This window comes from Pelodiscus sinensis, chromosome 2 (assembly GCF_049634645.1).
Source record: "Pelodiscus sinensis isolate JC-2024 chromosome 2, ASM4963464v1, whole genome shotgun sequence".
Taxonomy (NCBI): domain Eukaryota; kingdom Metazoa; phylum Chordata; order Testudines; family Trionychidae; genus Pelodiscus; species Pelodiscus sinensis.
In genome coordinates this window covers 114950759-115078811 of record NC_134712.1, presented here as the reverse complement: position 1 = coordinate 115078811, position 128053 = coordinate 114950759, and the positions used below count along the sequence as shown (strand labels likewise).

Genomic DNA, 128053 nt, shown 5'->3' with positions numbered 1-128053 from the left:
CCACTCAAATACCGGACTGTCCGGTACAAAACCGGACACCTGGCAACTCTACCCCTCCTTGCACCCTCCCTCGTAGACAAATACCCTACCCCCAATCTGCTCCCGCTCCCGCCTCCTGGAGTGCCCATGCAGTGCCGGGTCCACCAAGCCCTGGCCCAGCCTGGGAAGAGGATGCAGCTGGGTGAAACACTGAAAATTTATTCATTTTTAATTATTTTTTATATGCGTTCATATTTTCAGGCTGCAAAAGACAGTACTGAAAATAAACAGGTTCCAACTAAAGTAAAAAGTTTGGGAATCCTTATCTAGGCAGCTTTCTATCCATCTTACAGTCCATTCATCCAATCCATATTCCCTTAACTTGCTGGCAAGAATATTGTGGGTCACTGTATCAAAAGCTTTGCTAACGCTGGCACTCGGGGGCTCTGGGAGGACCAGAAACAACTTATTTGAATATTCATCATTTGCTTAATAAATACGCAAATGAATGTTACCCGTCCTCCAAAAGCTCATGAATGGATTTACTGGTCCCCGTGTCAAAAAGTTAGGGAACCCCTGGAATAAGCCAAGCCACAGGAATCGAGTCTCCAGGGAAACATCCCTGCGTGTGTGGCCCTAGAGCTAGGACAAGTTACAGACAGTTAATAAGTTAAAAACCTGGAAGGGTTTTGGTCTGTTTCATGTACAGATAGTGTGCGAGACTCAGCTGGAGAACTGAGCCACTGAAAACCCACCTGAGGAACCCCAACTGGGGTCGCCATACATTAGCAGTACAGGCACATTCACCTGGCTGGGGATGCTCATGAGAAGTGAGTGCCACCCTGTGACAGTCCTCATGACTAATTTCATGACCAACTTTATTTCTTGCCCTACTGCTCCTCTCCTGTGATTCCTAGCACGGGGGCCTGGCACGTGCTTTTCCCAGGGGGAGCGACCATGCAGCCCAGAGATCTGTGTAGCCGTTGTCCTCTCATCCTCAGCTGCTCCAAGAGGTGAAGCCGGTAATCAGGCAAGAGTCACTAGGTATAGTGATGAAGCAGAAGTGTTATTGTGGGCCAAGAAAGGCAAATAGCAAGTTACCTAATACCTCATGTATGCAGCCATTACTGGAATTAGTGGGCACTGATTGTCATGTGACCGAGTATAGGCTTTTGCCAATTTAGCCAGATCAAATGATGGCAGCTTGGAACTAAAGTGGTTGTCTCTTACCAGCATTGCTGGAAGTCACATTTGGTACTTCAGGATTCTGATTCAACCGGAGCCTTGTCCCAGTTTCACGAGAACAAGCCAAGATATTACGGAAGTCCTCTTTAAACCAGGGCAATGCTGGTAAATCAGGGCATCCTGTTTGAGTTATGAAACGAGACACAAAGACTTTCCCCATTTCTACTGCTTTTGGCTATGGTATTATCTACACAAAGCTATATAGAGGGCAGAAAAAGCAGTCTGTTCATCTTCCTTTGGGAGCAAAAGATAGAAAGACCAACACTGTTACAAACAGGAGCCCTTGTGTGCTAAAGAGAGCTGGCAGAGACATCTCCAGCAGTGTACAGTGGTAGGGCAAGCTAGGATGGGATTAGTATCACTAACTCACTGGGAGGGAGTCAATCACACCATCCAAAGACAGGCCTACTAAATAATCTCTCTGATGTACATTCAATCACACACCACGTTTGGATGTTATTCAATCACTACGGCTAAAGCACAGTGACTGTCTTTGTTCAGAGAGAGAGCTGACAAGACATTCATTCCCTCGGAGGATATGCTATATAGTTTTAAATTAAAAAAAAAACGAACAACAAGCAGAATGACTTTTCCCAAAACCTGTGCCAGTTACTTTTTTTGAGAGCAGGCGGGTGGACTGCTGCACTGAAATGGCTACTTTTTAGTATAAAGTGATCATTTTACAATTACCTATTCCTTCCACTCTGCACACACCCCCTTTGATTTGTTGTATCTGCCTATTATCTGTGATCATAGACTAAGATTGTGAGTACATAGGACCAAGGATTACCTTTATTATTGTGTGTGTCACGCATAATGCAATGGGGGTTTTGGTCTCAAACTGAGGCTTGTAGGTGCCACTGAAATACTAATAAATCATCTTTAAAGATGAGGTACTAAATTCCTTCCCAAAAATGCATCACAATGCCACAGCCCAAAATCACAATATTTATTTTTTCATGTCACAATATTGCTTCAGTGTGCAAGAACACATTATGATGCAATCACATCACATTCCAATAACACAATGCTAGAAAGCCTAAAATGAAGTTCTGAAATGGGTTAAGCCTTATCTTTGTGACCAGACCAAACTAATGCTCTTGGAGAAGGTCCCTCCAGGTCAGTTGAAGCTTAATAGCAAAATACAGTATTGAGAAATTTTTGCTTCAGTGGGACACACTGTATTTATCTATTTTATGGATAGATTTTTAGATCTCTGACGTGTCAAATAGTCTAGTACCTTGCATGAACACAGAAGTTCCTATGAAAAATTAAGAGATGTGAACTCCAGCTGCCTGCAGTAGCAAATGCCATTCTGGATAAAGGATTTCCTTGTGCTAGTTCAATATTTACCAGAGAATTATTGCATGGGATGAGCCCGTTCTCACATTATGCAACAGTAATTTGAGTCACAAAAGAGTCTCCATGTATCCAGAGAATCAGACTACATGAACTAGGCTAGAAAGAAAGGGGAAAGACTTCTGCCAGTCTCTTCAGTTCTGAAGATGATAGACCTATTAGGTTACTGCATAGACTGAGGTTTGTTTGTTTTTTAAAATAATGTATATATTTAAAGAATACAAGTTCTGTTTAAAGACATTGGAAAGGACAGTTGTGGAGAAGTATTCTCATTCCATTAGGCTATACCTTTCCTCACAAGTAAGCAGTGGTAAGGAATAAACAGTAGAAGACATTTGACTTTTGACTTAAAAGAGAAGTCAAAGAGAAGATGTTTTTCAGTTTGCACCTCAGGATTTTGACAATGACATTTCAGGCTATTTCTAAGGTAGACAGCAGAGCAACAGTTCAGAAGAAAAACAGTGAGTACTCTTTCTGCACACAAGAGATCTTTCATTTTATCTATTATCGCTACTTGCTACAGATATTCATGTGACAAGTTGGAGATTAAGGTAATATGTGTTTATTGTATCATGTTGAGTATTTCATCTGATTAGGCCTCAATTGAAGTATTGTGTCCAGTTCTGGGCACCGCATTTCAAGAAAGATGTAGAGAAATTGGAGAAGGTCCAGAGAAGAGCTACAAGAATGATTAAGGAAAACATGAGTTATGAAGCAAGGCTGAAGGAATTGGGCTTGTTTAGTTTGGAAAAGAGAAGACTGAGAGGGGATATGATAACGGTTTTCAAGTATCTAAAAAGGTGTCACAAGAAGAAGGGAGAAAAAATGTCCTCCTTGGCCTCTGAGGATACGACAAGAAGCAATGGACTTAAGCTACAGCAAGAGAGGTTTAGGTTGGACATTAGGAAAAACTTGGTTAAACACTGGAATAAGTTGCCTAGGGATGTTATAGAATCTTCATCTCTGGAGATATTTAAGAGCAGGTTAGACAAACATGAATTCGACGGTACTGGGTCCTGCCGTGAGGGCAAGGGACTGGATTCGATGACCTCTCAAGGTCCCTTAGAGATCTAGTATTCTGTGATTCTACGATTCACCTACCACCTGCCCATTCAAATCCAAATTTTGAGCAGCTCCTGTCACTTGCCAGAGACATATTTCCACCTTCCCTATCTAGTTGTTTTGGGGGAGGCACCCTATATTTCACTTGTTCATTGCCCACAACAAGCTAGTCTCTAATGGTATGGCACCTCCTTGCAGTTGGGCACTTCTCTCAGTTTATGGTGATCCCTTCTGGCAGTTTCTAGTGACTAACGTTATTCCAAAATAACAATGCGAGCGTCTACACCATATAATATTGAAATAACAGGTGGCTTATTCCAACTTCTGTAAACCTCATTTCATGAGGAATAACGCCTCTTCCAGAATAGCTATTTTGAAATAGCTGCAGTGTGGATGCTCCACTGGTGCTATTTCGAAATAGCTCCTCATGAGGGCCATTCTAAGTAATTTCTCCTCAATGCTTCCTGGGGCTCTAAATTGAGATAGCATGTCCACATTAGGGGAGCCTGCCTCCTACTAATTTTGAGGATTCCTTGTAGTGTGGATATGCTGTTTCGAAATAAGCTATTTCAGAATAACTATTCCGGAATAGCTTATTTTCAAATAACTGTGCAGTGTAGACATACCCCAATATCTTGGGGGAAGGAGGAATCCAGACCGTCCACTACTCAGGGCCCTAGCCCAATGATCATAGGAGTAGCAGCCATGTGACACTGTGTCCCTTTAACTAAACCACTTCTAGTTCTCTGGGTCAGCTCCCTGTAGCCCCACCCTTCACCAGTATTTCATCCTTACCTCGGGGCTCTTTTATGCTCAGATACAGCAGCAGCCAGCCAGAAGCATGCTCTCTCACTTCCCTGCCCCTGCCCGCACTGAACAGTCCATGGCGATGCAGTTCCCTTTGCTCCACCAAGATCTCAGTCTGAACTCATCTGGCTTCAGCAAGCAACTGACTCTGGGCTGCACTGTAGTGCCTTTTATATTAGTTGGCAACCCTCTGAGCGGCTAGCCCTTATATCCTCCCTCCTGATTAACTGCTTCCTGTGCAGTTTCTCTAGGACTGCTTGGAGGTCTTAGCTCCGCTAATCTTTTCCTGGGACAGGTGTGGCAGGCTCCTGGGGCCTCTATCAGGGGGCCTCCGGACCTAGTACATGCTGGCACCCAGTTCCAAAAATTGTTTTTAGAATTCTAGAGCATTTCTTAAATATAACAAATGCTTGCACAGAATGCAGGATAATAGAGGGTGCATAGTAGGATTTTTATTGAAACCTGTTTAAGACAACCTGCACAACTCATTTGTGACTTTGCCATGCTTCAGTATTATGACCATCCCAGATGCACATAGATAAACCCTATGCACCAGGTCATGATGTATGACATAAATACATGCGATCCTAGACCCTTTGGTGGGCTGCTTCTCTGACTGCACTATATTTGGAGGCATCCAAGTATAGATCAAAATATATCCCTACTACTATAACAATTTTTTCCCATTTTTTTCTCATTTCCCCTGGCAGCTGATCACATTTACCTAGAATCCTTCAAGCCCAGCAGCTGAATTATTTTTAATACACCTGTTGAATTTTAAAAATCCTTGAGCATGTTTCGCTGAATGTGTATGCATTTGGTTGCAAATACAGCAAGGATGAGGGGGAAATAATTTCCCAAGGGGTTTGCTAATAGGTCACCTACTAATAGTCTAGAGCAGTGGTCCCAAACCTTTGGGGCTGCCGGGCACCCAGGGGCGGGGCCACGCACATGCCGCGTGCCCAGGGGTGGGGCTGCTCATGTGTTGTGCACACGGGGTCGGGGCTGCCCATGTACCACGTGCCCGGGAGCGGGGCTGCCCATGCTCTACATGCCTGGGGGCGGGGCCGCCCATGCACCTCACACCTGGGGCTGGTACTGTGCATGCGTTGTGTGCCCAGCGAGGGGCCGCCCATGCGCCGCACACCTGGGGGTGGGGCCGCCCATGCTCCACGTGCCCGGGGACAGCACCGCACATGAGCCATGCACCCGGGACAGGGCCGGTACTGATCACTCAGCCGGCGCACATAAATGTCCCGGCGGGTGACATGGCACCTGCAGGCACTGCGTTGGGGACCACTGGTCTAGAGCACTCCGCCTCAGTTCTTAGGTATGCCTATAAGCATTACTATACAGGGGTATGTCTACACTACCCCGCTAGTTCGAACTAGCGGGGTAGTGTAGGCATACCGCACTTGCAAATGAAGCCCGGGATTTGAATTTCCCGGGCTTCATTTGCATAAGCGGGGAGCCGCCATTTTTAAAACCCCGCTGGTTCGAACCCCGTGCAGCGCGGCTACACGGGGCTTGAACTAGGTAGTTCGGACTAGGCTTCCTATTCCGAACTACCGGTACACCTCGTGGAACTCCTGAACGTGGAACGTGGAACTCGTGGAACGAGGTGTACCGGTAGTTCGGAATAGGAAGCCTAGTCCGAACTACCTAGTTCGAGCCCCGTGTAGCCGTGTTGCACGGGGTTCAAACCAGCGGGGTTTTAAAAATGGCGGCTCCCCGCTTATGCAAATGAAGCCCGGGAAATTCAAATCCCGGGCTTCATTTGCAAGTGCGGTATGCCTACACTACCCCGCTAGTTCGAACTAGCGGGGTAGTGTAGACATACCCCAGGAGTCAGAGGCTGGGCCCACAAAGCAAACCAATTGAGAAGGTGAAGTCAGATCTTCTCCCGTTAGTGCCAAGATCCACAGGCGATTCTTTCCCTAATGGTTACAATATTTTGCTAGTGACAAGTAGCAAACCCCTGCAGGTGCTGTTATCACTCAGCACAACAGCATGTGAAACTCCACACTCAGCTAGATTGCATCAACATTCCAAGAACCACAAGGAGAAAGGTACCAGTCAAATCCCTCCAGATCAGCCTTGTACCTCAGGTATATGCCATCTTGTACTGCTCAAGAGCCTCTCTCAAGTAATGCAAGTTTAATAATTGGTTCTCCACTTCATCAATGGAAAATGGGTGTATAGTAGCCTATGTAAAACTGGGTAGATTTACCAAGCACTTTATCTTTACTGTTGAATTTGCCTAAATAGTAAAACAAGTTTTATTAACTATAAAAGATAGAATCTAAGTAATTATTAGTGATGGGAAAAGAGTCAGAGCTGTTGTCTGAAAAAGGAAGAAAATATAGGAACGCACTCTAAACTCTCATCCCTATTAGACTGGACAATAACAAGATTAAGCAGTTTTTTACTCCACTGGATATTGCAGTTCATTTTATCCTTGAAATCTGGGCCAGCCTCCTCTATTGGTGTCTTAAGTCATCTGAGTGTCCTTGTTGCTTGAAGCATAGGGAGGAGAGATAGGCAATCATGGTGTGTTCTGTTTTATACCCCTAGTACATGAGCTTGGAGAACAGGAGTCCAGGCTTGTCTGGTGGGCATTGCTGAGTCACAAGGTGAAGCAATATTCCTGGTGTGTCTCCTGTGAATGAGTCACTCCTCTGCTGGACAATTGCTGGTAATATCAGTTCTGCACCCACCCCAAAATTGGTTACCTCCCTTGTCGTTGTCCTTCCCAAACCCACAGCATATTTTAGTGAAAACCTTACACTACAGTTCTAACTATGTACATCATTAATGCATATAAAATTGTAAGATGGACCAATGGGTTTCAACAGATCATAACCTTTCCCCTGATTCCGCACATGGCATTCTTTATATGCAGTTCCATGATTATATATAGATGAGGAATATGGGGGTTACAGTGCACTCTCCTCATGTATAAAGTATCACGCTCCTGATCTGGGAGGAACACCCAATGCAGCTGGAATGTGAGACCTGAGCCCCTTTTAAAGACTCAATTCACACATGGGACAGGCCCTTACTTGGCTATGCCCTTAAACAAGTGCTTCTGTCTCATTCAGATAAATTGGCTTTAAGCGTATGCATCAATATTTTGCTGAAGCAGGGTACCTGAATGAAAGAACTTCTATTAGCCTGTGTAATCTACAGAGCAAAAGGCAGAGAAGGGATGAAATTCCAGCACTGTAAGCAGAGGTGAATCATCTGGAAAGATAAACTACTTAGTGCTTACTAGAGTATGACTTTGCAACAGCCCTATGAGGTAGGAAAGCATTTTCCCTACTTCATATATAGAGGAATTGAAGCATACAGAGTTTAATGATGGGCCCTGATGGTAGTTAGCCATCTAAACCCCAGATTTAAGTATGCAAACGTTGGGCTAAGTGCCTAAATCCACTGTGATCCTCAAGCTTCCACTGAACCTTGTAGGTACCTAAACTTACTCATCACCTTCAGGGTAAAAAATCAGTGCCCATGCTCCTGTCTCTGGGCACATGCCTAGACACTTTTCCAACACAGACCAAGAGCAACACAAGAAGCAGAAAACAACAGGCGTTTGGCCATCTAAGTCACGTGCAGGGCCCAGTGTGGTGGGCATGCTCAGAAGCCACCTACAAAATCGGCCCAATTCAAAATCCAGCCTCAGAGGGAAGTAGTGGTGTTCACCCGATAATTTTCAACCTTATAATTAGAGCACCCACCTAGGATGCAGTAGAATCATATTCAATTCCCGCACCCCTGTCAGATGGGGAGAAGGGTTAGCAAGAGGGCCCTTCTATCTCTCAGGAGAGGGCTCTGAACATGGAGCTATCAGCCTGATGTGAGACTCCCTCCGTCTTTCCTGTTCGCCCAGGCTCCTGGGAGGAGATGCCTATCTCAGAGAGGAGAGTCTCTCTGGTTGGCATGTTCCCATTGCTAATTTAGGTGGGTGCTGGCTGGCATATTAGTGGCACCTCTCCCAGCACATGTATGGGGAACAGAGTATCTCCCTTTGCTTTGGGAATCATGGTGCTTTTCCTGTGATTTTCTAGCTGTCTGAAGTTAGGCACTGTGATGCTCAGCCATGCAATGCCCAATGCACTTTCTGGATCCCACGCTAAGAGACCTGGCCAAAGCCACACAGCAAACCAGGGCAAAGCCAGGATCAGGTCACAGACACTCTTCCTTTATTACATTCCTGTACTACACCTAGCATCGTGGGACCCAATCCTTAATTGGGTCTTTTAAATGCTACTATAATAAACAACAACAAAAAGTTAATAGCAATGACACAAAAAAGCAGAGTCAGGTACAAACCAACTGAATTTGGGGAGGAGGGCAAAGTATGATCTGGGACCCTATATTGGAGTTCATCCTTATGGTTTTTGGTTCTGGCTGAGTAAACATTCTAAGCTGGCTGAGGTTTTAGTAGCTTCTGTTTGGCTATGCTGTCCCTGACATTTTTTCTATCTTCTTATGAATCATCACCACCTTCTCCCCTTCTTCTCTCGTGTGGCATTCAATTTTGGTGCGCCTCATTGATCTCTGGCTGCCTGATGGCAAGGCAAGAAACAGCAGAGTATGCAGCGTCATCTACATTGGCAAAGAGTGGTGATGCTAAAAGGACTGGTCACCATCAAACTAAAAAGCATACTGCACTTCAGAGCAAGTTCACACAGAGATTTGTAACAAGTACAACCATTTCCCACAACTAGGTTGCTACTTACACTGCCATAAATAGAAAAATAGCTCTATGAAGAGCTGCTTAGAGCTTGTTGGGATTTGTCAGCTGGTGAGCAATTTGACTCTTTCATGCACAGTTGCAAATATTGCTGCGTCTCAAATAAGCTAGTAGGGCAACCGGATGTAAAGCCCCATCTTCATCGTAACAGTCTCATGAAAATCCCTGACAGAGGTGACAAATTTTAGTCTGTGAGGAAAATGTTACATTTCCTGACTTGACACATCAGTTAGAAAAACCATATTATGAACAACACAATGCAAAATCGACATTGCATACAATGCAAAATGTTTATCAAAGACTGTTCTATCTGGCAAAAGACACAAACTAATAAGCACAAACCTTATGGAGGTTAGGTAATGCAGTGAAATAGTCATTATCATTGGATGGCTGATTAGTCTCCTTTCAGTTCCCACTAGGTAGGTTTCCACATCAGAAAAACCACATTTCACATTGGGACTCTAGCTGGCAATCTCTGCAGAGAGAAAAGCAATTAATAGACTTGGAGGCTGAATCATCTTGTCATAACTTCTAAAAAGCTATGCTGATTTACACCAGCTAAGAATCCCATTCACCGAGTAACACAACTTAAGCACAACTTAAAATAAAAAAGGATGCACACACATTTATTGTGCTAATAATGGTATTATTAGACATGTATTAATCTGTACACACTCCTTGAGAAACATGAGCAATTCTTCCATATCAAACTCTGTTCCTTTAAGGAGTGCAAGGAAAGCAGTTCATTAGTATGCTAAGGAATTAGAACTAATACGGAAATGAGGCCTCTGTGTTCATTAATGAAAACAAACAAATTACGTAACTGGAGAATGACATTTGATTAGAAAAGAGATTTGTGTATCAACTTTCAGAAGAGTTATTAGTATCAAATTAAGGTTTTAAATGATTTAAGAACATGAGCTAAATGACAACAATCTCTCTACTATAACTAGCACCAGCAAGGCACAATAATGTCAGTGAAAGTCTGCAGAAAGGGAGACCTATTTCAGAAGGGTCCTAATTTAGTGTAAAACTTGGAGCTCAGGAGTTGCTGGTGGCTAGGTTGTTACCAAAGAAACACAGACCTCTTAGCATGTTACATTTGCCTCTCTGAATGTTGAGCAAAAACCTTTCCCACATCTCTGCCTGTCTCTCCTACATAAGAGAAAGACAGGGTGGGAGAGGTATACGCTTTATTGCTGGTAAGAGACAAGTTTTTGCACATTGTCACGGGGCAGGACTCACTGCCTTGGCCCTTCCTGCTGGTAGCACTGGGAATTAGCTCATCACCAAGGCTCCTCTGGCTGGCTGGTGTCTCACCCTGTTTTCACTCCATGTTCCTGTTCCAGACCCACGTCACTCCCAGAACACGGCGTCCCTTTCAGGATACCACCCTTCAGCAGTATCCATTACAGCTGTCTCTCAGTCCCCCTTTGAGGGGGGAGGGGGTATCAACAGTCCTATGTCTCTGCACTCTGGGGGTCTTCTCCTCCCAGGGAACCCTCTATCCCCTGGTACCCACCTTGCCTCAGTGACCCACTGCCAGTCATCATCTAGCTCTAGTCCCTCACCTCAGGGGCAAACTGCAGTCTGCAATGGCCACTCTTCATTGGCAAGGGGGTGTGGCCCTGCTGCCTTCTCCTGTCTCTGGCTGTGACACTGCAGCCTTAGTACACTCAGGTCTTGCCTCAGGACTTGCAGCCTGGGAGTGAGAGTCAGGCCAGAGCTCCCCAGCCCTGCCTGCCTTTTCCCAGCACTGCTGTGTCTCAGGAAGCCTCCAGCTTCCCTGGCATCCCAGTCCCGGTCCTGAGCTACAGCAAAAGTGTCCTCCCTCCCTTCTTCCTGGAACCCTTATTTATACAGTCCCCAGCTGGGACCTAATCAGCAATATCAGCCTTAGCTGTGGGCTTTGCTCTCAGCACTTTCCCAGGGCTGGGTTTTAGCCTTAAAGGGCCAGTGCAGGGCAGATGCCCCATCACATGCAAACATAGCTTTTCTTCAGGCCCACTTATTTCTAAGACAACATGTACACCCCTGAGAACTTTAGAACTTGGTTTGCAATACGAGTAGAGTCTTGCATATCTGCAGATATCCACTGCTCATTTTTGGAGATATGGATGTGGATACAAATTTTGTATCCATGTAAGGCTCTAAATATGAGATGATGATTATTAATTGTTTGTATTAACTTAGCACATAGGTACCCCCATCATAGACCAGGACCCATTGTACAAGCCTACTGATCAACTCCTCCCCCTTCTATTCAGTGCCTCCTGCACACCACATAACAGCTCTTCAGCAAAATAGAGACAATGGATTTCAGGAAGGCGGATTTTGATAAGCTCAGAGAGCTGATAGGTAAGGTCCCATGGGAATCAAGACTGAGGGGGAAAAACAATTGAGGAGAGTTGGCAGTTTTTCAAAGGGACATTGTTAAGGGCCCAAAAGCAAGCTATTACGCTGTGTTGGAAAGATAGAAAATATGTCAAAAGACCACCTTGGCTTAACCACGAGATCTTGCATGAACTAAAAATGGAAAAGGAGTCCTATAAAAAATGGAAACTAGGACAAATTACAAAGGATGAATATAGGCAAACAACACAGGAATGCAGGGGCAAGATTAGAAAGGCAAAGGCACAAAATGAGATCAAACTAGCTTCAGGAATAAAGGGAAACAAGAAGACATTTTATAAATACATTAGAAGCAAGAGGAAGTCCAAGGACAGGGTAGGCCCACTGCTCAGTGAGGCGGAAGAAACAGTAACAGGAAACTTGGAAATGGCAGAGATGCATAATGACTTCTTTGTTTCGGTCTTCACCGAGAAGTCTGATGAAGGAATGTATAACATAGTGAATGCTAGTGGGAAGGGAGTAGGTTTAGAAGATAACATTTAAAAAAAGAATAAGTTAAAAATCACTTAGAAAAGTTAGATGCCTGCAAGTCACCAGGGCCTGATGAAATGCAACCTAGAATACTCAAGGAGCTGATAGAGGAGGTATCTGAGCCTCTAGCTATCATCTTTGGAAAATCATGGGAGACAGGAGAGATTTCAGAAGACTGGAAAAGGGCAAATATAGTGCCCATCTATAAAAAGGGAAATAAGAACAACCCAGGAAACTACAGACCAGTTAGTTTAACTTCTGTGCCAGGAAAGATAATGGAGCAAGTAATTAAGGAAATCATCTGCAAACACTTGGAAGGTGGTAAGGTGATAGGGAACAGCCAGCATGGATTTGTAAAGAACAAATCGTGTCACACCAATCTGGTAGCTTTCTTTGATAGGATAACGAGTCTTGTGGATAAGGGAGAAGCTGTGGATGTCATATACCTAGACTTTAGTAAGGCATTTGATACGATCTCGCATGATATTCTTATCAATAAACTAGGCAAATACAACTTAGATGGGGCTACTATAAGGTGGGTACATAACTGGCTGGATAACCGTGCTCAGAGAGTAGTTATTAATGGTTCTTAATCCTACTGGAAAGGTATAACAAGTGGGGTTCTGCAGGTGTCTGTTTTGGGACCAGCTCTGTTCAATATCTTCATCAACAATTTAGATATTGGCATTGAAAGTACGCTTATTAAGTTTGCAGATGGTACCAAGCTGGGAGGGGTAGCAACTGCTTTGGAGACTAGGGTCATAATTCAAAATGATCTGGACAAATTAGAGAAATGGTCTGAGGTAAACAGTATGAAGTTTAATAAAGACAAATGTAAAGTGCTCCACTTAGGAAGGAACAATCAGTTTCACACATTCAGAATGGGAAGTGACTGTCTAGGAAGGAGTACGGCAGAAAGGGACCTAGGGGTTATAGTGAACCACAAGCTGAATATGAGTCAGCAGTGCGATGCTGTTGCAAAAAAAGCAAACATGATTCTGGGATGCATTAACAGGTATGTTGTGAGCAAGACACGAGAAGTCATTCTTCCGCTCTACTCTGTGCTAGTTAGGCCTCAGTTGGAGTATTGTGTCCAGTTCTGGGCACCGCATTTCAAGAAAGATGGGGAGAAACTGGAGAGGGTCCAGAGAAGAGCAACAAGAATAACTGAAGATCTAAAGAACATGACCTGTGAAGGAAGGCTGAAAGAACTGGGTTTGTTTAGTTTGGAAAAGAGAAGATTGAGGGGGGACATGATAGCAGTTTTCAGGTATCTAAAAGGGTGTCATAAGGAGGAGGGAGAAAAATTGTTCATCTTGGCCTCTGAGGACAGAACAAGAAGCAATGGGCTTAAACTGCAGCACGGGAAGTTTAGGTTGGACGTTAGGAAAAAGTTCCTAACTGTCAGGGTGGTTAAAAACTGGAATAAATTGCCCAGGGAGGTTGTGGAATCTCCATCTGTGGAGATATTTAAGAGTAGGTTAGCTAAATGTCTATCAGGGATGGTCTAGACCAGGGGTCTCCAAACTTTTCAGCCCGAGGGCTGCATTAACTATCAAACAGCAGTTCGGGGGCCGACTACACACTTGAGGTCCAAATAAAAAACAATCAAAACATGGATGTTGTTTTTAATTATTTATTTAATATTATTTTATTCAGTTATTATTTAATAACACATTCATACACTACACATGAACACCTGTATTAGTGTGAATGGTGAAATTGTTTCCTGGATGCCAAAATAGCAGACATTTCTGGCTTTAGATTTGTTGTCCCTAACATCAACAGTGACCTGAGATTATCATCGGACAAGTTTGTTCTCAAATTGTTCTTCACGTATTTCATTCTTGAAAATGTTTGTTCACACAGGTATGTTGTTCCAAAGATTGAAAGGTACCTTGATGCAAAAGTTTTGACATTAGGAAAGTCTTCCTTGGGCAAAAACTGGTAAAAACCCACCAGTCCTATTTTGAACTTGTCCCTAAGGAGGTCATTTGCTTGCAACTCAATGACTTCCAGCTGCAGTTCATCTGGGCAACTGGCCACATCTGCTTCAAATGGGTTTTGAAACAATCTCACTTCTTCTGCCTTTGAATCCAAAAAGGTCTCCACGGGCCGGATGAGAGGGCCTCGCGGGCCGCATCCGGCCCCCGGGCCGTAGTTTGGAGACCCCTGGTCTAGACAGTACTGGGTCCTGCCATGAGGGCAGGGGACTGGACTCGATGACCTCTCGAGGTCCCTTCCAGTCCTAGTATTCTATGAGGCTTTGGAATGGAGGCAGAGGAGTGGGGATGGAGTGTGCTCAAGGGATGGAGCAGAGCAGGGGCAGGAAGAGGCAGGTGGGATGAGGGAGAGGGGGTTGAGCACCCTTGGGGAAAATTAGAAGCTGGTGCCTGTGGTACTAAGCACTGTACTGACATGGAACAAAATGAGACCATTCCTTCCCACAACAGCATCCAGTGTCAATGCAATCTGAGACCTTGTCTCCACTTACTGGAGGATCGACACTCCAGCGATCAATCTTCCCAGGTATGATTTAGTGAGTCTAGTAAAGACCCACTAAATCAAATGCTGCGAACACCCCCATCAACTGCAGTACACCTCGCTGTAGTAATGGAAGTTGACAGGAGAGTTTATCCTGTTGACTTCCCATTGCGGGGCCACTCCAGAAAAATCGATGCAAGGTACACTGACTCCAGGTACGCAATTCACATAGCTGGAGTTGTGTATCTTGCACTGCTTTTTCTCCACCAGTTTCCACCTTGGCTTAGAAGAAAAAATTAATCTATTCAATGTGGCAGATATGGGGCTGGAGACTTAGGTCAATACTGGGCCTATGTATCAAGTGAGAGAGTCTGTCAGGCTTAATGCTGGTGAAATGCTGTTATCATTAAGTTGTTAAAATTCCAGTAAAATATGTAGTGTTTGGACTTTCCTAAAAGCAGTTGAATGGAAGACTAATAGTTCTAGGCTAATCTTTGCATCTCTTTACATGTGTATTATAGAACTCTCATATGGATGGGTCAGACCACAAGTGTGATTAATCGTAGCTGAGTTTCACCCATAGCAATAACAGATACACCTCTCTGGGGAGAGAATGGTCAATTGATACCCATTAAAAGCAATGAGTGCAGAAGAAATGCCTGGATTTTCAATAAATTAGGTAAAAACCAGTCTACGTGATAATGCAGAAGGGAAAACTCTCCCCCAGGGATGAGTCACACAGGATAACTTTACTGAAGAATTACCTCATGGACTTCTTCCACTCCATCACCTTTTGCATCTGAGAGCCCTGGGGTCAGAACAGTTGCATAGCAAAGTTTTCAGATAAAAGCTGCCTGTAAAAGGAAACAGGGTTCTTTTTACCATTCTGGATCCTAAGAGGCAAGGACCTTGCCAGGTAAAATACCCCCACCTGCCATAAGCTTCCTACTAAACTTTCCAGCTAGAATCTGGTCCATTTGCACTACCTACGACACAGTTTTGCAGGGACACCAGTATGGCTGAACTGGCAAACCCTCCAATTGATGCACCTCATACTGGCAAGAATGGTTTTCCCAATATAGCTTAGGGCAAACTCAATTCTTAAAATGCTGCGTTGGTGTAGTTGCAGCAGTGCCACAGCTGTGCTTTAATGAAGACATTGGAAGCTGACAGGAGTGGTTTTTTCATATCCCTGAGCACTGTAGTTATACTGATGTAGGTCTGTACTGCAGACCAGCCTTTAGATAGTTCATTGAGTGAAATAAGCTATACTGGCACATCGTTAGGGCTTAAATCTGTATGGAAATGTTATGAAAAATAGTCACTCCCCAACCAATATTATTACACCAGCAAAAGCCCTCACATTGACCTGGCCTAAGTGGCATGAGGGTAGGGATGTAAATGACTAATCGACTCGTCGCTTCTCCCCCTTGCTACCTCCATCACAAAGACGTAGCTGAAGTTGCATAGTTTATTTCAGCTTTAGCCCTGCTGTGTAGATGTGCCCACATAGTGGTTATGCCACTGTAACACCATAGTGCAGACATACACTGCAGAGTCAGAAAGGGCTTTTTCCATCACTCTGGCCACACTATCTCCTGACCAATGGTAGCTTCATCAATGGAAGTGTTTCTCTATTGACCTCGCTACATCTACATTGGGGATTAGGTCAGCAGAGTTATGGATTTTTCACACTCCTGAGCATCACAAGTAAGTCAACCCAAGTTTTAAGGGTAGACTGGGCCTTAGTTAGCTACCAGTACAGAACGTTTTAAGCCAGCTGTCAGTGTGTCTGTCATGCTGCGGTGTTATTTAAAATTGTCATTTTCTCTAAGGCACTTGCCATGTTATCAGCAAAGCAATGCATACTGTGACACTTTACTTAGACTACAGAATGAAATGCCATGCAGGAATGTTGATATGTTAATTTTTAAACAGATACTGCTGAGGGGATGGAATAGTGTATATGGTGTAAGATCATTGTGCATGGCCCTGGCAATGTAAAATGCTCCCTTCAATCCTATCCCTCATTACATAAATTGGAACAGCTTACTATAAATCCCAGAAACACCTCCCCATGTCTCGAGACCCTTAAGAATCCATCATGCTTTCTAGATGTCTGAAGAGATTTGACCAACATTGGAGAACACAAAGAGGCAAGGGGAGACCTTTGATTTCTCTTTAGTCTTTTTTGATAGTGGGTCAGATCCTGATTTATTTTACACCAAATCAATGGGTTTACCCCATTGTAACTGAGATCAAAATCTGACTCATGTAGCTCCAAAACTCTAGCCAATGGCCTCTGAAGCCTAAGAAGGTCAGGAAAACACATTTTCAGATAGAGCACCAAGGAAATAAGTGGAAGTTCCCATTACTATATTAACCCCATTCCACGCAAAATGCTAACAAACAATAGCTACCTTGTTTCACTTAATAACACATACACACCAACAAAGTGATTGGGAATTGCCACAGCTGTCCCACCTATTGGATTAAGTGTACATTTAAAGAAGCCTAACTTTATGTTAAGTATGAACCAGTCAATGAGTCATAACCATGGATATTCTCAAAATAAGCCTGGCTAAAGCTTTTAACACCACTACAGTCCCCACAGCAGGGCCGATTTCTGTTGTAGAAGAAGGACAGATGTAAGGCCACCTGTGGACTGGATTGTTTCCAGTGACTCTCCATTCTCAAAGGCACTTGGAAATTTGTGGCACAATTACAGTAATATGAAAGAGTCATAGGGCGATATAGACAATTTAACAAAATAATGATGGATGCTGTTTCTACATTTCTAGGGCACTAAAGGTTATGGTTCATACAGAATGCTTGACAACATGCTAGATCAGTGTTTATTGAAACAAAAGCACCACCTGAGATGCAGGATAATGAAAACCAAATGCAAGGATTAAAAAAAATAAGAAATGTATATGCATCTGTGCCAATTGATATCTAAAAGATATCAATCAACCTAGTGTTTTGGTTACAGAGTGAATATTGTTCCTGCTGACTACATGGGATAATTCAGATGATATGAAAAAACAAAAACCAAACCCACCCAAATCAATCTTTCCTTTTAGACCGAAGTCCAGATGGGAGTAATGGCTGGGAGGAGACATACCAACAGTGAATAATGTCCTAGTTATCACAATGTTATCAGGACCACTAGCTGATGCTGTGTGTTAATTGGACCACATAAGTCTCACGGGCTGTGGGCTGAGAACTGCTGGCATAATCCCGTGAGTCTCAAAATAAAAGTAATAAAAACTGACAAATTCTACTGTACAAATTACATTCCCACATGCTAGTGGCCAACAGCAAACTTTTCAAAACACCCGAAAAACAGATGCATAATTAATATTCTTCCTGTGTGGGAATAATGGTCTTGTGCATAAATCTTGGAAATGAGAATTAGAAAAATCTGAATTCTGTCAGCCCTGTATAACCTGGGCCAATTCTGTTACATTATGAAATCCTTTCCTCATCTGTAAAATGGGTATACTAATGTTTCAATGCAACCACCAGTGAAATAGGTAATGTGTGCAAATTATTTTATAATCCCGGGATAGAAGATACTATAGAAATGCAAACTATTCCTAGCTGAAATCATAAACAACTATATATTAGTAGTTAGTAAAAACTTCATTATTACACTTACCCCGGCGAGAAAAGACAATACAGTATCATGATTACTAGAGAGTATTCCAAGCAAGAGACTTAATTTAAAGGGACAATTTCAGTAATATGTAGTTTTGCAACTGGCTGCATGAACATCGGGCAAAAAATGTGTTATGATTAAAACTGTTGTGATGTGGGAGATCAGAGGCAAATCTTCTGGATAGGATCCTTTAAATAGGATGCCTCTATGATGACAGGGAACTTGCCAGACTCCTTCCATAGACTATGTTCTCAGGGCTGCAACCTTGGGAGTGCAGAATAGGGGTAGGGGACTCCCGGCAGCCCAGCACTCATTTCTACTTCCCACTTTAGCTTCTGCTGCTGTGGCTATAATATGGGTTGAGAGGTCTACTCTTGATGGGCCAGTTCAAGAAGTGGCCAGCAGGACCTTGTGTTGATGTTTCCAGTGGGATCTGCTGGTCCTAGGTTAGACTTCCCCACAACCCCCATTTTTTGTTAGGAGCGGTTGGGTCAGGCAATGGGATTACAAGCACTTGTATCTGTTCCATGTAGACTGCAAGCTCTTTGGGGCATTGAAAGTCTTGTCTTGTTTGTATACTGCCCATCTAGCACAATGGGTTCTGATCCTGACTGGGGATCTCTGAGCTATCATGATGCACACATTATAATATTAAACAATCACAGTCTTGTGGCGGAATAGTTTTTTCCTGTAGTGTGAACCCTTCCAGCATCAAAGAATCACCTAAAATGTGAAGCTCTAATAAGCCATCTATCTGACCCAGGGCTCAATACGTGCATGTCTCTTTCAGTGTCATAGTGGATTTTACACTGACTGCCTCGCTGTGATGCTAGCATGATGTATGGCATATTGATAGATTTTATTGAAGTAGACTCTCTAAAGATGTTTGCGAGATAGCTATGTTAAACATTAAACACAGAGGTGACACACGCATAGACCCTTTTCCCAATTTAAATAAAGATGCCATTATGATTATCCATTATGTGTGTTTCTAAATATCATTGACCAGGATTCTGAACTTCGATTTGATAGAAAATCTGGGGTATTTCAGTTTAAAACACATGAAATAGTGCTGGTGTTCTGAAACCTCAGGCTGCTTTGTTTTGCTTGCTGAGTTCATAATTAAAGTAAAGAAGATAAGGAAATATCCTTTGAGGGCTGTAAGTTTCTAATGAGCATGGCATGGTAAGGATTAGTGGAGTATGGGCTAAGGAGAAGCTGTATACTGTACTCTAAATAAACAGTTCTTTCTTTGTGGCATATGTGCATACTTTAATGAGCTTACAAGGGTGTAAACCTTTTTGCTTTTCTCCCCTTACATCTAATACTAAGAAACAGATACAAAGTCTGCTATCTCTTCATTTAGGGTACGGCTGGACTGCGGGGGGGGGGGGGGGGGGGTTCGTGATACCTCTGATATCCTGAAAAAACTCCACCACGTCCAGGAAACACATTTGCTCTTCTGCTTTTTTTTTTTTTTTTTTTTTTTGCAGAAGAGCAAATGTGCTCTTTCGGAAGCTCCTGTATTCCTCATTCCACAAGGAAGAAGGTGGCTTCCAAAAAAGAGTTTTTTTCCCAAATTTGGCCCAGTCATCTGACAAAAGTATCGGAAAAAGATAAGCAAAATGTGGAGCAGTGATAGAGAAGAGCCACAAAAGGCAGTGATAGAGAAGAGGCTCCTTATTTTAATGAATATAGTATTTGTGAAAGGTGTGAGCTTGACTGTCTTGAAGACGCACTGGAATCCTTTTGCCCTGGAACAAGTACACCACAGGCAAAACAGAGATAAGCCTCCTCCACCCTCCCTTTCCAACATTCCTCACCCCTGACTTAAGAGAAGTTTTTCTTATCTGCCAAATAAGACCTAGCCCTCTGCTGAGACTGTCAACAAGAATACCAATTAGTGTTGAACATTATGTGGTTTGTGGGATGCAGTTGTCTCCTCATGTTAAAAGGTTCATCAGATTTTTTGCCAGGAGACCTCAGCAGCGGAATGTGTGACGATTCTCCCACTCATGCTGGGAGAGCAGGTATGCAGAGGTTGTGTAGCTGTCAGGCTTACAATCTGCTCCGCAAATGATAAATTGGGAGATAATGTCTTTTATTGCATCAGCTTCTGTGGTGTGAGAGAGAAATTTTTGAGCCACCCAGTGCAATTTCGAGGCCTGGGGACAAAGAGTTTTATGTAGGAAGTTCTATAAGAAGTTCTTCCAGTAAATGTTACCATGTCATCCACCTTCTCACTAATATCCTGGGACTGATGTGGCTACAATTACACTGCATATAGCAAATGATAGCTATTTGAATTCATGAATGTCTGCTGCCATACCTGTTTCTAACAAGGCAGGGTGACTGTCACTTGCATTTCTCATTTGGATCATTGAAATACATCATATTTATGCATGTATGTGCTAGCTTTACCTAACAGGATAATCTGTTCTCTTGCCTATATCTATTTAAGATGATGCCACGATGTCTGGTAACATGGGAAATTTTATTGAGGTCATTGTCTGCAATGGGACTAGATATATGCATTGTTACTGCCTTAAGTTATTTGCCTTATCTTTTTAGATACAATAGAGTCATTAGAACCACTTGCCACTTTTTTTTACCAAACTGTGAAAGTTTCCTTTTGGGTATTATATTACATTTCAGGGAAAATTCAGCTCATGTATAAAAGTCTCAGCGGGGGTAACCGTGTTTGTCTGTAACTTTAAAAACAAGTAGTCTTCTGGCTAAAAACAAGTAGTCTTCTGGCATTTTAGAAACTAAAAAATAAAGTTAATGTCTTAACACATGAGCAAATTGGGTCAGCTGAAGGGGGGCGCAATGTGCTTCAGGGCATAAATTTTCAGATATCATTTATGACTGCTGCTTTCAGACCCAGAAAGCATTTTTTTTTTATTAGCAGAATACACATAAGCCTTTTTCTATTATCACTACATAATGTTCTGGTTTTCAATACATTTTTTTAAAAAAGAATTACTATTTACTTCCTTTTCTAATATAGTAGGAGGTCCCAAATTACAGTGTCCAGAGACCACATTTCTTCCCTCACAGTCCTCTGCTGCTCTAGGATGCTCAGTGTAACCTAGCCCTGAGGCTCTATATGCTGTCACTTTAGACACTGTACAAGACTGAAATTCTGCTCTGACTTTCAGCATGACATTCGGTGCCTCCATTTCCACCTGCAGCATTAGAGGCTGGTGCTGATGTTCTGAACAAGTTTATGCCATAGTTTTTTCCAGCATTCAAACAAGAATCCTTGTCTATGCTGTGCTTCAACTACCTCAGCGGCACCAAGGTGTGCTTCAGCTGTAGGCTGAGCAGATGCATAATGGACAAGTAAACGTGCTTTTGGTTGTTTTCAGGGTAATTGGTGTTGTTTACTTACAAGATTGGATTTCAGTGAGCAAAATGTTCAAGTAACTATAACGGTCTTTTGTGTTCTGAATATCTGCAGCAAAAGGATTTATTACAGATTCAACTCCATTGATAATGATGGCCCTGCGGCACTGCAAGAACCTGAAGTGCCTTCTGAATCAAAGATTAAATTAAAATGTCTGCTGAGGGGAGGGAGGAGGCAGGGGAGGCATAGCTGTCTGCTGAATAGGCAGACAGAAGGGCTATTAGAAAAGCTTAATACAGAGCTATACAGCTGTGGAAGACTGTGAAAGACCATTATAGTACTGAGGCAGAGTAGGGAATGTTGAGTGTGCTCTACCTGGTCTTGCTCTTGTGGCCCAGTGTGATTCTTGTAGGGTTTGCTGAGTACACTAAAAGCTCTGTAACCCAGCACTCAGTTAACCAGAAAGGTCAAGTAACTGGCATTTCTGATATCTCCCAATACAAATCTTCAGTCTAGTACCTGGGACTAGTACATTGCCCGGCGCAACATACAACGGCATATTCTGCACTCTACTTTTATGCAAAAGAGGCAGAAGACAAGTAAGCAAGCTGAAATCAGGGATTTAATCAAAAAAGCAGCTTCCAGGGCATATCATAGGGTCATTACAGATTCAGCCCAATCTCTTACACCAATAATCGATGTTAACAATGATGACTCTGAGGCACTGCAATGTAAGTCCTGAAGTGCCTTCTGAATCAAAGATTAAATTATGTTCAGTATAGGGTTAGCTTTAAGTGTATTTTTAGTGATCTGGATGTAGAAGCCATGGACTGTCTATAGTAGTATGTAGTGTCCTAAAACAATCGACTGTATAGAAAATCAATGTATATACTTAAGTGCTTCAAGAGACCAACCACTCTGCTGTGCAGCACTATTAACTGATTGGTGACTACTTGTATGCTATTTTATACTTTATTCATTGTATTGTATTCTAATTCTTTGAAATTAGGGATTCTAGTGGTAATCTACAACTCTCAGTTAACCAGAATATTTGATTAACCAGCAGCCCCCACTTCCCCATGAATGACAGAGCTTTTACTGTACGTAGTAATATATCAATATACTCATTGATACTGTTTGTGAATGATGTTAGGAGTTGTATGATACTGAACAGTAACAGGAAGTTGGTCACACTCAGACTGGCCCATCACCAGCCAGCACATAGAAGTCAACTAATAAAGATTACTTTTTGGGGGGGAAGGGGAGGAGGGACAGAAGAATTGTATTCTATAACATAAACCAGGCTACTGCAAAGACTTAAAGGAAGCGGAACTTATGACGGGGGCAAATATCATACTTCCGGAGTGCTGTAGGAAAGTCTGTTGCAGTGGAACCCTTCCCAGAAATCTTTGGCAGAAGTCTGCAGAATATCTCAATGAAACTTTCATCAAGATCTCTACAGAGGACTCACGGGATACATTGGTGCACATACGTAAACTTCTCTGTGTGGCCTCCACTGCCTGACTCCAGAGGGGGATTGCAACAGGGCACGACTCACTGCCACAATTCCTCCTGCTGGTCACTTGAGGAATCAGCTCTTCAACCCTGGAGTGCCGCCTTTTTGGCTGGTGTCATGCCTGCTGTTACCTTTTTTCTCCACCTGTGTGTGTTAGGACTCACATCCCTCCTAGACTGTGGCACCCTTCCCTCTGGGGACTGCCCTGCTGCAGGACCCCTGCACTCTGGAGTCCTCCCCCTCAGAGAACTCCCAAGCCCCTAAGGCCACCTTGCCTCAGTGATCCTACTGCCAGTCTTCAGCTAGCCCCTGAGGCAGGGGCAAACTGCAGTCTGAAATGGCCACTCATCATGGGCAAGAGGTGTGGATCTGCTGCCTTCTGCTACCCTGGATGCCTCCCCACAGCCCCAGTAGCCTCAGGACCTGCAGCCTGGGAGCTTGTCTAGTCACAGCTTCCCAGCTCTGCCTGCCTTTCCCCAGCCCTGCTCTGTGTCAGGATGCCTCTAGCTTCCCCGGGAGCCAGGTCCCTCCTGCTCCACAGCTGGAACAAGAGTGAGTCAGAGTCTCTCCTCCCCTCCAGGAGCCTTTATTTATACTGCCCTCAGTTGGGCCCGAATTGGTTAATGTCTGCCATAGCTGGTTGCTCCGCCGTCCCAGCCCTCTCCCAGGGCTATTTTAACCCTTTTAGAACCAGTGAGGGGCAGATGCTCGGTCACAGGGATGAAAACCTGATAGGTTGTACCACTACCTCTTCTAGCACAAAATAAAAATGAGCAAACCAACAGATGTGCCCACTACTGTGAGGGTTCCATCCATGTCATTTCAAAGTAAACTGCATATCAGGCTCCCCCCGCCCTCCCATGCTCATCTATGACCTGACTGGAATTAAAAAAACAAAACAAAACAGGTACTGGCTTCTGAAATAGCTGGAGTGGGCATACTCTACACTGAGCTTGGCACCATCTTTACAGTGGAAGATCGAAAGTGGAAAGCAACTGTGATGAGTACTGGCGCTGACTGGAGGCACACTCAGTGTTCGATTTAGCGGGTCTTAATTAGACCCACTCAATTGAATGCCAGAACATGAGTCTCCAGTGCGTAAATATAGAAGTGGCATCAGGCTTCTCAAAAATATTGATGGTGCTCTTGGGGATGGTGGTGAGATGTCTTCTGAGGATGGCATTAAGGATATTAGCTTGTGTGTAATTGAATAGTCATGTAATCACATATCGGGAGCTAAATTTAAGTGAAGACATTTCTACAGCTAGGTTGATAAAGGCTGCCTTGCCTTTGATGAAATGTTAGACATATTCTGCCCATAGCGCTGGGTAAATGAGTTGTCTCAATTCTCTGTTTGCCAGAAGCTGGGAGTGGACAACAAGGAATGCATCCCTCTGATTACCTGTTCTGTTCATTCCCTCTGGGGCACTCGGCACTGGTCACTGTCAGAGAATACTGGGCTAGATGGACTTTTGGTCTAGCCCAATATGGCTGTTCTTATGTTCTCTACAACACAAAGAAAGCAAAGTAGGATTCAGCATTCTTCCCTCTTCAGTACTATAGGCCAACTTCATCCTTGATATACGACTCAGTGGATCTCAGAATTACAATAGTGATGAATTGAGCCCAAAGTTTTTATTACATAGACTTGAGTTTTGGTTGCTAACTCCCCATCACTAGTGTTGCATATTGTTATCAGTAAGACTCGCCCTTTAAGCAATGAGCTATTAATCTAGCAATGGGTTTTATCTGCAGTTTCTGTTAATGTCATCGGCTCGGTTTCCTATCAGATATTTCAAGAGTATCACTGTTTCCATAGGACAAACTGAACAGCATTCAAAGAGGCCTTATCTGCATTAGAAAAGGTTTGCTAGTATTGTTTTCTAGTTAAATCCCATTTATCCCTGACATTTTTTTTGACGGTATAATAGTTTATACCAGCTCCCCAAGCAAAATAAGCCACACCAGAAAATGTTACTAAACAAATAACAAAAAAGTCACACCCTTAACCAACAACTGGCAAAAGTTGCTAGTATAGACTGTAGGTGGGAATGTTGATATTTCTTGATGACTAGTTTATTTTTAAAAAAGTTTCAGAGGTGTAGCCATGTTAGTCTGTAACTTTAAAATGAGTAGTTCTATGGCACCTAAGCCCTGGTCTACACTAGGGAGTTAATTTGAAACAACAAGTGGACTGGTTATTTTAAAATAATGACTCCAACTTTCCACAAGGAATAACACTTACTTTGAAATAGTTATTTTAAAATAGCGGTAGTATGGAGGCTCCACTGCTGCTGTTTCAAAATAACTACTTCCCAGAGTCATTCAAAGTAATTACGCCCATGCTTCCTGGGGCTCTAAGTTGAGGTTGCACATCTACAATAACAGAGCCTGCCTCAGGCTAATTTCAAGGCTTCTGCGTAGTGCGGACACATTATTTCGATTTTGTTATTTCGGGAGTTTTTTCAAATTTAGTTATTTTGAAATAATTTCCTAGTATAGACATGCCCTTAGAGACTAAGAAAAACATATAGAATCATGAGCTTTCGTGGGTAAAAGCCACTTCACCAGAACGATAGGTATTCGTTTTTACCCAGGAACGCTCATGATTATTTATATTTTGTTAGTCTCTAAGATGCCACAGGACTATACATTATTTTACGTTTGTCACCAACTATACTATACTTTTACATTCCAGGAAGCTTTTGTCAAAAAAAAGTGTCAAAAACTTCTATACCAGGTGTTTTTAAACACTGATTAGTTAAAATGTAAAAATAAAAGGAAAACTTCCTAAATCCCACAATATTAGAACTAGAATATTTAATCTAGAGAACTATTATAATATCTGAGTACCTGAGATATCCTTCCTGACAGGTATTTTTGGCCATAATTTAAATGCAGACCACTCAGAAGGTATTAGTTAGTTCCTGCCTGTTTGACTCTCTTGTCAGTTCTGCACCTGTAAGTTTCCAAGTACTCCTTTCTGGTGTATGTTGTTAAACCTTCGATTTGGGAGAGCAGTTTCAGTTCAAGAGAGAGAGAGAGAAAGTGTGTGCGCACAGTGCCGGCAACTGACATTTTACTGAAAATTTCAAGGTATTCATGGTGCTTCCTCCCTCTTAAACGCTACCTCTGGGCTACATGTGAATGCAAGAGAATCCCAATCTCTACCCTCCTCCCCCACAACCCTATCTCCAAGCAATTTTCTAGCCCTCTTGGTTATGAAGAAAAGCTTGAAAGTGTGAGCACAAAAGACTTCAACATCTGCAGGCAAATATAGACAACTTCCGAAGTATTATTGTTAAGGGAATCTTATGATTTTGGAATGCCTGGGACTGGCAGCATCATTCTGAAACTAAGGAGACTAGTTGGACCACAGAATCCTAGAACTGGAAAGGACCTCGAGAGGTCATCGAGTCAAGTCCACTGCTCTCCTAGCAAGACCAAGCACTGTCTAGATAAACCTTGATAGATTATAGCCTCTTTGGTTGTGTCTACATTGGCAAGATTTTGCGCAAAAGCAATTGCTTTTGCGCAAAATCTTGCCATCTGTCTACACTGGCCACGAGTATTTGTGCAAGAACACTGACGTTGTAATGTACAAAATCAGTGCTTCTTGCGCAAATACTCTGATGCTCCCACTCAGGGATAAGTCCTCTTGCGCAAGCGTTCTTGTGCAAGAGGCCAGTGTAAACAGGTAACATCAATTACTTGCGCAAGAAAGCCCGATGGCTAAAATGGCCATCGGCGTTTTCTTGCGCAAGAGAGTGTCTACACTGGCACAGATGCTTTTGCGCAAAAGCAAATCTTTTGTGCAAAGGCACATTCCAATATAGACACTCTCTTGCGCAATACTTTTAACGGAAAAACACTGTTCTCAGTGTTCCCTGTCACATATTACACCCTCGCATTTAAATACCTTAGCAACCAGATTAGCATTATGAAAAACAGTGATGAAACATTAAACCAGTGTTCAAAACTGTGACTGCTGGGGGAGGGGGAGGAGGGGAAGGGAAGGGAAAGGGAAGGGGAAGGGGAAGGAGGAAGAGTTCTTCCACAAGAGGGAAATTTCCTGCTAGCCACTTGCAGTCAAAATCCATCTCCATTATGTTACCTGAGTTACATAAAGGAGAGATTTCAGGAGAGAATCTGGCCTATTTTATTAGAGTGAACCACCCTACTGATCTGTTAATTCAATGTATGCACAGAAATGAAGGGATAATAAGTGTTTCTCTGTGTGTAGTGTTTACATATTGGAGACAATAAAAATAACAAGCCAGCTGATGAACGATATAGTTGGTGCTTACTTCAAGACAAGTCAGAGGAGAATACTTTAGGGAGAACATTTCTATCTTAACCAGGATAGGAAGATTCCTAGATTCAGTGAATAATTAAATGCAGAAGGAACATCCAGTGCTTGCTTGGCTAAAGTGAGGGCAATCACTTAGGGCTTGTGAGAATATAGTGGTTCTGAAATTGTGGTCTAAAGGCCAGTGGAGGCTTAATGAGGACTTCTGGGAGGCCCTCCCATCAAAACAACAAAGAACTTGTCTGCCATCAAGCAGAGAATATTGAAGCTAGTTTGCAGCCCAATCTATAAATCTTCCAGGATTTCCAGAGGTATTTTGACCATCTGAACTCAATTAAAAAAAACCTTACAAGTAGTCCTGCACCCTACATAGCTGCTATGTTTTTGTCAGGTGTTTCTTCTCTGTAAATGGTAGTTTGTGCCAAAGAGGAATCAGCTTGCTCAAATTGATTCCCAAGGTGTTGAAATGGAGAAAATATTTTCTGGGCAATAGAACAAATCATGACTTCATGCTGAGAACAAACAGTGAAGGAGTTCACACATTTACTTCAAAGACCATCAGGCATATGAACCAGTAGGAAAGTACAGGGAGCGAAGGAGAATTTTAGTGTTCGGAGCCTGACAAATTATGAGATGGTAGAAGTAAGACAGTTTGTTGGAGATTAAGTGAAAGATCTAGCTCCCATCTGTCTGAGCCTTGGTCTGTGTGCAGTTTTTGTATCAGTATGACTATGTCAATTGGGGGGCTGATTTTTTTTATACCAGTGTAATCATACGTATTCCCTGTATGGGAATAAACTATCCCTTTATAAGCACCTTTTTACTGGTCTAACTGAATCTGCACTGGAGGAGACAGGGAGAAGGCATGAGGGAGTGGAGCTGCTTTAGCTATAGCATGATCTGAAAGGGGACACCATCCAACATTTCATGTGGCTAAAGTAAATTGCAGCATTGTGGAGGGATAGTTCGGTGGTTTGAGCACTGACTTACTAAACCCCGGGTTGTGAATTCAATCCTTGAAAAGGCCATTTAGGGATCTGGGGCAAAATCTGTCAGGGATGGTACTTGGTCCTGCTGTGAAGGCAGGGGACTAGACTCAATGACCTTTCAAGGTCCCTTCTAGTTCTAGGAGATAGGCATCTCCATTCATTTCACCCTCAGATTTGGCCTGTTCACTCTTTTGTCGATGGAGAGAGAGGAGTGGATGCACCAGATGTAATTGAGGCTACTCATGCTGGTTGCATGCAGTGTTCCCTCTATTTCTTCCTAGTCCGAACTACCATTACTCCTCATTCCACGAGGAGTAACGGTAGTTCGGACTAGGAAGCCTAGTCTGAACTACCTAGTTCGTGCCGCGTGTAGCCGCGCGGCACGGGGTTCGAACGAGCAGGGATTTAAAAATGGCGGCACCCAGTTTATGCAAATGAAGCCTGGGAAATTCAAATCCCGGGCTTCATTTGCAAGTGCGGTATGCCTACATTACCCTCCTAGTTCGAACTAAGAGGGTAGTGTAGACATACCCTAAGTTTTGTTCCCATGGGAAAATTCCCCATGAGTTTATTAATTGGTGGCTCTTACCATCTAGCCAGTCCAACAATGCTTGTAACAGGAGTATTATTGTGATAATAAAAGTTATTTCTTTTTTATTAACCTGGTATTGATTCAGTTCTATGTCCTGGGAAATCTGTCTGTGGGATCTGCAGGCCTCTGACTAGGGGATAGCAGCCACACACTGCAGTTTGTCTTTTCTCTCTCTTTTTCAAGCTCTTCGGAGAAAAGAGCATGGGGGTGCCCTGGGGTTGGTTTCAAGTGTCCACCCCTGTTTGTGGGTTCAAAAGCACTTGGTGGTGGCAGATTTTTATCCCCAAAGTCTAGGGTTTTAGGATTTTGGGGCAAGGGAGGGAAGTGTTATACCAAAGCCTGGAAAGATAAGGTTTTGGGGTTCTTTTGCAGACCCTCACTTCTGCATTCATCGTGCCAGAGTGGGGAATCAGTCTTGACAGCATCTTTCTAGAAATATGGTGCTCAGAATTGGACACAAAACTCCAGTTGAAGTTTAATCAGCGGAGAGTAGAGAGGAAGACTGACCTCTCGTGTCTTGCTCACCACACTCCCATTAAAGCATCCCAGAATGACGCTTGCTTTTTTTGCAACTGTGTCACACTGTTGACTCTCATTTAGCTTGGGTCCACAATGACTCCTAGATCTGTTTCTGTAGTACTCCTTCCTAAACAGTCACTTCCCATTTTGTTTGTATAAAATTGATTATTTCACATAGGAAGGAACACTTTGCCTTCATCCTTATTGGACTTCATCTTATGTAGCAGGGTCAATCCCACTTCTGGGCCCCAAACCTCTGTTCAGTCCACAAACTCACAGTCTAAGTGCTGCAGCATAGGTCCAGCTTGTCCTTGTCAGAGTTTGGGCCAATGCCCCTGATCAGCCTAGGCTGGGTAACCAGTCCTCCCCTAGCTACTGGCTGGGTTCCTGGTCAGAGCCCCTCACCTCCCCTGTTGTCTCTGGCAACACTGTTGTTTGCTGTATCTGCTTCTCTGATTCTTTTCTTGTCGGTTTTAGCTCCTCTCCTCCAAACTCCTCTTCCACTCTCTCTACTGCCCCCCACGCCACCATCAGGGAAGGCTTTTTAAAAGGCCCAGTGGCTGCCTGCAGTCAGATGGCCCTTAATTGATTCGTTGCAGCTGCTTCCATTCTGCACTTACTAGCCCCAGGTCAGCTGCTCCTGGTTGCCCTGAGGTAACCCTTTCTCTCTCTCTAATCTAGCCCTCTATCCTGCCTTGTCACATTATATACCTCAGACCATTTCTCCAGATCATTCTGAATTATGACCCTATCCTTCAAAGCACTTGCAACCCCTCCCAAACCGGTATCATTTGCAAACTTAAGAGTGCACTCTCTCTATTATTACCTGAATCGCTGATGAAGATATTCCACAGAAGCAGTCCCAAAACCGAGCCCTGCAGAACTCCACTTGTTATGCCCTTCCAGAATTACTGTGAACCATTGATAACCTATTGTATAACTATTCTGAGAGGAGTTATGCACCCATCTTACGGTAGTCCTATTTAATTGTATTTCTCTAGTTTATCTATAAGAACATCCAGGAGTGGCCTAAGGCCGGCTGCGGCAGCTGGTGCCCTAGGTGGAAGGCGCAATCGGCGCCCCCGCCTGCTCGGCCATCAATGGCCGTGATGTAATCATGGGGTGCCCCAGTGCCCCGTGATGTCATCGTCGGGCGCCCAGGCCGGCAGCGCCCTAGGCAACTGCCTAGTCTGCCTAGGCTCACGGGCTGCCCCTGAGAACATCATGCAAAACTATATCAAATGCTTTACTAAAGTCTAGGTATATCACATCTGCCACTTCCCTCTTATCTGCAAGGCTTGTTATCCTATCGAAGAAAGCTGTCAGGTTGGTTTGACATGATTTGTTCTTTAAAAATCCATACTGGCTGTTACTTATATCTTATCTTCCAAATGGATTCCTTAATTATTTGTGCCATTATCTTTCCTGGCACAGAAGTTAAGCTGACTAGTCCATAGTTTCCTGGGTTGCCGTTATTTCCCTTTCCATAGATGGGCACTATATTTGCCCTTTTCCAGTCTTCTGGAATCTCTCGTCTTCCATGACTTTTCAAAGATGATAGTTAATGGCTCATATCTCCTCAGTCAACTCCTTGGCTGTGTCTACACTGGGCCACTTATTCTGGAAAATCAGCCGCTTTTCCGGAATAAGCTGCGAGCTGTCTACACTGGCCCTTGAATTTCCGGAAAAGCAACGATGCTCTACTGTACAAAATCAGCCGCTATTCCGGAAAAACTATTCTGCTCCCGCTCGGGCATAAGTCCTTATTCCGGAACACTGTTCCGGAAAAGGGCCAGTGTAGACAGCCCAGTAGTCTTTTCCGGAAAAAAGCCCCGATCGCGAAAATGGCGATCGGGGCTCTTTTCCGGAAAAGCGCGTCTACATTGGCCACAGACACTTTTCCGGAAAAAGGGCTTTTCCGGAAAAGCAGCCTGCCAATGTAGATGCTCCTTTTCCGGAAAAACTGAAAACGGAATAGTATTCCGTTTTAAGCATTTCCGGAAATTCATGCCAGTGTAGACACAGTCCTTGAGTATTCTAGAATGCATTTCATCAGGCCCCAGTGACTTGAAGACTTCTAATTTGTCTAAGTAATTTTAACTTGTTTTCCTATTTCAATTTCTAAACCTACCCTATTTCACTGGCATTCACTATGTTAGGCATCCAATTGCCACCATCTTTGTTGGTGAAGACTGAGACAAAGATGTTATTAAGCACCTCTGCCATTTCCACATTTTCTGTTTTGTTTTTCTCTCCATTGAGCAAGGGACCTACTCGGTCGTTGGTCTTCCTCATTCTTCTAATATATTTGTAGAATGTTTTCTTGTTACCCTCTATGTCTCTAGCTAGACTGAACTCATTTTGTGCCTTTGCCTTTCTAATTGTGCCTCTACATACTTGTGTCATTTGTTAATAGTCATCTTTTGTACTTTGATCTAGTCTCCATATTTGTAGGAATCCTTTGCAATTATTTAAGATCTCCTGATTGAAGATGGGGGAGGGGTGTCAGTCCTCTTGTCATATTGCCTATATTTTCTATGCAATGGAATATGTGCTCTTGTGCCCTTAATAGTGTCCCTTTGAAAACTTGCCAACTGACTTCATTTCGTTTCCCATGGGACCTTAGCTATCAGCTCCCTAAGTTTACAAAAGTCTGCCTTGAAATCCATTTTCTTTATGTTGTTGTTCTCCCTTCTACAATTCTTTAGAATCACGAACTCTATTATTTCATGGTGACTTTCACCTAACCTGCCTTCCACTTTCAAATTCTCAACCCGTTCCTCCCTATTTGTTAAAATCAAATCCAGAACAGCCTCCTCCCCCCAGTAGCTTTCTCTACCTTCTGAAATAAAAAATGGTTTCCAATATGTTCCAAGAACTTGATGGATAATCTGTACCCTGCTGTGTTATTTTCCCAACAGATGTTTTTAAAAAGCCTCATTGACCTTTTCTTCCTGGTTAGGTAGTCTGTAATAGACCTCTACCATGACATCACCCTTAGCTATTATACTCCCTTTACCTTTATGCAAACACTCTCAACTCTCAATTGTCTCTTATGTCCATCTCAACCTCAGTCTAAGTGTATACATTTTTAATATACAAGACAATACCTCCTCTCTTTTTTCCCTGCCTATCCTTCAGTCATCAGCTCTTCATCCAGTTGCTGATTTCATCAAAGTCCTTGGCTAGCCAGGAGATGGTGTTATTTGTATCTGATCTGTAATAAAGCAGAGCTGGATATAATGGGAGGTATTTGTTCAGGTCAGCAACACTTCCCTTCTTTTTAATTCTCCTCTTTGTTTGTGCTCCTTAAAATAAATGAATGCGTTAAGAAAAAACAATGTGGCTTTAAAGATGCCTGCAAGGATGTTTCAAAGTTTAGCAGGACAGCCTAGTTTGCCCTGTAAGAGCCCATGCTTCGTGTTTGTAGAAAGACCTAGCCCCATGAAGGATCTGGAGGGTAAGAGGCAGCGGGAAGATGGAAGTGTCTGTGCTGGTGATAGGTTCAGCTCCATCTACTAAGTGGGCAGTGATATACTGTCTCCAAATCACCGCCAATGCAGTAAGCATCAGGCCTCTGTGACCCGTTGCAGAAAAATAAATGAGAATAGTTTTTAATTTTATAAGTGCCTTGTTCTGGCTCCAGTCCTAGATTAGCATGTAGTTTCAATCTGCATTTCTGTTGTGCACCAAGGACAAAAATCACAGAGGCACGGAATGGTGTATATTCAGGACTAAGTGAGGATTTCAATTGGTTACATCACTACAAAGGCAATTTCCCCACTCTCGGTATTCATCCCTCCTTATCAACTGCTGTAAGCCAGCCACATCCACACTGACTGAATTGGCCTCATTAATACTGGTCCTACACTAGGGATGTTAAGAGGTGGATATTTAATTAGTCAATAGGCAGCCCAGCTCAGTCCCGGCTCGCGCCAGGTGCGGGACCAAACCCTGCTACGGCTCTGCAATTGAAAATGCAGCAGGAGCCAGCGGCAGGCTGCCCAGCCTCCTACTGCCATTTAAATTGCAGAGCTGCAGTGGGGTTTGGTCCTGCACCCAGCCTGAGCCTGGACTGGCAGCAGTCCCTGTGCGCCAGGCTCCCAGCAGGGAGTTGGGACCTCCCGTGCATATGGGCTGCTGTCCCAAAGTAGCCCGTGACTGCGGGGGGGGGGGTCCCCAACTCCACACTGGGATCTCCCCTCATTCAGGGGCTGCTTCATGGCAGCATCCCCAGAGGCAGCAGCGAGGGGGGTGATAGGCAGCACCATGGAGATGGTGCCGGGGGGGAGGAAAACCAGCTTTTAAGCCAGCTCTCCACAGCACCAGCTCCTGCTTCCCTCCCCCCACTTCCTGCTTCTGATACAGAGGCAACAGGGGGAGGGGAATGCAAGTAGTTGACTCAACTACCCAATAAGCATGGGCATATCAGGTAGTAGACTACTCCCTTAGATCCCTATCCTACATATAACTTCCTTCTATACATACACCCACCCACACCCCTGCCTCTAATTTCCACTCCAATTCCTCAGATGAAGATGGTTTTACCCATGAAAACTTCTGCCCTAATAAATCTGTTAGTCTCTAAGGGCATGTTTACACTAGGAAATTATTTCGAAACAACTTAATTTGAAATAACAACTCCCAAAATAACCATTTCAAAATAGTGTCCCCACACCACAGGGAAGCATCACAATTAATCTGAGGCAGGCTCCCTTCATGTGGATGCCCCAGAAAGCACTAGGGAGTCATTTCTTTGAAAGGCTCTGGGGAGTAGTTATTTCAAAGTAGCAGCAGGGGAGTGTCTACACTACTGCTATTTCAAAATAAACATTTAAAAATAAGTGTTATTCCACATGGAAAGCAGGAGTTATTTCAAAATAACAGGCTTGGTAGTGTGGACACTCTGTTATTTCGAAATAAGGGGAATTATTTTGAAATAACCCCCTAATGTCAACCAGGGCTAAGGTGCCACAGGATATATACAGTGAATTATTTCCTTAGTACAGAAACTGTGTGTATGTTGTACATAACTAAGTTGCCAATAAATATCCACAAAACTACCCCATTATCCACATCTTAATCCCTCCTCAAAACTCTCCCAATGCCTACAAATTTGCTTAGCAATTGTTAGTCTGCTGTTGTGCTGAGATTACTGCCTTGTCTTGCTGACTAATATAATCTAAAACAAATTCTATGTCGAGGGGTGCCATTCCTCTAGGTTTAAATGGGATAGTGCTCTTTTTGGGCAGTTTGTCCCCTGGCTGGCAATGAGATAACTCTATGGCTGTGTCTAGACTGATTTTGTGGAAAAACTTGCCAGCTGTCTACACTGGCCGCTTGAATTTCCGCAAAAGCACTGACGATCTCATGTAAGATTGTCAGTGCTTTTGAGGAAATACTATGCTGCTCCCGTTTGGGCATAAGGGCATAGTCTGAGCTGTCTACACTGGCCCTTTTGCGGAAAACAAATCTGAGCTGTCTACACTGGCCTTTTTGTACAAAAGCTTTGTGCAAAAGGAACTTTTGCCTGAACGGGAGCAGAATAGTATTTCCACAAGAAGCACTGATTTCTTACAGTAGGAAGTCAGTGCTTATGCAGAAATTCAAGCGGCCAGTGTAGACAGCTGGCAAGTTTTTCCGGAAAAACTGGCCAGGCTAGACACAGCCAAATAGTAGCACTCAAATAATCATAGCTAATAAAGAAAGTTAGAGACACCACAAACCACTGTCTCCCTCCCTGGATGGTGTGATTTGGGAGGTGTCTTTCAAGGATCATGTCTCATTGGTGGTCAGAGCATAAAGAGGAAATTAGGATGTGAAAGGCCCATGGGAACTGCCAATTGACACAACAAAATGAATTCAGTTCAAAATTGCAGCCTCTGTTTTTCACTCACTGAGAAGTGCATTTGCTGTCCTTTCATCAGTATCTGACTGAGTGGCATCGGAAAAACATTTTTATAAAAATGGCAACGAGTGGCCTAGAAGGGCTGAAAGACCAGATCCTGAGCTTTTGTACATTGGTGCATTGCCACAAATCCCAGTGACACCAGCTGAGGCTCTGACCTCTATTACTTAATTCCATTTTCAAGGAAGGCCACAGTGAAAGCTGAAGCTTGGAGAGTAGCCAGCCCATTTAGTTTTTCACTTTGTGAAAAGGTCACTAGAGATCTATATTGTTTGGCAATAATTTAGCATTTCTGCTCAAAGTTCACTTCATTGAAAGAGTGCTTCAAAAGCAAGTGACTCACTCTCAGAGAGAATCCTATATTGCAGCAATAATTTCCTAGCTTTGTTTGATTGAATTATCTGACAAGATTCACAAAATCCGTCTTCAAATTGTTATTTCAGGACGGGGTTATCGATCTTCACATTCTGAAGATAAGTTAGTAACTTAAGATAACCTACTTATCTCTGAGAAATAAAAACAACTTCTGTAAATGGGTTAAGGGATTTTTAAAACTTTTGTGGAAAAAGAAAATCTGGTTTCCCTGGCTGTTGTTGGCAATACTGACAAGTTCCTCTTTATGCCGTGTATCCCAGTTTATACATTTCAGGGTCATAACAGGATTTGGTGTAAACCAATATTGCTTGATTGACTTCACTAAAGCTATATGGCTGTGTCTAGACTGGCAAGTTTTTTCTGCAAAATCACCTGCTTTTGCGGAAAAACTTGCCAGCTGTCTACAGTGGCCGCTTGAATTTCCGCAAGAACACTGACAATCTCATGTAAGAAATCAGCGCTTCTTGCGGAAATACTATGCTGCTCCCATTTGGGCAAAATTCCTTTTGCACAAAAGGGCCAGTGTAGACAGCTCAGATTTGTTTTCCGCAAAAAAGCCCCGATTGCGAAAATGGCGATTGGGGCTTTTTTGCACAAAAGCGCCTAGATTGGCATGGATGCTTTTCCGCAAAAAGTGCTTTTGCGGAAAAGTGTCCGTGCCAATCTAGATGCTCTTTTCCGCAAATGCTTTTAACGGAAAACTTTTCCGTTAAAAGCATTTGTGGAAAATCATGCCAGTCTAGATATGCCAGTCAGCTAAGGATCTGGCTACTGTTTTTAATACGGTATATTTCATGTAGCTTCACACAGTTCTAAACAAATGCAAGGACAAGCATATCAATTCCAAACCTGTGAGAGATTAGAAAGAAAAAACTATAAACAGAGTTATTTAATTTTGTTTATGTATCAGTCATTCATGATGGGGTCAGTCAATTAAGTCCAGAGAATCTCATCTACGCGCCCTTCACCACAAGTCTGACACCTTGTCCAATCAAAACTAGCTGGTAAATAGCCTTCCTACAAGTGCGGACACACTTGCTGATTCACTCAGATAATATCACAAAGTGCCTGCCAGCCTGCAATCTGTTTCCTATGTTTGGAGCAAGCGTGGGTCACTTCAGTTGAGCAAGCCCAGCCAGAATCATGGACCTAGTAATTAATTGACAGCTCTGACAATCAGGCCTCTCCGAAACAACAGCTTCTCAAAGAACAAGTACCAATTTCCTTCAGCCATCCCACTGCTGAGCTACAGAAGCAAATACAAAAATGATTGCTGGCATCTGGGAGGTGGAGGGGTGGAGAGAAGGGGCAATGGGTTCCTCGGTAACCCCCTAAAAGAAAGCTTAATAGAAATACAATGTATTATTAGTAGCCTAATATTTAGAGGTTCAGTGAACAAATAAGGAAATGAACAATTTGGGGATGTTACATCACACTAACTGTAGTCAGTTTGCTTTAGAGTGCCTTGTGTTCACATAAAATCTGTGCTCAAAGTAGTTTATCTGGCATCTTAGATCACAGTAAGTAGCTATCCTTGCAATAGGAGTAACTTCACGCTGCAGTGAGTTTGTTTGCTCTAAGATTTCTGTGGACCAATTCTTAATGATTGCAATATTAGTATCCCACACAGCATTGATTCACACCTGGATCAATGTGTAGGGGTAGTTTTGTGCCCTTTATTGCTCAGGAGTCATCATCAGGTTTGTATTAATGACTACCTTGATCATGAAGCTCAGCATTGGGCCTGCAGTACTGATGGCTGGCTCTTCAAAAAAGTGGCACTTGCTAAGTGAATGGAAGTCAAGAGAAATCATAGCAGTTTGTTAGACCCACATCAATGTTCCCTCTGATCTTTTCTATCCATCTGTGGATTTTGTCCATTGTATGCAGAATATTTTTATGTGCACTGAGGCATATGTGAATATGCACCACTAATAAAAAACAAAACCTACCTTGGGCACTCTGCTAATCAGCTAGGCAGTATTTGCGTGTCACACAAATGCACAGCTTACAGGCAACATGGCCCCACATTCCACAATCCATACATTTCCAGTAAGCGTCATACAAAAAACAGCAGCAGCGCAATGCACTATGGGATTTGTGCCCAGAATGGTCAATTTAAATTAACACCGAGCTGTGTTGGCACACTGCTTAATAATGAAAAGTACCATAACAAAATGGTGTGGATGTCAGTGGAAGATTTAGAGTTAGTGGGATCCTCTGCTCAACTTCATTTTGCCCTCAGGAATCAGCCAAGGAAAAGAACATATTTTCCTCCTTCAGTCTTCTGAGTAATAACAAATAAGCAAAAATAAAGTGAAGTACCTTGACTGTTTTCTAACCATCTTCTCCCCCCAGGCCACTTGAAAATTGCTGAGGGTCTTGGCAGATTACTTAATGATCATTCTAAATATTGTTTGTACCATTAGCTAACTCTTGTAAATGCTTTGGATAGGAGCGTTTATAAAACAAAAAGTAAACTTTCCCCAGTCTACATGAATGGAGTTCTTAAACCACAGCTTAAGAACTAGTCTAAATGAAAGCTTGTATTTGCAGTATGTTAATGTGAAAAAATAAAAAAGTATGATTATCACAGCTTATGCACGCTCCCTCCTCTGAGGTGCAGGTACCAAGAGATGGGGATGCTGCCAGGTCGGCTGCTGGGTCATCAGCAATCTCCGTCAGTCCTTCACAACAGCCTTCAGTTCAGGGCAGCAGAGCCTTATGGCTAGTGTCCGTAGCAACAGCCCTCAGCTCAGGGCAGTACTGCCTAATGGCTAGTCAGTAACTATAGCCCTCAGTTCAAGGTAGTACAGCCTAATGGCTAGGCAGTAGTTTGTGGCAGTAGCCCGAGTAAGGGGGCATGGGCCCAACCTATTTCACCAGACCCCAACCCAGTGCCCTGTAAATGGCAGAATGCTCCACCAAGTTGATGCCCATGAAATGGCCCTTATGATCCACCAACCCCACCATCAAGAAGTACCCCTTGCCGTTCAAGTACACTTGGTAAGGTGGTCAGCTGCCAAAATAAGATGTGCCTTGTGTCTATCGCCCCAGCATGGTTAGGGAACCCCATTGTGACAAAACTATCCACTATGTCCTGCACATTTCCCAAAGTCACTATCCTTCCTAGCAGAAGGGTATTGATTGCCCTAACTACTTAGGGCACAGCATCCCCCACTGCAAATGTATCCACTCCAAACTGATTCCTAGCTATGGGTAGCTGTTTGGTGTTGCATGCTTCCACAGGGCAATGGCTACTTGGTTCTGAACTATCAGAGAGGGTCTCAATTTGGTATTCTTGTGCTTTGTAGGAGGCGGAGGGGTATGTTACCCCCAAAACAACCAGACCACTGGAAACCACCCAGGGTTACACTAGCATGGGTTTATTGATCGAGGAATTAACACTCCACTATATGCACTACAAGGTTAAACTAAAGAGGATAAAGCTGCCGCTAAAGGTTTAAAATAAAGGGGAACTAGCTCTCTCACTCACACACTTCCCTTCGTTCATCCACACACATTAATTCATTCCTGCCCTCAGGCATTCACACAGGCATATGGGCTGCAGAAGGAACCACGGCATGTTGGTTCTGGAGGGTCTGTCTGCTGATTATGGCTGGGGAGCTGGTCAGGAAAGAAAATGGCTGCAAGAAGAGGAGCTTCTCAGAAAGAGAAAGTTTCTGCCACGTGACCTCTCCTTTTCTTGCCTCTGTACAACCCCTGTGACTCATCCACATTTGTCACCAGCGAGCATGCCCAGAAGCCCCTGAATCCAGCAGAGCAGCACTCTCCTTAATTGATCTGATGACTCATCACCTGGTTCCAAGGTGCTCAGCCTTGCAGCTTCTAATCTCAGACACACACAATTGTCTCCACTCTCTCTCTCTCTCTCTCACACACACATATTCATATCTCAGGGGAGAATGCAGTTTAGAGCAAGTTACAAGCAAAGTGGCCAAGAGTTACAAAGATTACAAAGTTGCACGGCTCAACAATCACCAAGCTTACAGTAAATTTCTGAACTTAAAGCAAAGTTGCTGAGAGTTATAAAGTTTCAAGGATTTTACAAAGATTACAGAGTTGCAAGGTTTAAGATTACAACAAATTGCAGAGTTTAAAAGGCAATGCAGCTGGAACACTTACAAAGCTTTGGAGAATTATTTAGGAATCATTGGTAATGAAGTGACTCAGAAGACAACTGCCCCCACCCCAGCAATGCAGTCAGCAGGAGGTCTTTGTCAGTCTCTAAGGATATGTCTAAACTACGGGTTTTTTTCAAAAGAGGATATGCATATCTGTGAGAATTTGCATATCTTCTTCTGATTGCTTTTTCGAAAGCAGGTCTTTTGAAAGTGAAAATAGTCTGGATGCATTTTTTCAGAAAAAAATCCCTTTTTCGAAAAACTGCTCTTCCTTAAAAAAAGGAGGTTTACGCGGTTTTTCAAAAAAGGGTTTTTTCCAGAAAAAACACATCCAGACTACTTTCACTTTCAAAAGACCCACTTTCAAAAAAGTGATCAGAAGGAGACATGCAAATTCCTGCATAATTTGCATATCCTCTTTCAAAAATAAAACATAGTTTAGACGTACCCTAAATCATGTGTTGGCAGGATCTTACAGTTTAGTGTACTTCCAGAAAATCCATGTGTAAAATCAGGTAATTGCTTGAGCAGAGGCTTTTATGCAACAGGTTAAGCCATTTGTGAGCTTCCACGAAAGTGGCCTTATGCATGCAAAAGTTTTGCACCTACTGCTGATCATAGCCATAGCTACATAACTATGCAGTCCCACCAGTTTATACTTATCTCGCGACACCAGAACCAGCATCCCACTGTGTCAAGAGGATTGAATGCTGCCAGCATCAGCCAATTGCTCCACTCAGTGTTTTCATACATATGTGTTCATGTAAAGACCTGCTACATTAAAAGCTAAGGCCCCCCCCCCCATCGGTACCGAAACACCTACTCATGAGAAGAAATGGAAGTCCATGGGAGCATTTCTCCTGGAGGCCTCCCACTGAGAGAATGGTGCCAAAGCTCAGCATAAGGTACATTGACTCCAGCTATGATTTTTATGTAGCTGGAATTACATACCTTAAGATTACCTTTGGCTGTAGTGTGCCTCTGGCCTCAGTAAAAGTAGGAGATACTCTTTAAAATGAAGCATTTTTTTTCATGAAGGATTATTATTACTAGTATTTGCTAAAATTGGAACCTCATTTCAATATATTCATCCCTGGTCACCAAGTCTCACATAAAAAAATCTCCAATTCATCTGATGAAGTGGGTTTTACCCACAGAAGATCATGAGATTATACATATTTGTTACTCTAAGGTGCCACACGACTGCTCATTTTTAAAGCTATAGACTAATATGGCTACACCTCTTAGACTCCATAAAAAAGTTAAATAACAAATAATCAAAGAGTGCATGGGGCTATTTTTGGAAAATGTACTATCAATGTAAAACTCTGGTAAAAGGAAATTTACAAAATACAGCAGCATCCTTCCAGATGAAAGGTCAGTAAGCTAATGGAAGCCAAAGTATTGGATCTGAGCCTAATAGATTAAAAAGGTCTCTAGTGCGTTATGAGCACAGTAAATGAAAGCAGCAAAAACCAGGGATGTTAAATTTAATTAACTAATCTATCAGTCGGTGGATTTTCCATTGACTAGTCAATAAGCGGGGAGCCGCAGCAGAGTGAGCTCCCACCCTTGTGCAAGCTGGGAATCAGCTGTCTTGGCTTGGGCTGGGTCCCCTCCCCTCCGCTGTACTTCAGCCTTTTAAATGTAGTAAGAGCCTGCTGGCTGATAATACATTTAAAAGGCAGAGGTGCAGCCTCTGGGACTGTGTGCAAGCCAGAAATCAGTTGATTCTGGGCTTGTGCCTGGTGCCTGGTGCACCTCTGCCTCCCCTGCCCCTGCGGAGACGGTGCACTAGGGAGAAACCAGCTTTTAAGCCATTTCCCCCCAGCACCTGTTCGTTTCCCCCCACTTTGCTGTTTGCCTCTGATAGAGGCAGCGGAGGTGGGAGAAGTGACTAGTCAAAGGACTAGTCGACTATCCGATAAGCTTTTGCTTATTAGATAGCTGACTAATCACTTACATCCCTAGCAAAGATGGTGGGATCGTTCCCGCTTGGCAGCTCAGCTGCTCTTATTTATGGCACAAATAGAATGAGCACCTCTGCTGCATCACAATGTATGCAACTAATTAGAATAAAAAAACAACCAAAAGACTCTTAATATTTGGCTGCAGCACAGTACCAATTTGTATTCATTCTGAACTGATTAAAAAGGAGAAGTCACATATGTGGATTTGCTCTGCTGATGGTGGAATTGGCCAAGGATGAAGGCTTTGTCCATAGTAAAAAATCTGTTGTCCAAAACTGCCCTTTGGCGACGAAACAGTGAGAACATACACACTGCAATGCAACTTGTCAGGAAAAAACCCACACAGTTTCAGTAACAAAAAACTTCTACCTCTAAGAGATTTTTCTCTTTTCCCCTCCCTTTATTGTGGCTAAAGAGTCAGGATAGATACTGCTGTTTGTTTTGTTAACAGACCTAGCTTCTTCCAATACCCCACAATGGCTGCTCTGATGGCTCTGCTCAGCGTTTCAATCTCTGATGTACTGCAAGCATGCACCCACTCTCCTTTTAAAGTGCCATGAAGTTTGACATCGGAGTGAGCTGCCCCATTCGGAGAACAAACAAAGAGCAATCCATTGGGATGCTCCTGTTCTGCCCTGTACTAGGAACACAGCGGCAGGCAGACTGCTGCTGTAGGAGGAGAAAAGATGCTGTGCTGCTTTGAGGTGCTTCAGCACTGAGAGCTCACAGAGTTGCTCATGATACTGCTCCAAGGGAGAGAACTCAGATGGAATCTCAAGCTACACAGGAATCAGCTCCATGGTCCTATAAAACTGCATTGTGGGATATATACCCAAAGTATCTCCCTTACATTTTCACATCACTGCGGGTATGTCTACACTACAGCACAAATTCGAACTAACTTAGTTCGAATTAGTTAATTCGAACTAAGGTAATTCGAATTAGCGCATCTAGACTTAAAAACTAGTTCGAATTAGCGTTTTGCTAATTCTAACTAGCATGTCCACACTGAGTGGACCCTGAACCGAGGTTAAGGCTGGCCGGAAGCAGTGCCGGCAGGGCATCAGGCTAGGACTTAGAGCATGGAGCTGCTGTCTCAGGCTAGCCAAGGGCTGTGCTTAAAGGGTCCCGACCCCCACCCCGGACAGACAGTTCTCAGGGGTTCTCGCTTGCAAAGCAGTCCTGTCTTGGAGTGCCCACACTCGGCACATCACAGCACTCGGCCATCAGCCCGGCTGCACTTGCTGCAGGCTGCCATCCAGAGGGGGGGGTCAATCAAGGGGCTTCAGGAGAGCTTCTACCCCGAGGAGCCCGCAGAGCCAGCCCAGTCCTCCCCATCAGGGGCTCGTACCCCATTCCTCCCTCACCTCCTTCTACTTACCCCTCCCTAGCCTCCCTTCCTGATGTACAAAATAAAGGACACGTGGGTTCAAAAATAGAAACTCTCTTTATTGAACAAAACTGGGGGAGACTGGGAAAAGGAGGTGGGAGAGGGGAAGAGAAAGGGTGGGAGAGGTAAAGGCAACTAAAATGATCAGGGGTTTGGAACCGGTCCCATATGTAGAGAGGCTAAAGAGACTGGGTCTTTTCAGCTTAGAAAAGAGGAGACGGAGGGGGGATATGATAGAGATCTATAAAAACATGAGTGGTGTGGAGAGGGTGCATAAAGAAAAGTTCTTCATTAGTTCCCATAATAGAAGGACTAGAGGACACCAAATGAAATGAATGGGTAGCAGGCTTCGAACTAATAACAGAAAGTTGTTCTTCACAAAGCAAATAGTCAACCTGTGGAACTCCTTGCTGCAGGATGCTATGAAGGCTAGAACTTTATCAGAGTTTAAAGAGAAGTGAGATAAAGTGATGGAGGTTGGGTCCATGGAGTGGTATTAGCCAGGGGGTAGGAGTGGTGTCCGTGCCCAAAGTTTGTGGAAGGCTGGTAATGGATGGCACGAGACAAATGGCTTGGTCATTGTCTTTGGTCCATCCCCTCCGGGGTACCTAGTGTTGGCCGCTGTCAGCAGACAGGCTACTGGGCTAGATGGACCTTTGGTCTGACCCAGTACGGCCATTCTAAGCTCAGGGCTCAGGGTCGGAGATCTCAGTGGACCACCTTGATTTTCATGCACACCTGCTCCTGGTTGGCCAGGCTGGCAGCTCTCCTGCCCTAGACGGCCACTTTCCTGTGCCTAGTGTGGAGGTCGTGGACGAGGTCCATGATGTCCGCACTAGACCAGGCGGGTGCCCGCCTGTTGCGGACCCGGGCAGGCTCCCGGGAGCCACCAGCCTGGTCCCAGGAAGAGGCGGAGGGCTGGGTGGCAGCGGGTGGCTGGCTCAAGCCATGCCAGGTGCAGGGTCTGCTGGCTGGGTGCTGGCAGGCTTGCACCTGGTACGGGCACCGTAGCCAGCCCATGCCCCTTTAAGGGGTCCGGGGCCGGGAGGGGGGCAGAAGAGTTTCCCTGGTGGTGCCCAGAGTGGCCACCAGGGAAAGCTGGGGAGGGCTAGGCTCCCACTAGTTCGAATTAAGTGGCTACACAGCCCTTAATTTGAACTAGTTAAGTCGAACAAGGCTTAGTCCTCGTAGAATGAGGTTTACCTAGTTCGAATTAAGCGCTCCGCTAGTTCGAATTAAGTTCGAACTAGCGGTTTGCATGTGTAGCGCCTATCAAAGTTACTTCGAACTAACATCTGTTAGTTCGAATTAACTTTGTAGTGTAGACATACCCTGGGACACTTAGCACGTTGTGCATAGTGTGTGAATACTATTGTTATAATTGTTGTATAACATGCCTTCAGATGTCACTTGAAAACTAAATAACTCACAAATCATTAGTAGTCTCATGTGATGTATGTACATGATGGTTATTAAGAGCTATAAATATATGCTGGAATTATGACTATGGTGTGAGCAAGCCAGGTGAGCTAGGGAAGTTGTTAAACAGATAAATAAAGGAATGGATGCTTACTTCAATTTTCTTAAAAGCAACCAAGAGGACCATCAAGATAGCTGGTGTGGGGGAGGGGACAAATCACAGAAAACAAAACAATTTGCATTTAAACTAATAAAGGGAGGAGGATAAAGAGTATGGAGCTTCCTTTGCCACCAGACTCCATCTTCCCTTCCTCACAGCTTCAATAAACTTTACTTTGAGCAGTAATCTTTTGACCCATGGTGTCCACCACACTAGCCACCAACTACATGTGGCTATTTACCTGGTTGAGTGTGGCTAGTTGGCTTGAACAATGTGGCTATTTGGCTGGTTGAGCATGGCTAGTTAGTTGCCACAATATAGTTATGGTGACCATATTTTCTGAACAAAAAATGGGGACACGTTAGCCATGCCCATGACCCCATTAGCCACACCCACCTGCCATAGGAAAGTCCCACCCCTAGGGTAGTAATTCCGGGGTAAAGATGAACACATGACCAGAAGTAAAGGGTGTCATGTGAGCCGTCTCAGACCTCCTCCCACTATCCACTACAAACAGGGATGGGTTTGGGTCTTATAGGATGACCCCATGCAACTACAAGCAGTCCCCGACTTACGCGGATCCGACTTATGTCGGATCCGCAGTTACGAATGGGGCTGCCCCAGAGGACACGGACTGCGGGACTTCGCGGTCCTGCCGCCCGTGTACTCCGGGGCTTTCTCCGCGTCTCCCTGGTCTGCAGACCAGGAAGACGCGGAGCAAAGCCGCGGGGGTCTCGGGCAGCGAGGCAGCCCAGGTGCCCCTGCGTTGCCTCGCTGCCGGCTACCCCGAGGCTTTGCAAAGCCTCGGGGAAGCCGGCAGCGGGACAGCCCAGACGCCCCGCGGCTGTCCCGCTGCTGGCGTCCTCAGAGGCTTTGCTCCCCGTCTCCCTGGCAGACCAGGGAGACTGGGAGCAAAGCCGCGGAGGACCCAGGTGGCGGGACCGCGGTGCGTCTCGGTCCGCCGCCCGCGTCTTCCTGGTCTGCTGGGGTGTGGGGGGGGCGCAGCTAGTACGCCCCCCCCCCCCAGCAGACTAGGCTTTTCTCCAGACGCTTATGGCAGAGCAGCTGGGGCGCTGATGGTTGGTCCCGCAGCACCGCTCTGGGCACTACTGGACCAACCCGGCAGCACCCCAGCTGCTCTGCCCCAGGCGTCCTGATTCAGCTGCTGCTGGTCAGTTTCAGCAGTGGCTGAATCAGGACGCCTGGGGCAGAGCAGATGGGGTGCTGCTGGGTTGGTCCAGTAGCGCCGAGGAGCGGCGGCGCTACTGGAGCAACCCAGCAGCACCCCAGCTGCTCTGCCCCAGGCGTCCCCAAGTCAGCTTCTGCTGAAACTGACCAGCGCTGACTACAGGAAGCCCCAGGCAGAGTTGCTCTGCCCCGGGCTTCCTGGAATCAGCTGCTGATCAGTTTCAGCAGCAGCTGACTTGGGGACGCCTGGGGTTCTTAAGTTGATTCTGTATGTAAGTCAGAACTGGCGGTCAGTTTCAGCAGCAGCTGAATCTGGATGCCAGTTCCGACTTACATACAGATTCAACTTAAGAACAAACCTACAGTCCCTATCTTGTACGTAACCCGGGGACTGCCTGTATACTGCAATTGCATTAATCCAGGCCCCAGACCTGGGGTCCCGTGACACCACAGCACTAGGAGTCCAACTTCAATTAAAGAAGAGATCCAGCACCTGAGACCTATAACTTTGCACTGTAGATGTAGCCCCAACTGACTCATGGCCTGGGAGTCATCCAGAACTATCCCACAATTTCACAGGACAACTTCTTTAGTCTTCTTACCAGATTAGCTTACTGGTTCCAACTAACTGGTAATGAAGGTGCTGGAGCAGCACCCCACCTCCTGTGGGCAGGGGGCTGCTCCAGCCCCTGCAGAGGGCCTGCTGCAGACAGCGATTGCTCTCATTTAGAGCAGCCCCTGTCTGTTGGGGGCACCCAGGAGTCCCACAAGCAGGGACTGTGGCAGTGCATGGAGCAACCTCTCTTTGTGGGGAGTTCCGCCTGCTGTGGATAAGGGCTGTTCTGGAGAAGGCTGGGAGCCAGCAGCAGGCCCAGTGCGACCTAACATTAACCAGTTAGCTGATGAATGGGAATTTACATCCGTAATGAAATGTGCTGCAACTGCATATTTTGAAGTTACTCCATTTCCACAAGCCAGAATGACAATTACAGGGTGGAGAAGACCATGTCATTAACCCTCACCACCACTGCTTGAAGAGTACATTTCCCATGGAGGTCAATGGGGCTGGGCTATTTTATATTTACTGAGAAATGTATATCTCAATACCATGATGGCAATGCCTATATTATGTAAATAATACCTAATAATATTTTCCAAATGAGACCACTTCCCAACCTGCTTTCAAAGGGCCTGATCCAATTTAAACTTTAAGCTAGATTTGGGCTCAAAGAAATCTGTTGACATTACCCTAGAACATCCAGTTAACGTTTAGTCACCCTTCAAAAATATGAGAGACCAATCAGGAAGAGGCCCGCTGACTAGTAGAGGTGATCTTTGAAGAAAATTGGAGAGACTGTGGATTGACTTCTGACAGCAGAACTTTCTCACTGGACATGGGGTCTTTAGTACAGGTTTCACCTAGTGCCAGAATAACTCAGAAATGCGTTTTCACAGCTAACTCCATTCATGTCTAAGCAACGTGCAGCCCAAAGACAGAAAAACAAATCCTTTGAACCCGGAAATCAAAACATCTCACCTCTTCATAGAGCTCAAAAGACTTTTTACCTTCACACGCAACTCATGACAACCCTCTTTGTAGAGAGAGGAATCATCCTGCTCAAGTATTTTCATGGGGCATCATAACATGTTGTTTAAATCATCCAGGGTATGTCTACACTACCACCCTAGTTCGAATGAGGGTGGTTAATGTAGTCAATCGAAGTTGCAAATGAAGCCTGGGATTTAAATATCCCGGGCTTCATTTGCATCTTGCCGGGCACCGCCATTTTTAAATCTCCGGTAGTTCAGACTCCGTGCCCTCAAGGAGTAATGGTAGTTCGAATTAGAAATCCTAATTCGAACTACCTACTCCATGCTGCGTGTAGCCGCGGGCACGGAGTCCGAACTACCGGCGATTTAAAAATGGCGGCGCCTGGCAAGATGCAAATGAAGCCCGGGATATTTAAATCCCAGGCTTCATTTGCAACTTCGATTGACTACATTAACCACCCTCGTTCGAACTAGGGTGGTAGTGTAGACATACCCCAACTGCTTGGATGAGGAAGACCCCCAAAGATTCTGTCCATCATCCACACTGGAGTGACATGATGATTTCACCGCTGTGGTAACAGACCCGATCTCTCTGTGGGCTTTTCTGGAGCAGTAGGGAGCCCCGGGTGGGTTCTTATGGGGAGAGGCCGAGGGTGCTTCTTTTTCAGTAGTTCTCAAACTTTTTGGCCTGTGGACCAACTGGCTCAATGTAAACCTTGCTGTGGACCACCAGTTGCAAATGGAAACACACAATTAAATTACATAATTACACCCAAGCCATTTTCTAGTGCTGCAGCTAGGGAGACCAGTTTAATTTAAATTATTAAACAGATTAAGCATTTTAACTCTCTCATGTTAGTTTATCCACCTTCATTTTAAATAAAGCAAAATATTAATTCATGTCTGACAAAAGATTTCAATATTTTCTTTATTTATGGCAAGGGTGGGGAACCTTTTTTGGGTCAGGGGCTACTGACCTACAGAAAAAAAATCAGTTGGAGACCACACAAGTGAAAAGCAAAAAAAAAAAAAAACCTGCCCAAAACCCCCAACCTTCATTCATGTGGTCCCTAACTGAGATACCTCACTCCTCTGGTGCTCCAGCCCCATGGGGTGAGGAGAAGGGACAGGGATGACTGAAGTTCAGGGCTTCCCATAAGCCAGATTTACTTTTCTGGGGTTCCAGAATTAGTGGAATTTATGGACTCACTTAGGCTCTGAGGTAGGGGCAAAAATGAGGGGTTCGGTGTGCAGGGACAAGGCTTCTAGTGTGTAGGATAGGGATGGGGGGCAGGATCTGGGAGGTAGCTGGGGTGCAGAAGCAGGCTGGGAGTAGGGTGTCTGGCCAGGTGGAGGGAGCAGGAGCAAAGCATGGTGCAGGAGCAATGGTGAATGCAGGAACAGAGTGGGGGTAGGTGTCTGACCAGAGGGAGGGTGCAGGAGCAGACTGGGGAGTTGGGTATCTGGCCAGGAGGGAGACTGCAGGAGCAAGTGAGGGTGTCGGAGTAAGCTGGGGCTGTGTGGACTTGGCAGGGGGAGGGGAGTGAGCGAGGAGGATTGGGGTGTATAGTGTGGGCATAAGGGCGGATGTTAACTGGCTTCTTGCCCCCTTATAGCAAGGAAAGCTTCTGGACAGCACACTGCCATTCCCCCAGCAGGGTGGGGAGGAAGCTAACCCCCCCTTCCCTTCACAGAGAGGAGCCTGCACAGCCACATGCACCAGCTCCAGCTTCCTGCTCAGAGGTGAGGGGGAAGAGGAGGTGAAGAAAGCCCCAAACCCACCAGAGCTGGCTTACAGAGAGCGACAGAACAAGTGGCTCAGTGTGCTGCTGTTCTGTGCCCTGCCGTTCCCCCAGCAGAGTGGGGAGGGGCAGGGAGAGAGAAAGCAGCAGCGCACGAAGTGCATCTCCTGAGCCCAAGTGTGCCTGCCCTGCAGCATCCCAGCCAGGTTCTCTGTGGTCCCTGTTGGGGTCAAGCGGCAACTCCAAGGAACAGCTCTGCTGGGTTTTTCCTCATACCCACCTGGCATCCCCCCATCCTGGCAGTGGTGGTGGCTACTCTAAAAGAACAAGTGGCCACCTGGAAATGGAGGAGACGGCATGGGCACACTGCAGGTCCCACACTACAGAGGCAGTCCCGCGAGGGGAGGGAGGGGCCCTCGTGGTGGTGGGGTGGTGAGTGATGGGGGCTTGCCAGTCAGCAGTGCGCACCATGCTGGGGCTCAGAGAATGCTCTGGACTTGAGCTTCCGATCCACTCTGGAAACTGCATGCTACCGGAAGCAGCCCTGGCTGCCCAACGACAAAACACCAAGGGAGCCACCTACGTGCTCTTGGCAGGGGCACTGCTGCTGTGCCACACTAGTGGTGAGTGTCTGTGAGGGTGTTCCAGCTGGGAGAGGGAAATGATGGTGCCATTTCTAGCTGGATCCAGCAGCGCTTTCCGGGATATTTCCCTACTTGATGGAGACACTGGGACACAGTATTTAAATTTGGGACGGTCCCAGAAAATCTGGGACGTATGGTTGGCATAACTATAGTAGCTACTGCTTCAGAACTTGTTTGACACCAGGACTTTAGAAAAATTCATTGCAGAGACTTACTAGCCTATAAAAAGAAAATGGGGCAGAACTTAAAGTGATAAGCAATTGAAGCAATTTATTCTAAAAACTAATGAATGATTACAGTGATTAATATCATTGTGAAACGTATGCAATTCACACTGTATGGGTACTTAATGAGGTTTTAAAATCTAGCCAAACAGGTTCTCTCCTAGCCAGGAGAGAAGGCAACTCTCTATTTGCCCCCTATGTAAATTAATCATGGTGGAATCAAAAAATTGGGAGCTTCATTTATATAGAGGGCGATGGAACCTGTAGAGAAGTAAAGGCTGCAAATAGCATTGAATCAGGAGAGATGTCAGCTCTAAGGGGAACCAATACTCAAATGTGTGTTGGGCCAGAGACTGCTCTATGTTTTCACCCCCTGGGCAGGTTGAGGGCCTGGCTCCATGGACGGCTCTTACCACAGCCATGTCTGACTCTTGGCCTGACCACAGGATGGGGCCTCATGGTGAGGAAGAGTTAAAGCCCATGTCAGCCTTCTGCAGGAAAGAGACTGGCATTTTTAGGCTGATCACCTTGGACTGAAATACTGTAACTAAAACTGTGAATTAAAACAGAGAACGCTATTCTGGTTCTAGCTTGTTCATAGATAAGCTCTTCCTTCATGACAAGATTTCATTGCATTTATAGTCACATACTGACATTGTTTACTTGAAATATCACTTGTGTCCAAACACAAATTGGTTAGGTAGCAAGTGTGAAGGTACAAGCAGAAGCATGATGGCAGATGAGCTGCTGGGTAGACACATACTGAGCCATGTCTCTTGTAACCAGTTAAAGTCAGTGCTTCTCAAAGTCTGCATCTCTACTAGACCTTTTCTGAAAATCTCCCACAGTTGTACTGCTACCAGAACAATCAGGAGAGCTAATGAAATTTGATTGCTAAATGTAGTTCCAATTATTTTTCCTGTGGCACACTACTCTAATAATTGTGGACCTGGTCAATTGCAAATATAATTTTAGCAGTATAAAAAAAAACTACTGAAGAAAATGTATGGCTTTTCCCTATCTTTTTTTCTATTGTTAATTTGCCAGTTGTGGGTTAGCTATAAATCTTAACTGAGAAAGTGGAGGAGACAGCTGTGAAGGGGGATTTAGAAAACAAAAGAATAGAGATCATAAATATTTATATTTAATGTAGCATATACAAAGTGACATTAACACTACAGAAAAATATGGAAAAAAAAGTCAAATGGTACCTTTCAGAACAGACCAGGAGCTCCAGGTACTGACTAGTATAGGTGTTTTAAAAAAAAAGTAAGCTCATCAGTGCTAGTGTCTCAGGGTCAATCAGGGATGGGCGAGGGTGCATAGGAGGGAGAGCCCCCTTGGGGAAAAATAAGTTGTCAGGAGCCCCAGTTCTGAAACATGCCCCATTGTACTAGGTGCCAGGTGCCATGCAAATGGAACAAAAAAGCGTTTATGCTCTAATAGTCTATTAAATTGCTAATACATGAGCCAAAGAAAGTTCTGGATTTAAAAATAAAGTCAATTAAACCAGCGATACCTAGTCAATAGCAGAAGCAAGATCAAGCTATTTTAGCTGTACCAAATAAAGGTCAGGTTGGCAAGCTGCACCTGAGAGAAGTTCCCTGTACACATCCACAGACAAAGTCATTAGCTTCCTTCAAATCTCTCCTTAAAACCCTACACAGAATTTGGCAGAAGTTAGGCTGCTGGTGTGCAGAGATCACCATCTATCATGCTAATTTACATTGTTTCTCTGTAGGCCTGCCCTATCCATCTGTTTTCTCTTCATTAGTCCCTGCACCAAAGAGTTTACAATCTTTGTTCTGTGTTTGTACTGTATTTTGCACAGTGGGAGCCTGGTCCATGACTGGGGTTCCTATGTATGAGTGGAATACTAATAAAAAATAATCCCAAAGTTTAAGAAACAAAACTTAAGGCTCTTGCCTTGGACCAAAGCCTTTGGTCAAAATGCATGTGGTCAAAATGCAGTATTTTAGTGTTGGTTAAGAATATAAGTATAATGATAAGTCCTGTATAATTTGCTTCTATATGCTTCTATTTCATCCTGCCTCTTGTTACAATTACAAATTAAGTTGTGTCTCTTGTTGGCATTGCAACCTAAGTTGTGTCTTTTAGTAACTATGTAATAACAGGCCTGGGAAAAATACGGCCCAGGGTCTGGATCTGATCCTCCGAGCCCCAGGCAAGCTCCCCGCTTGCCTTGCCCCACCTGCATGCCGCTCAGAAACGTGGCTCTGGGGTGGGTTTTCTTTAAAAATTGTGAGGCTGGAGGGACAAGAGAAAGCTTTAGAAGCTGCTCCCACCCCCAGCACAATCCAATTGGCTGGTTTCTGGCCAGAAATCGGCCAGTGGGCACTGCCCGTTTCAATAACAGGCAGCCACGAAGCACAGGGGGCTCCAGAGAACATAGATGCTGCCTGTGCGGGGGCGAGACAAGCAGCAGTGTTTCCTCTAAGTTACTTCACGGGTGATTAATCAGCGCTACCCAGTCAGCAGCTCCATGCAGAGCTGACTAGGCAGGGCTGATTAATCACCTGTGAAGCTCTGCTGCTATGGGGAGGCTGATTCAGGAACAGCTGCTGGATGGTAAGTCTCCTGACCAGAGCCTGCTTCCGGCACCCCAGCCCCTTCCTTCCCTAACCCCAGATCCAGGCAAGCCAGGGGCCATAACCAGCCACTGGGCTTTAGATCCCCCACCCATGGCCTATATGTATGCAAGACAGAAATAGTTGGAACAAAAAGAATGAAGTAACTGATCTTTGCAAGTTACATTAGTCGACTATTTTCACCTATCCTAAGCTCACCATCCCACTGAAACTATGAGGGAGATTTCTGGTTCTTTGTATATGGTGACAAAAGAGGAGATGACAGACAGAATACAGTAGAAATAATTATGAATATTTTCTCACTTCCCTGTACCAAAAAATTCATATAAGGTGTATGATGAACAAGACAGACATTCTAACATGTATCAAATGATTGGATGGAATAGAAAGATGAGTCTTTACACTGGAACTAGAAATCCACAGTGATTCATTATCAAAGCTCCTAAATGCAAGGACTTTGAAGAGGAAACAGACCAAAGAAAAGCTTACTGAGGCTTGATCTTACAATGCCATCACACCTACCTAGCCTACCTGACCCCATAACATATATGCCATTACTCAATGATGCATCAGCAACAGCTATCAACACAGCATCATAAGCCAATAGAGTAATTTCAGTGGACACCAACACACATACCAGCATGAAACTAGAATGGAATAATTGTGAATCAGAACCAATATTTTTATTTTGAGTGGCTGTGTGGAAAAAAAACCCTAACCTCTTGCATCCCAGTGTAGCCTTTTTCCTCACATACCAACTATGTTTGCCAAGACAATCTAATCATCAGTGACTGTACAAATAATAAAATACAGGACTATGTAGCACTTTAAAGACTAACAAGATGGTTTATTAGATGATGAGCTTTCGTGGGCCAGACCCACTTCCTCAGATCAAATAGTGGAAGAAAATAGTCACAACCATATATACCAAAGGATACAATTTTAAAAAATGAACACATATGAAAAGGACAAATCAAATTTCAGAACAGAAGGGGGATGTGGGGACGGAGGGGGGAAGGTAAATGTCTGTGAGCTAATGGTATTAGAGGTGATAATTGGGGAGGCTATCTTTGTAATGGGTAAGATACCTAGAGTCTTTGTTGAAGTGGGTCTGGCCCACGAAAGCTCTTCATCTAATAAACCATCTTGTTAGTCTTTAAAGTGCTACATAGTCCTGTATTTTGTTTCAGCTACACCAGACTAACACGGCTACATTTCTATCACTATTGTACAAATAATAGTTTGGTTCAGGAAAGATTCAATATTTTGGAAGAATCCTCAGATGCAGGTGGTAGTAGCAGGTTTCTAAATAGGAACTCAACTGATCTGCTAACCATTTTTTCCTCAAAAAACATCAGCAGCTAGAAAGATTTTGAACCAAATATTGCATTCAGCTACATTGCTTAATTCCTGAGCAACTCCATGAACTCCAGGATGTTTCATTAATTTATGATTCTTTAGTAACAGCATGATACAGTTGAACTATTACAGATATGCGTAAAATGTTTGGGACCCCTCCTTGAAATTATGGATTTGATTACACCCTGCATGGCACTCTGTGTGTGGACATTTACACTGGTACAAAGGGAAAGGAGCAAGTCAGATTTGCTAACATTGTACCAGCGTAAATGAAAACAAAATTGCAGCACAGCAGGGAAACAAACATTGGGCTAGATCTTCATCTTGTATAAAATGGGAAGCTCCATTGACTAAGATCCACACCAAAATGTGGAGTACTGAGATTGTGGAATTCCACAATCTTCCCTTAAAATCTAAAGCTCATTTAGCACATAGGAACACTCATGAAGGGTAAAAGATTACACACACACACACACACACACACACACACACACACACACACACACACACACACACACACACAGGATCAGTGTTAGCTGAAGAATGACCCAGGGAAATTCCTACAGTCTGAGTTTTGTCATTATTTTTAATTACACTGGAAGAAGAGAAAAATGCAACGACGATTAGTCATATCATGGTGTGCAAGTCTGTCATTTTAGCCATAATATTGTAAGCCTAATTTGATCACATTCTCTATGTGCTGTACTGTTTAGAGTCCTCAAACAGCTGTACTAATAGTGCATCGTCTGTGATCCAATACAGCGAACCTTTGTCTGCACAGGGGGAGAAGTAGTAGTATGAAAGCTGTGGTGAAAGGCAGAAAACAGAGTTCTAGGGGCCCACTCTGTGGCTAATGCATTGAACTTGCATCCAAGATACTGGCTTCTCAGAGGGATTGGGAGCACTACAGAGTATGAATCTAGCCCATGCAGGGAATATGCATTTCTTACTGCATTATAGCAACCCCTCCGATTAGGACAATCACTCTCCCTATAGCTAACAGAAGGACGTGGGCTTTAAGGTCAGGAAGGGGATTAAAAGCAGCAAACATGTGTTTTCGCAACTTGAGTAAGTCTGAGGTCTCTCCCTTACAACTATTTTCCTTCTTCCTAGATATCCTCTTCCACTCTTACATTTATTTACAGGAATCAGTTACAGTACAAACACCCGAAAGGGTACAATGCAGCCATGGCTATCCATAAACGTTTAATAATAAACTAAGATTATATATAGCACCTCATCTGGTATAAACACTAAGTATTTTTTGCAACTCCATGCTCCCAAATTAACTGTTCGCTATGATCACACCACTCCATACAGGCCCAACCTAAGGATTTGGGAGAGCATCTGGGAGACAAATGGATGCGCTTTGGAATACAGGCAGTCCCCGGGTTACGTACAAGATAGGGACTGTAGGTTTGTTCTTAAGTTGAATCTGTATGTAAGTCGGAACTGGCGTCCATATTCAGCCGCTGCTGAAACTGATCAGTTTCAACAGCGGCTGAATCTGGACGCCAGTTCTGACTTACAAAGGGTATGTCTACACTACCCCGCTAGTTCGAACTAGGAGGGTAATGTAGGCATACCGCACTTGCAAATGAAGCCCGGGATTTGAATTTCCCGGGCTTCATTTGCATAAGCGGGGAGCCGCCATTTTTAAAACCCCGCTGGTTCGAACCCCACGAGGTGTACCTGTAGTTCGGAATAGGAATCCTAGTCCGAACTACCTAGTTCGAGCCCCGTGTAGCCGCACTGCACGGGGTTCGAACCAGCGGGGTTTTAAAAATGGCGGCTCCCCGCTTATGCAAATGAAGCCCGGGAAATTCAAATCCCGGGCTTCATTTGCAAGTGCGGTATGCCTACATTACCCTCCTAGTTCGAACTAGCGGGGTAGTGTAGACATACCCTTACAGATTCAACTTAAGAACCCCAGGCATCCCCAAGTCAGCTGCTGCTGAAACTGATCAGCGGCTGGTTCCAGGAAGCCTGGGGCAGGGGCTTCCTGTAGTCAGCCACTGGTCAGTTTCAGCAGTGGCTGACTTGGGGACGCCTGGGGCAGAGCAGCTGGGGTGCTGCTGGGTTGGTCCAGTAGCGCTGCCGCTCCTCGGCGCTACTGGACCAACCCAGCAGCACTCAAGCTGCTCTGCCCCAGGCGTCCTGATTCAGCCGCTGCTGAAACTGGGCCAGAGCGGCGCTATGGGACCAACTGGCAGCGCCCCAGCTGCTGTACCACAGGTGTCCGGAGCAAAGCCGTGGAGCACGGGGGCAGCGGGACAGCCCAGATGCGCCGTGGCTGTCCTGCTGCCCTCGGGCTCCATGGCTTTGCTCTGCTTTGCTCCCCGTCCCCCTGGTCTGCAGGCCAGGGGAACGGGGAGCAAAGCGGCGGAACACGCGGGCAGCGGACAGCTCAGACGCGTCTGGGCTGTCCGCTGCCCGCGTGCTCTGCGGCTTTGCTCTGCTTTGCCCCCCCGTCCCCCTGGTCTGCAGACCAGGGGGACGGGAAGAGGAGGGGGAGGTGGGAGGCAAAACAGAGCAAAGCAGAGCCAAGCTGCGGAGCACGCAGTCAGCTGACAGCCCAGACGCGTCTGGGCTGTCAGCTGGCCGCTGCTCCGCGGTTTGGCTCTGCTTTGCCCTCCCCCCCCCCGTCCCCCTGGTCTGCAGACCAGGGGGACGGGGGAGGGGACGGGGGGGGGGCAAAGCAGAGCAAAGCAGAGCCAAGCCGCGGAGCCAAGCCCTGTCCGCTGCCCGCGTGTTCCGACGCTTTGCTTCCTCTCCCTGGTCTGCTGGAGACCAGGGAGAGGAAGGGCCCCGTTCGTAACTGCGGATCCGACGTAAGTCGGATCCCCGTAACTCGGGGACTGCCTGTATACCTAACCAGTTTTTTACTTTACATTAAAGAAAATCCAGGGACAGGGAGAACTCTAGGTCATCCCCACCATCCCGTTGTGGAAGTGGAAACCAGATATTTGGTATATTCCGCTCTAGTGACTGTTTTGTTGTTTGAGAGGATGAAGGCTAAAGACTTCTATGAAGAGGAGATCCATGGGGGAGCAGCACTTAGTGACAGATCAGGGAGTAAGGATGGCATTGAGTCTCTTGCAGGGAAGGGAAGAGAGGGTTCGGGCATGTAGTAGCCTGCATGGTACCTGCAGGCTGAAAGGAAAGGAAATAAAAATGAAGATGGACACCCAAGTACAGAAAGTAATAGTGGGGTGACTGGATGGTCCAAATAACTTTCATGCTCCTATTCAGCGGAAATCTTGAAATTTGGTATGTGCCATTTTTATGGGATATGGGGTAAAGCAAAAGAATCCCCAAATTTGATCTCTACTTTCCCCATCCAAGGTAATTAATCAACAATTTACAAAAATTGTATTAATTTCTTCTGGGAGGCAGCCACATTGGGCATGAAGCCCTCAACTGGAAAAACTGATGTCACTAATTTATTGGATTTTAATAATGAACATTGTTCAAGGTGAAGGGGAGCAACACTGGTACTGGCATTAGCAGCCCTGTCCAAGTTGGAAGAGGCCTGCTTGTCAACTAGTTATTTATTGTACTTTGAAATTTTTTTTCCAGTCATCACAGCTCATTTCTTTTACAAATTAATTCATTCTTGCTGTGACCTAGTTTCTAGCTAGCATATACTGAGTTTATAGTATTAGATAAAAATAATCAAAACTGTAGCTATACTTTGTTGAATGGAGACACAGCCCTTGCATATAAAATGAAAAGAGTTTCGGTTTGGTGTTTTGCTTATTACATAATGTAAATTATAAGCTTGATGAGATGCTGTTACAGTAAATGGTTTAATCTAATTTGATCATCAAGCATCCTTCTCTCATTACTAAAAAGACATGATGGATAATAACAGAAGATCATTAAAAATTCATCCTTTGCAAGAGAGGCAGGAATCCCACTCTGAACAACTAAGTTGCACTAACAGGGATAAAAGACTGGGAATGCTTTATCTAACCATTGATCCATCAGGTACCTTATTGTATCTCCACAATCTGCATGATGCTTTTGAAGATGGGAAAAACCTTACCACAATACCATCTAACTAATTGTATAATGCTGCGCAGAAGAATACCTTCTTGTGTTTCAGTGTTTGGTTCGTGCTCTGACCAATCCAGTTTTAAACATATAGATCTAATTTTTGGTCAAAATCATGCAGTCTTCAAATATTCAGCCAACAGATGTCTGATTTCTTTGCAACATTGAGTTCCTCTGATAGATACACTATGCAACATACAAAGTTATGTTTTTCTACAAGTGTCCTAAAGTGACCAGACATCAATTCAACCAAGTGGATCACAATAATAGACACCTTAGCGCTTCTCTTATCCTGGAGTCATTCCTAGTTAAAAGCAAGGTGTGCACACTCTTATTCTGGAAGAAGTGTGTCCACATGTGGATTTATTAGCAGTAATAAATCCATGCATCGACAAACCCCTAGAAACACTAGGGGTAGGTACACATTGATAGAAATCTTAAGGATTAAAAGTAGTGACTTGTTTTGAGTTTATATATGAAAGATCCCAGCCTCTTTTTTTATTGGTATAACTGGCATTTGCAAACTTGCACTTAAATTTTTTGCCTTTGAAGAAAAAAAAAATCAGTGTCCTTCCACCTTTGCACCTCTTGCCTGATTTACCTACATGGTCATGTAGTTCACTCATTTTATATCCACCGTTCAGCTGTGGGTGCACAGATAAAGATGTCTGTAAGTGCAGCCTGCCTTTTGTGGATGCAATGTGACCCAATAACACTTTCTAGTTTCCTTTGATTGGCTTCTTTTCCATAACAGACACAGGTACTGCAGGCTCTGTCTACATAGGCTATATCCTTTACCCTATCTGACTGGTAGCCACAGTCTCACACACCTCTTTTCAAGATACATTATTACAGCTTCAGCCGGTGATTGTGCTTTTGCTGGGATGGCCATTAGTGTATATAGAGCTCTGGCCCCTTAAATATTGAGTTGTTTCAACTCCCCACTTCAAAAATACCTCATTTTCCCCCTGAAATGTGCTTTTAATATGATCAATTGGCCATATTATCTTCATCTTTTCTTCCATACTTTTCCTATTCTGACCTTCTAAATTTCTTCCACTTGTTTGATATTTTATGAAGCTGGGGTTTTGGGACTGCATTTTTTAGTGTATGTAATTTTTTTTAAATACAGCGCCGTGAGCACTTCTGTGGTGAAGATTGCTTTATAAATAAAAATTCTATTATACCCCTATGAACACGGTTACACAACCCATCATTTAGAATTCAGAAGTAACTATCTTTTCCATTTGGAATGGAGAGAGGCAATCCAAGTCTAAAAACCACTCGCAATTCAGAATTATCCAGAGATACTTTTCACTCCTTTATCAGTCCTCTAGCAAATGGATTCCTCTCACAGATGCGAAAATCCCAATACTTTCTACAAGCAAATCCATTTAAATCTGAAGGAATCATACATTTAATGAAGTCAATACTTCTGTGAGCAGGGGTTTGCACAGACAGGTCCTATGGATTCTACCTACACAATATTAACTATGGATCTAATCTCGCAAACTTCACTTGATTAAAAGCAAGTAGTGCCTTAATGGACTACACTTACTGCCCAAAGTGAAGCCATATTTTGGATAGCCATTCCCTACAAATAATGGAGGCTTAACAAGGGTTCTGACTCAGTCCCTTGGTTCAGGACATTATGGTTCAAGATTTTATGGACTACCCTACTGTTAGGATACAGTCCATAAAATCTGGAACCATAACGTCCTGAACCAAGGGACTGAGTCAGAACCCTTGTTACGCTAACTAGAGTCTACCAACTTCATGGAGCTTTGGATCCAGCTCTAAAGTGCTTCGTTTTCAAGGTCCCATCAAAACAAAGAACAACCACATGAACTTCTCCCCAACAAGCTTATTGGAATTTAATTTGCTTGACTCAGTGTGATGAAGGGCTGAGCTGACCCAGCCAAGATTTAAAACAGTGCTTCCAGAGCTATAAACGAAGGCATTTCAAACCTGGCACATTGACCAAACATGAATCATCATCATCTTAGTCTTCCTTCCTCTTACTCTCATACTTCAGAGAAGAATAAACCTTTAGGTATGGGGGGCGGAGGGGGAAAATTAAGCTTTTAGATTTTTATTAGAGTTGATTGAAATTTTAAAAATATTAAAAAAAGACTCTTGAAATGATGCATTTTGTGAGCTTTTTGGGGGGCATTTTTGATCAGCCCCAATTTTTATTTATATGCACTTGTGAGAAGCTCGCAAAATTGTACATTCAAATATATGGAGATTGAAAGATCCCTTTATTTTCTGGAGAAAAGGGCAGAAATATCTGACTTTTACATCATTGACTTAGCCATCATAGTCTAATATTAATATATCCTAAAGAATATTGCATTGCCAGCTTCACATGCCAGCTTGCTCCTCCTGTTCATGTCTACACCGGCACCCCAAATATTTCAAAAAGGTTCAGCTTGGAAGAGTGACAAATCCAAATCTCAGTTTTGTTTGGCAACGAAAGGATCCATTCCGCCCCACCCCCACCCCCATTAATACTTCAGGCTTCTTTCTATATCAGCAGGTGACATTGTCCCATGGGGCATTAATACATACTGCTGTACTTCTACTCCAATCCAGGAGCCATGTTGAGCTCTTTATTTGTATATGGAAAATTTCTATTCCCTTCTCAGTGAGGGGAAAATTATTTCTATGGAACCAGAAAGTTACATTGTTAATTTACTCTCTTCTACCTAAGATAGAACATTATGCTTTAAGCACAGTGCTAATGTTTTAATGGAGCCATCTGTATTCCATATAAAAAAATTTAAGGATATATGCAGTTAGAGAAGTGAGTGTGTGTGGGGAAGAGGGTGTTTTCCATCTTTGTGTAATTTTACAGTGCCAAATGCAACCATGTGTCCACTCTTTTGAAACAAAGTCAGAAATGCCAGAGTATGACCACACTTTTTAACCTGTTTGCAAGTGAAGAAGAAGGAAGTTTAGGATCCAACATTCTAGCCTATTGCATTGGAACTCTATGCAGAAGTTGCATTTTCTTTCAATATTATGGTTAAACAAGCTACACATCTGAATTGTCTGCAAATTCTCCATACCAATCATACCAGTGACAGAGCCACTTATATGGGCAATATTTTAGGTCCTGTTAATTTAAAAAACCTGCTTCTACAAAGGTACATGTTAGTATATAGACCAAATTAATAATAGGTGAGGTCTCAGGATGCAGTTTACTCAATTGGAAGTGAACTGAGTATCATTTGCTCAAGGAGGAAGTAAGAGACATAAGCTAATATCTTGAGCCAGACTGCTTGTGGCAGTAGTAAATACTCTGGTCTGAGAGTTAGAAATCCTTAGATTGTAGATATTTTCTGTTGTCTGCTCATGATTGGTCACTGTTTGACCTGACAGGTCATTTTAGGTTTGATTTTTTTAATTTTGTCATTAGCTATTTTTCAGTCTTATTATACCTTTGATAACAATAATTAAATATCACATGTATACTATTCCACAATGTACTGGGGCCCTGCTTTATTCCTGGTGTAAGATTCTGATTTCACATACATTGATTGAGACCAACTGTTACACTGGTATAAACCTGGTATGGAATATGATCAGATTCAGGCCCAAAAGCAGTGATGAATATGACCTATAGAATTAAATAAGTTAATTACGTTGCCATTCAGTGAAGATGGATTTTCATGAGCCCCTACAGGAATTACAAACCTACATGGAAGACTATCTTGACCTTCCTGCATTTAGATGATGATCAACTTCAGAGCATGATTTTTAGAATTACAGAGCTGCTGCAACTCCAGCTGAATTCCATGGGAGCTGCCAGTCCTCAGCTCTTCTGAAAATTCAAGCCCTTTTAATTTTTCAGGGGGAGAATAAATGTTGAATCAAATATTTATGCAAGTGTTCTGCTGGGGCAAATGGATATTTTATAGAGGGGAAAGTTAATGCTAAGCATTTGTACTTTTCTTCCTGGAAACTAAAAGATACCAAATATCTGAAAACAAAGCTTAGTCAGTGGAAGAAAATAATGATAGAATAATATATCAGCATGTCTAGAATAGGGGATAATTACCTCCTATGTAGAGAGCACTGAGATTTACAATTAAAAAGCTACAAGGAGCCCAGTGGCACTTCAAAGACTAAAAAATGTACTAGGGCATAGGCTTGTGAGATATACAACTCACTTCGTGTATGTCTGCACTAGCCCCCTAGTTCGAACTAGGGAGGCTAATGAGGGCGACTGAAATTGCAAATGAAGCTCTGGGCTAGTCAGTTTCCAAAATGGCGACCGCCCGGGAACATGCTAATGAAGCACGGGATATTTAAATCCCGTGCTTCATTTGCAATTTTGGTCGCCCTCATTAGCCTTCCTAGTTCTAACTAGGGGGCTAGTGTAGACATACCCTTTCTCAGAGGAGAAAGAAAGAAGGGATACAGAGATGGAAGTCTGACATCAGTGCTAATTAAATCAAAGTGGATGTGGCTCATCTTCAACAATGATGAGAAGGCTGGTATTACTCTATGATATCCTTAGGTATTAGTCCAAAGGTGAGAGCACTAGTCTGGGTCTTCAGAGATTCACATTCAGTTCTCCACTTCATGACAGACTTCCTATGTGACATTGGGCAACTTACCTGCTCTGAGAGTCCATTTCCCCTTTGGGAAAATGGGTCTTACACTCAGTTGGATATTGCTTCACTTTGGATATATGTCAGACCTTTAGAATGCTGTATCACATACTGCCTCAACTTTCAGGCAGTGTTTTAGACATTGCAGACAGAACCCTGTTAACTTTGGCAAAAGCCATACAACTAGGAGGAAATGGGAGCCCCCAGGCAGAGCTAGAAACTTCAGTCACCTCTAATTATTTCTAGATCACATAACCAATGGATGGCAGCCTTTTAACACCTCCCAAAACAATATCCCCAAATAAGAAACTCAAGGTCAGGTAGAAGCAGGGAATGGAGTAGCTTTGGGGCAAGGAAATTTCACACTGGCACTTTTCACACCCCTGAGCTATAAAGCTGCAGTGTAGTAAAAACAGCCCTGAGCCCAGCAAGTAACAGCACAGTAAAGCACCAGTGTGAACTAGGCTACAGTGCTGGGTGCCACTCTCCCAAAACTGTTAGCTACTCCCCTCATAGATGTGGTTTACACAGAGCTCTGGGAAATCTCTCCCCCAGTATTCCTACGATGGCCATACTTTCAATTTAAAGCACTGCCGCGGCTGTGATTTAAACTGTTAAGTGTAGACAAAACCTGTGACTGTAGCACTGGCAAGTAGCCCTTGCAGAAATGCTGCTTAGCAACTAGATGAGCCCTTTGCTTTCAACAACTACAGCCTCCTTACTGCATTTTTCTGGTGACGTCCCATGTTGCATCCAGAACAGCTGAAACCATGTCTGTCATGTATGATGGAGGATATTTTCCAACATAGAGCTGAATTCTGCCCATAGATACACATACAAAGCTACCAGTGAAATCAATTATAATCTATAGGCAGAGTTCTTGCCATACACCATCTTTAGCTTTTTACTGTGGCACTGAAAGATAGTCAGAGCCATCAAAGGCCAAGATCCTGCCATCAGATCTGTATGGCCAGATACCCATGCACACATCAAGTCATATTGTGAGGAATAAAACTTACTACAGTCTGCCTGCTCTGCAGAGTAGTGATCTGTGGCATGACCCACACACTGGAGAAGGCTCTACTTGGTGACTAATGTCACCAGTAAACACTCACTTAGTGCTCTCTTTATCAAGCAGCTATGGTCTCAGATTATGATTATTCATGGCTTTCACTTGGCAGATGGTTAAAGCAGCTGCAGATCACCTGTAGTGAACCATGTCAGACATCGAGCCGTTGATCACTATCCGTTGGACCCGACAGTCTAGCCTGCTTTCTATCCATCTTACAGTCCATGTAGCCAATCCATATTCCCTTAACTTGCTGGCAAGAATATTGTGGGAGACGGTATCAAAAGCTTTGCTAAAGTCAAGGTATATCACATCCACCGACTTTCCCATATCCACAGAGCCAGTTACCTCGTCATAGAAGCTAATCAGATTGGTCAGGCACGACTTGCCCTTCGTGAATCCATGTTGACTATTCCTGATCATTTTCCCCTCTTCCAAGTACTTCAAAATGGATTCCTTGAGGATCCCCCCACCACCAATATTTTTCCAGGGACTGAGGTAAGGCTGACTGGTCTGTAGTTCCCTGGATTGTCCTTCTTCCCTTTTAAAGATGGGCACATTTGCCTTTTTCCAGTCATCCAGGATCTCTCCTGATCTCCACGAGTTTTCAAAGATAATAGCCAAAGGCTCCACAATGACATTTGCCAACTCCCTCAGTACCCTCGGATGCATTAAATCCAGGCCCATGGATTTGTGTATGTTTAGCTTTTCTAAATAGTTCCTAACTTGTTCTTTCCCTACCAAGGGCTGCCCACCTCCTTCCCATACTGCGTTGCCTAGTGCATTTGTCTGGGAACAGACCTTGTTCATGAACACAGAGGCAAAGAAAGCATTGAGTACTTCAGCTTTTCTCACATCTGTCACTAGGTTACCTCCCTCATCCAGTAAGGGCCCCACACCCTCTCTGATAACCCTTTTATTTCTAACATGCCTGAATAAATCTCTCTTCTTATCCTTCACATCTCTTGCTAGCTGCAATTCCAATTACGCTTTCATCTTCCTAACTCCCCTGCATTCTTGAGCAATATATTTATACTCCTCCCTAGTCATCTGTCCAAGTTTCCACTTCTTGTAAGCTTCCTTTTTGTGTTTAAGCTCACCATGGATGCCCCCGATAAGCCAATCTGTTGCCAACCATATTTGCTTTTCTTGCTGTGCATCAGGATGGTTTCTTCTTATGCCTTTAATAAGGCTTCTTTAAAATATTGCCAGTTCTCCTGGACTCCTTTCCTGTTCATGTAAGCATCCCAGGGAATCCTGCCCATCAGTTCTGAGGGAGTCAAAGTCTGCTTTTCTGAAGTCCAGAGTATGTATTTTGCTACTCTCCTTTCTTCCTTTGGTCAAAATCCTGAAGTCTACACCTCATGATCACTGCTTCCTAGGTTGTCACCCACCACTACTTCCCCTACTAGTTCCTCCCTGTTTGTGAGCAGCAGATCAAGCTGCGCATGGCTCCTGGTCTGTTCCTTCAGCACTTGTACCAAGAAGTTATCTCCAACATTCTCCAAAAACATCCTGGATTGTCTGTGTACTGCTGTATTGGTCTTCCAACAGATGTCAGTGGGATTTCCATCAACTATTTGATTAGTTTATAAAGGTGCCTCCGCCTTTGAACTGTAGCAAGAACCCTGCCCGCAGGGAACTTGGGACCAGCATGGGATCCCTTGTGCCCTGCGGTGCCTCAGCCTTTGAAATGTACAAGTTCCCTGGGCATGATCTGGAAGCGCCGCGGTCCGGCCCGGGTCCTCCGCCGCTTTGCTCCGCGTCTCCCTGGTCTGCTGGGGGGGACGCAGCTAATGCCCCCCCCCAGCAGACCAGGGAGACGTGGAGCAAAGCCCGGGGCCTGTGGTAGAGCAGGTGGGGCGCTGCTGGTTGGTCCCGCAGCACCGCTCCTTGGCGCTACTGGACCAACCCGGCAGCACCCCAGCTGCTCTGCCCCAGGAGTCCTGATTCAGCCGCTGCTGATCAGTTTCAGCAGCGGCTGAATCAGGACGCCTGGGGCAGAGCAGCTGGGGTGCTGCTGGGTTGGTCCAGTAGCGCTGAGGAGCGGCCGCTCTACTGGACCAACCCAGCAGCACCTGAGCTGCTCTGCCCCAGGCGTCCCCAAGTCAGCTGCTGCTGAAACTGACCAGCGGCTGACTACAGGAAGCCCGAGGCAGAGTTGCTCTGCCCCAGGCTTCCTGGAATCAGCTGCTGATCAGTTTCAGCAGCAGCTGACTTGGGGACGCCTGGGGTTCTTAAGTTGAATCTGTATGTAAGTCGGAACTGGTGTCCAGATTCAGCCGCTGTTGAAACTGATCAGTTTCAGCAGCGGCTGAATCTGGATGCCAGTTCCGACTTACATACAGATTCAACTTAAAAACAAACCTACAGTCCCTATCTTGTACATAACCCGGGGACTGCCTGTAGTGTGAGATAAAGGAAAGTCCTGTATAGATAGGCTGAGTCAGAGTCCAAACCATAGAGGAGCTTCCTGTGTGCTTTGTGATGAAGGGAGGAGGGAATATGCAGCATAAGCACCTTCACTACACACTCTAGTTCTTCCCATTTTTGTCCTCTTCCCTTGTATCTGGAAGAAAATACTGAGCAGATAGTTTCATGGCAATATGACAGGGTGCATATCAATTTTCACAGATCATTAGTGTAGCATATTTTGCATATTTTTCTAATTCTTCACTACAAAGGAGACCACATGAACCATAGTATTTACAACTGTGTGACATTTGAAATCCAAAAAGACTTAAGGGAGGAAAGGGTTACATTTAAAAATAAGACACAAGAATGAAGAATCATATTAGTTTTCCATTTCATGTTGCCTTTTAAACAGGCTCACTCATCCATTATTGGTACAATGCACAATTATTTTCTGTCTAAGTGATCCAACAGTAGATATGAGATTGCTTTCTGCAGATTTTTCAAATAAACATTACTAGAACAGCCATGTCCTGGTTACCATGGTAACTGCTCAGTGGTAAATTCTATCACCATACAAAGGTGGGGGAGAGATGAAAATTTTAATACGACTGCGTACAAAGAGCAAGAGAGCATCTTCCTAAAAACGCACAAGACAAATTCAAGTTTACACTACAGGAGGTAAATCAGGGCCCTTTCAGTGGTAGAGTGGTGAAATTCCTAAGCAGAAAATAAAATCAGCTTCCATACTCTGTCAAGACAGTTACAGCTTGCAACTGTTTCTGGTACAGGCAGTCCCCGACTTAGGCGGATCCGACTTATGTCGGATCCGCACTTACGAACGGGGCTTTCTCGCCCGGGAGGTCAAGGTAGCGGATTGCTACCTGCGAGCTCCGGGGCGAGAAAGCCCCGTTCGTAAGCTGCTCCGGTGCCCCTGGTCTGCTGGAGACCATCTCCAGCAGACCAGGTGCACCGGGCGGGTTCCCGCGCTTCTGAGGCTTTGCCAGAGCAAAGCCTCAGAAGCGCGGGAACCGCCGCTGCTGCCGCTTGAGACCCGGTGCCTGTGGTCTGCTGGGGACCCTCCCCAGCAGACCACAGGCACCGGGTCTCAAGCGGCAGCAGCGGCGGTTCCCCACGCTTCTGAGGCTTTGCTCTGGCAAAGCCCCAGAAGCGCGGAAACCCGCCCGCTGCTGCCGCTTGAGTCCCGGTGCCTGTGGTCTGCTGGGGACGGTCCCCAGCAGACCACAGGCACCGGGACTGAAGCCGCAGCCGTGGGAGGGGGGGTGTCCCGCGCCTCTGAGACTTTGCCAGAGCAAAGCCTCAGAGGCGCGGCACCCCGCTGCCGCTGCTGCTCTGCTCCCCGTGTCCCTGGTCTGCTGGGGGGGGCGCGGATAGTGTGCCCCCCCCCAGCAGACCAGGCTTTTGTTTTGGACCCTGGAGCAGAGCAGCTGGGGCGCTGCGGATTGTTCCTGCAGCACCCGCTCTGGGCACTACTGGACCAACCCGGCAGCACCCCAGCTGCTCTGCCCCAGGTCCTGATTCAGCCGCTGCTGGTCAGTTTCAGCAGTGGCTGAATCAGGACGCCTGGGGCAGAGCAGCTGGGGTGCTGCTGGGTTGGCCCAGTAGCGCCGAGGGGTGCTACTGGAGCAACCCAGCAGCACCCCAGCTGCTCTGCCCCAGGCGTCCCCAAGTCAGCCGCTGCTGAAACTGACCAGCGCTGACTACAGGAAGCCCGAGGCAGAGTTGCTCTGCCCCAGGCTTCCTGGAATCAGCGCTCATCAGTTTCAGCAGCAGCTGACTTGGGGAAGCTTGGGGTTCTTAAGTTGAATCTGTATGTAAGTCAGAACTGGCGGTCAGTTTCAGCAGCGGCTGAATCTGGACGCCAGTTCCGACTTACATACAGATTCAACTTAAGAACAAACCTACAGTCCCTATCTTGTACGTAACCCGGGGACTGCCTGTACTTACTGCTGTGCTTGAGGGCTTGAACTTGTGGGGGTGGGAGTTTGAGTACACCATTGTAATTCCCTACTGCAGATGGACTATATACTAATGTACCTAGTGACACTGGCCTTGTCTTCACTAGAGAAAAAAGTGGGGTTTTAACACATTACTATTTAACCACATCATGGCAAAGTCCTTGTGAACACAAGGCAGGCTGTTGTTTCACATGTTAGTAGGCTGAGTGCTTGTGTACACTACAAACGTTTGTTATGTAACAACATGGCACCCACTTCTTGCAAATGCACTTCTCAGTTTATATAGTGACCCCTTCTGGCAGTTTCTCTGGCTGTTTCTAGTGAAAAAGTCAGTCTGTACAAATCACTGCTCAAAGAGACCCCTTCTGTCCAACAAAGGCTCTAAGCAGTCCTGGTCGTGGCCAGGGCTCTGCCCCCAAGACTGTGTCCCTGGAGATTCTTGGTCCACTCTGATATGTTCTGGCCCCAGCTGGGCCTCTTAACAGTTTAGATCCCCTTATGGGGGTTTAACTGCTGTCTAACTATAGGCTACTTCTCTTGTAACCTATGGGGAGGGGGAGACCCAGACACACCCACTTTTCCAGGTCCCAACCAAGGGACCCTAAGAATAGAAACCATGTGCCACTGTGTCCCTTTAACTAAACCACATGCAGTTCCTTGCCCCAGTTTCCTGCAGCCTCAGCCTTCATCAATGTACCACTCTTATCTCATGGCTCTTCTATGTTCAGGCCCAGAAGCCAGGAACTCTTTCTTGCTCCCCCCAGTCCTCCCTAGCACTGAGATATGTGGTGATACCATCCTTCAGCCCACTAGGAGGAGCACCACCTTCACTGGTCAGGCTACAAGCAGCAACTAACTGTGGCTATATAGTAATTACTCATTTAACACGTGCCCACTTAACACATTTTCACAATAGCACGATTTTTTTTAGGGAACTTTTTCAAATAACACGACCGTCCCTGAAATAACACGAAAATAATCAAGCGGTGGACTACTTCGTGCGGCGGTATAAGTTGGTGAAAACAGTGGTAATACACATGAGCGGATGAATACACGTGGTCACAGCGCTCCTCCGCTCATTCACGTGTTTATCTTTGTGTTTTAACAAACCACAGCGACTTGTGTTGCTAGATATCTTGTGTTGCTAGATATCTAATGCTGACATTGATGACCGAGCACCAACAAAAAACTTTACCACCATCACCTGAAATGCAACCCCTACCTTTTCCAATATTTTTAATGGGAAAATTGACCATGGATAGCACATTTTCACTTAGCACAAACATTTTCAGAAACACGTCTATAGTGTTAAATGAGGACTTACGTTACTGCAGCTCCTTTTATACTAGCCTGCAACCGTCTGATTAGCTAGCCCCTTGCAGCCTTTCCTACTGATAGGCTGTTTCCTGCAGTCTCTCTAGTCAGCTTAGAAGATTTTGCTTCATTGCTCCCTTCCTGGAACAAGCACAGCAGGACCCTGAGGCACATGCTATACAGATGGCACTCAGAGGTGAGGAAAATTCATCCATCTATACAGTAATACAAGTCTCACAGCACTTTAAGTGTAGATAAACTTTCAGGTAAATGCAAGTCTCCCACAGAGTTTACCTTGACACATGTAAAAACTTCAAACTGCCTTGTCTTCACTAGAATTTCCATTTGTGTTTGCTAATATGGCAAGAATATGCCTTTTGTCTAATATCTATGGCCCCTTGAATTGGGTTATTTTAAAACCAGGATAAAAGGTACAAGTCACTTTTTACAGCAGTGCAACATGTCTGCTATCTGGATTTGCACTGGTGTAGCTACATTTCTAATTTCACCAGTATAAAAAAAATCCACAGACAAACTCTCTGATGCAAGTTGACAATGTACTGAAAGCTATTCAAGCAGTCACATTATTACTATTATCACATTACTATAACTTCATGTTTATTTCAGGTTTTGAGGAATATCAAGAGGATTTTTTTAAAAAAATATGATAGGAAGAGAGAGAATTCATGCTGATTTTATAACTGACTATTTTTATTATTTTTGTTGGTTTCCTACCAAATATTTCTCAAATTGCCTTTCACACCTAGAGAATGGCCAGCAGCAGTCAGCAAACCACATTGCACACGAGACTTTTATATACATCAGCTAAACCAAACATGTATCAAAGATTTGGCTGTGGGTTTCAAAGCTATTGCTCTATCATCAATCATCAAATATCTGGATTACATTAGTAGGTGCTGTATTTGAATACAGTGAAGGTAGCAACTGAGCAATCTGAACAAACCCTTGTGGAGTTCAGTCATAGTAATTATACAAATTCAACTTTACAGGAGTTTTTCCACCAGGGTTTTCACCAGAACAACTACTCCTCTATGAAATGGACTGGCCTCCTCAGAGGCCATACTTCTCCAAGCCTTATCTCACCTATTTTCTTGACATGCAGAAAGTATGGTGCCAAAACATCACATTCATGTTTGGTTTGCTGAATTGCTATATATATACCCCCTTTGTGACACAGGCAGCTTCCCTTACCTTGCACATCAAAACAGACCAATACATTCAAAGTGTACCAAATCATTAAAACTCAGATCATCAGAACTTGAGCACTTAAGACCTGACATGCACCCTTTGAAAGGGAATACATCAGGGGAAACCAAATTGTGGCTTGTGAACTGCATGTAATTATAGGGTAACTCACAGAGCTCCTATCCCCCCCTCCCCACACCCAGTTGTTCTCCACCATCCACTAGGGGAGATTAATCTCAGGACCCCTGCCTTGCAGTGGGGTGGGGATGGGTGTGGTAAGGACAGAGCTGTCCCTAGAGGGGTGAAAGGCCCGGGGCAACCCCTTCTCTGCCAAAATTCTGCACTCTCCGTGACACTGATGTAAGCCTAATGCAAGAGTGCAACAGAGTATTTCGAACCACTGAACAAAGCTGTGATCAGATACAAAACCTTTTAATGTTTTCTATTGTGCTTAATGATAGCAACAAGGAGGAGAGTTATGGAGGCTAATTTCTAGAACTATAGAATATAAATTGTTCTGGGGATCCAGAACATTTGCTTGCTCCTTTTGAATTAACAAAGTTAGCTATGTGCATTTGTAAACTATTCTGTAGTATCTAATTGCAGTCTAGTTATTGGAGGTACATGACTGGTGTTATCCAATTGCATATAAAACTCAGAAGGCATCCCTCTTCCTTTGACACAATTAAGAATTATAATTCTGTGAATTAATTTCTCACTCTCCCTCATTTTCTTCATTCTCCTGGAGTTATCTATTGGTGAAAAGTCTATTCTATCAGGAGATGTGATGGATTCTGATACATATTGATCACTAAAAAATCCTGTATAGAATGTGGCTCTCTAAATCTCAACCCTGTCAAAAGTAATAAACTCATCTTTTGTAGCTATCACAGCCACAGAACTGCTTTGCAATTCCTTCTTGACTCACTGAGCTATATATTTCTCTGCCTTCTTACTTGATTCACAAAGAGTGTTTTCCAAGTCAACATTTCATACAGTTTTAAGTCAAGGCATGGCAAATTTATTAGGTACTGCCTATAGTATAGTGTTTATATTCATTAGCAACCAGCCTTTTTTCTTTAGTTCCATAACCAATGGCCAAGTCTCTGCTCACAGCCTTCATCCATAATCCTTTCCCTGATTGTTAAGCATGAAGGAACAAATCTCATTCTGTTCACTATTTCTAGAATCTTTTACAGCATGGAAGAGACTAGTTCAGAATCTGTAAGTGGTTGGATTAATGATCCATATTTTCTCCTTTACTTCATTGGTGTGAAGCCCAGCTATCATAACTGGCCTGGAAACAGGGTCTTACAATACTTTCCATCTGCATTTCAATAGTATGTTATTGAAAGATGATAAGTAGTCAGCTTGGGAACAGAATTATGTATGCCCAGGACAAATACCATATTAGCAATAATGGTGTGAATTCCCTCAGAATGCCCCATACGTGGACTACCTACGAGGTAGGTGTTGGAAGGCCTACCTACAATGGAGTACCTCTATGCCTTTCCTCCTGGAATTACCATATTCATGCCATAGCCTCAAAGTGGATATTACCAGTAAAACTTTTATTTTGTGCCCACTCTGATGATGGTTTGTTGAAAAATGTGAAGACTTAGCTAGTAAACAATCATCTGGAACCACTAACCTAGTTTACATGGGCCTCTAAAGAGCTATCTAAAGGAAATGTCATTAAGTCTCTACTGACTTGAATTGGATTCAAACTAGGGGCAGGTCTATATATATTGAGGAATCGGTGCTGCGACGATTGATCGCCTGTGGATTGATTTAGAGGGTCTAGTAAAGACTCACTACATTGACTGCTGATCACATGCCCCTCAACTACAGTATCACACCAGAATGAGAAGCATAAGGGGAGCTGAAAGGAGAGTTTCTCCTGTAGACCGCCCCCTGCAGTGAAGACCCTGTGGCAACCCGTTTTAAGGTATCTCAACTCCTACTACGCTATTCATTTAGCTTGAGTTGCATATCTTAGGTTGACATTACCCCCTTGTGTAGACCTACCCTAGAAGTGGAAACAAAAACTCTTAATCTATCACTAATCTCAAGCCATCTAGACTGAATATTTCTAGAAATAAATCTGTATACATTCATCTTTTCATTTGGAAACCCAACACCATGTTAATTCTTTATATTCAGCAAGGTCATGTCAATATTCTTTCTTTTGATCTCTAGAACTGCTAGATTCCCCTAGTAAACTAATCATGATTAGCCCTGTGCTACATTAATACATTTGAAGCATTGCAGAGTGCACTAGCTCTTTAAGTGTAGCTGAGGAAGCTTCCAGTGTAATATTAATGTTTATTCCCTATTACCAGCAAATGGTTGGGGAGATTAGGTAGAAGGACAAGTAAAGCCTAAACATAACAAACACAAGTCATGATGGTTATATATATATATATATAAAAGCACAAGCAACCAATCCCAGAAAGTTATTTTCATTTTTCGATTTATGCTTTCTTAAATTGTATATATATTGTATATATATTGTATAAATTGTATAATATTATATTATATTAGGAATGGCAATATACAAAAATGTGTAGGGGAACACTTCAGTCTCCCTGGACACACAATTGCAGATCTAAGGTAGCCATCCTGCAGCAAAAAAACTTCAAGACCAGACTTCAAAGAGAAACTGCTGAGCTACAGTCCATCTTCAAGTTTGACACAATCAACTCAGGATTAAACAAAGACTGTGAATGGCTCGCTAACTACAAAAGCAGCTTCTCCTCTCTTGGTATTGACACCTTCAGATCAGCTACTAGAAGTGGGCCTCATCCTCCCTGATTGGATCCACCTCGTCATCTCTAGCCTGATTCTGGCCTGCATATTGATACCTGCCTCTGGAAATTTCCACTACATGCATCTGACGAAGTGGGTCTTTGCCCACGAAATCTTATGCTCCAACACTTCGGTTAGTCTATAAGGTGCCCCATGACTCCTCGCCGATTTTGCAGATTCAGACTAACACGGCTACCTCTCTGATATTTGAATTGCTGGACTCCAGAGCAGTTGCCCGCTTTGCCTTCTCCTATCAGTGGGCCTGGTAGCATTAAAACAGATCTGAGCAAAGAATGTTGAACAAGACCACCTCTTGTGTATAGCTAGATAGACTTAGGGCCCGGATTCAAGGCATTTCAGCATATGCTTGAAATCCTGGCCTCCTTAAAGTCAACAGCAAAATTCTCACTGACTTCACTGGGGCAAGATTTTACCAAAGGCATTTGTTTAATTTAATATGAAAACCAAGACCAGATGAGCATAAGACACCTTGGCTGTGTCTACACTGGCATGAATTTCCGGAAATGCTTAAAACAGAATAGTTTTCGTTATAAGTATTTCTGGAAAAGAGCGTCTACATTGGCCACAGATGATTTTCCGGAAAAGCCCTTTTTCCGGAAAAGCATCTGTGGCCAATGTAGATGCGCTTTTCCGGAAAAAAGCCCCGATTGTCATTTTCGTGATCGGGACTTTTTTCCGGAAAAGACTACTGGGCTGTCTACACTGGCCCTTTTCCGGAACAGTGTTCCGGAATAAGGACTTACGCCCGAGCGGGAGCAGCGTAGCTTTTCCGGAATAGCGGCTGATTTTGTACAGTAGAGCGTCGTTGCTTTTCCGGAAATTCAAGGGCCAGCGTAGACAGCTCGCAGCTTATTCCGGAAAAGCGGCTGATTTTCTGGAATAAGTGGCCCAGTGTAGACACAGCCCTTGTGTATATTCAAATAGTAATATGCTCCTAAATTTTTGTCATCCACAATTCAAATACTCTCCAGAAGCTGCTGGGAGAAGCCAGAACCTGTGGTAGCTAGGCAATGGCCACAGAGGCTTTTTCCACCCAAGAACATATGGAGGAGAGTTAGGATCATGGAAGGAGTTTAGGATAAAAGCATTGCCTGGATGTTCCTGGTAAAACCAGAACTTAACAAACACTGAAAAATACATTTTCATCAGTAGGTTTCAGAATACACACCCCACAGAAATGAATGGAAGCAGCTGAGGGTATCTACACTACAGAGTTTTGTCGAAAAATGGCCTTTTTTCTGACAAAACCTGAATTACATCCACATTGCAAACGTGTTCTTCCGAAAGTAAACCAGGGGTTTTTTCAAGGTTGGTAATCCTCTTTCTACAAGGAAGAAGACTTTTTCTGAAAGAGCTCTTCTCAAAAAAGGCATGTGTGGACAGGGAAGAGGGAGTGCTTTCAAAAGAAGAGGAAAGAGGAAAAACCACAGGTTCCCTGATGGCCACTCCATCCATAGTAATCACAGCTTAAATGTGAGATAGCGTCCATTCAGTGTGGACGCTATCTTTTGAAAAAGCAGGTCACTTTTCAATGCGCTTGTGCGTGGATGCTCTCTTTCAGAAGTAGTATTATTGGAAGATCTCTTCCGAAAAAATGTTCTTCCGAAAGAAGCCTGCAGTCTAGACATAGCCTGAGCCCTCTTCAGGTGTATTTCCAGGTTTTCTGCAGAGTCATGCAGATACCAGTACATTTGGAAGGTTTTCTTCGCAAGTATAAAGCAGGAAATGTAAATTTGTTTTTGTTTTTTTAAAGAAAAGCATGGATTTTGGAGAATTGTGCAGTGAGGAGATGATTCCAGGGGCTGTGCAATATATGGACTCTGCTTATGCTTGTGTGCATTAGTGGGAAAATGTAATACATTTCCAAAAAGGGAGGAGAAAAAAATCCAGATTTTTAGTTATTCAAGGGACTTGAAAGTAAATATGTAAGAAAAGAATTACACCTAAAATAATAAAAAGAAAAAAACTGTTACTATCTTAACCACTTCAGGAAAGGATTGTGGGGAATGTTTCTACCACATGATTTTAAAATTGCTTTTCCTGGCAACAGCCACAGAAAATCTCAACATGTTATGTACAAAGACTTCCTTAAGGCACAGCACTCATCATTAAATCAATCTCTGCGCTCCCTCTTCACATGCAAGCTTTTTTAATGTAGTGAAATCCAGGTCTGTGCAGTGGAATCAAAATCCCAGAAGCGCTTTACTGCATTTCCACTCAGTATGAAGCTTCACCAGGAGCTTGTGTTATGCTGTGTATTTATCACTTTGAATTGCAGCAATTAACATATACCAGATACACGTTAAATGTTGTACTCCAAGGTCTTGCCTTCATCAAGGGGAAAAAAGATGCATTTTTAACATGTTAAAATCCTAGACAAGGCAAGTTTCATTTTAAAATATGTTGGCTGGCCAAGATAAACTCTAAACTTCCCCTAAGATACACTTTATCAGCTAAGACCTTGTTTACGCACAAAAGTTATACATGCATAAAGCTAAGGAGTGAATTTAAACTTATACAATTATCTATATAAGGAGATTCCAGGAATGTCATTGTCTGCATGACTCAGAAGCCTAAAATGTCTGTAAAATACATGTAAAGCAAGGGAAGCAATTACAAGCATGATTGAGAGCTCATTTTGTTTTAAGTACTGTGCCAACTGGCTGAGTCATCACTGTGTTTCAGTCTGTCACTATCCCATTTTTAAAGTTTTCAGCCAATTTTGACTTTATGAATTATCCCTGTGCGATATTCAGCAACAGTAAGACATATATATGCCCAGCGTCCTAGACTATTGTGATATGAGGGGTCACTCACCCAATCACAATGAGAAGTCTTGTGGCATCTTAGGGTGTGTCTAGACTACAGGGTTTTGTCAACAAAAGTGGACTTTTGTTGACAAAACTAAACCTGCGTCTACACTACCGCTGAGTACTGTCGACATAACGTCAACAGAACTCAGCAGTTTTGTCGATGCTGGTAAACCTCATTTTACGAGGAATAATGCCTTTTGTCGACAGAGTTCTGTCGACAGAAGGCGTTATTGCATCTAAACTGTCCTTTGTGTCTACACTGCCATGTCGACAAAGCAGCTTGCTTTGTTGACAGGACTGAATGTAGTCTAGACGCTCTGTCGACCAAAGCTTTGTCGACAGTATCTGTCGACAAAACTTCTGTCGACAAAAGCCTGTAGTCTAGACGTACCCTTATAGACTAACAGATGTATTGGAGCATAAGCCTTTGTGGGCAAAGACCCACTTCGTCAGATGCATGTAGTAGAAATTCCAGAGGCAGGTAGAAATATGCAGGCATAAGAAAAGGTTAGAGATAACGAGGTCAATTCAGTCAGGGAGGATGAGGCCCCCTTCTAGGGAGGATGAGGCCCCCTTCTAGCAGTTGATGTGGACATGTGAACACCAAGGGTACGTCTAAACTACATGGCTCCGTCGACAGAGCCATGTAGATTTGTTTGTTTGGCAAAGGGAAATGAAGCCGCGATTTAAATAATCGCGGCTTCATTTAAATTTACATGGCTGCTGCGCTGAGCCGACAAACAGCTGATCAGCTGTTTGTCGGCTCAGTGCGCTAGTCTGGATGCTCCCCTGCCGACATGAAAGCCCTTTATCGACCTCCCCGGTAAACCTCATCCTCCGAGGCATGATGGGGAGGTCGATAAAGGGCTTTCAGGTCGGCGCAGTAGCATCCAGACTAGCGCGCTGAGTGGACAAACAGCTGATCAGCTGTTTGTCAGCTCAGCGCGGCAGCCATGTAAATTTAAATGATGCCGCGATTATTTAAATCGCGGCTTCATTTCCCTTTGCCTACAACCCTCATCTACATGGCTCCATCGATGGAGCCATGTAGTTTAGACACAGCCCAAGAGAGGAGAAACTGCTTTTGTAGTTGGCTAGCCAGTCACAGTCTTTGTTTAATCCTAAAACGATACTGTCAAATTTGCAGATGAATTGTAGCTCTGCAGACATTATCTGTCCTGGAGAGGCATATGGATCTTGTGCAAAATGGGGGTTTTACGCAAAAAGGAAACATCCATACTGCTTCTTTTTGTGCATAAACCCTTTGCGCAAAAAGAAATGGCAGAAAATATGCAAATGATGTCACGACTCATGCTAATGAGTCCCTCATTAGCATATTGTCTGCCAAAAAAACTCATAGTGCAGACATAGCCACAGTATAGAAGCAGTTATGCTGGTAGAAGAGTGCTTCTGTTGACATAGCTAACATCATGGGGGAAAGAGGTGCTTCTACACCAACAGAAAAACCATGTCTGTTAGCATATATTAGGGGCTATCCTGGCTTAGGCTCTATAGTATCCACATAGCCTTTGTTCCATGGCCTCAGTCTCTGCCATCCGTGAGCTAACAGCTGCTGCCCTTGCACACATGGTCACAAAGCACAGAGGTGACTGAGGAGTGTAAGTCATCGAGAGTCAGTAGGTCGGAGGCTCGTAAGTGCCTCAGTCCTTTGTGAAAGTTTTACTGTAAATGACTTGCCAAAGGACACTCAGGAAGATTGTGGCAAGACAGGGAATCCAACTCCATAGGAATCTTTCTACTGACTAGAGGGGAAGTTAGATGCACTTGGGGAGAAAGGGGGTGCAATGGAGGAGGGAGTATGTGCGCTGCCAACGTCCTCTCCCCCTGCATGCACAGCAGTAACAGCGATGCTCCCTAGAGGGGGCAGCCCTGTTCTGGGGAGTGCGGGGGTGGGGTGGGGTCAAAAGGGTGTTGGGTGAGGGCATGATGGAGTCACAGGGCAAGAGGGTATTGTCATGGGTGGTAGGGATCAGAGGTTAAAGGATCAAAGGTCACAGAGCATGTGGTGTGTGTCAAAGGGTGTTAGGCACTGTGAAGCAAGGGGCTGGGTTGGGGCTAGGCGGACAGGTAACATTTTATTTGTGTATTTGCATATTCTTGTTTGCATTATGAATATGCAAATAAAATGTTGCCGGTTTGTCAAAAGTTTGTGAATGGGTTTGCCAAACGGCAGTATAAAAAAGTTTGGGAACCACTGACTTAAGACATAGGGCCTGAGTTTTTACTTGGGAGACCAGATCCTACATTGTAAATCAAAGCATTTCAATACTTGGTTGCTGGCTGTAAGAGGCATGGCCTACTATTGCAGGAGATCACAAAGGCCTTCTTTGTCCGTGTACACCAGCTGCACTGTGTGCCCCTGAGTTGTAGAGGATGAGTTGAGCCACTTATATAAATAGTAGTCCAATGTCTGTGACTCTGTAACACTGAAATGCTGGCTGTTCCCTCTGGGCGGTGCTGTTGCCTCCCTGGCTGTTCCCTCTGGGCGGTGCTGTTGCCTCCCTGGCTGTTCCCTCTGGGCGGCGCTGTTGCCTGAGTCACGTCCTTCGCCTCCTGCAGTGGCACTCGGCTGACTTCTGCGCCGCTCAGCTGGACCGCCGCGGGAGAGCAAGCGACGCAAGCAGCCATTTGGGTGCCGCGGTCCCCATGAAGCACAGAGGTGCTGCATGGAGAGCGCGGGGCACAAATGGCTGCTTGCGCCGCTTGCTCCCCCACAGAAGCCCGGCTGAGCGGCGCAGAAGTCAGCTGAGTGCCACGGTGGGAGGGAGAGGGAGGAGGGAGGAGGGGCGGTGACGTACATAGCCAGGGGGCGGGGCCCGGCTGAGTACATCACTGCCCCTCTCCCCTTCACCTCCCCACCCTTGGCGCTCAGCTGACTTCTGCGCCGCTCAGCCGGGCTGCCGCGCGGGAGCCCAAATGGCCGCTTGCTCCACTTGCTCCCCGCGGTGGCCCGGCAGAGCGGTGCAGAAGTCAGCCAAGCTCCACGGCAGGAGGTGAAGGGGGGTGGGGCAGTGACGTGCGGCGTGACAGCGGCTCCAGGCCCTGCCCCCTGGCTGTGAACGTCACTGCCCCACCCCCCTTCGCCTCCCACAGTGGTGCTCGGCTGACTTCTGCACCACTCAGCCAGGCCGCCGCATGGGAGCAAGTGGTGCAAGTGACTGTTTGGGCTCTGTGATCCCCCGAGTGAGAGGCAGGAGGGGGAGGAGAAGAGAAAGAGAGAGACAGAGAGAGAGGCAGGAGGAGGAGGAGAGCTGAGAGAGAGAGAGAGGGGGGGGGGAGGCAGGAGGAGGAGGACAGAGAGAGAGAGACATGGAGCAAGAGACTGGAGGCTCAGGAGAGAAGACCGACATGGAGGAGAGACCTGAAAATCCTGTTTTATGAAGGGCTAATTGGCTAGTACTGGAAATAATCAGGAATAGCTCCACTGTGGTACATGAAATTACACATTATAAGTGAAGGAGAAGTGGACCCAGGTTGTCTATCTCTGAGGTATTGAGTGTTCAGAAGCTATTAGATAAGTTAGCAACAATCAGCCAGTTTGGGTAAAACAAGGCCAATATGTTCCTAGTCCAGGCTATGTGGTGATAGATTGACTCCAAGGGAGAAACAGTTATTCCACTGAAAGAGCCTGCCTGCAAAGCACAGTGAAGCTATGACTTCAGCAATTTCTGCTTATCTATTTCTGATTTTCTGTTTTCTTCTAGACCCCTCCTTTTATGAAATACTAGCGAATTATTTATTGCTACCATGCTGCATAAGCAATATGCATTTGTGATTACAGGTTAAATTTTTCTAGCCCACTTTTACATTTCTGTTGCATGCCATTCTGTGGCTTATGTTGATTTAAGAATAGCCAAACTTTTGGCCCTGGTCTAATTAAACTGACTTTAAGTAGATCTGCAGCTTTCTGCAGAGACAAGCCCAACATGCAGTGATCAAAATAGATGTTTTCTTCTATTAGTCAACTGATTCTTCTTTACTATGTAAGCTTCATTTGCTGCTCTGAAAGTGTATCCTTGAAAATCACTTTTTTCCCTCCTAGATATGAACACTGACTGGTCCAAGTACTATCACCATCTGTACTCCCAAATGTGCTACATGCACTTCATAATACTATTGGAATTATTATGGTACAACGGAAATCAAATTACAGTAGGAAAAGCAGAACATTTATCTATATTAAGAGACAAGGATAACTTAATAGAATCACTTAGATGATAAGTTTGAAATATTTTCTTGGCGGAAGATATGGGCCTAACGTTAGCGCTAGTTAAGCAATGGAGTGTTTTTCTAAATATTTTCATTAGTTAGTCCTTTTTGTCAAAAATATTTGAAGCTAGAAAATTTATGGTCAGCTCTAACTAAAATATTGTCAGTTCTGGGAGACATTAAAGAAAGAGAAAAACATAGGGATCATCTCTGATTGTAGGTTTTTAAACACCATTAAAATGCCCCCAATTTAATAAATAAACCAGTGTTTAGCCAATAAAAAACAGAAAAAAATTGGAATTGGTCACCTCATTTGCACTGATTTTGCCCCTCATCCAATGCAGTTTGTTTAAATTGCAAATGATCCTGCACCCTGGCTTGTCTCATCTAAAGGCTTGTCTACATGGAGCAGTAAGGCAGACTATAGAGGTGTTACTTCCAAAGCATACTAATGTATTGCACATTAAATAGCCCTTGTAGATCCTGCTGGTGCACACTAAAGGTTCCCTAGTATGATTCAATGTAGTATTCTTTGAAATAGTACTACATTAAAGTGCATTAGGGAATAAATGCACTAACAGCTAAACCAGGGGTTCAATAAGAGGGATTCAAAGCTTTAAATAGGCAAGTCATTTTTATTTATTTAATAAAAATCAAAGTAAATCCTAATTAGACAAGAATTTGGGGAAGTATTCAAGATTATCATTACAATAAAAAAGAGCTCCTGAAACCGTCAATTTTTAGAGATCTGTACAGAACCCAAATTGTTAAAAAAATAATTTCAGCAAAATGAAAGTAATAACCCCCCTAAAATTAAAGTTAGACAATTATTTTTGACAACCAAATATAGGAGTATTGTGAACACATATAGCATCCACCCACAACGCCTGCTCAATATTAGTCAGTCACAGGAGTTGGGCATCTCATTAAATCAGAATTTTTTGTTCATTTGCATTTCAAATCTTTAAAAAATATTTGAGGTGTGTATTAATTATAATAAATTTGAAAAGTGACCTGATCAAGCACAAAAGCTAAGACTGGCAGCACCAGCTATAATTAAGGCTGTGTAATACTTCCGATTATAAAACACTGGTTTCAGTTGCTTTTAATGTTACCAAGCTTTGGGCTGAAATGTTCCATAACTGATGTCTCAAGATGAATTATTTTGGAAAATCACAACCAAAATGGTTCCACTATTTGAAAATGGAGCTAAACAAAAATACATAATTTTGTCAATATTAAGTTCTGGCAAGCTTGTTTTTTAAAAGCTATAGCATACCCTGCATTGCAGCAAGGACTTCAAATTTGGTGGGGGCTGTCCTGTGCGCCAGGGAAGTGACTTTTGCAGTGCCTGTGAAAATGCACCCCAGTTTGACTAAGTTGCCAGCTTCTTGAGGGGGGAAAAATCACAGTCCACACATGCTCAGTACAGACTAATTTTAACAGCTCAGTTCCCCTTAGTGATTCTATCTGTGTCGGGCATGCTCCCAGGGCTCTGCAGTTGCAGCTCTGGAGCAACCTGAACTTCAGGGATTGTGACTGTTGTGCTGTATTTTAGCCCCCGAATGGCTTTCAGGCAACTTGGATGAGAAAGAGGCCCGTGGAACAAGGAGTCTGGAAGGGGAGAGTGAGATGGGCTATTGGTGGTGGGGAGGACTCTGGGATTGGCTGGGTGAGAAGACTGAGTGCCAATAAACAGGCAGGAATTAGACTGGCTGAGGAGTATGACAGGGTAGGACTCACCAGTGCGGTGCCTCCTGCTCTCTATACCAGTGCGCCTTCTTCTGGTGATGTCTCACCACCATCACTTCTGCTCCAGGGACCCACATCACTCTCAACGCCACAGCGTCCTCTTCATGACACATCCCTCCGTCTTTGCTGCACTCCATGTTCCCTCCTTCCAGGGACAGCATTACAGTCCCCCCGACTTCCTCAGTGGTGAGTGGGGGACTTAGGCCTGCCATATAACTCAGGGGCAATACAGCCCCTGGGCTAGATCCAGTCTGCCAAGCTCCTGCATCTGGCCTGCGGAAGCCTCAGCCAGGCTTACTGCCTGACCCACCCCCGCATGTTGCTCAGCGCAGCTCTCTGAATGCCGCAAGCCTGGAAGGAGAGGCTTTGTGTACTGTCCCCGCCCCCAGGACAATCTTGTAGTTCCCATTGGCTAGTTTTTGGCTAATGGGAGCTGCCTGTTTGCAGGACAGGCAGTACACAAAGTACCCCCCCTTCCAGGCTCGAGCATTCAGAGCTGCACATGGCTCCTGCAGTCAGTGCAGGCAGCCTGCTGGGCTGCTGGCCAGGAGCTGCCCAGGTAAGTGCCTCCCAGCCACGGTCTGTCTCTGGCACCTCAGCCTCTTCCTCTCCACAACCCTCTGCCCCAGGTCACAGCACCCTCCCAGACTCTGCACCCCTTTCCACACCCTTCCTACAGGTCAAACCCCCTACCAGAACTTGCACCCCAATCTTCTATCCCAGTCACAATCCAGTTCCCTGCCCCCCCTCGTGCACTCCTTGTCCAGGTCACAACCCCCTCTAAGATCCCTTCCTGCATCCCTCCTCCAGGTCAGAATCTTCTCCTGCACTCATATTTCCTCCTGGATCCAATACTCCTTTCTGCACCCGTGTCTTCTGCATTAGGTCACAACAGCCTCCTTCACCCAAACTCCCTCCCAGATCCTATAACCCCTCCTGCACTCCAATACCTTACCCCAAGCTCCTTTCTGCACCCAACCTCCATCCCAGACCCTGCACCTTCTCCATTATCATTGAGTGGGGCCCTTGACTACCTACCAAATTCTTGCCCCTCCCCCCATCAAAATTATTACCCTCTCCTTCTGTAACTCCTCTCAGTAATTTTCCGTGGGCCATCAACCCGCAGCCCCAGCACTCTCTTTGCTTTTGCCTCAGGCCCTCTGCCTGCAGATCAATGCAGGAGCTGCCTTTAGCTTTCTGGGTCTCTGCCATCAACACTGCTCTATTCATACTGCTTGCAGCCAGTCTTCCTCCCTCTTCAAGCTTCAGGGAGAGACTCCAGCTGTTCTGTTCTGTGGCTCTTCTTATATGTGCCCACAAGGCCCTGATTTGTTTCTCTTATAAGCTCTTCTGTGATTGGCTGCCTCCTATGCAGCCTCCCTAGAAATCTATTAAACCCTGAGAACCAAGTGTAGGGCAGGCATCCCATCACAAGAGCTAGGTGGGGAAGATTGGGACTGTCTGGGCAAGGAGACTGAGACTGAGAACCAGAGAGGCAGAGAGAAGGATGTGATGGGAAAAGATTTATTTGATAAGGATCTGGGTTGCCAGGGGAGAACAGGAACTGGTGAGGCAAAGAGATTGGGACGAGATGCCTGAGAACTGGAGACTAGCTAAATAAGAAGAATGGGACTGGAGCAAGGAATCAGGATGGAGAAAAGACAGGAAAGGGCACAAGTAGTCCCACTTCAGGGGAATGGGCAAGAGGATCTATGCCCACTAAAGCATGCTCATTTCTAGATACTGGAACAGAATACAGTAGTTCTGAGTCTCAACAGCCCTCTGCAGTCAGAAAATGGCTTGAAACTCACTGGCAGTGTTCCATCTTCCTCTAGTGCTAGTCCACACTGCAACAGCAGTCTGTCATCCTCTATCAGTTATTGTTAGGTCAAGTGCCACAGATTGGTGTTGTGGATCTAAAGTCTCAACACTAATGGTGGCCCGTATTTGTTGATATGATGCCACATGATGAAATTTGTTTTTAAAAATTTTGCTTTTTGAAAACAAAACACATAAGCAACTTAGATTGTGCACATGCATGCACACAAAACTATACCAGCATCCTTTCTCTTCCTGCAGTGTTCTGACCCATTCACTACATACCTTCCGCAACAAATGAAGCCAGGTTCACACAGACCACAGTTTCCTTCACTAGACAGCTCTGGTTCATCTCTAGAGCAGGCCCATTCTGTAGCCTAAAAGGAGTAAGTGTCCTGTGGAAAAATAGTATGTGATCATGTAATTAAAGACTGAAATCACAACACATGCATGCACAGGGGACAAATGAAGGTTACACAGCCAAATTTTTGAGGGCTTGACTTTGGAACCATCAGAAGATTCTTCTAATGTAGTGTTTTGTGTCTAATAGAGTGTACACTAAATATTATTTGACTCTGCATGGCAGTGAACATTCCTGTACTCTTCACATAATGCCTTGAGTTTTATTTTGCCGTAGATCCATTTTGAATTTTAACAGTGGAGATAGTCAGGATTAATACTTTATTCTTTTCCTTGTTTGATACAAAGATTAAGGCCTCATCTACATGAGAAAATTGCCTCAGTTTAAATAAAGGAATGATTTCATAAAATGCACTCACACAGCCTTTTGCACCAATTTCAATCATGTTAAAGAACAGAATTACCTGAAACCAGTGGAACTTCTGTTTATGAACTAAACCGTTATCTCATAGATTTAATAAAATGACCCACCCACATCATCTTCTCTCCTATCTGCCGCTTGACCTGTTTTCTCATTATGAAAGCGGTCACTTGTTTTTAAACTCGATGATAATAATACTTAGCTTTAATATAAAATTTCCATTCATATATCTTAAAGTACTCTACAAAAAGTATATAAGTGTCACTGGATAACATTTATGAGAATACTCACTCTTAGTGGAAGTCAATGGGGCTTATATACTTGTAAATCGGAGATAGCAGATAGAATTTTTCTAATGGGGAAAATGAGGTATAGCACAGTGAAATAAGTTGTCCAAAGTCCCATTAAAGGTTAATAAAACAGCAAGGGACAGAGCTCAGTTCTCCCAATACCCAGTCGAGTCCCCCTTACATTGTACAATGCTGCTACCCAATAATAATCACCCAGAAGCACAGACTGAAGAACTGTAGCTAGTGGGCAAAGAAAATAAATCTAGTTCAAGAATACAAAAAAGCAAGTTTCCTATTACATTCCAGTTTAAGGAAACCCTCCACCCTGAGAAACTATAGATACTAGATTTGATCTACTTTTCACCTATATAAATCCCAAATAGCTTCTCTGAAGGTAGGGGTGTAAATCTATATGTACACAGAGGTGAGATCAGTATCCAGACCTGTAGCTTTTACTTGGATGTTAAATCTGCAGCATGAGCACTCAAGCAGCACAAGGAAAGCAGTACCTACTCAACATGTTTCCAAAATTACTGGATGGAAAAGCAGAGAACTCAGGTCTCAGGGACTTACTTTCCATGAAAAATAAATGAAAGTCAACACATTAAACTGCAGATATCATACTTAATGTGAGTAATTTTATTTCATTAAATATATATTTTAAAAACACACTGTGTAAAGGAATTAGGATTCTCAATAATTTATTATATACATTAGCAAATTCTGTTTACTGTTATTATACACATAGCACTGAAGAGTATACAGAAGGAGAGGAGCTGTGCCAAGTCCTTCATGACCAAGGCAAAGCCCTTATAGAGATAACCAGCTCAAAATGTACTCTTCCCAGTTCATATCTCTTGAAATGAATTCTGGCCATTACTGTATTAAACACTCGATGAAAGGTCAGGGGCTGATCATGCAAGGTGTTGAGCTTCAGTTCATATTGGGAGTCCAGGGTGCTCCACAGCCTAGAAGACTGAGCTCAGAGAGAGATCAGCGTTGCACTACTCAGTAGGAAAGAGTCTGTGGGGTCTGATTCTCCTCTCTTTTATACTGGCATAACTCCACTGAGGTGAATAGAATTTAATTGCTATGAAACTAATGTAGCCAAGATCAGGATCAGGCCTATCAGGTCTATGAGGGAGGGCTAAGCAGACTGAGCTGGGGTGGTTTCTTTTTTCTTGTCATCCTAAAATAAGCTGCAGTTTATCTTTATTTCTCAGTCTCCACAGGGCTTAAATCCCCCCATTCTCTGGAAAATAATATATAAAGGTAAATGATCCATCTTCTGTAAACAACTGCAAGCACTGTTCATATTTCCTGGTCCAAGAGAAATATCATATCCAAGTGCCTAGTGTGCACTGACCATTTTTAGCACAGTAGGTTATCCCCTCCTATTGGCTTTCCAGAACTCTGAAGTAATTCAAGGTACCTAAACATGACCAGCTTTCCTTTACAATGCCATTTTGTTCCCCTGTTTCAGAAAAGCAAAGCAAAGAAGTCAGCTTTCCAATGATTGAGCAAAACCTCGAGGATTAAGAGAGGTAAAATAATCAGATTCCTGTAGGCACGCTGGTATTTGTAGCATTTTCTGTAAGGCACCTGTCATCCCACAGCTAAACAGACAGCAAGCTGAGAGACCTGCCATATGCGAACACATAAGGGACTGACAAATGGTTGCTTAACAGAGGTGGTCTTCCAATAAAGGTGGAGTGGAAGTGTACTCAGTATATCTGAGGATTCTTTGTGATGTTTTTTACGACAGGAAGCTGCCTAATAAGAATAGTATTTTGTACAAGTTGCACTGTACACCAGTGGCTACTGGTGCCAAACGACAGCATGATCGCTTATGGTTTTGTCAGTGTAGTGGTTGCCATGGCCTTCACCAGAATGATTTCCTTGGATCCAAGTTGCCCTAAGATCTTACTCCATTTCTTTCAGGGGGGAAAAAAGAGTTTGTTGAAGCAGCTTCTTCCTTATAAGGTACCTTCTTGAATCACAATGAAGGGCTTAGCTGCATCACTGAATATCTGCAGCAATTTCTCTGCTGTTTTTAATCACACAACTTTATTTGCAGAAGAGGAATGCAATGAAATGCAGTGAAGAAATCTCTTGTATGCTAGCTGACAGGGTCCCTGGATAGCCTCAGTCCAAAATATCTGTCTCAAATGGGACCAGGTGGTAATATGTCAAGTTGGTGACATAGGCTGCTGGATCATCAGTGTCTTCTAGCTCCGAAGTAAACTCACTAACTGTTTCAAACCTAAAATTAAAAAAAAAAGTGTCAAATCACTTATGCAACATAAGACAAAGGAATAGAGGAACATAAAGTGTGGAAAGGGAGGCAAAATAACTGAAGACTGACTCCAGAAAACAGTGAGGAAAGATACCTGTTAGGGAATCATGTGGAAACAAGTCCTCCGACAAGAATGCCTTCTTGTGCTGTACTTTCAGCTAATGCTGCTTTCAGAGCAATGTTTTGAGTAAGTATTACCAACTATCTTTAGTTCACATCAGACCAGAGTAACAGTACAATTATAAGAACATAAGAATGGCCGCACTGGGTCAGACCAAAGGTCCATCTAGCCCAGTAGTCTGTCTGCTGACAGTGGCCAACACCAGGTGCCCCAGAGGGGGTGGACTGAAGACAATGATCAAGCGATTTGTCTCCTGCCATCCTTCTCCAGCCTCTGACAAACAGAGGCCAGGGATACCATTTCTATCCCCTGGCTAATAGCCTTTTATGGACCTAACCGCCATTAAATTATCTAACTCAGTGGTCCCCAACCTGTGGAGGTTGTCGGGCGCCAGAGGGCGTGGCCGTTCGCCCGCCGGGCGCCAGGGGGCGGGGCCCCCCCATAGCCGCGCCCAGGGCCGGCACCCCCCCCTCCTCCAAGCGATGGAGGCCGGGGCCGGCGCCCCCCCTCCTCCTCCAAGCGCCCGGGGCCGGCGCCCCCCTCCAAGCGCCGGGGTCGGCGCCCCCCCCCTCCTCCAAGCGCCCGGGGCCGGCGCCCCCCCCCAAGTGCCGCGCGCCCGGGGCCGGCCCCCCCCCTCCAAGCGCTGGAGGCCGGGGCCGGCGCCCCCCCTCCTCCTCCAAGCGCCCGGGGCCGGCGCCCCCCGCTCCAAGCGCTGCGCGCCTGGGGCCGGCGCCCCCCCGGGGCCGGCGCTCACCATGCGCCTGGAGCCGGCTCCGGCACTGTGCATGCGCCACGTGCCCAGGGCCAGGCCAGCTCCGAGCACGTGGCAGGCGCACACGAATGCCCCCGCGGGTGCCATGGCGCCCGCGGCCACCGTGTTGGGGACCACGGATCTAACTTCTCTTTAAACTCTGTCATAGTCCTAGGTTTCACAGCCTCCTCTGGCAAGGAGTCCCACAGGTTGACTACACACTGTGTGAAGAAGAACTTCCTTTTATTAGTTTTAAACCTACTACCCGTTAATTTCATTTGGTGTCCTCCAGTTCTTCTATTATGGGAACTAATAAATAACTTTTCTTTATTCACCCTCTCCAGACCACTCATGATTTTATATACCTCTATCATATCCCCCGCTCAGTCTCCTCTTTTCTAAACTGAAAAGTCCCAGTCGCTTTAACCTCTCTTCATATGGGACCCGTTCCAAACCCCTAATCATTTTAGTTGCCCTTTTCTGAACCCTTTCTAAGGCCAAAATATCTTTTTTGAGGGGAGGAGACCACATCTGTACACAGTATTCAAGATGTGGGCGTACCATAGTTTTATACAGGGGCAGTAAGATATTCTGGGTCTTATTTTCTATCCCTTTCTTAATAATTCCTAACATCCTATTTGCCTTTTTGTCCGCCGCTGCACTCTGTGTGGAAGTTTTCAGAGAACTATCCACGATAACTCCAAGATCTCTTTCCTGATTTGTTGTAACCAAACTAGCCCCCATCATACTGTACGTATAGTTGGGGTTATTTTTTCCAATGTGCATTACTTTACACTTATCCACATTAAATTTCATTTGCCATTTTGTTGCCCAATCACTCAGTTTGGTGAAGTTTTTGAGTTCTACACAGTCTGCTTCTGTCTTGACTATCTTAAACAGTTTAGTATCATCTGCAAACTTTACCACCTCACTGCTTACCTCCTTTCTCCAAATCATTTATGAATAAGTTGAACAGGATTGGTCCCAGGGGGGACACCACTAGTTACCCCTCACCTTTTTGAAAATTTACCATTTATTCCTATCCTTTGTTTCCTGTCTTTTAACTAGTTCTCAATCCAGGAAAGGACCTTCCCTCTTATCCCATGACAATGTAATTTACACAAGAACCTTTGGTGAGGGACCTTGTCAAAGGCTTTCTGAAAATCTAAGTATACTGTATCTACTGGATCCTCCTTATCTGCATGTTTGTTAACCCCTTCAAAGAACTCTAATAGATTAGTAAGACATGATTTCCATTTACAGAAACCATGTTGACTTTTGTCCAACAAATTATGTTCTTCCACGTGCCTGACAATTTTATTCTTTACTATTGTTTCGACTAATTTGCCCGGTACTGAAGTTAGACTTACCGGTCTGTAATTGCCAGGATCACCTCTAGAACCCTTTTTAAATATTGGTGTCACATTAGCTACCTTCCAGTCATTAGGTACAGAAGCCAATTTAAAGGATAGGTTACAAACCACAGATAATAGTTCAGCAATTTCCCATTTTGAGTTCTTTTAGAACCCTTGGATGAATGCCATCGGGTCCTGGTGATTTGTTAACATTAAGTTTTTCTATTTGTTCCACAACCTCCCCTAAAGACACTTCAATCCAGAACAGCTCCTCAGATTCATCACCCACAAAGGACAGTGCAGATTTGGGAATCTCCCTAACATCCTCAGCTGTGAAGTATGAAGCAAAGAAATTATTTAGTTTCTTCGCAATGGCTTTATCGTCCTTGATTGCTCTTTTTATATCTCGATCACCTAGGGGACCCACTGGTTTTTTAGCAGGCTTTCTGCTTCTAATGTACTTAAAAAACATTTTGCTATTCCTTTTTGAGTTTTTGGCTAGCTGTTCCTCAAAATCTTTTTTGGCTTTTCTTATTACATTTTTACACTTGATTTGACAGTGTTTATGTTCCTTTCTATTTATCTCACTAGGATTGGACTTCCACTTCTTGAAAGATGCCTTTTTGTCCCTCACTGCTTCTTTTACATGGTGGTTAAGCCACGGTGACTCTTTTTTAGGTCTCTTACTATGTTTTTTAATTTGGGGTATACATTTAAGTTGGACCTCTATCATGGTGTCTTTAAAAAGTTTCCATGCAGCTTGCAGGGATTTGTCTCTAATCACTGTGCCTTTTAATTTCTGTTTAACTAACCTCCTCATTTTTGTGTAATTCCCCTTTTTGAAATTAAATGCCAGAGTAATCCTGGCATTTCTAATACTTTATTGCACTATGTCTAATTTTTAATACTTTATTGCAGCTTTTTCTTTGTGCAGTCACTTGGTAAGGGAATGATCCTCCCAGGAACCCTCTCTTCTAGTACCTCAGTGTTTCATCCTAATGAAGCAGTGCTTTGTTTCTCAAAAGGCACCCCCAAGAAGGCCCATACAGACCACTTATGGCTCACGGATCTGTCTGTGAACTCTTGACAGATAGTAATTATGTTTTTTGATACACTGGCCAAAGTATTGCAGCATCTACTGCCAGTTTCAGAATTGAGTATTACATAACTAGAGATTCCACACTACCAACACCAGTTAACAGTAAACCTGTGTCTTTCGAAACCATGGAAATGAATGGAAGGGGAGCAGTTTGTTTTCAATCAAATATGCCCTGAATGAAAAACCAAACCAAACCTCACCTCATGATATAGGATGCTACCCATATGGACATAGTAAATTGTCTATTCCTTTAGCTAACAGTGTTTATGAAAATGTATTATGTATTAAAAATTATTACCAGGATGAGTATGATAGTTGCCATGTATGGCAGTTGAGCACTGTATATTTGTGAAACATTGTTAGAGTGTCATATGAAAGTTGTCCTAGGTCAAAAACAGTCATTTTCAAGAAATCTTTTCTCCATGCTTCTCCTACTGCCAACCTACCCTGGGAAGGCTGTATTCCCAGAAAGTCCATGTTCTACTAGGTAATGCCAGAGATCTAAGAGAGGATGTAATTAAACGTTACTAGCCAAGAGAAGGTCAAATTATAGTATGTGAATGTCTGCATAGGAAACACTTAAGAAGAACCTCTAGAATTAATTCCACTCAACCCCACTCTCATATGCTAGGTTAAACCTCCTCACTCTCTGCTAGGTTAAAAGATGCTGGTGATAAAGGAAGGAAGCTAACAATCACTGGAAAAATGAGTCATGTAATTCAGGCCCAAATCCTCTCATATTTTCACAGCCTTTGGCAGCTATTTCAAATGCTTCTATCTTGAGCACAAAAAGTATGAATGGAATCTGCCTTTGTTTCGGTTCTGAATATGGTAATATAATCCTTTCCACCTATATACAATTATTTGCATTTGTCATTTGCAACAAATCAGAATAAAGAATTGAACTTAGGCATAATGACTGCAATTTTTTGCAGAGTTTATGAATCCCCCTCTAATCCCAACAGCCTGACTGCCAGCCCCTATTCAGGTAAGATTTTAGTAAACATAGTCTAGCTGCACCAGAATAAAAGATGATCCCATTCTCAGTTTCTTCTCCTTTGATATTTTCTGCACCAAATTCATGCTGCTGCATTATGGAACCTGTCTTGCTAGGAATGGAGCGAATATTGATATTTTCCGACATCTTGTTAGACATCATCAAATTCTCTGAAAAGAGACCAAACAGAGCCTTAAATAGTTCAGTGTATATAAAGCCGGGTCATCACATTTATCTGAACAGACTAGACTGCTGCAGCTGATTAACATGACTAGAATCATACCAGCAACTCTATTAGGCTAAGTCTACACTACAGGCTTCTTGCGCAAGAACTTTTTGCAGAAGAGATCTTCCACAAAAAGTTCTTGTGCAAGAGCGCGTCCACACTGCCATGTTCTTTTGTGCAAGAGAGCGTCCACACTGCCATGGATGCTCTTGCGCAAGAAAGCTCTGATGGCCATTCACAGAATGGCCATCAGAGCATCTACGCTTTTTCCGATAGGGGTTTCTTGCGCAAGAAAACCCTGTTGTCCATTCACACTCGCCTTTTTGCACAACAGCTCCTCATAGAAAGAGGAATAACACTTGCGCAAAAAGCCCTGTCTTCTGACGATATACTGTACTTTTTCTTGTGCAAAAACGTGCTTGTAGTGTGGATGCTCCGCGAGTTTTTGCACAAAAACTCTGCAGTTTAGACGTAGCCTCACTGATTACCATTAGAGCACACTACTCCAGAGATGATCCAAAAGTGCTGGGGCAAGAAAATGGCAGTCAAAAGCTTCCAAACCCATATCCAATTTCTGCATCTAATTCTTTCTTTTGGTTTCAGAAGCCTCACCAGTCATTGGCACTAGGCAAGAATGTTTTAAGTACTCCATTGCAATACAATGGACCTCCCTTGTCTGGTACCCCCGGGAGCTAACCCGTCCCGAATCATTGGGGAAGTCACTCTCCTCATGGCACATGTTGCCCTGCTGCCACCAGACTGGGGCAGCCTGGCTCCGCTGCTGCCCTTTCCCTGGGCCTTACTAGCTGCCATTGGCCTCGCTGCTGCTAGGGCTGGAGCGGCACAACCGAAGCTCCACAGCCAGAGCCAAATCTCTGCAGCCACTTGGCTCCGCAGAACCAGCTGCTGGGGTTGCAGCTCTCTGGCAGCGGCCAGAGCTCCCTGGCCACTGGGGCTAGAATTCTCTGCCATGCCACGTCCTTCCCCATACTGGCCTCCCCACTCAGTCGCCGGTCCCCCCATCATGCTCCTGCCCTGCCACCAGACCCTGTTGGGGACCAGAGAATCTTGGTTAAGGGAGGTACAACCTGTATAACACCAGGCTACTATCTATTTTCTATTGTCTTATTTCAGGATGGGAAAACTAGAAAAGCAGGAGGCAGGTAGGTGTTAAGATTCTCTTTCCCCATCAGTATCTCTACTGAAGAATAGATGACACCTCTGTTTAAAGTGAGACATATACCAAAGACTCTGCAATATCTTAAAATCTTTGTGTGAAGCTGAACTTAATTAAGGAGACTGCATCAGACAGTACAGCAGTATGATATTCGGTCCTTTTTTTCTGACGGTACTGCCCGGTACGCAGTACTGGCACCTCCAGATGCAGTATCAGCAACTCCAGTCAGAGCTCAGCAACTTTTCCCCTGGAGTACCAGCATCTCTCTCTCTCTCTTTTTTTTTTTTAACAAAAAAAGCACTGATGATATTTAATATGCTTCTAAATCATTACAAATAAATCTTTTTCCCAAGTGAGAGTTTCTGAAACAATAATTCTTCAGGCTATTAATTACATGCAGATTCCTTCCTCTGTCCTCACTAGTTATTCCCCATTTCCTCAAAAGAGGCACCATTCCTACAAAGGGCCTAATTCTCCGATCACTGTACACACTGATGCAAAATGGCTAGGTAATTTCTCTCATTACAGTACAATTACACATTTATAAAAGGAGACTCAGGCACAGAGCACAGCTGATGAAGAAAATATTAGCTGATTCTCATCTAATAATTTACACAATTGCAAGCCAAGAATACTTCCCCAGAAGTCAACAAAATAACCCTGTTGTAAAATTGGTGGGAGAAGAAAGTCTGGTCCTATGTATCAGCCTGCATAAGATAAGCATCTGCATACAGAAGTGGTGGGCAACCTGTAGCCCAAGGGCCAAATGTGGCCCATCTGGGTTCTATGTGTGGCCCACAAGACATTTAGTTTACTATGGCCTACACTTAGGGTTGCCAGATTCCACTGGTTTCCATCTGTGCATGTTTTTTTCCTACTAATAATGCACATAAACCAAGGGTACACGTGAAATGAGGTATATGCTGATTACACACAATGTTGACGGTGAAAGGCATGCACTGCCTCTGCATACAATCAAAGCGCTGCTATGGTACAATTGGTACACTCCACCAATTCAAAGTACACAAGCGCAGTTAGCAAAACTAGCCTATCCCAAGACACTATCTTGATTATGACAATCTTGTGGCCCTCTGAGATGAAGGAAGGCCACTTATGCAGCCCACTCAATAGCACAGGTTGCCCATCTCATATATATCTCTGTGGGTGGATTTTAGAGGTCAGTGATAGCACCTGTTTTTCCTGATAATAAATGGTAGGATTTTACATTTTTGATAATATTCTATTCCTAACATTAATATCTCAGCAAGGCTCTCTATTTAACTTACTTACATTTGTTTACATAACCATCTTCTATACAGAGCTCTACATGCTTACAACGCTAAGCAGAAGTGCCCTTAAAAATCCACATCTATTGTTAGAATGGACTTGTACTAGAAAACAGCATGACCAGCTCCACAGTTTTCATCATCTTCCGCTGGCCCAAAGGGTCGAAACAACCCTTGTAAGAGGAGGCTCATGTTCACAGCAAAACCAGTGATAATATAATGAATAGAGGATTTTTTTTAATTCTCTCAAAAGTTTACAAATCACTTTACAAACTATATACAAGGGAGTAATTTCTGCTACTTCTAGAATGGAACACAACTGCTTCACAACATACTAAAGCAGAACAAAACATTTTGGGACAGTATGTGATGAATGAAATTCTGAATCTGAATCCATTCCAGCCAATCCAGTATCACATGGGGCACAAAACAGTCTCAAATTATAGGGAATTAAACTGGCATTTGGCCAGAACACCAACTCTAACTCTCTGCTTGCAAAAGTGCTACAGCATCTTTAATGACAAGTGATCAGGATTTCCATTTTATGGATCTTGCAAAACACAGCACCATTCACAATACTGGATCACTGGTTTAGTAAAGACTTATAGTTAAGAGTGCCATCTGATCAGGGGAATAGCAAGGGGAGCAGTTGCCCCTGGGTGCCATGCTAGGGGGTGCACCAATTAAGTCCCCCTCTGCTCCCTCTATCATCCCTCGGCTCGATTGCTCCTCCTCCACCCATCGCCGCTGGCTGGAGTCCCCAACCTTACCCTCTTCCATCTCTGCCAGCAGTTTAGTGCATGCGGGGGCCTGGCCCCAAACGGGAGGGGGCAGGGAAAGATGCAGTACAAGCTCCCCCCCTTCTCCCAGGGTCAGGCTCAGCCGTGGTCCAGGTTCGGGGCTCCACCACATAGAGGTGGCAAGGGAGGCGCAAATTTTGCTTTTGCCCCGGGACACATAACGCCCTTGCTACACCTCTCCATCTGTTAAATCTCTGGTACCACTTCCTGAAGCATTTAGGTATTCCATGCAAATTTCATATCCAAGTTCATATCTAGCCAAGCCCTACTAAACTGACAATATCTTTGAGTTGCTAGAAGAAAAATGTGGATCCACCAGTTTTCATTTCAGGTGTTACTAGTCAGTCAAACAGAAATTAGCTCTTATTTTATACAGAAAGTACCAATCCAGTCAATTCAATTGTATTCAGACTGCAAATAGATTCCATAACATTCAAAAAAAAATATTTTCACTTAAGATTATCAACCTATATTTACAGCTGCAATATAGAAAATCTTCACTGAACTCGTCTTTAACAAAACTACGCTTTACACAAACCAGTCCTACTGCTGCTATAAAATACAACTGCAGGAAGGACCTCACTTCAGTCTGAGAACAGCACAGCTACGTCTAAACTGGCATGTTTTTCTGCAAATGGTTTTAACGGAAAAGTTTTCCGTTAAATGCATTTGCGGAAAAGAGCATCTAGATTGGCATGGATGCTTTTCCGTAAAAGCACTTTTTGCGGAAAAGCGTCCGTGCCAAACTAGATGTGCTTTTGCGCAAAAAAGCCCTGATCACCATTTTCACGATCGGAGCTTTTTTGCGCAAAACAAATCTGAGCTGTCTACACTGGCCCTTTTGAGCAAAAGCTTTTGCGCAAAAGGACTTTTGCCCAAACAGGAGCAGCATAGTATTTCCGCAAGAAGCACTGATTTCTTACATGAGATCGTCAGTGTTCTTGCGGAAAATCAAGCGGCCAGTATAGACAGCTGGCAAGTTTTTCCGCAAAAGCACCTGCTTTTGCGGAAAAACTTGCCAGTCTAGACACAGCCCACATGTATAGATTGGTATTTATTAAATACCGAACCATTCCCTGCAAGAGAAAACAAGTTATCTCTTTATGTAAAATGGGAATGGGTAAAGACCTCCTGTTTCATTGGCTTATTTCTTATTTTAAAGCTAGAAGGGCCCATTATGATCATCTAGTCAGACTTTGTCCACGGCACTACACTAACTATCCCCAATTCTAGCCTAACAACTTTTGGTTGGGCTAGAGAATTTTTTAAAATCAAGACTAGATGACTTTTGAAATGCATGTAAATGATGGAAAATCTATCACGTCCCTGGGTTACTTATTCCAATGGCTACCCTTGCTATTAAAAACATATGTCTGATTTCCAGTTTTAGTTTTGATGACATCAGCTTGCAGACACTACATCTTTTTATGCCTCCTTCAACCACTGGATTAGCCCAATACGTGTTATACTTCAAAGTCTGAAAAAGGAGCCAGATCCAGGCCACATTAAAGTCAACAGATCTCAGTGGGGCCAGGATTTCATTTTAGGTACAACATAAGACCGCAACATATTCGAAACCCTTTAGCAAACCAATCCAGATCATATTCTACAGGAAGTTTAGAAAAGACCTTCTGTTCAGAGTCCAAGCCTCTGTCCATTCTATCCATAACGTTTTTCCTTTCTTGTTTTTCTTGGTTTTTACTGGCTTAACTAATGAGTAGTTTAATGTTTCACATTACAAATATTTAAAATTTGAGAGTACACTCTTATCTCCATCTAATTGAAGCTATTAAAGTGAAACATCAATCAGTTGGCATGACAGAACTTCACAGAAGTGGATTTCCATGAAAATTAGTCTGTCAACACACTCGTTGACTCAAACTCCATTTGAAATCTTTATTCCCAAAGTGCATGCAATGCAGACCCAAAGGGGAAGCAATCACAATTAAGAAGGTATGTTTTGGTCACTCCATAATAAATTACTGACGAGAATTTCACTACTCTAAGGAGCCTTCATTTTTCCATACTGTGGGCTCACTCCAGCTCTCACCAAAGTCAAAGTGCAACAGGCCAGTGTCCACTTTTGGGATGCAGCCTGGGATGTTTTCTGTTTGCTAGCACCTCCATGAGTTTTATTTATATTACCTTCACCAAACCTGTGCAGCACAATCCTGTGCAGCAACTTTCTCTACAGTTTCCTCTAGTCCTCAGCCCTTTCTTCAGAAACCCCTCTCACCACGTTGACCTCTTACTTCCTCTGAATTCTGCCAGCATTCCCTCCTGCATTTCCTTTCCCTGCTTTTTAACTACCCGCTCAGCTACTAGGATAATTAGCTCCTTATCTCATTAGTCCTCCCCCTTTCTAGTCTGATTAGATAAATAAATACAGGTTTAACCTCTCTAAATTGGCACTCTCTGGTCTGGCAACATCAAGCATGATTTTAATTAGCCAAATATCCATGTATCATGGGCGTGGCCAAGTTTTCTGCTGTCCCATAAACTTTGTTTACAGCCACCAGTCCTGGCTCTCAGTGTTCTGTGCTGTTATTTAGTTCTAATTTACCCCTAAACGTCTTCTAAGAGACCAGTAAGCAGTGGAAGTGCTGGTAATGCTGCTAGACAATAATGACATCTTGCGGTCCAGCAAATTCTCTGAGTTGGCACTGGTCAGGTCCCGATGGTGCCAAACTAGAGATGTTCAATCTGTATTCCACTCTTCCAGCAGGCCTTTTCTGGAGCAACTAATTAAAACTTGAGTGATCAGAATACTGGGTTATCGGCTGGTTCTCAGCACTCTGTTGCACCTAGGGTTGCCAGATGGTTTCAACAAAAATACCGGACACACTTGACATTACATTACAATCTACATTACATCTTATTTGGAAAATAACGGACATTTATATTTTCTCATTTATATTTTCTCAATTTGTTTCCCAAACAGAAAGCTCAAATACTGGACTGTCCGGTTCAAAACCGGACACCTGGCAATCCTAGTTGCATCGATCAGACACTTTGTACCTAGCACTCCTGAGGCCCCTTGTTACATCCACAGTTTGTCTATCAGAAGAGGCCCAATCCCCTGTAAGACCACTGCAACTCCCTTTCTACTTATTTCTACGACAGCTATAATAGGCTCTTATGGTACCGCTACACTGAAGCTATGAGTGAGCCTCCCAGCCCAGGGAGGCAGACTTGGGCTTGCAGAGGTCATGCTGACATGCCAAATATAATTGTGTAGATGTTGCAGTATGGCGTAAGCTCTGGCTAAGCATCCGAGCTCAGGCCTACCCTGCTCCCTGGGTCCAAGCTCAAGTTGGAAGCCTGAGCCTCTGCTGGTACGATAATGTCTACAGAGCTATTTTTAGCAAGATAGGTAATGCTAGCACAAACCTGTCTAGCCAGGCTGGAAGGCTCACTCCCATTTGCAGCATAGACATACCCTGACAGTCCAGCCAAACTAAATAACTTTTAATTAGTCAGACTGGCAATTTTACCAACACAGGTATCCTACAACAGTGGGCTTATCTAGGTATTCAAATTTTGTGAGGAAAAAGTTGCAACTAATTTAAAGATACCAATTCTCAGGGCAATGTCTACTTACAAGTGCTCTGCTGAATCTACATCCAGGTGCTTGTCTTTTCCATTTGGTATACTGTGGTCAATAACTATTGTTTCTGTGTTTGCTAAACAAAATCCATTTGATCGCATGATTTCTGTGGGGAGAAGGGAAGAAAAAGGTAAAATGCTGACAGTCTAAGACAGTTCCAGAAAACGGAATGGCAGGCAATGAGGTAGGGATAAGGTGGAGGTGCATCACACAAAGCTGACATGAATGAAAATAGGACAAACTGAAGTGTCAGTGAATATCTGTTCAAGCTAATTTAAATGAAAAATATCTTATTCTTATTTTGTAGCTTAACAAGGAACGGGGCTTATTTGTTGGCTTCATGTCCTGATCCTGCCAACACCTGAGCAATTTTACTTGTGATTAGTCCTACTGAGCTCGTGTGCAGTTCAGACCTCTAATGTGAGAGTATTTAGCTAATACTCCGTTTAGGGAGAAGACCCAATTCTGCTTCCATTACAGCCTGTGGCAAAACTCCTATTGACTTCAATGGAGTGCATCTGCTCCATAGGGTTATAATCCAACAGTACTTTTGATTGTATTCTTCCCAGATGGGAAGTTTTTATCATAATTAAATAAAAAGAGGAAGAAAATAAATAAACAAATACAACACTAAATCAACAACAACCTTTAAAGAAAGTTAAACAATTGATTTTTCCAACAGCAATTTTCCTTAGGTCTAATTCTCTATTGCCTTGAGCTTTGTGCAGTCATTACCTCTCTGCAAATGCTACCAGCTAAGAATGGCTGAATTCGACATTCTTTATTGGTAGGAGAGCCTAATACAATCCCCATTGAAATCAGTGGACAGGCTCCTATTGACTTCATGGGGTACTATCAGATTTGGCTCTAAGTGAATAGATAAAGTGCAGGCTTGAGCCTTTACATCTAAGAACATTTATCTGTTTTTAATTATACTCTCACAGATAGTTCCAATGACTCATGCCTCTGTTAAGGGTTTGCAGAATCATGGCTCTTTTTTACATGGTAGAAGATTTGCTCAGTAGGGAACACACTGATGGATCAAAACTTTAATGTAACACAATACAAGGCTCTCTTCATTGTCTGTATAAGGTCTTATCATAACTTGACTGGTGTGCAAAGTTATGATATTACCAATACTTAGCAAGATCACTGCAGCAAACTTACACTTTTTGGGCCTGAATGTCATTGACTTCAATCAAAATTAGGCCCAACACTTGCAACTCAAATGAGTGATCATGCATTTACACTCCTATATTTAACAATAAGTTAACTAAACTTCAAAGTTAAAGCTCCCAGGCTGGCAGTGAAGAAACTCACTGCCTTCATAAATTCCGCATGAAACCAAATTACAATTGAGGGAGCAAATTATCAACTGGTATATATAGATGCAGCAGCATTGCCTTTAATGGTTTCTTATCCATTTACCTCAGAGATTTTAGCCCCACATTTATTAGAACATATTTTCACTCACTGGGAGCAACAAAAGTATTCTGGGTCTGGCACATCCTTGGATTCTCCTCTCATTTGCACTCATTTCACACTGAAACTGACCCCGATAGATTTTTAACTGATTTTCTTCAAAGAAAGAGGAAAACTATGCCTTATTTGTTACTTAGAAGCAAAATCTGACATAACAGAGAACTACCCCACTATTGAAAGTTAGATGGGGTGGGTTTGGATACAAAAGCTTTACATCTTGAACACAAAGAATCTGCCTCCCTGTGATGATAACCATCCTTACCCGGGGGTTTAATTTTTCACAATAAAGGTATATTTTTGCATTCAGACTAACACTCATGTGACTTCATGTGCCTTCATGTTTATACTGAAAAATTAATCCCTGACTTCCAGTCTATTTTTTATTGGACCCACATTCAATAGAATGCATATGTGAGTGATTTTACACTGAATCCCTCCAGAATCTTCAGCTGGGGATCACCTCAACACCCTTCAGTAGAGTGAGATGTAAACTCAAGGCTCAGATTCTGCTTTCATCTGGTAAATTTTGTTTGTTTCAAATATTTAATCTGGAGCAGACTGTACTGGACGCTGTTTTTTTTAGTGAACACAAAATATTTTTGCAGCTTATGCTGAAGACACAAGCCATCTATGAAGTTGTATTAGATCCAAATTAAAGAAAGCTCGGAATGTATTTTCTGAGTGTCCTTGAGGTGACCTAAGCATATTACAGCATAACTCCTGCAGTACGAAACATTTCAGACGTTAACATTTAGTGCCATCTGCTGGAAACATGCAATGCAGTCATTTCATTGTGCAAAAATCAGTCTGTGGTGTGTCAATCATCTGACATGGGGCTTGTTTTGAAATTCTTTATAACTGCCAGCTAGTACATAAGACTGACACATAAGACTGACTACCACAGAGTACTTTTGGGTACCTGGACAGAGAGGGGGAAAAATCAAGTTGGACTGACTATAAACTACAGGAGTTAATTTGGGATTAAAAATATATTCTTGCTCAGATCCCATTAGGGTTGACAGATGGTTTCAACAAAAATACTGGACACACTTAACATTACATCACAATCTACATTACATCTTATTTAGAAAATACCAAACATTTATATTTTCTCATTTATATTTTCTCAATTTGTTTCCCGAACAGAAAGCTCAAATACTGGACTGTCTAGTTCAAAACCAGACACCTGGCAATCCTAGATCCCATTGTTTTCATAGTTCTTCTACACATAAGCCATGCAGAATCTATTCACTGCTAGTTCCAGTTTCACTCTTTGTATTTAAGCATTCCACACAAATCTTTTCCTACTATTAAAAATATCAGTGACCCTCATTCTTTTGTCAAGCCAGTTTGATGCAATTTCAGTGACTTCCACAAATGTATGATTGATTTACATCAGTGTAAGAGAGAGCAGCAGCCAAACTAGTAATTGCCATTTTACTGGACTCTTAGAACTGTGACAGAATGGTGCCCAGATTATTGCTTAGTGACCATTTTCCATCTGCTTTTAGATCCATCATGTCACACATGCAGAGGGGCACACAGACTAAGTTATTGTTAAAGTAGTTAACACTGCAGCAGCTTGGGGCCAGGTGAGAACCATATCTCCATGGCCACTGCAACTCCAGAGGACACAGCTGGGGGAGGGATGCATGCCCCCTGGCTGGGACAGGCCCAGGTTCATCTGCCCCCTGTGCTCCCCAGCCAGAGTGAGGAATGCAGCAGACTGTGCACTTTCCCCTTGCTCCCTGATGAAGGGGAACAGCCAGCAGTGTTCTGTACAAATTGGAGGTGAGGGAAGCTTCAGCCCCCCCTCTTAAAGGGCACCTGTGGGGTGGGAGGCGTGGGGCTGGGACAGTCATCTGCCTGGTAATTCTGTCCTGTTCTGTATAGTTTTATGAGAAGCAATCCGATTCCAGGCACATCCTATTTTCCTTGTACAACCAAACCCTGACCTTGCTTTAAGTTATGATAAGAGTGAGCTGTATGCCTAATTTGGTGATCCTAGCTCTTACCATTTAGGAGGAGTTCTTGAACAAACAGATAGAGACAGAGACAGACTCTCTCAAATATATGGTAGAAGAATACACCCTTAGTACAAAATGTGACCAATTTCTTTTTAAAAAAATATGTAGGTGTATGTTATAGAAATATACTTTATTTAGGTCATATTTCCTCAATTCTTCCTCTGCAATGCAACAGTACAGACAGCACAAGGACACAGTCTTCTCAAGGAAGGGCAATTGACACCTAGCAGAGCAAGGAAGAGTCTGAAGTCCATATGCTGACAAAAGGAGTCATTTCAAAATGCCTACAACTCTGCCGCATAGTGTTTGTTCTAATGATATTCTATATATTGAGAGGCAAGAGCATGAGGATAGCAGAGGAAGTAGGCTTTTTTCTAAATGTTATGGGATGGCGGGGGGGAAACAAATATTTTCATTTAGTTATTCTTGTGTGCATTCTAGCAAACTAATAATTCTTACCTGATATTTTAACCGGACTTTGAAAGCTTGGTTGAATTTTATGGACATTGTCATTTTTTAACACTTGATCCAACGGAGATCTTTCAAAGAAGGTAAGGACAACTTCAGATCTAGAATACTGAAAAAAACAAAGAAATACATATTTTTAAAGTTTAGTTCCAGAGTCATAGCTTGGTTTATTTATCTTGTTACCAGGCCAGATCTTGAGAAATGCTGAATACATGCAACCCTTACTGTCAACATCCAACTCCCACTGACTACAGCTCAGTGCCTCTTGAGGATTTGTTTCTAATGGGCAAGTTGATGTTCACCGACTTGCCCATTTATAAAGCAAAGCCAGTGCCATGATCAAGAACACAACCCATATCTTCCAACTCCTGCCATGTGTGATTGAGCTTCTGGAGCAATTGCTCTTTTACAAGATCTTCCCAAGGACCTTTGAGTGTTTTGCATACATTAATCAAGCCTCAACATAGCCTAATCATGGAGATAAAACACATGATGTTAGCCAAAGGGCAGTTTTATACAGATGGGCAGTCCAAGGAACAGAGAGGTTAAGTGATCTGCCCTATTTAAGAAGAGGATTGAATCCAGGATCTGGACATAATTAAAAGGAAGGCACTTCATAAGCCTGGGGCAACAGTGGCCAGTCTACAAATAATACCCATTTTTATTATTATTTATTGAGTGCCTTCAGTGTGCCTCATGCAATAAAAACAGGGAAATACATGGTCCCTGCTTTACTGAGTTTACAGTCTATAGCCCCTGCAATCGGAAAACACAGAGCAACATTCTTATGCCATACTGAGCCCCACTCATATCAGTGGGGATCTGCTCTTGTGGATCTAATTACGAGACCCTCAATTCAGCACACCGTGCAGATCAGATACATGATCCTGAAAGATAAGGAGATAATAGTCGTGACTAGGGATAGAAAAGGTTAACCAGTAAGCCTCTCCCTTTATGGGGAAGGCTTACCAGTTCCAGTTAACCAGTAGGGGCTGTAGAGGCTCCCCACCCACCCTGGGCAGGGGCCACCACAGGCCGGGGCTGTTCCGGCCAGACAGACAGACAGAGCAGCCCTGTCCATGGCAGCCCCGGTCCAACTCTCCCGCCACAGATTATAAACTGTGGGTCCTGGAGAGCCAGCTGCACAGTCTACAAGAAAGCCTCCCCAGCAGCTGGGCTGGAGCCTCCCCAGGAGTGGCAATGAAGCCTCCTCCCTGGGAGAGGGACTAGCAGGGGCTGGCAGCTCTGCTTGCAGGAAGCTTCGCTGCAGGCGCTGCAGTATAAAGTTAATCGTTATATTGTACTGCAGAGCCCCACAGCATAAGTAACCGTGGCACCACTCAGATGTTTTTAATGACTTTTTACATCATGACAATACATAGGTCACTTTGTAGGGGCAGGAGACCATGAGGGTAGAGACAGAGGGAAGAGATGATATCATGAAGAAGCTTGAACAGCCCTTTCAGCCTCTGCAAAATCTCCAAGAGCCCAATACCTTCCCATCTATATGAAGAGGGCAAATTACTCTCCACTAGGTCTCAAGTCCAGTAACATGGTATATGACATACTTACTTTCCAAGGCATATTTATAATAATCTTCAGAAGCTTCTCCACTTCATTAAGCCTGGATTCTATATCACGGGCCTCTTTGATTGTGATTAGTCCTAGAAAAAAAGCAAACACATAGTAAGCGAAAATGAAAATACAAAACATGTATGTGGAGGTCTATATGTGGTAGACAACTCTAGTTTGGCCAAGAACATATGGAAAGGCATCACACAGTATGCCTAACTGAGACTTGTCTTTTACCTCAGGAGATGATGACCCATTGTCCAGAAGTAGATCCCCTAGCTTCATTTCAGAGGCTATGTCTAGACTGCAGGTTTCTTTCGGAAGAAGCTTTTCAGGAAGAGTTCTTCTGGAAAAACTTCTTCCAAAAGAGAGCATCCACACTGCCAAAGTGCATCGAAAAAGCGATCTGCTTTTTCAAAAGATAGGATGCTATCTCATATTTCAGCTGTGATTACTATGGAAGGAGTGGCCACCAAGTCACCTGCGCTTTTTCCTCTTTCCTCTTCTTTCGAAAGAACTGCCTCTTCCCAGTCCACACACACCTATTTCTGAAAGAGGTCTTTTGGAAAAAGGCTTTTTTCCTCATAGAATGAGGATTACCAATGTCGGAAAAACCCCTATTCGTTTGATTTTCTTTCGGAAGAATGCAACTGCTCCAGCCCTGCAGGGCCCACCATGGGCAGAAGCACTCTAGCCCGGTTGAAGCAGACCCCACCCTCAGCAGGCCCAGACTGGCTGAAGCAGCCTCTGCCTTCAGCAGGGGAGTCACTCCAGTCCAGCCCCCTCGTCCGTGCCCCGTTTAATTGGGTAGCCCGGGGTTCACAAACTCTGTGATACTGAAACCCCCCCTCTAAGTTGCTCGCGACTCCCCAGGGGGTCGGGACCCACAGTTTGAGAAACACTGGGTTAGCCGGTTAAACATAATGTTTAACTGGTTCACTGATTAATCAGGATTTTACATCCTTAGCTGTAATCTCCCCTATTTTTTCCATTCTCAAGGAAGGAAGAGGTTCCTTGCCCAAAGTCCCTATCAGTTCCCACTGAAATCAATACAAGTATTTTTATGGACTTGGGAATTGGATTGGGCTTAATTTAGAAAGTAGATACAAGAAATACCAACAGTCCTTAATGTTGCAGTACTCAAAGAATCTTGATGTAGATCTGTATTTTCTAACAAGTAGGCACCTAAAGATATTCCATCTCACCACAATTCAGGTGAATAGGGTTACTGGGAAGTTGGACCAACAAATAGGTATAACCTCATTTTCTACATTATGCTAATTGCTTAGTAGCCCATTTTGCCAGTTCTTTATTCCATAATTATCGTCCTATTTACTTTTTGAAGGTTTCGCTGAAACCTTTTCACAGTTGACTATTGGAATACATATAAAATAGGAAATAATCATAAAAAAGTTAACAACGTAACTTTTGGCAGCTAAATTGGCGCTCCACTAGCGTGGTGCCCGGAGGCAACTATCTTCCCTTCCCCATCTCACTACACCACTGCCTTTTCCAATGCCAGTATCTTTTTTGAGATGAGGCGACCACTCTGTACATACACTATGCAAGATGTGGACATACCATGGTTTTCTATAGAGACAATAAAATATCTTCTGTCTTATTCTCTACCCTTTTAATGATTCCTAACGTTCTATTTGTTTTTTGGACTGCTGTTGCACACAGTATGGATTCTTATCAGTTACTCAACTATTCTATAGTCCCTGGGAATGGGGCCAGTAACCAGTGGGCTCTGGTCCCACTCCCGAGGAGCCCTCTGCCTCTCTGTGCTGCTGCCTCTGTGAGGTGTCAGGCAGAAGATGGTCTGGGAGGGGAGCCAGTTTAAAAACCAGCTCCCCTCGCAGACCGTCTGCCTGTCACTCTGCACTCTACCTCTGATACAGCAGCCCCTGTCCAGGTGGGGGTTGTCTAAACTTCCAGACCCAGCGCAAGCTGGAACTGAGCCAGGCTGCTACCCACCTGGCTCCTAATACCCTTTAAATGCAGAGCTGCAACAGGGGTAGGTCACAGACCTGGCACAAGCCGGGACTGAGCCAGGCTGCTGGCCAGCTTGATAAAAAATTTACTGAGAGGGAAGCATGTAGTCTATAGCAATAACCTATAAGCTTTTGCTTATCAGTCAATTAGGTAATCGATTATACTCCTACATCCCTAGAAAGTACATGTTTCTAACCTCTAGATCTTGGAAAAGAATCATCTACAGACCAAAACAAAACAAAAACTACTAGAAAGCTGATGCAGAACGTTTTGTAGTTTTGGGGACAATAAAAAACATTTTATTAAAACCTTAAACAACGGAATGGAAGAAAAGAAGTAGAGTGGAGAGGAAGGAGATTAAGAGTGATGAGATGCAGTGAAAATGCCTACTAGGGATATTAAAATGTGTGTAATTAAAGAATTAAGAAAATTTTAATGGGTAGCAGTTGGCTCCCCATGCATATTGGCTCCTCCTCCTCCCTCCCCCTCTGCACTGCTGCCTCTCCATCAGAGGCAGTAGTGCAGGGGTGGGGGGTGGCTGGTGGGTCCCTGGAAACTGGTGTGCATAGGGAGCTGGCTTTTAACTATGAACGTTAACCAATGAGCCCAGGCTCATCAGTTATCTGAGTACATGGCTACACCTTCACATCCCTAACTCCTACCCTCTTGCTTTTCTACTGAAAGCCTGCAAGAGCTCTCCATGCTCACTTGTTAACTCTGAAAAAAATCCTTCCACTCAGTGACTGACAAGTGTCAATTTGTGATCAGACTGTATGAGTGGCAGGACACAGGTCTGTTTTAATGGGATGCAGATCTGCACTGACACAGAGAGAACTCCAGGACAGGCTTTGCCTACATGCTGAATAAGGACTATATATGCATGAACAAATTGTTATAAACAGTCTCACTCACTACAAATACGCAGCCTGAAGCTGCTGATCTTATATGATTAATCACTATGAATTCAGATAAGGACAGGACCCTCTGTTTTCTCTGTCTACACTGTAAATATGAAAAAAATACCCAACTGGTTTTACATGAAAATTGAAGCCAGCGTAATTTCACTTGTAATATTTGCACGTGATATAATTTTAAAAATTATCCAGTGCAGGACAAACCATAGCACTTTCATTAACTGTAGGCCATAATCCTGCAATGTGTGGGACTGCTCATATGCATAAGAGTTGACAGGATCAGTCCACCCAATGAAGTCAGCAGGAGCTGAAAGCCTCAACACCTTGAAGAATTAACTCCTTTTGGTGCTGAGTAACTGACTCTTGTCTGACTCTTGCAACCCTTTATTCACACAAGCAGCCCAATTAATTCCTATGGGAGAAGTCAGAAGAACGAGGAGTGCAGAAATACAAGGATCAATTCTGCAACCCTTTCCCATGCAAAGACTCTATATTATTCATGTAACCAAATGTTCCAACTTCTGTCAGAGTAACTGTGGCGGAAAAGGTTCAGGATTCTACCCAAGTTCTCCATTTATACTCCTAACACATACTTGGAAAGCTTGTTCAGACAGAAATCCTTAAATAAAGGAAAATAAATCAGAAAAAGATGCCTTGTAGCTTGGATTCCAACTGTACTATTTTTCACTTGTTCAGTCATGCATACGTAGGATATTGGGAAATATCCTAGTGAGGTCATGGAGAAATGTTGTTCACAATTCTTCTCATCAGCTGCAGTCTGACTTCTAATTGAAAGCATGTGCTAACTCCTCCCTGGAAACTTTGCTGTGATGTGTTATTATATGTACTATGCTTAGACAAATAACTATCATTTCAAGTGATTTAAATGGTGTAAACACCTATCTTCATTGTTCTTAAGCAAAAATAGATTTCGATGGGCTTCTTCTTCCTTACCACAAAACATTCAGTTATACACAAAAGTCACTGAAATGTGAATAAAGTTTTAATGTCCATCCACCTAATCTTGCCCACTGCAGATTTTTTATGTAACACGCATACATAGAACAGAACTATTTAATTCATTTGCATGGTTTTGTAACTGATAGGAGTGGGGGAGGAATTTCATTTAATTGTGCTCAGTTCACTATATCACACATAGTGTTGAAGAGAAAAGTATATCATGAGTCATTTATAAAAAGATTTACTGACTGTCAAGGCACAATAGAGCTGTATCTCTCACATTCCAACCCTAAATAATGGTATGAATATATCTTCGCTTTTCCAAATATGTAGCTATATGGCAGTATCTCAAACAGGTCTCAAATCTTGTTCATCTTCCTTACAATATTAGACCCCAATGGGCCTAAAATAAGGAATGAAGTAACTGGATCCAACTCCTCTCTCACATTTAACTCACTTAGGCTACATATACACTGCACAGTTATTTTGGAATAAGCTATTTAGGATAGTTATTCCAAAATAGCTTATTTCCAAATAGCACATCTACACTGCAGGGAAGCCTCAAAATTAGTCTGAGGCAGGCTTCCCTAATGTAGACATGCTATTTCGATTTAGAGCTCCAGGAGGAATAACTTAGAATGGCCTGGTGAGGGGATATTTAGAAATAGCAGATGTGGAGTGTCTACACACACCTTATTTCAAAACAGTTATTTCGGAATAGGTGTTATTCTTCATAGAATGAGGTTTACAGAAGACGGAATAAGCTGTCCGTTATTTCAAAATTATTTCAAAATAACAGAATTGCTGTGTAGACACTTGAATAGTTATTTCGGAATAACGGCTGTGGAACTCAGCTTGGGCATGCAGATTAAAGCAAACGCATGTTTTCTGCAAATTATGTGAGATGTTATACTGTGATTACTATTAAATATTATCCCCCATGGGATATATTAAAAAAATCACATTGTACCTTCCTGATCTCTACCAGACTGTCATCTCACAGGCCCAAGGGAAAACCCACAGAATGGAGCAAAGTAAACACAGATGTGCACAATCTCATGAAGTACTCTCTGCTCTGGTCAATTGTTTTCCTAAATCAAGAAAGAGTGAGGGACCACAGATTTTGGAGACTGAGTGGAGTTGCCTCCCCACTTCATGGAAGGCAATTTAAATCTTACAAATCTCTACAGAAAGTCTTTTGCATAGATACAGGAGCTCTCTTACAGTAATGGCTGCTGGCTACTACTCTCACCACTGAAGCATTGCCTCAGCCTGCTCCCACCCACCTGCAGGACATGCATTAGTAGCCTCAGACTGGACTCAGATGAGACAGTCTACAGCTGTTACTGCTCTCTCCTCTCCCCCTCCTCCATTTCTGCACAGAACAAGACGGGATCTGCAGAGATGAGGCAAAAAGAAAGGGACATTCAATTACTTTAAAAGGTGGGAAATTAAAAACAGATAAAAGGAAATAAATGTTCGCAATTGGCACAATTAAGCTATGAAACTCATTGTCACAGGAAATCACCCAAGTCAATAATATTGCAAGATTTTTTTTTAAAGAGAGAGGAGAGACTGGGTATTTATATGGATAACTAAAAAATAGCCAGAGTAGCTATAATTAAAGATAATAAAAATGTTGGAAGATACATTAGATGTCATGCTTCAGGGTTTAAGCAAATCTCTAATGATTAGAGATCAGGAAGAAACCTACATGGAGATGATCCCACATCTGTCTCACAGATTTTAACACCATTCACTGAAGCATCTGGTTCGGGCCATGGTTGGAGACAGGACCATATGGACAGCTCGTCTAACCCACTGTGACAAATCCTATGTTCTTATGAAAGTGGAACTTCCTCTGTGATAACTCATCTTGAATTCTGCCACCCTATCCATGCATGGGGATGGAGACTGTCACAAAGGCAGCACTCGTCCCCTCTATTCTCAGGGGAGGGGAGAGGCCAGTCCATGCATGATGAATACTGGAGAGAATAATCCAGGTTTTAGAGGTCACCCCTGCACTCCAATGGTTTCCTTTTCATGTGATGTCACCAACATTGCTCATTCTGCGGGTTTTTCTTGGGGAGGGCTAGCAAGCTGTGCTGGGTGCTGGATGTTGGTAGGATGGAAAATGGTTTAAACTGGCTATAGTTTGAACAGAGCTCTTGTTTGGGAGCACTTAGGTGCCAGGTTTGTAAAGGTATTTAGGAATATGCAGTGAGAGTTAAGTCCTAAGTGAGATTTTCATAATTTTCATCTTTAGGTATATGAATGGCCATAAAAATCTGGGGCTTAGTGCACAAATCTAATTCTGCTAGAACAGGAGCAGGAGCAAAAGTAACTGTGGCTTCTTATTTTAAGATATATAGCTCATACTATGCAGAGGTAAGTTACCTAACAATATTCCCAAAAACAGAAACTCCAGAGGGAAAAAAAATTCATTTTATACCCAACTATTCGTGTTTAAGTATCATAGCACACATGCCCAGCACAGGAACGTTAAAAAGCAGAGAAGTCTGGTCTCTCAGGTCATCAGCTTTTTACAAACATTATATATATTCATAACAACATATTCATTGATTATAATAGTGTCTAAAAACACAAGTCTAGGTCTTTAGAACTTCATTGTCATGAGCAGAAAGAAAAGTCTCAGCCCCAGCGATCTTGCAGGCAGCAAGGCAGACAAGACACATGGTATAAGATAGAACTCAAAAGACAAAATGAAGTGAGGAAAAGTGAGTGAAGGAAGAGGAAATTAAATGAACTGAGTTCAGCATTAAAATGGAAGTCGCTGCTATCACTTTTTAGCACTGAATTCACATAAATTCAATAACTCACCATGAAATGTGGACAAATCAAAAAAATAAAACTGACAAATGTCATTAATTCATCATTAATTCAGATGTTTGGATGGCTTTGTTATGAAACCAGCAAGCTTTATTCATCTTATAACAGTACAGCTGAACCATTCGTTTTTGCCATCACTAAGGCTATGTCTAGACTGCAGGTTTTTTCAGAAGAACCTTTTTTCGGAAGAGATCTTCTGACATTACTTCTTATGAAAGAGAGCATCAGCACACAAAAGCACATCAAAAAAGCAATCTGCTTTTTCGAAAGATAGCATCCACACTGAATGGACACTCTCTTGCATTTAAACTGTGATTGCTATGGACAGAGTGGCCACCAGGACACCTGTGGTTTTTCCTCTTTCCTCTTCTTTTGAAAGAGCTCCCTCTTCCCCGTCCACACATGCCTTTTTCCAAAAGAGCTCTTTCGGAAAAAGGCTTCTTCCTCGTAGAAAGAGGATTACCAACACCAGAAAAACCCCTCTGTTCTTTCGATTTACCAGAAAAGCCCCTGTGTTCTTTCTGTTCTTTCGGAAGAATGCGATTGCAGTGTGGACCTCAGGTTTTGTGGGAAAAATGGCCATTTTTCTGACAAAGCTCTGTAGTGTAGACATACCCTGAATGATTTCATGAACATCAGTCAGTTTTAATGGATTTAGCTATAACCAGGTAAACCTTCAAAAGGAGACTGAGAAGCAAGAGAAAAAATGTCTCCGTTCACTGAGAGGACCTTAGCAATACTATGCATCCTGGAAGAGCTGATGCTAAAGGTCATTAAGGCAAATAAAAAACTGGATTTCAGTTGGACTACATTGCTAGAAGCCAGATAATGAAGATCTGTTTCCCTTTTGTCCACCAGACTGAAGTTCTGAACAAGCTTGGTTAATGAACTATTGACATTGTCAACAGTGAAATGAGGCACAATAGATGCAGTGTATTTATCTGTACCATAACAGCTGCTGTCTTTGGAAACTGTTAAATTGCCTCTGTATAGCTCTCAGCCCCCAAACATATATTAAACTCACAGATGGTCTTGTAAACAACAGTATAAGAAAGCATGCATAAAACAGTAGATTACGGATACAGAAGGCACAGCAAAATGTGACAGTCTTCTAGTGCTGCCTTCTGTCCTTCCTGGTGCACTGCAGATGGGACACAAAAACAACCTAGCAATATCTTTCCCACCCGCTCCTACTTCTGGCTTGATGACAGGAGAGGAAGGCAGAGATGATCTAGCGTGAACTAGAAGGTTTGTGTCAGGAAGGAGACAATGTGGAGGATGATGTGCCACAGATAATGATCTAGTTATAATAATAATAATTCTAGTGAGGGACAGAGAAAAATGTGAGGAGGAAGAGAGGAAACAGAAAGTAGGCCAAGCAAAGGGAGACACGAGGGGGATAAGCGGCCTGAGAATGACAGATAAGGAAAGGAAGAGAAAAATTTGACTAGCTGGGGGCAGGAGTGGGAGGGGGAAGCAACCGGAAGAGGAGCACTCTGGGAAGAGAAATAAAGAAAACAGCCATATGAGACCGAAGGGAAGCGCATTGACACTGACAGCAGTATGTGTGGAAGCTCAGGCACTACACACAGCCACAATGTGAACGACCATTCTGAAAGTGCATGAAAACAGCACTAGAGCATATAAATGTGATAGTTACACTTCAAGGATTCCCAGAAAAATATATAAACACACAGAAGGCCAAATTTACCGCAGTTTTCAATGTGATTATGCTTATGTGACAAAATTTTAGATTGATCTAGGAGTACTAAGGACCTGCTCCTGCACTCACTGAATTCAGTGAGAAGTTTGCCTGTGACTTAAAGGGTAAAGGATTATGTTTGAAAAAAAATCATACTACAGAACATCTCAATATTATTTTGCAGGCAATAGCCCCTCCTGGTTCATTCTTTACCACATTTGTACCTAATTTTCTCTGTTTTGCTTTTGAGGGGGCGTGGGTACAGCAATTATTTCTGGATCTGAGTGAATTGGTAATTTTAAAGTCAGCCGCTCCCTCTTTTATCTGTCTTCCTCACCAATTTTTACATAAATATAGAGGAGGTAATTTTGCATAGATTAAAACAGAGTATAGCTTGGGAACGACTGGGATTGTAAAATAAAGTGTTGGTCTCTGAATGATAAATTTCCTTATTGAACCAGTCTGTATGTTTATATTGTGTTGTTTATGCATACACCTAGAGCAGCGGTCCCTAAACTTTTTCTCTCCTTCCCTGCCATCAGTAACAAAATGTGTCTACACCATGTACCTTGTTAGGCTGGGAGGAGAGATGCAATCAGGAATGGGGTGGAGGCTGAGATATGGCCAGGAAGAAGCAGGGACAAGGCTGAGGCCGGGGGCTCAGCCAGGTTGTAGCAGAGCTGGGGGTAAAGCAGGGATGGATGACACTCCCTCCCTGTCCTTTCCTGGGGATTGGTCCAGGACACATTGCACTCCTTTCCACCAACGTTTCTCCCTACTGTTTGGGGACCACCGGCCTTAGAGTAAGGGATAAGCACACTTCAGATTCCTAAAGAAAATACTATGAAGATTCTAGTGACATCATAATGAATCATGAAAATTAAGATAATCTGTCATTATAAGAGCAGGAATCTGATTGGAAGACAAAATTTCTGATCCTACCGAGAGAGGCAAACAGCACAGAAACAAGCCAGCTTACTATTAATGTGTAAGAAAAACATTTTACAAAAGCATCAGTATAATAAGGAGTGTAGGTCTCCTAGACACACACACACACCTCCTGTTGATAAGCGTACCTGGTCTTTAGCCTCATTATGCATTTCCAATGTGCAGATATCAAGTATACTTTGCCATGCACAGTTATTGCTCATACTGTGTTTAATACTAGTACTATAGTACAGACTGTGCAAGATTGATGCCCTCTTTGTATTGAGATCCCCACTCTCCATCCAGGAGGGAAAGGCGGTCAGCTACCTCCGTAACAGCATTTCTCTGCCCCTTCCCCCTCCTATGCATTCTCTGGGAATTGCAGATGGCTCTCTGCTAGTCTAGCAATGCATGGGGGCTGAGGTGAGCGACAGACAAGTTGAGAGAAGAATGGGCAGGCCGAGGTGTGCACATTGCCCACTAAGAAATGAAATAAAGCTGGCAGCCTCTAAAATATAACACAGCCTCTAATCCTTATGTTGAGAATGCCCTTGGCATGGCATAGCTGCAATCAGGACACCATGCCAATGCAAGTCCACTGGAAAACGTAGATGGTCTTGTTCCCTTAACAGCTCATGTGAGCCTTATGGACCAGACCATGGCTTTCTTCTATGAATGGAAGTTGGATAGTTCCCTTGTCTGTTCCCCCCTTTCCTACAGTAGAGGAATACAGGCAGTCCCCAGGTTACATGGATCCGACTTACATCGGATCCCTACTTACAAACGGGGTGAGGCAACCCCGCACTAGCTGCTTCCCCTCAGCAGACTAGGGAGACGCGAAGCTAGCGCTCCCCCCAGCAGACCAGGGAGACGCAGAGTGGCTTTTCTCAGCAGACACCTCAGCTTGAGAATAAAGGACTGAGGGAAGTGAGGTGTGGGAGAATAAAACTGAGCTCTGGAGAAATGTTTGGCTAGAGTTTCCCCTACAATATGTACCAGTTCCGACTTACATACAAATTCAACTTAAGAACAAACCTACAGTCCCTATCTTGTACGTAACCCGGGGACTGCCTGTACTGACGAATTTGCATGAGAGGAACCTGGTTAAGTTCCTGGCTTTGTATGCAGGCATCACACCACTTAAAAATACAACATAGGGCATAAAGTCTGATCTTTGCAAGATTCTGATATCCCTCAGTTCACATTACAGTGAAGAGAACGTGTATGTTTTCACAGATACTGTGAACTAAAAGAATATACATTCCTATTCGTTATTTGCTTTTTCAGTCATAATTTATGCTGGGTGTGCTAGTACCCACGTATATTAGGGGCACATAGTTACCGAAAGAGTTAAGATAAACACATACAGCAATTGAGGGTATTGAGCATCATGAGGAACAATCCTCTTGCAGAATCTTGAGTCCTAAGTTTATAGAAATTTACAGTGATCTTTGTTTAATACAGTGTGTTAATTCCTTGTGTATCGGTATTCACACACAGGACCCAAATCTTAAAAATACTTATGCAAATAGTTCTTACTCTTATAAAGAGACCGTCTGATTTCAGAGGAACTATCTGCATGATTTATGCATGCTCGCATGTCAAAGGATCAGGCTGCAAAATTCATAGTGAAAAACAGCTTTAGATTAATGTTATAGCGTGAGCCCCAATGAGAGCAGCTCTTCCAAGAGCAAGTACAGTGGTATCAAGCACATAATCAAGAATTTAGGGTGATGCTTACTGATTAACTGGATAACCTCACATCCCTAGCTCTGGAAATAGTGGGTTGGGGAGGACAGTGGGGATCATTGATTTTGCTGTTAAGGAGCAAGAAGGAACATATCAGCACAGAATGTTAGCTTTATATTGTACCCACAAGTAATTATAGTCCCACGAAAGCAGAGCTCTACCATCTCTTTCTCATATTTCTGCAGCTGAAAAGTGGGAGATTTTTTAAGCCTATGAAATTAATAACCATTTTTAAGATCAAACTATTTTAGCTCAAATTATAGGTGTCTGCTATTTGAAAATATCCTTTATTTTTTATATAATGTTGTTTGAGAAAGGGTATATCAATTACAAGCTAATGTAATTCTTCTGATGCTACTTAAATGTATCTACAGTAACCAGAAGCATTTCCAGTTCCTGCTCAAAATTGACTCAAAATGCTTTCATTGCCTCCATAAAGATTACAGATGCAAACACTACACAGCCTGGCACTTTTGGAAAGATTGAGATCAACAATATATCTGACTCATTGCTAATGCCTAGAAGCAGCATGACTTTCTATTTGGGTTAAATATATGGAAATGTATGAAATAATGTGATTTTTCTTTAAAATCTGATACCTCAGATTTGAAAAGTTCATCTAAAATGAGATCATACACTCCTTTGTGTACCAAATACATTATAAAATCCCCTGCTTATATCCAAAGCATCATTTAGATTTGACTGTATGTGTGACTGTATGGCCAGGCATTCACAAGTTCTGGTAAATAAGTATTTAAGTACAGACTGCTTAGAGAAGTGCAATGATAACTCATTTCTGCAAAGTCTTTTTTTTTTTTTTACAGAATTTCATTTGAAGAAGTGAGTTCACTATAATGGGAATGATAGTTCTCAGAAACTATTCATGACTTGGAGTCTATCATATTTACACGTTTCACTGTAAGAAGTTTCTATCATTAGCCAAGGAAAATACAGTTCTTGAGATTTAAAATATCTTAACCCCCAAATCGTAGAACTGTCAGCATTAAAAATAACATTGGGACTTTCTATCTCACTATGAATATAGTATTAGTGTTTAATTCTTCCACTCCCGCCCATATGTATGTCATTCACCATGGAAGCCTACTGAAGTCAGGGTGACAATTCATATGAGAAGGATTACTCACAGAAATGAGGGCTGAAGGACCCAGGCCTTGCACAGGCATTAAATCTCCTAATGTCCTAGGGAGGTTTAGTCTTCCCTGACTATTGGTCATAGTTCATGCTATGTGGAACGGTCAAGTAGGGGGACATCAGCTTCCAGTGTGAGTGAATAAACACAAATGGGACCTCTGAAACATGTAATTAAGGGCTAATAGTTTGCAAGAGTGGTCACTGATTTGGAGGGCCTCACTCAATACAGCTCGGGCATGATTTTTAGAGGTGCTGAGTATTCACAGCTCCAACTCAAGGGTTTTCATCATTCATACAGGAAGATTCTCCAATTGTCTGCAGGGGGCACTCAGTGCCTGAGAGTGTCAGGCAGCATTTCTTCCTTCAGTGTTAGCTGAGGAAGGAAGCAAGATAAACTAATTCTAGCAGCTCAATTTTTCAGGAACTGAAAGAGAAGCCACTTCCCATGAACCTAGAATATACAGCAAAGAAACTGAGGCGGAGGGTGGGGGAGGGGAGGGCAATATATTCCAGATATTTTTAACAGGACAAAATGACAACACAAACAGATGGCAGGAGTAATAAAAGTAGGAGGCTTGAGAACTATCAAGAGCTTGCAATATTCAAGAAAAAAATATTTACATTATTTTGGGGAAAAGTCTCTGGGGCCATCTCCAACTGCAAGGGACTGCGTCTTTTCTCAGGCGGGTGACAGTCAGAAGTAACTGCACTGAAGTCAGTGAAGCCTCAGAATTTAACTCCCCATCACCCTGTGCTGGAGGAGCCCAGAATACTATTGCTAAAGAGAGATGGCAGCAGCAAATTTCCATATTCTCATGAGAAAACATACATAAACTCTGATCTTTCCCTCCTATTATTAATCCTGAGAGTCTGCTCTATGCCCTGGGAAGAGTTGCAGCCTTCCCCATCATACAAATGGGAAATATTCGTTTGGCTCGCTTTCAACACCAGTGCTTACCCCAAATACTACTCCCTCCAAAGAGGCCCCACATCCTTCAGTGTCTTGGGCAGGGTGGGGAGGTGTTAAATCACTGCGGGTGGAGCAGTAAATATGGATTGTGTTAATCAGGATCGCCTGGATCCAGAGAGAGGAAGGACAGTCTTTTAAGACCCCTCTCTGCAATTACCTCCCCAAGGTGCCTCAGCATTTGGGGGCTGTGTGTAAATGGAGTATGATTACTGAATTCAGTTTCCCAGCAATCTGGGTCAAACCTCTGGCGCAGATTCTCTCCTCTGCCTTGCGCCTTGCGCGAAGTGTCACCATTGGGACTGAGCGGTATTTCACAAGCACTTTAACCGGGAGTAAATTACACGGTGGAGACTCCAGTCCGCTGTACGGAGTTTAACTTCGCGGCCCCCCGCCCCCCGTTTGTCCTGCAGCCTTTCAATCGCTCCAGGACACCGACTCAAGCCACGCAGCCAACAAGAGAGTCTGTCTCTGTCCCCAGCAAGTTCTCTCCCCCACCCCTCCGTCCAGGATGTACCTACATACCCCCCAAGCCAGGAGCCGGAGCTTAGGCAATAGGAAGGAAGCCAGAAGCTGCCCAAACCTTGGAGCAGGGGGGACTGTGACAGCTCCGGGCGATCCTCCGGGAAGGAGTCCAGCAGCCGCTTGAAGAGGCGGCCCAGGTCCGAGTAACTCCGGTGCAAGTAGAGCACGTTCCTGTCCGACCATTCGGTGCGGATCTCGTAAAACTCCTCCTCGTCCCCCTGCCGGCTGATGATGAGTCTCCGGATGCCGTTCACCCAGCAGCCCCTCACGTACATGTTCACCAGCGAGGTGCCCTCAAACACGGCCGAGGCCATCCTGCAGCTGCCCACACATACCCCGGCGGGGAGCAGCCTTCTCCAGCTGCTGGGGCAGGGAAGGGCGGCGGGTGGAGGGAAGGCTTGCAAATCAGAGGGGTGCAATGCCACACACCCCACAAAGTACGGGCTGAGCCTCCTCCCGCGCTGGAAGGAGGTCCCCGCCCTGCCCTCCTCCTACTGAAACTGTGCTGCGTGTCACTCGCCCAGCAGGCGGCGGGCAGTCACTTCTCCCCACTTTCTGGCACTTTGAGCAGCAGCGCGGCCAAGGGGGGCCGGGTGCAGGAGGCAGCGCCCTTTGCAGTCCGATCCCGGGCACTCAGCTCTCGCTTTGCCTTGGCGCCTGCATTTCTCTTTCCTCCCCCGCGCAGCAGATGGAGGCGACTCCGGGCGGACACCCCTCTCCCGCCGGCTCCTCTGGGGGTGGGGGTCGCTAGTTCCGCTCGCGCTCCGCAGCCCGGGCCGTGGCTTCCTCTCTCCGGATCCCGCAGGGGACTGACAGCGGGGGCGGGCTGCTTCCCGCCAGCTTTCCGCGGGATGGCCGGGGGGAGGGAAGGTTTCCCGGCGGCTGGGTGCCTGGGGCGGGGTCTCCCGGCTGGTTCCTTGAGAAGTTTTGTCTCTAGGCTCCCCCGCCGCTTGGAAAGTGCCTAGGCAGGGGGCATTGCAACGCGGTCGGGCGCGCCGCCCCCTTGGCCAGCTGCTGCTCGGCGCGCTCCGGCCGGGGCAGCTCCCTGCCGCCTGCTCGGTGGCGAGGCCGATCCCTGCCCGCTGAGGCGGGATCAGGGACAAGCCCCAGCTCGCGCAGTCTCCTCTTGCGCTGCGCTTGCGAGGCTCCCTCCTCGCAGCCTCAAGGAGCCCGCAGCCTGCACCCGTCCCATCCTCAAACGCGGAGCCGGGACCCAGCCAAGGGGGGACAGGGCGTGAGGAGGCTCCTGCTCCTGGAGCTGAGCTCACAGCCAGCCAGTGAGCGGACGAGTTAGTTCTCCCTCCCCGTGACCCTAGACGTTTTCCTTCCAGCGGCTCGGGCCGGACAGCTTCCCGCCGCCGGGGGCACGTGCTTCCAAGGCAGAGCCCGCTGCTCTGCTGGGAGCGTGAAAGATGCCTTCCGCGGCAGGGGAGCTGCGCCTCGGAGCTCAGGGCCTGCCATCGCCAGCCTTCCCTCCCACGCAGTATTCGCTACAGCAAGACAGGAGCTTGGACTGCCCCGGCCCTGCGATATCGAGGAAGAAGAGCTAGAGTGGAAGCACCTCCGTGGTTCAGGGTTATAGAAGCAAAGCCAGGGGCACGGGCTTTCCACTAATCTGGCTTTACTTCTTTGCCCCCGAGGGCCAGCAGCCCCCAGGAGCCTGCAAAAGCATTGCAGGCTGTCTTCAGACCTGTGCTGGCCAAAGCCATTTGCTTCACCCTCACCCCAAGCAAAGCCTCATTTAGAAGAAATCAATGCTGCTGGGGCTGTTCCAGCTCACTGAATAGCTGGTGTAAAGTCATCAGTCAATACACCAAAACTAGAGAGAGACCTATCCTAAAACAGAGCGTGAGGGAGGAGTCTAGAAGTTGTTTGAAACACCTATTAATCTGAATAATAAGCGGTACTTCCTAGATCCAAAGTAAATGAAGGCACAAACCAGAACAGTTTTGGGGTACCAGCCCCTTTTTGTTATTGGGGAGGGAGCTCCCCAGCTGTGACAGAGCAGATCTACGGGGAGAGGAGTCCTGATCACTTCCTGGACCCCAAGGAGGCCAGAAGTGAGATGGGTGTTTGACGTCTACACAGCAGCGTTATTTCAGAATAACTAGCGTCATTCCGAAATAACAAAATGTGCGTTTATACTACAAGCCTTTATTTCAAAATTATGTCAAGCTGGAGGACTTCTTACTCCGATTCCTGTAATTCTAATTTCACAAGTAAGGGAAGTCAAAGGAAGTGTTCTTCCTTTGGCTTCCTGTTGTGTAGACAGCGCTTAAAGCTGAATTAAGCTATTTCGACGCCAGCTACACAATTAACGTAGCTGAAGTTGCGTAGCTTAATTCGACTTCAGCTGTACTGACGTACACTAAGATTCCCACATTAACCTGCTGCTGTACTCAGTAGCCCATTGGAGCTGGTTTGCTAGAGTGATAAATTCCTAAGGTGCCTCAGATCCGGATTGCAGCAGACAGCAAACCAACAGCTGAGGAAGTGAGGATGCAGGTAGAGGGTGGAGATAAGTTACCAGAGCTGTGGAACAGAAACCATCCTATATGAATGGTGGAATAGATACTGTAAGGGCATGGCAACTGAATCGATGTTGGGGAGGGGGTGATGGTTGTGTAGTTTTCATTTGAAAGGTACTGCACATTGCATTGTTGCATACCTTTATGGCAGATATTGCTGAATTTTAAAACAAAGGGTGATAAAAATGGTTGACAACACTCTGCAGGAAACCTTGAATAAGTAAAACCCTCTGAATTTTCAATTTATTGGTAGATAATTGCAGATAATTCTCTAAATCATTCTGACACTTCAAGACACACAACAGAAGAATTTTAATCCCTTTCCCAGGGACACATTGCCCACAATCCATTGACTCAACTTCTTTATCAGCACAGCTGTGTTCAATCCATTCTAAAGCACAAAAGAATGTCAGAGAAAAGAGCAAACCACAACTGAACCATATTTCCCCAAGTTGCTTTTCCTTATAGATCATATTGAATTTTTTTTAAATCTGGATTGATGATACCCAAACCCTTTAGGACTGAAGTGAATCCTGGCCTAGCTAAACTACCACCAAATTAAATTCAGTAAAAGTAGGATTAGGCCTGACAAATAAAAGTAAATCATATATGAGCAGCTCAACAATCTACATATATTTCACACATTGGTGCCCCAGCAGACAGTGCAGTGTGTGGTAAAGGCCCACCCACTTTGGCTCACCACAAAAAAGATTTTTGTATCTCTGACAGACAAGATCTCTCTTCTGTATTAGTTAGTAGCTGTTAGAAATAGTCCACATGCTTTCAAGGAAAAGGGATTGATGTGAACTTTTGTATTGAGGGAAGAACTTAACATAGTTCTTTTTGTTGAAAGGAGGCTTTTGTAATCTCTTCTCTTGTTCCAGTACATGGTGGTCTCCCAAGTTCTTCAATGTACAAACAAGAAGAGAAAGCATTTTATTTTCTAACAGTTGCTGTGGTAACCCAACCCGCACCCCTTCCTAATGAAGTGAAATTGCTCTGAAGGCAACTGTGCATTGCACTCATTTTTAAGATGTTGCCTTTGTGTTGCTTCTAAATACAGCAGCCAAAACACTTTTTGAACACTGTTGGTTTAGTTGTATTTTTTACATTACAGTGCAGACTAGGAGTGATTTTTTCCTGTTTCTCTGTTCCCCCAGCTCCTGCTGAAATCAACTGGAAAGAGCCCAGTACCATACAGATTGAAGGTCTCTTTTATATTGCGGGCCTGATGCTGAATATCATCATTCCTGTATTACCGTATATTCCGGCGTACAAGACGACCTCTGATGTTAAAAAACATCCCCCAAAAATCGGGGGTCGTCTTGTACGCCGGATGCCCCGCCGCCGGAGCCCCTCCGCGGCTTTGAAAGCCTCGGGGGAAGCCGGCGGCGGGGCATCCCAGGCGCGCATGGGCTGCCCCCCCGCCGGAGCCCCTCCGCGGCTTTGAAAGCCTCGGGGGAAGCCGGCGGCGGGGCATCCCAGGCGCGCCTGGGCTGCCCCCCCGCCGGAGCCCCTCCGCGGCTTTGAAAGCCTCGGGGGAAGCCGGCGGCGGGGCATCCCAGGCGCGCATGGGCTGCCCCCCCACCGGAGCCCCTCCGCGGCTTTGAAAGCCTCAGGGGAAGCCGGCGGCGGGGCATCCCAGGCGCGCCTGGGCTGCCCCCCCGCCGGAGCCCCTCCGCGGCTTTGAAAGCCTCGGGGGAAGCCGGCGGGGGGGCAGCCCATGCGCGCCTGGGATGCCCCGCCGCCGGCTTCCCCCGAGGCTTTCAAAGCCGCGGAGGGGCTCCAGCGGGGGGGGCAGCCCAGGCGCGCCTGGGATGCCCCCCCGCCGGCTTCCCCCGAGGCTTTCAAAGCCGCGGAGGGGCTCCGGCGGGGGGGCAGCCCATGCGCGCCTGGGATGCCCCGCCGCCGGCTTCCCCCGAGGCTTTCAATGCCGCGGAGGGGCTCCGGCGGGGGGGCAGCCCAGGCGCTCCTGGCGGCTTTGCTCCCGGTGCCTCTGGTCTGCTGGGGACCATCTCCAGCAGACCAGGGACACCGGGAGCAAAGGAGGCGGAGGGGCGCTGGGGTATAAGATGAAACCCTATCTTTTAATTAAAAAGATAGGGGGTCGTCTTATACACCCAGTCGCCCTATACGCCGGAAAATACGGTATATGTGACACTCAGCATCTGACAGGTCTATGCCCTTTTGATTTTTCATTTGTACAATTCACTTTTCTCTCCTTCAGTTAAATTGTACCACCCCATCTCCACACCTGCCCATTTTAATTTAAAGTAAGCAAAGCATTTGAAAACATAAACATTACAAGAAAACTTGTGTGCATGTTACTGTCTGCTTATGAAAAATGATCGAAAGCCAAAAATTTCGAACCAGATTCCCAAAGTTAAGTCATATTTAGGCATATATATTATATAAAATACATCTGATATTTAGAAGTGCTGAAAATGGAATTGCTTGCATGCCTAAAATTAATTACGTGCATAATTGTTGCAGGATAAACCCCTTAACATGCCCAGGGTATGTCTACACTACAGAGTTTTGTCAGAAAAACAGACGTTTTTCCGACAAAACCTGAGTTACGTCCACACTGCAATTGCATTCTTCCAAAAATAAATTGAAAGAACAGAGGGGTTTTTCCGGCATTGGTAATCCTCTTTCTATGAGGAAGAAGCCTTTTTCCAAAAGAGCTCTTTTGGAAAAAGGTGTGTGTAGTGGAGTGTGGACAACCACCCCGGATGTTGGAACAGGTCCAGAGTAAGGTGAAAGAGTTCTGCCAGGGATATGTCTGGGCCAGAGAGCACACCTCGTGCTCAGGGGCAGGACCCCACACCAGATCCTGGGAAGTGGGGAAATGTCTTCCCCACCATCATGGTGGACTCCGGCCTCCATACCCCTGTTATCGTCCGGCTAGAGGTCACGGTGGAGGAGGGATCAGGGCCAGCCACAAGAGGAGATGAAGACCATGACCCTCTCCCTGGAGCCAGTGCCTGTGAGCCAGGATGTCTCCCAGGCCTCCTTGGAAGTCAGAGAGGGATCTTCAGGTGAATGGTCTCACTTTGTCACACACACAGGGTGGGGGAGGCGTGTGAACAGGGGGCAAGTGTTACTCAGTCTGGACAATTTGCTGTGGTCCATACACATGGAACCATGTGCAGCGTTAGTGTGCAGAATGCAGACACAGCAGCCAGCCCCTGAACACGGGTGGGATCATGCTGCCAAGCTCAGGGGAAGCCACACACATCCCACACCAGGGGGGAGAGCACCTGCCACAGCTGGAAGCAGGCTAACCACAGGGGTGCATGCATGTCCCCAGACACTCCAAAGAGTGCTATACACAGCACACGGCCATGCCCGCAGGCAGCACTGTGAGCTGCCTGCGTGCATGTGGACACCAGGAGAGGACAGGATGCTCCCAGCTCCTCTGCCACCCACAAGGGATCCCACTGTGGCTGGACACTTTCTTTGCCTGCTTGTCTGTGGGCCATGAGGAAGGGGATGGGGAAGCGAGCAGCACGGTCCCCTGGGCACCTTGGGGCCCTTGTACAGCTGGCCCTGCCTCACAGCCTCCACCTGGCCTTGCTCCCAAGACATCCCCCTTCTCTGCCCCAAGGACTGTTGGTCACTGCTCACAGAGGAGGGCACGACCTCAGGGACAGTGTCTGCATGGATGACTGACTGCCTCTCCCTCTTTGTATTCTCCACAGCCGGGTCAGTCGGGACTGAGGAGTGAGCCACACCACCTGAACCAGCTGCCAGAGTTTGGGGGACCCATCCTGCGCAACATGCAGGAGTCCCTGGTGCAGAAGGTCTGTAAGGACTCAGAGTGGCGGAACCACACATGGGACCAACTCATGCAGTGGTGTGATAACATATCACGCATCCTGGCACATCCACCTGCTATCGCTGCTCGTGGCTGCCACCCTCTTGCCCCCTCCCCCTCCCCACTATGCTCATTCCCTCTCTGCCTTCCATGCAATGCCTCTGCTCCCTCCCTAGGTGATGTCCATGCCCCCTCCCTCTCACCATCCCTGACCCTGCTCCAGCTCCACCTCCTGTCCACCCCACTGTGGCCCCCGGACCCACCCAACCCCAACGAGGTCTCTGAACCTGAGGTGGCACATGTAGCCACCCCCTCCCACTCCGGGGTAGGAACTCCCTCCCCCTGCCCACCTTTTCTGATTGTAAGATAAATACAGATTTTGTTTTGTTCACAACCAAACAGGTGTCTTTATTCTGACGTCAGGGAAGGGGCGAAGGGAGGGGTTGTGGTGGGGAAGGGATAGGGCAGCAAGCCAGAGGCCCTGTTGGGGTGGCCCTGCAGAGAGTTACTGGGGTCCTTGAGAGAACCTCTCTCTTAGGGCCTCCCGGATGCGCACTCCGGCCTGATGGGCCGGGCAGATGGCAGCAGTCATTGACTGCTAGAAGACTCGCCCATCGCGGCCAGCGTATACCCTCCACTCCAGGAGTAAGGCCTCTCTCTTCCTTTCCACAGTGTTATGGAGGACACAACATGCCATGACCACCTTGGGGATGTTGTGCTCCCCTACGTCAAGGTAGGTCAGCAGACACCTGAACTGCACCTTGAGGTGGCCAAGGGTACATTCCATCTGGATGCAGGCCTGGCTCATGAGGGCATTAAATTGGTCCTTGCTGGAGTCCAGGTGTCTGGTATATGGCTTCATAAGCCATGGCACCGGGGGTAAGCTGCTTCCCCCATAATGCACAATGGCATATGTATGTCCCCAACCACAAAGTCATGGCAGGGGAAGAATGTGCCCACTTCCAGCTTCCCATACAGTCTAGAGTTCTGAAACACGGCATCGTGTGCCCTGCCCGACTACCTGACAAAAGTGTCTGTGAACTGTCCATGGTGGTTGACCAGGGCTTGCAGCACTATAGAAAAGTAGGCCTTCCTATTGATATACCAGGCCTCTTGATTCTCAGGTGTATGGATAGGGATGTGGGTCCCATCTATGGCTTCAGCGCTGTTCGGGAACCCGAGGGCAGCATATCCAGACATGATGGGGTCCAGGTCTCCTAGGTGCATGACCCTCTGCAGTAGGATGGAGTTGATGGCCCTCACCACCTGCAGAAAGATACAAACACACACAAAAGAGAATGAGAAAGAGAGTGCCTGAACCCTTAGGAGGTGCCAGTCCCCTCTCCTTCTCTCCCCTCCCCCAGATACTCCAGGAGCCACCCCCTATGAGGCCATCCTCCCCCCGTGTTCCCCCCCCCAGCAACAAGGCTGTGTGAGGGTGGGAAGGCACAACCCACTGGGTACAGGGCTTTCCCCACCACTCCACCCCCCACTGACCCCCACCTTTTGGGACTCCCTTTTCCAGGACCCTCCTCCCCCACTGGGACTGCAGCCCCAGAGTGCCTTACCTCCATGAGGAAGACCCCAATGGTGGACCTCCCCACACCAAACTGGTTGCCCACCAACTGGTAGCTGTCTGGGGTGGCGAGCTTCCAGATGGCGATTGCGACCCACTTCTCTAGGGGGATGGCAGGCCGCAGCTGGGTGTTGAATTGTTGAAGGCTGGGGGTGGGCTAGGCACATAGCTCCAAAAATGTGGCCTTCCACATGCAGAAGTTTTGGAGCCACTGCTGGTTGTCCCTCCAGTCTGAACTGGTGTCAAGCCTCCAGAAACGCCTCTCCACAGTGGGTTGCGGTTGCCAGAATGTAGCTCCTGCACCCAGGGAGAGTATCCCCAGAATGAGCTCAGGGTCAAATTCATTCAGGACCAGAAACTGCAGCATGGTCAGGTGGGGCCATCACATGCCCAGGGGCAGCTCTGGCTCCATGGCACCAAGAGAAAAGCTGTGGCATCCAAAAAAGCCGGGCAGCCACAGCAGGCACTGTGAGAGCTTCGCTGTCCCTTGAAGAGGCAGGCAAGCACGCAGCAGAAGCAGAGAAATAGCTGTCCCGGGTGGGGGGGGGGGCGGTGAGGAGGTGTCCCTTTAAGCATGTGTCTCTGCAAGGCTCCGGCACCAACACTCGGAAGCAACTGGTGACCTAAAGTCCTGCCTGAAGTGGTTCTGGGTGGCCTTTTATGTGAGAGAGCGTCCAATCAGTGTGGACACTCTCTTTAAAAAAAATGCATCACTTTTTCAATGTGCTTTTGTGTGTGGACGCTCTCTTTTGGAAGATCTCTTCCAAAAAAAGCTTCTTCCGAAAGAAGTCTGCAGTTTAGAGGTAGCCCAGTGATTGATTATATAGTATTGTACCAGAAAAATGTTACTTAATTCACTAAATATAAAGGTGACATGATTTATGTATGAAGTGTGGGGTACATCTTTAAAAAAGCACTAATAGTTATTTTAGTTGAAAGATAATTTCATAATAATCAGATGTTTGCATCCATAAAAAGTGGAAAAATGCTCTCACACAAAAAATTTTTTTTGCAGTAGAACAGCAGCATATCTAAAAGGAAAGTAGGTCAGCACCTTGGGCCATAAAATGTATTTGCAATAAGAGTGTATAACCACAAGGTATATGAATGTTGCAAATGAAAATGATTGTTCCATTTTTTTTCATACTTTTGTTTTCTGCTATTCAATTTGCATGGATAGTGCACTTTTAAAAAGTAGTGAGAGTGGTTATTTGCATTCATTTCATTCATTTATATGCAGCATAATCACAGTCAGAGAAACATCTGTGGCACAGTGGAGAATTGGAAATATGTATCTGCTTTAAAAAAAAAGGAAAGAAGGAAGGGCCTTTCTTAGGACACATTTTTATTCCTTTCCTGATAAGTGGCTTTTTTATTAAACTTGAGTAGGATGGTTATCATCCATATTTAAAGGAGGAGATATTGTTTTGATAGCACATAGATGCTTTAGCAAATAAAGATGCCATTTGAGTGTGTAGTTTATGCTATGAGGTTTGTAAAGGGATCTGATAGTCTTGTTACAGCCATATTTCTTAAATGCATGCCTGCTCCCAGCCATTTAAATTCTTTAGATTTGTGCCTCAGAGCTTTTCAGGCTAGCAAACCATAACTTTTACTACCACGTGACATTAAAGAAAGGAATGCTTTCCAGCAGGAATGAAATCAGCTAAAAATACATGCACAGTGCCTACAGTCTTTCTCTGCTTGCTTAAATAATCCAATCCCTAGAAAGCCTACCTTTGTGGAAAACTGACCTTCA

The 128053-nt window shown here is 44.4% G+C and overlaps 1 protein-coding gene across 5 annotated transcripts; it reads right to left on the bottom strand.

Moving 5' to 3' along the window:
• Positions 1-9657: 9657 nt before the first annotated feature.
• Positions 9658-119684, bottom strand: PXDC1 (PX domain containing 1). 5 transcript variants are annotated; one of them, XM_075921334.1, is made up of 6 exons: positions 118429-119681; positions 104630-104721; positions 103049-103166; positions 99075-99186; positions 84580-84689; positions 9658-9686 (listed from the first exon to the last, which is right to left on the bottom strand). In XM_075921334.1, the coding sequence occupies exons 1-6, from the start codon at positions 118682-118684 to the stop codon at positions 9673-9675; spliced, it is 702 nt and encodes a 233-aa protein (XP_075777449.1). In that variant the 5' UTR covers positions 118685-119681; the 3' UTR covers positions 9658-9672. The 5 variants fall into 5 exon arrangements, with proteins under 5 accessions (XP_075777449.1, XP_075777447.1, XP_075777448.1 ...); XM_075921332.1 differs by lacking the exon at positions 9658-9686 and adding an exon at positions 15350-15432 and having other exon boundaries at positions 118429-119684; XM_075921333.1 differs by lacking the exon at positions 9658-9686 and adding an exon at positions 24567-24610 and having other exon boundaries at positions 118429-119682.
• Positions 119685-128053: the final 8369 nt, after the last annotated feature.

What these genes read in the sequence shown, in the direction of transcription:
- PXDC1 (XM_075921332.1), bottom strand. Translation starts at nt 118,684, where the DNA reads ATGGCCTCGGCCGTGTTTGAGGGCACCTCGCTGGTGAACATGTACGTG. An exon ending in GTAGATTCAGCAGAGCACTT is followed by an intron (nt 84,690 to 99,074) that starts GTAAGTAGACAT and finishes ATTTTTCCACAG; the next exon opens with GACACTTACTCCTTTTAGGC. An exon ending in GGCTTCATTTGTTGCGGAAG is followed by an intron (nt 15,433 to 84,579) that starts GTATGTAGTGAA and finishes TTCCTTTTACAG; the next exon opens with GCAGCTTTTATCTGAAAACT.